This window comes from Lithobates pipiens, unplaced genomic scaffold (assembly GCF_037356315.1).
Source record: "Lithobates pipiens isolate NorthernLeopardFrog02 unplaced genomic scaffold, aLitPip1_a1.2 Scaffold_13, whole genome shotgun sequence".
Lineage (NCBI taxonomy): Eukaryota > Metazoa > Chordata > Amphibia > Anura > Ranidae > Lithobates > Lithobates pipiens.
This window is the reverse complement of record NW_027507718.1, coordinates 205,134,441-205,277,968: the sequence shown is the minus strand read 5'-3', so window position 1 is coordinate 205,277,968 and position 143,528 is coordinate 205,134,441. Positions and strand designations below refer to the sequence as shown.

Genomic DNA, 143,528 nt, shown 5'->3' with positions numbered 1-143,528 from the left:
CGGTCTTGGGGATCACTCCTGTTGAGGATACCCGGTTTTATGGTGCTGTTTTTCCCACCCCTTGGCACTGCTTGGGGACGTCCCATTTTGTTACAGAGAGGAGCTGTGTCGGTCGAGGAATACAAGAGAAAAAGGATTTTTGTACTCACCGTAAAATCCTTTTCTCTGTAATTTACCGACCGACACAGCATCCGCCCCTCCTTTTTCTCTTTACGTTTTACTGCTTGTTGACCTACTGAGTTCTGCTAGAGCAGGCTGTGGGGTTGTAGCGTAGGGACCGTCCCCTGGGCGGAACTAAAAGTTCTGAAATGTTGTATTACAACTTGCCTAGTAATCTCCAGTGATAGGGCTGACAACCCATTTTGTTACAGAGAGGAGCTGTGTCGGTCGGAGAGCTTTGTCAGTGATGGAGCTCACCATACATGGATCTTCTATTGCACAGGTTCAATGCAATACTAGACCATTTTATTTCCAAAACGAGGGAACCCACAGGCTCTTGTGGTAGATGCCCTAGTGGTACCTTGGGACCAGTTCTCTGATATACAGTGGCGTGAAAAAGTGTTTGCCCCCTTCCTCATTTCCTGTTCCTTTGCATGTTTGTCACACTTAAGTGTTTCGGAACATCAAACCAATTTAAACAATAGTCAAGGACAACACAAGTAAACACAAAATGCAATTTGTAAATGAAGGTGTTTATTATTAAAGGTGAAAAAAAATCCAAACCATCATGGCCCTGTGTGAAAAAGTGATTGCCCCCTAAACCTAATAACTGGTTGGGCCACCCTTAGCAGCAACAACTGCAACCAAGCGTTTGCGATAACGTGCAATGAGGCTTTTACAGCGTCCTGGAGGAATTTTGGCCCACTCATCTTTGCAGAATTGTCCTAATTCAGTTACATTAGAGGGTTTTCGAGCATGAACGGCCTTTTTAAGGTCATACCACAACATCTCAATAGGATTCAGGTCAGGACTTTGGCTAGGCCACTCCAAAGTCTTAATTTTGTTTTTCTTCAGCCATTCGGTGGTGGACTTGCTGGTGTGTTTAGGATCATTGTCCTGCTGCAGAACCCAAGTTCGTTTCAGCTTGAGTACACGAACAGATGGTCGGACATTCTCCTTCAGGATCTCTTGGTAGACAGCAGAATTCATAGTTCCTTTTATCACGGCAAGTCTTCCAGGTCCTGAAGCAGCAAAACAGCCCCAGACCATCACACTACCACCACCATATTTTACTGTTGGTATAATCTTCTTTTTATGAAATGCAGTGTTCCTTCTACGCCAGATATACTTGGACACACACCTTCCAAAGAGTTCCACTCTCTCATCGGTCCACAGAATGTTGTCCCAAAAGTCTTGGGGATCATCAAGATGTGTTGTGGAGAAATTGAGACGAGCTTTGATGTTCTTTTTGCTCAGCAGTGGTTTCCTCCTTGGAACTCTGCCATGCAGGCCATTTTTGCCCAGTCTTTTCCTGATGGTGGAGGCATGAACGCTGACCTTAACTGAGACAAGTGAGGCCTGCAGTTCCTTGGATGCTGTTGTGGGGTCTTTTGTGACCTCTTGGATGAGTCGTCGCTGCGCTCTTGGGGTAATTTTGGGCGGCCGGCCACTCCTGGGAAGGTTCACCACTGTTCCATGTCTTCGCCATTTGTGGATAATGGCTCTCACTGTGGTTCGCTGGATTCCCAAAGCTTTGGAAATGGCTTTATAACCCTTTCCAGACTGATAGATCTCAATTACTTTCTTTCTCAATTGTTCCTGAATTTCTTTGGGTCTCGGCATGATGTGTAGCTTTTAAGGATCTTCTGGTGGACCTTACTGTGTCAAGAAGCTCCTATTTAAGTGATGCCTTGATTGTGAACAGGTGTGGCAATAATCAGGCCTGGGTGTGGCTAGAGAAATTGAACTCAGGTGTGGACAACCACAGTTATAGTATGTTTTAACAAGGGGGGCAATCACTTTTTCACACAGGGCCATGATGATTTGGATTTTTTTTCACCTTTAATAATAAACACCTTCATTTACAAATTGCATTTTGTGTTTACTTGTGTTGTCCTTGACTATTGTTTAAATTGGTTTGATGTTCCGAAACACTTAAGTGTGACAAACATGCAAAGGAACAGGAAATGAGGAAGGGGGCAAACACTTTTTCACACCACTGTATGGCATCCAATTCAGTTTCTTCCATGCCTACTTTTCAGGTTTTGAGTGAAGGGAACGCCAGTGATTCTGATCATGAGTTTGGCCTGTGGTATTCTGACAATGTAAATATGGTGATAGATCTGGCTCATCCAGACCTCCTGTCATAAGGCCCATCCTTTTCAGCCACTGGATTTAGTGTTTTAAAAGATAGACATTTCTGCCACTCTTTCCTATGTTGATGAGAGCCAGGAAGGCTTCTTCCAGGGAAGATTCTATAGGACCTGGAGTTTTAGAAAAAAAAAATACTTTTCAGGAAAAATACATTTACAGTGGATTATAACGGATCTTGCTAAAGAGAGAGAGAAAAAAAATCTTTGCAACGATGGGCACCATGTGGTAGAAATACACAAGTCGTTAGATTAGCATTGATGTAATCCTAGTTACCAGCTTGAATGGCATACATACACACACTGGACACTTTATTAGGTACACCTTGCTAGTCCCGAGTTGGACCTCCTTTTGCCTTGTGAACTGCCTTAATTCTTGTTGCATAGATTCAACAAGGTGTTGGAAACATTCCTCAGGATTTTGGTCCATACTGACATGATAGCATCAGATTTGTGGGCTGCGCATCCATGATGCAAATTTCCCATTCCACATCCTAAAGGTGTTCTATTGGATTGAGATCTGGTGACCGTGGAGTACAGTGAACTCATTGTCATGTTCAAGAAACTAGTGGTGAGATGATTTGAGCTTTTTGACATGGTGCATTATCCTGCTGGAAGTAGCCATTAAAAGATGGGTACACTGTAGTCATAAAGGAATGGACATGGTCTGCAACAATACTTAAACAATGCTCAATTGGTACTAAGGGGCCCAAAATGTGCCAAGAAATGATTCCCCACACCATTACACCACCTCCAGCCTGATAAACCGTTGATACAAGGCAGGAAGGAGCTATGCTTTCATGTTGTTTACATCAAATTCTGACCCTACCATCTGAATGTCAGCTGAAAGCAAGACTCATCAGGCCAGGCAATATTTTTCCAATTTTCTATTGTCCAATTTTGGTGAGCCTGTACGTAAAGCCTCAGTTTCCTGTTCTTACCTAACAGCAGTGGCATCAGTGTGGTCTTCTGCTGCTGTAGCCAATCTGCTTCGAGGTTCAATGTATTGAGCGTTCAGAGATTTGCACACCTTGGTTGTAATGAGTGGTTATTTGAGCTACTGTTGCCTTTCTATAATCTTGAACCAGTCTGACCATTCTCCTCTGACATCAACGTGGGATTTTTGTTCACACAACTGCCGCTCACTGGATATTCTCTTTTTTACAGACCATTCTCTGTAAACCCTAGAGATGGTTGTGTGTATGAAAATCCCACTAGATCAGCAAGTTTTTGAAATACTCAGACAAGCCCGTCTGGCACCAACAACCATGCCTTTCTTCCCCATTCTGATGTTTGGTTTGAACTTCAAGTTGTCTTCACCACGTCTAAATAGATGCCTATATGCATTGAAGTGCTGCCATATGATTGGTTGATTAGCAATTTGTGTTACCAAGCAATTGAACAGGTGTACCTAATAAAGTTGCAGGTGAGTGAAAACCTCACACTGTGAGAGCCCGTTCACACAGGGGCAACTCAGGAACCGACTTCAGGTCGCCCCTAGTCGCCTCAAGTTGCGCTACATGTAAAAATCAGTTGTAAGTAATGAGAGCCGTCTTAATGCACACTACTGAAGTCGCTCCGACTTCAGAAAAGGTTCCTGTACTACTTGTATCCAACTTGTAGGCGACTGGTACTTATTGATTTCAATGGAAGTCGCTTACAAGTCGGATCTCCGTCTATACGGAGGTGACTCTGACAGAATTATCAGCTCTCGAGGGGGAACTCCACGCCAAATTTATTTAAAAAAATTGGCGTGGGTTCCCCCTCTGAGAGCATACATGGATTTTAAGGGGAACCCCCTACGCGGAAAAAACGGCGTGGGGGTCCCCCCCCCAGATCCATACCAGACTCTTATCCGAGCACGCTACCCGGCCGGCCAGGAAAGGGAGTGGGGACGAGTGAGCACGCCCCCTTTCCTGAGCCATACCAGGCCGCGTGCCCTCAACATGGGGGGGTGCCACGACGTGGCCCCCCCCACCCCAAAGCACCTTGTCCCCATGTTGATGAGGACAAGGGCATCTTCCCGACAACCCTGGCCGTTGGTTGTCGGGGTCTGCGGGCGGGGGGCTTATCGGAATCCAGGAGCCCCCTTTAATAAGGGGCCCCCGGATCCTTGCCCCCCGCCCTATGTGAATGAGTATGGGATACAATGTACCCCTACCCATTCACCTGTGAAAAAAAGTGTAAAGAAAAAAACATAACACATGTTTTTAGAATAATTTATTGCACAGCTCCGGTGGTCTTCCGTCTTGGGGGATCTTCTTGCCGGACTCCTCCGCTATCTTCTGCTAGCTCTTTTACTAGCAGAGGAGCCCGGCTTTCTTCGCCGCCGCCGCCCTCTTCTTCCGACTTCAGGGGTCTTGTCCCCCTCTTCGGTTCTTCTTGCCAGGCCACTGCACTTTCTTCTAGCTCTTTTACAAGCGGTGACCCGGTCTTCTGTCAGCGCTGTCTTCTGTTCTCTTCTTGAGCTGTTGCCTCATCGCTGTCTCTGCTCACAATGACAGGGACGCGGCGTGCGGCGTCTTATATAGGGACATCACCGGATGATGTCCCCGCCCATTATGATGTCACAGTCCCAGAGGATGCTTCATCCGGTGATGTCCCTATAAAAGTCGCCGCATGCCACGTCCCTGTCATTGTGAGCAGAGACAGCGACGAGGCAACAGCTCAAGAAGAGAAGAACAGAAGACCAGAAGACAGCGGTGACAGAAGACCGGGCCACCGCTTGTAAAAGAGCTAGAAGAAAGTGCAGTGGCCTGGCAAGAAGAACTGAAGAGGGGGACAAGACCCCCGAAGTCAGAAGAAGAGGGCGGCGGCGGCGAAGAAAGCCGGGCTCTTCCGCTAGTAAAAGAGCTAGCACAAGATAGCGGAGGAGTCTGGCGAGAAGACCCCCGAAGAGGGAAGAAGACCCCCGGAGCTGTGCAATAAACTATTTTAACCCTTGTGTTGTTTTTTTTTTTCACAGGTGAATGGGTAGGGGTACATTGTACCCCATACTCATTCACATAGGGTGGGGGGCCGGGATCCCCCTTATTAAAAGGGGCTCCCGGATTCCGATAAGCCCCCCGCCCACAGACCCCGACAACCAACAGCCAGGGTTGTTGGAAAGAGGCCCTTGTTCTCATCAACATGGGGACAAGGTGCTTTGGGGTGGGGGGGCCACGCGCCCCCCCCCCATGTTGAGGGCACGTGGCCTGGTACGGCTCAGGAGGGGGGGGGGGGCGCTCGCTCGTCCCCAACCCCTTTCCTGGCTGGCCAGGTAGCGGGCTTGGATAAGGTCTGGTATGGATCTGGGGGGGACCCCCACACCGTTTTTTCGGCATAGGGGGTTCCCCTTAAAATCCATACCAGACTTAAGGGCCTGGTATGCTCCTGTAGGGGGAACCCACGCCATTTAAAAAAATAAATAAATTGGCGTGGAGTTCCCCCTTGAGAGCTCATTCTCTGATTGGCCACTGCAAAAGTCGCCTGGCCTGGGGCGATTTAAAGTCGTGTTGATAAGTCACGTCCAAGTTGCCTCCAAAAGTCATGTTGCCCCTGTGTGAATGGACCCTTAATAATACCACTTTAAAGCTGTGTAGATAAGTGTCAGCCACTGTGCCCATCAAATGCAGCCAGTGCATACTACCCCCCCCCTATATTATATATACACTAGCCCCACCAGTTACCCTATATATATATATATATATATATATATATATATATATATATATATATATATATATATTATACACTGAATTTTATATATGTACACTGGCTCCCCATATATTATACATGCATACATGCACTGGTCCCCGTGTATGATATATACTGAGTGACACCCCCCCCCCCCATTGTATTATACACAAACATACACCCCCCCCCCCCCCCCCAATCTTTCAGCACCAACTTCCTTTCTTGCTCTGAGATGTCATGTTGTGATTCTGGAGGAGTTAGCGTATGTCTGTACGGAACGGAGGGGCAGGCAGCAAGGTCTCACTCCTATGGCACTGGAACTAGAATAGGATGGCACCTAGAACAGGGAGCCACACAGCCACTCCTCTATATGGGAGAACAATCTTTAGTGCACCTTTTAGGGTGTGCCCCCAAATATCTTGTTTGTCTACTGTATGGTTTTGACCAAATCCTTTTGGGCCCTGAGCACCCCACTCCCCCATCAGTGTCCACCTGTGTCATGGGGTGGAGACCTCTAGTTCTCCCATATAGAGGAGTGTATTGCTCACATGGTTTAGAGAAGCAGGATCTCCCAGTCTATGGATAGTGTAGGACCCACTAATCATGGGGTAAGTTGTCGCAGTAAGTGGGCTTAAAGCGGGAGTCCGCCGGGAGTTCCGCCGTTTTTTTTTTCTTTTAAAGCCAGCAGCTACAAATACTGCAGCTGCTGACTTTTAAAATAGGGACACTTACCCGCCCAGCGCGCCCGCGATGTCGGCACCCGAAGCCGATCTCTCGATCGTCTCTCGGGTGCTGCCGCCGCCATCTTGGGTATGGGAATCAGGAAGTGGAGCCTTTCGGCTTCATTTCCCGGTTCCCTACTGCGCATGCGCGAGTCGCGCTGCGCAATAAGGATGGTCCCCGCTGTCTCTGGGATCCGTGTTTCCCAGCAGGCAGCGGGGGACTTTCGTAAAGGGGCGTAGATTCTGCGGAAAAGGGCGTTCCTTTCTGCAGAATCTACGCCGGAAGTGGGTGCAGATACCTGTACTGTACAGGTACCTGCACCCCCCTCCCCCCTGAAAGGTGCCAATTGTGGCACCGGAGGGGGGGAGGATTCCAATGAGCGGAAGGTCCACTTTAGGGTGGACCTCCGCTTTAAGCACCATATAGCAATATAGTGTGACCACATACCCATATTTTTTGAAAATGTCTAGGTAAATAAGCCTTGCAGGAGGTAAATGTCTTTTTTTTTTTGCATGTGTGCACTGTAATATTTTGTTCTAATGCTAAAGAAATGACACTGTGCTACAATGTAAAGTAGTGAGTGTATAGCTTGTATAACTGTAAATTTTCTGTCCCCTCAAAATAACTCAACACACAGCCATTAATGTCTAAACCACCGGCAACAAAAGTGAGTACACCCCTAAGTGAAAATGTCCAAATTGGGCCCAAAGTGTCAATATTTTGTGTGGCCACCATTATCATCCAGCAGTGCCTTAACCCTCTTGGGCATGGAGTTCACTAGAGATTCACAGGTTGCCACTGGAGTCCTCTTCCAATCCTCTATGATGACATCATGGTGCTGGTGGATGTTAGACACCTTGCGCTCCTCCACCTTCCATTTGAGGATGCCCCACAGATGCTCAATAGAGTTTAGGCCTGGAGTCATGCTTGGCCAGTCCATCACCTTTACCCTCAGCTTCTTTAACCACTTGCCGCCCGCCCTATAGCAAATGGACGGCGGCAAAGTGGTTTCATAATCCTGACCGGACGTCATATGACGTGATCAGGATTATGAGCCGCTGCGCGCCCCCGGGGGCGCGCATCGCGGCGATCGTTGTTACGGGGTGTCAGTCTGACACCCGGCAACTACGATCTCGGTAAAGAGTCTCCACGTGATCAGCCGTGTCCAATCACGGCTGATCACAGTGTAAATAGGAAAAGCCGGTGATCGGCTTTTCCTCACTCGCGTCTGTCAGACGCGAGTAGAGGAGAGCCGATCGGCTGCTCCTCTGACAGGGGGGGTCTGTGCTGATCGATTATCAGCACAGCCCCCCCGAGGATGCCCACACTGGACCACCAGGGACGCCACCAGACCACCAGGGATGGCAAGGACAAGGTATGCCACCCTAGACCACCAGGGATTCTAGTCAGTGCCACAATGGATGCCAATCAGTGCCCATAATGGATGCCAATCAGTGCCCACAATGGGCATCACTGATTGGCATGCATTATTGATTGGCATCCATTAGTGCAATATATTATAATACAATGCCGCCTATCAGTTCCCATCTGTGCCGCCTATCAGTGCCTACCCATGCCCACCTGTGCCGCCTACCCATGCCCACCTGTGCCGCCTACCCATGCCCACCTGTGCCGCCTAACCCATGCCCACCTGTGCCACTTATCCATGCCCATCCATGCCAATCCGTGCCAATTTGTGCCACCTATCAGTGCCCATCCGTGTCGCCCATCAGTGCCACCCATCAGTGCCGCCTATCAGTGCCACATATCGGTGTCCATCAATGCCACCTCATCAGTGCCACTTAATTGGTGCCACCTCATCGGTGCCCATCAGTGCCGCCTTATCATTGCCCATCAGTGTAACCCCATCAGTGCCCATCAGTGAAGGAGAAAACTTACTTATTTGCAAAGTTTTGAAACTGAAACAAAAAAAAAACATTTTTTTTTTCAAAATTTTCGGTATTTTTTTATTTGTTTAGCAAAAAATAAAAACCGTAGAGGTGATCAAATACCACCAAAAGAAAGCTCTATTTGTGGGAAAAAATTATACAAATTTCATTTGGGTACAGTGTAGCATGACCGCGCAACTGTCATTCAAAGTGCGACAGCGCTGAAAGCTCAAAATTGGTCTGGGCAGGAAGGTGTTTAAGTGCCTGGTATTGAAGTGGTTAAAAAGGCAGTGGCTGTCGGGATCTTTATGTTAGCATACTGCCATGCGGCCCAGTCTCTGAAGGAAGGGGATCATGCTCTGCTTCAGTATGTCACAGTACATGTTGGAATTCATGGTTCCCTCAATGAACTGTAGCCCTCCCAGTGTTGGCAGCATTCATGCAGCCCCAGACCATAACACTTCCACCACCATGCTTGACTGTAGGCAAGACACACTTGTGCTGCCACACACGCTTGACACCATCTGAACCAAATGAGTTTATCTTGATTTCAGCAGACCACAGGACATGGTTCCAGTAATCCATGTCCTTACTCGGCTTGTTTTTAGCAAACTGTTTGTGGGCTTCCTTGTGCATCATCTTTAGAAGAGGCTTCCTCCTGGGACAATAGCCAAGCAGATCAATTTGGTGCGGCGTATGGTCTGGGCACTGACAGGCTGACCCCCACCCCTTCAACCTCTGCAGCCATGCTGGCAAAACGCATACGTCTGTTTCCCAAAGACAACTTCTGGGTAGGATGCTGAGCACATGCACTCAACTTCTTTGGTCGATCATGGCGGGGCCTGGTCTGAGTGGAACCTGTCCTGTTTAACCATTGTATGGTCTTGGCCACCATCCTGGAGCTCAGTTTCATGGTCTTGGCAATCTTCTTATAGCCTAGGCCATCTTTATTTAGAGCAACAATTCTTTTTTTCAAATCTTCAGAGAGGTCTTTGCCATGAGGTGTCATCTTGAACTTCCAGTGACCAGTATGAGAGAGTGAGAGTGATAGCAACAAATTTAACACATCTGCTCCCCATTCACACCTGAGACCTTGTAACACGAATGGGTCACATGACACCGGGGAGGGAAAATGGCTAATTGGGCCCAATTTTCATTTAGGGATGTACTCACTTTTGTTGCCATCATCTCAGGCATTATTGGCTGTGTGTTGAGTTATTTTGAGGGGACAGCAAATTCCCACTGTTATACAAGCTGTACACTCACTACTTTACATTGTAGCAAAGTGTCATTTCTTCAGTGTTGTCACATGAAAAGATATAATAAAATATTTACAAAAATGTGAGGGGTGTACTCACTTTTGTGAGATACTGTGTATAACCTTTACCCCAAAAGGATAAAAAAAAAAATGCCGTAACTGCTTGAGCTCAAGTGTCGTTTGTTGGCATTCCATCGAAGGCTCTTTTCACATTAGTGCAGGCCATGTGTTCCGGTTGCGGGAAACCGCATCAATGTTCGCAGCCATATTGCACTACTCTTGAGAGACATGGGGGGGGGGGGGGCTGCAATTCATTCTGAATAGCACTGCCACGCATCTCAGCCCGCAGTATGAGAGCGGGTGTGGGAAGCGCATGATCAAAAAGACCATGCGGTTTCCCTGTGGCTGCATTTAAAAAAAAAGCTCATGCACCTTTTTTGTCTGGTTCATGCATCGCAGCAGCCCATTCAAATGACTGGGTGGCCATGCCTGAGCAAATGCGGAACGCACAGCCCGCACTAGTGTGAATGGAGCTTATGCCCTCATTCGCACCGAGTGCAACTTGTCATGCGATTTGACAGATGAAAGTTGCACCCTATTTCTGGCTATGGAACTGTTCAGATAGATATGACAATGACTTTAAAAAGGTTCCTGCACTATTTTTGGCAATTTTATGTGCAACTTGCATTGACATCTGTGCATGAAGTCGCACAGATGACGGCAAGCCACACAGGGTAATTGCCCTGACAGGCAGCTTTGAAGTAGCGTGATCTCAAAGCTGCATACGGTATGAACCGGGGCTAAATCTGCTAGTGCACAATGCTGCTGTCCCGAGGTGTGTCTGTTGCTCTCCCATCCAGAGTGGGGACAATTCAAGACAGAAAGTGTGTTACTTACTGGATCAACAGGGGAGAAAAGGCTGTTTTTTGGGTCTAGTAATGCTTTAATTGTAATAATGTTGTAGTACTTAAAAAAAAAAAAAAAAGAAGAAAACTTAACGCAGTCACATTTAAGGATTGATAGGCTAAAATACATAAAAATTTTGGTTTTGCATTTAACACATCTTTAAGAAGGGGTTGGACCACCAAATACAAAAATAGTTTATTCTGTGAACTTGGTGCAAAGTTATTCACTTTAAAGTCTTTGCATGTTGAGGAAATGAAGATCATTCTTTGCCTATGGACAGGCTTCTTCACAGTAAAAGCTATGAAAATGTGGAATAGGCTCCCTCATGAACTAGTTCTAGCCAGCACAGGTTTTTTTTTTTTTTTTAAGCTTATGCATTCCTAAATGCACTGGATAAAGCATTTATAGATAAATAATACCGAAGCCTTAGCCTGGGCTCACACATGTGCGGTGCGAATTGAAGCTCAGGTTTCCCTGCGAAGAGAAAACTCAGTTGTTCAGTGTTTCATGTCAGTTTTCAATCAGTATCAGCTCAGGATTGCATCAGTATTTTATCCTGTTCACAACGGAACACATCTGCAAATCATAGAAGCTAATGGGCCTGAATTGCACGTTTTCTGTGCAATGCGGAGTGCGAATGCACCGCAGATATGTGAACCAGCCTCATTAAAATTAATGTATTTTGAAATGTCCTGTGAATTGGATGCGGTATAAGCCGCATCTAATTCGCATAGGTGTGAACGGGGCCTTAAAGTGTATTTCCACTTTTGCAGTCAAACTTGAGAAAATCCAAACCTATGTTTATTCACATAGCATACCAAAAAGCATTTCTTAACTTTTTATGTTTCTCAAGGATTTATGAACAGTGTCAGAGAGAATCCGTCCCGAGGATAGGCCGAGTCTCATTTAATTAACATACAATGTACAGTCCTGGCTAAAAGTTTTGGGAATGACACAAATATTAATTTTCACAAAAAGTTTGCTGCTTCAGTGTTTTTAGATCTTTTTGTCGGATGTTATTATGGTATACTGAAGTATAATTACAAGTATTTCATAACTGTCAAAGGCTTTTATTTCATTAAGTTTATACAGAAAGTCAATAGTTGCAGTGTTGACCCTTCTTTTTCAAGACCTCTGACAGCATGCCGGGGTGAATTGCAATCAACTTCTGGGCCACATCCTGACTGATGGCAGCCCATTCTTGTATACCCAAATGCTTAAGTTCAATGCAAATTTCTCAATGGGATTAAGGTCTGGGGGTTTCCTGGCCATGGACCCAATATTTTTAGGTTTTGTTCCCAAAGTCACTTGGAGCACATTGCCACAAGGGAAAAGTGATAGCTGTCATGCTGGAAAAGGTATTGTTCTTCACCAAACTGTTCTTGGAGGGTTGGGAGAAGTTGCTCTCGGAGGATGTTTTTGCACCATTCTTGGCTGTGTTCCACACGATTGGGCTCAGGATGCTTTACTGTTGACATGATACAGGACTGTTGGTAGCGCTCAGCTTTTCTTCTCCTGACAAGGTTTATTCTGGTTCCCCGAAACAATTGGAAAGGCGATTCATCAGAGAAAATGATTTTACCCTAGTCCTCAGCAGTTCAATCCCTGTACCTTTTTCAGAATATCCGTCTGTCCCTGATGTTTTTCCTGGAGAGAAGTGGTTTCTTTGCTGCTCTTCTTGATACCAGGCCATCCTCAAAGTCTTCTGCTCACTGTGCGTCCAAATGTACACACACCTGCCTGCTGCTATTCCTGAGCAAGCTCTGCATGGTGATGCCCTGATCCCGCAACTGAATCAACTGTAGGAGATGGTCCTGGTGCTTGCTGGACTTTCTTGGGTGCCCTAAAGCTTTCTTCACAACAATTGAACCTCTCCCCTTGAAGTTCTTGATGATCCCATAAATGGTTGATTTAGGTGCATGGTTAACAATGGTCAGAGGAAGAACAATGATTTCAAGCACCACACTCCTTTTAAAGTTTCCAGTCTGTTATTCTAACAAAAGCATTACAGAAAGATTTACAGCCTTGTCCTCATCAACACTGACACCTGTGGTAACAGGAGAATCACTGACATGGTCAGCTGGTTCTTTTTGTGGCAGGGTTGAAATGCAGTGGACATTTTTTGGGGGATTGAGGGCCAGTTCACACACACCACATGCAGTCCTGTGTGTTTTTTTTCTTGCATCAAAAACACATGGAAAGTAGGTTAGATGGTATTCAATGTCAGTTCACACCAGTGCTTGCCGATCCAGAAAAAAAAGTAGAACATGCTGTATTTTTTCTGCACTGGAATGCTGTCAAACACTTTAAAAAAAAAAAAACACACACTGGAATACACGTTCTTATTTAAGAAAAAATAGAGGGAAAAAAATGCACTGGACTGCATCAAACACACACTAAAAATGTGCATACGTTTCTATGGTGTGAACGGGCCCTGATTAATTTTCATGGAAAAGAGGGACTTTGCAATCCACCAGATTACTCTTCCTAACATTCTGGAGTATATGCAAATTGCCATCATAAACACAGAGGCAGCAGACTTTGTGAAAATTAATATTTGTGTCATTCTCAAAACTTTAACCAGAGCTGCAAGCAGCCCAACTTCTAATAGTTTAACCCTTTGTTAAGACAAACAGTAATCAAATCTAGTTTACAACTAATAATATATATATATATATATATATATATATATATAAAAAAAAATTGGCTTCATAGTACAGACAGGGTTAATTATGGAAAACACAGCTCCTTAGGCCTCTCAAACAAGCAATGCATGTAGGATTTCACAGGGCGGAAATTTTCAGAATAGTACATTTAAAGAAAAAAAGAAAAAGCTAAGCTGCAGTTTTTAAATGTTAAATTATATTATATTGAATTAGAAAAGGCAACAAGTTCAAAGAAGGTGTCACCCTAATTTGGCTTCAAAAGTGGAAATACACTTTTAGCCTGAGTTCACAGTAGGGCGATGCGGGAACCAGTGCAATTCCAGCGTCCGGTTTCCACATCGCAGTGCGAACTGTGAACTCGAACAGGAATTGGATCACATAGTGAGAACTCCCATGCAATCCAATTCTAGAGCTGGGAAAAATAAGTCCCTGCACTATTTTCTGTGCGATTTCGGCCATTACAATTGTATGGCTGAACTCGCATTGCTCAGAGATCACATGTGATCAAGCTAGTATGAACCAAGGCTCAAGGATGAGGAATGAATTCATTTTCACCTTCCTATGGATCAACTGTGGGTACAGGGTTCTGTTTATAGATATTTTCTATTGTTTATCCTTTTTTTGTGTTTTTTTTTTTTTTTCAACCCAAATATGCTACAATATAGGTAGGCATCCTTTATGTCAAAACAATTGGGCACAAACATAGGCATTAAGGTTTTGAGAACCCTGAACATTTTGAGACTAAAACTCCTGGAAACAATCTGCAGCAGGAACTATGGCAATTCTACATTGTTTCAAGATTCCAGAGAGCACATGATGAAGATCAGCCAGCCAGCTAGAGAGAGAGTAGGGGACATGCTCAAGCTTTAAGACTCAGTTCACACTATGAACCACTTGTGAATTGCACAGGAAGTGCACTGCATTCCTATTCAGATAACATGAGAATCAGTGTGGTGCGATTTGAACCCATGCCTTTTAAATCGGCTCAAATCATACCAAAGCAGTACATGCACCTTTTTTGAGCTGCACCGCAACCTGGTTATGGTGGTTTTGTACCATGCAATCCGATGCAGGCAAATTCATTGCATTTGAGGGCTCTTTAACTTTGTATACACACCCGCAGCAGATAGCAAGGGCAGTGTGATTTGTATTCAGTGCAGGAAATATGCGTATGTTGTGCAGTGTTTCTGGCACTGCATAAGTGTTAGCACCTCTGGATATTGCAGGGTGTCTCTCCTCATGCTGCAGCTGGTCTCATCTGGCAGAGGGAGGGTCCGGGACTCCTTCGGCTGTCAGTATCTGGCTCCATCCTTCTGCCATTCCTGATTAGCTGTCCGGGGGGGGGGGGGGGGGGGGGGGCTAGGCAATCTGTGCAAGGTAACAAGGAATCTAAGTTTTCACACACCGAGGAGCCGCAGGAGAGCGGCCATGCGGGGCAGGCAGTATGAGATGATGTCAACTCTCTACTCCCAGCTGCACCTCCGACACTGAGACAGAGCACTGGCTTTGAGGGCGGAAGAGTGATGATGCAGAGGGGGCGGAGAGAGATGATATCATCTCTGCTTGCCCGCCCGCCCACTCGCTTCTTCCATCCACGTAGCGCTCTCATGCCGGTAGCCCAGCATGTCTCTTGCAGCCGCCGGCCCCCACGGCCCACCTGCAGAAGGGCCACGGTCCGGTAGTGGGCAGTTGACCCCTGATCTAAAGGACAAATTGTTACAATGTTTATACTTAAGTTCCACTGCTAAAGAATGTTGTGATTCTTGGCAGATTCGGGAAAATGCTTTGTCAAGATTGCAATGGGGAATAAAAATCTTGATAACGATTCTTAACGATTAATAGTGCAGCTCTACTTCTGAGGAGCAAAGAGAGAAGACTTGCAAGCGCGCTCCTCAATCTTCTTCCACTTTAGAAGGTGAGTACTCCCACCCCCAGTGGCCCCCTTGATGACTGATCCAAAGTTGACCTTAAATTGGAACTTTACCCATAATATATTGATAAAAAAAAAACAACTTGATAATTAACATTCATTAACAAGAACATACATTCCACCTCAAGTATTATGCTACCAAAATTAGTGTGAGCTGTAAAAATGTAAAACAGCAAGAAAAAGTAACTAAACTCATTTATTTAACTGTTTCAAAAAACAGCTACATTCCTAGAATGCCAGGTTTGCGAACGCTCACATTTGCTTGTGTCCTGAACTATACTGTCAATCCATCAAATTCCGATTTAAGGCTCCCAGCAGATAGCCCTCTACAAATTTGGCACAGTGCCTAAAAAATAGAGAGAAATTGGGCATGTGCCGAGCAGGGAAAGACCGTGTATTACTGGACTTTAAAGTTTTACATACAGTATCTCGCAAAAAGGAGTACTTGCCCCACATTTTTGAAAATATTTTATTATGTTTTCATGTGACAACACGGAAGAAATGACACTTTGCTACAATGTAAATCAGTGAGTATACAGCTTATATAACCGTGTAAATTTGCTGTCCCCTCAAAATAACTCAACACAGCCATTAATGTCCAAACCGCTGGCAACTGAACTGAGTACACCAAGTGAAAATTTCTAAAGTGGGCCCAATTAGCCATTTCCCCTTCCCGATGTCATACAACTCATTAGTGTTACAAGGTCTCAGGTGTAAATGGGGAGCAGGTGTGTTAAAGTTGGTGTTATTCTTTTTGTGAAGAAAAATAAAAGTTGGTGTTATCGCTCTCTCTCTCATACTGGTCACTGGAAGTTCAACATGGCACCTCATGGCAAAGAACTCTCTGAGAATCTGAAAAAAAGAATTGTTACTCTACATAAAGATGGCCTAGGTCAGTGGTCATCAACCCTGTCCTCAGGGCCCAATAACAGGCTAGGTTTATGTATTACCTTGGGGAGATAAAGACGAGAATACTGCAATCACAGAGTAGCAAATATCAGCTGTGATGTATTTCAGTTATCTTGCAAACCTGACCTGTTAGTGAACCCTGAGGACAGGGTTGATGAACACTGGCCTAAGCCAAGAACCTGAAACTGAGCTGCAGCAGCGTCATATCCAGAGGGTGTCTTTGGGAAATAGACGTACGAGTGCTGCCAGTATTGCTGCAGAGGTTGAACGGGTGGGGAGGGGTCAGGCTGTCTGTGCTCAGACCATATATTGCACACTGTTTCAAATCAGTCTGCATGGCTGTTGTCTCAGAAGAAAGCCCGCAGTTTGCTGAAGACAAGCAGGATAAGGACATGGATTACTGGAACCATGTCCTGTGGTCTGGTGAGACCAACATAAACTTATTTGGTTCAGATGGTGTCAACCATGTGTGGCGGCAACCAGGTGAGGAGTATAAAGTGTCTTGCCTAATCAAGCATGGTGGTGGGAGTGTCATGGTCTGGGGCTGCAGGAGTGCTGCCGGCACTGGGGAGCGACAGTTCATTGAGGGAACCATGAATGCCAACATGTACTGTAGCATACTGAAGCAGAGGATGATCCCCTCCCTTCAGAGACTGGGCCACATGGCAGTATTCCAACATAACGACACCAAACACACCACTAAGATGACCACTGCCTTGCTAAAGAAGCTGTGGGTAAAGGTGATGGACTGGCCAAGCATGTCTCCAGACATAAACCCTATTAAGCATCTGTGAGGCATCCTCAAATGGAAGGTGGAGGAGCACAAGGTCTCTAACATCCACCAGCTCTGTGCTGTCATCATAGAGGTGTGGAAGAGGACTCCAGTGAAACCTGTGAAGCTCTGGTGAACTCCAGGCCCAAGATTGTTAAGGCAGTGCTGGAAAGTAATGGTGGCCACACAAAATATTGACACTTTGGGCCCAATTTGGACATTTTCACTTAGGGGTGTACTCACTTTTGTTGTCAGCAGTTTAGACATTAACAGCAGTGTTGAGTTTTGAGGGGACAGCAAATTTACACTGTGATACAATACACCTACTACTTTACATTGTAGCAAAGTGTAATTTTCTTCAGATATAACATATTTACAAAACTGTACTACTTTTGTGAGATACTGTAGCTATAACTGCAAAAGGGGCCAGCCTGAAGTGATCGTGCTGGACCCGATTCCCTGAATTAAGTTCATCTTAAAGGAAAACTTTGTCACTCAAAGGCCATAAACAGTAAACCCTTCTTGATAAGGAGTTCTGCAGTCCAGCATTTTAGCCACAGAGCCCTGCACAAACGCACAGACAGAAAATCAATGCAAAACAGCAAGCAAGCCATCACAACTAAAATCCAAAGTCCAAGGTATCTGCTACATGTGATCAATAAATTGCAGGTCCATATCAGCATCAGTCAGATCACATTTAATGGTTTTAACCCATTCAGCTATTGTCTGGCATAGAAGTATAGCATGAACCAGGTACAAAGCAGAGTCTGGTAAGAAATTAACATGGCCCTAGAAAGAGCTTCCAGTCTTTTATTAGAGGGGTCCTTAAAGTGGAAGGAAAGGCTTGTGCTTAAACAATCCCCCATGATCATTTCAGTAATAAAAGTCTATGTGTATGTCCTAAATTTTTAAATGCCTTGTTTTTGTACCTTATCTTCTTTGTTATGCAATGCTGTTAGGTTTCATAGTTTCATAGTTAGTTAGGTTGAATAAAGACACCAGTCCATCCAGTTCAACCTGAGTGAATGTCTACAATTGTCCCTATCCCTGTACACTCACATCGGTCCCTACCCTTAAGCAGCCCACAATCCAAGGTCCCCATTCATATACTATGGCCAATTTTTTGACAGAAGCCAATTAACCTACCTGCATGTCTTTGGATTGTGGGAGAAAACCGGAGTACCCGGAGGAAACCCACGCAGGCACAGGGAGAACATGCAAACTCCAGGCAGGTAGTGTCGAGGTTGGGATTCGAACCAGCGACCCTTCTTACTGCTAGGCGAGAGTGCTAACCACTACACCACTGTGCTGTAAATGGGTGACCGCAATGCCTCACCTTTCGCAATAGAAGGTTGGCCAGTGGATGTCTCTTTTTGCCTGGGAGCATCATTTTGGAAGGGACATGCCTGCTCCTCTGCTGCCAGTAGGAATGAACATTGAAGGGCCAGGTAGGATGGGGACTGGGCTGGGTCGGGTCGGGCAGGGCGAGACAGGTGGGGGTCTGGTGGTATGGGCAGTAAGTGCTGGTCGCGTTAACCCCCATGGCACTGTAAGAACTGTGGAGCAGAGAAAAGAAGATTTCAAAGAACAGAGTGGCCACATTCATCATTCATGCAAGCACAGTCTCCCGTGTGGTTTATTAAAAAAAAAAAAAAGTTTTTGTTTGTGTCAGGGCTGGCTTATCCCTTCCTTCTCTGGGCTGGCCGCTCAGCTGTCGGCTAATTGCCAGCTCTCTTCTCTCTCCACAGTTACCAGCTGTTCCTGATGATGCTCGTCTGACCTACACTTTTTCTATTTGCCTTTTTTTTAATTAACAAGTGTGATTTAACCACTTAAGGACCGCCGTATTGCCATTGTACGTCATCGCAATGGCACCGGCAGGCACAAGCACGTACATGTACGTGCTTGCCTTCCAGCGGGTGGGGGGGGGGGGTCCGATCGGACCCCCTCCCGCTGGATACGGTGGTCCGTTTCGCTTCAGGAGCGATCCGAGATGAGGGGATGGCCGTTAATTTCTGGCCATCCCCTCTTGATCGCTCCTGGCGAATGAGAAGCTTCCTCCCTCTGTGTATAGTAAACACAGGCAGGGAGGAAGTGATGTCATTCTCCTCGGGGCGGTCTTTTTGACCGGACTACGAGGAGAAGACAGAAAGTAAGTGTGCACCAACACTACACTGACATGTAGGCACACAAACCCCCCCCCCCCAGTCACAGTGTCACTGATTGCAGTGATCATTTATTTACTGATCACTGCATTCAGTGTCAGTTGTAAAAGTAAAAACTGTCAGGGCAGTTAGTGTTAGGTCCAGGGTAGCCCCCTACCACCCCCCAATAAAGGTTTAACCCCCTGATTGCCCCTAGAGTTAACCCTTTCACCCCCTTTTGCCAGTGTCACTAAGCGATCATTTTTCTGATCGCTGCATTAGTGTCGCTAGGTAGCTAGTTATTTTTTTAGGTTCACCGCCAGGTTTTTATAGCGCTAGGTACCCCGATATACTACCCAATAATGGTTTTAACCCCGATTGCCCCCTAGTTAACCCTTTCACCCCCTTTTGCCAGTGTCACTAAGCGATCATTTTTCTGATCGCTGCATTAGTGTCACTAGTGTCGCTAGGTAGCTAGTTATTTTTTTTAGGTTCACCGCCAGGTTTTTATAGCGCTAGGTACCCCCCATATACTACCCAATAATGGTTTTAACCCCCTGATTGCCCCTAGTTAACCCTTTCACCAGCGATCACCGTATAAGTGTCACTGGTGACGCTGGGTAGCCAGTTAGTTATTTATGTTCCCCCGTCAGGTTTTTATATAGCGCCAGGGACCCCCATATACTACCTAATAAAAATTTGAACCCCCTGATTGCCCCTAGTTAACCCTTTCACCAGTGATCACCGTATAAGTGTTATGGGTAACTCTGGTTAGTTTGCTTTTTATAGCATCAGGGCACCCACCATTTATTACCCAATAAAGATTTAACCCCCTGATCACCCGGCGGGTGATATCAATTAGGTTTTAGGGTGAGGGTCTGCGTCACCCCAGGCAGCGCTAGGTTAGTGCCAGTACCGCTAACACCCACACGCAAAGCATAAACCTCCCGTAGTGGTATAGAATCTGAACAGATCAATATCTGATCTGATCAGTTCTATACTAGCATCCCCAGCAGTTTAGGGTTCCAAAAAAACGCATTGTTAGCGGGATCAGCCCAGATACCTGCTGGTACCTGCGTTTTGCCCCTCTGCCCAGCCCACCCAAGTGCAGTATCGATCGATCACTGTCACTTACAAAACACTAAACACATAACTGCAATGATCGCAGAGTCAGGCCTGATCCCTGCGATCGCTAACAGTTTTTTTTGGTAGCATTTTATATTTAAATCCGGAAGGCAGTGCTTGGTTTTCGGGGTCCCGTATGTGGCTAGGCTCCCAAAAAGTCCCCCACATGTGGTATCCCCATACTCGGGAGAAGCAGAATTTATTTTGGGGTGTAATTTGACTTATGTCCATAGCATGTGTGAGCAATATATCATTTAGTGACAACTTTGTGCAAAAAAAAAAAAAAAAGAAATTGTAAAATTCCTGCAACTTGTGGCAAAATATAAAATATTTCATGGACTCAACATGCCTCTCAGTAAATAGCTTGGGGTGTCTACTTTCCAAAATGGGGTCAAAGGCCATAAACAGTAAACCCTTCTTGATAAGGAGTTCTGCAGTCCAGCATTTTAGCCACAGAGCCCTGCACAAATGCACAGACAGAAAATCAATGCAAAACAGCAAGCAAGCCATCACAACTAAAATCCAAAGTCCAAGGTATCCCGCTGGATACGGCGGTCCGTTTCGCTTCAGGAGCGATCCGAGATGAGGGGATGGCCGTTAATTTCTGGCCATCCCCTCAAAGTTGTTGAGTGCAAGTGCTCAGTGTCATATCCAAAGGTTGTCTTTGGGAAATAGATGTATGAGTTTTGCCAGCATTGCTGCAGAGGTTGAAGGGGTGGGGGTCAGCCTGTCAGTGCTCAGACTATACGCCATAGTATAGTCTGTATGGCTGTCATTCCAGAAGGAAGCCTCTTCTAAAAAGGTGATGCACAAGAAGGCCCACAGTTTGCTGAAGACAAGCAGACTAAGGACATGGATTACTGGAACCATGTCTTGTGGTCAGATGAGACCAATATAAACTTATTAGTTGGTGTCAAGTATAAAGTGTGTCTTGCCTACAGTCAAGCATGTTGGTGGGAGTGTCATGGTCTGGGGCTGCATGAGTGCTGCCAGCACTGGGGAGTTACAGTTCTTTGAGGGAACCATGAATGCCAACATGTACTGTGACATACTGAAGCAGAGCATGATCCCCTCCCTTTGGAGACTGGGCCGCAGGGCAATATTCTTACATGATAACGACCCCAAATACACCTCCAAGACGACCACCAAGATGACCACTGCCTTGCTAAAAGAAGCTGAGGGTAAAGGTGATGGACTGGCCAAGCATGTCTGCAGACCTAAACCCTATTAAGCATCTGGGGGCATCCTCAGACAGGTGGAGAAGCGCAAGGTCTCTAATATCTACCAGCTCCGTGATGTCGTCATGGAGGAGTGGAAGAGGACTCCAGTGGCAACCTGTGAAGCTCTGTTGAACTCTATGCCCAAGAGGGTTAAGGCAGTGCTGGAAAATAATGGTGGCCACACAAAATATTGACACTTTGGGCCCAATTTGGACATTTTCACTTAGGGGTGTACTCACTTTTGTGGTCAGCAGTTTAGACATTAATGGCTGTGTGTTGAGTTATTTTGAGGGGACAGCAAATTCACACTGCAAGCTGTACGCTCACTACTTTACATTGTAGCAAAGTGTAATTTCTTCAGTTTTGTCACATGAAAAGATAATAAATAATAATAATAAAATATTACAAAAATGTGAGGGATGTACTCACTCTTGTGAGATAGCACGCGTGCGTGCGTGTGTGTATGTATATATATATATATATATATATATATACACACACACATACATACACACATATACACTTCATTTTTTTGTCACAAACATGTATTTAACATTATTTAAATAAAAATTATTTGCAAAGATTTCAAATAAAATGCTTTCACTTTGTCATTATGGGTGATTGTAGAATTTTGAGGAAAATAATGAATTTAATCAAATTTGTAATTTTGCTATAACATAAAGTGGAAAAATTGAAGTGTTGTGCATGCATTCCAGATGCACTGTAGATGAAGCGGTAGTAAAGACACATACTGACACTAAGAAAAGCAATACAGAATAGTATAAATGTTTATTTTTCTGTGATTTCTTTGTACAATATAGAAAGTTCTTTTTTTGAATAGTCCTAGTAAATATAAACTTTGTCTGTTATTCTACCTTCAGATGTACACAGAACTAGAAAAAGACAAGGGGATCGTTAAATATAGGCAGAATACACATTGCCATCCAATTTGTTCAGAGGTTTTTTAGATAAGGGTACAAAAAAGGTTTATTTTACAGTGAGATCAAGTTTAACAACTTCAAAATCCATCTTTCTGCAATGTTTAGGGGACAATTCATGAAAAATTAGAAAAAAAAAGTGGAGCTGTTGCCCAGTCACCACCATATCTTACCACTTTACACTCGACTTTTCATAAAACAATCCTTTTGGATTTGTTCAATTCCTAACTATTAAGGAAATCAGTGACATGCAGCCATTACATGTTAATATGTCATTTCAGAAACAATCAGACTTGCAGCACATATCTGATGATCTCCTGAACAGAGGATGCACCACTCTAGAGAATGTGACTGCAGATAATTTAATTAGATCACACATCACTGACTTTATACTCCCCTTAAAAAATTTTAAACTATACCTTTGGGAACAATGTCCTGAGTACAGAATTAAAGTGGAACTAAATGTAAACACAAGATTGTATTTTGAAGGTTAGATCACCCACAATTTAAGTCTACTTCTACTGGATTTAATTCTAACACTGTACAACTTCTGCCTCTCATGTTTTACCTTAGGCAGGCCATTGATGGTGCAAATTTCTTTTAGGAAAGAAACTCACACGATTCCCCTATCGGCACATTCAGTGCTGACAGAGGAATGCCTACTTCCCTGCGGGAGAAGACAGTGATTACTACTATCGGCTATAGCAGCCACTAGCAATAATCACAAGTGAATCAAGAAGGCTAGCTGTATCCAGGTTGATCGATTGATCAACTTGGTACATTCAGCCTGCCCTCACAAGATTCGAATCATGGCTGGCTTTAGAATACCATTTTTCCCATTACATTCTCCAAAATATGAGTTTTTTTTTTTTAAGTATACAAGTTAGAAATTCAGGCTGGAAAGTAGCCCCCCCCCCCCCCCCAACGGCCATGGTAGGTGTATACACCTGGGAACACAAGATCTCACCACCAGAATACCAGAGGGGGGAAAAAAAAAAAGACAATTCGGTGTCTAAAAACCCAGTTCCTGCTAAGTGGAATATTGGTTTGGTTGGACAGACACCATACAAGACAATGAATGATATAATATTGAAAAATAAACTGGTGTTCTTTACTATTTTGATCCTGAAGCCCAATTGACTGCATAATTGAGTTCTAATTTTTGCTCAAGGATCATGAGCATTGCCATTTGGACCAATGGCCAGGGACATATATGGTGGCTGCTGGAGATCCATATTTCTGTGCTGTGTGAAAGAAGGGATTGGAATCTCCAGTGTGCTGCCGATGCAGGAGAGTGTAGCTCAGCCTGCAGCACATAGGCCAAGTTCACATCTATGCGGTTCTGCAATCAGTGTTTGCACAGGGCCTCTGCACTTTTTTTTTTTATGTAGCCACATGGAAATCGCATGGTGCTTTTGCACCATGCATTTCTGAATGCTGAAAACTGCACCATGTTTTTCAGTGTGTGGGTGGGGGTGCCATTAAGGGTAAACCTAACCAATTATTGTCCAAAATAGGTCAGTTAGACCTAAAGTAAGTGACCATCTGGTGTATAGGAGGTTATAACACCAAATCACTGTGCATCCTTACAAAAGTTCTCTGGGTGCTCAACATCTATATTTGACAGATTTGGCCATACAGATAACTATTGTGATGACTAAGCAGTCCAACACATTGGGGTTAATTTACTAAAACTGGAGTGTGCAAACCTTGCAGCTCTGCGTAGGGACCAATCGGCTTCCACATTTATTGTCAAAGCTGAAGATAGAAGAGGAGCACAGCTGCACCAGATTTTGCACTCTCCAGTTTTAGTAAATCATCCCCTTTGTCTTGTTCTGTACCCACTAGACTAATATAGTCATCAGACTGATGATAAAGCCTATAGCCAAAATATTCAATCTGCTGCATTTAGTTCCACTCTATAAAACACTGGCATAGTAAAACTAATATTAGGATTGTTTAAAACCTACAGGAAGTATTGTTTGCACCTTATATTTATAGGTGAAAGACTCTTTATACATAATCTACAAGTGTCATTTAAAATTCACATTTTCTTACACGTATAAATACACATCACAAAAAGGAGCCATACAGGGTTTCAGCACTACACTATTTACAACACTAATAGCTCTTGCTCTACAAAACAAATACACAAATCGTGAAATCTTTTGAAATCTACACAACCTAATTTACATTTATACATAGTTACTTAGACCAAAATGTGGACAGTTACAGAGTTAATGCTATGCACACAGTTATTTCACAGACAGATCATTTACTTCCACTGGTCAGTTCCCTTTTTCTGCTCATAAAGTTAGTTTTGAGATTAGAAGCATAAGGACAGAGATGATGACTTGTGTTAAGAGAAAAATATACTTTTTTTTGGCAAAAATAGGTTTACTTTTTTTGGGGGGGGGTGGAGAACAAAACAGAACAAACAAAACTAAGGCTCTACATTTCAACTTTTTATGATATAAAGAAGCAGTGCTAAATCGATAAACGGGTTATTCAATCTTAAACCAATACTTTAAAACAACGAAAATATATGAGATGTGTGTGTTTAAAGTGACACCAAACTATTTTGTGACAAATAATAATCAATCCGCAATCCAGTTGTCATATGGGTGTCCCCACACTCCCAGTATTCAGTGCTTCCGAGTGACAGCAGATAAATGAGTCTCTTGCGGGATCCAGTGGACCATCATATAAATGGTCACATGTGCTTATTAAATCTCTTTAAACAGGAACACCAGGTACGTGTTCAGTCAGGATTACTCATCAGCATAATGAAAAATAAAATATATGGTCCCATAGTGTAATCTGTAAGGCCCCTCTCACACCGGGGCGGTGGGTGCACTAGCGGTAAAAAGCCACTATTTTTAGCAGCGCTTTGCTGCCAATTTTGCGGCGCTATTCGGCCGATCCCCCCCCCCCCCCAGCGGCCGAGAAAGAGTTAAAACCACTGCAAAGTGCTGCTGCAGCACTCACACTGGAGACACAGCAGTGGCTTTCAGACCACTTTGCAGGAGCTATTTTTAGCGCTGTAGCGCTTGCAAAGTGCCCCAGTGTGAAAGGGGTCTAAACGTGTTTATTTAAAAAGCATGAGAACAAGCAAAACAACTTGTAAAACAGAGCCACTCTACACAATTAATGGGCAGAATGTTCTAAAAATCCGCACACAGCGGTAAAAACAAATAAAATGCTTTTTCCCGCAAGCAGCAAGCTGTGTGGCTGTCCTGAACTCCACTCGCCGGTCGGCAAGCATGCATGATGACGTAGCGTCGTAGCCATTAATTGTGTAGTGTGGTTCCGTTTACAAGTTGTCTTGCTTGTTATCATGCTTTTTAAACAAATAAATGTTAAAGGATAACACTACTAATTCTATGTTTCATTATGCCGATAGGGATTTATTTAGGGCTGCAACTAACGATTATTTTCATAATCGATTAATCGGCCAAAATCATAAAAAAAATAAAACGTAATATGCCATTTTTCCATTTTTTTAAAAGTAATAATGAAAAAACTGAGTGTTACACTCAAACTGCAGAATAAAACACCAACGATGGGGTACTATTACCCGCAAAGAAAGTACCGTGAATGTCAGCTTCCCTGCTTTATTCATACAAGTATGTGTATATATAAAGAGAATAATAGAGACATATAAAATACTTTTTCCCCCCCTCCTTTATTCCATAGAAAGTATACATTGAGGACAATTTATATATATATATATATATATATATATATATATATATATATATATATATATATATATATATATATATATATATATAAAAAAACAATTATAATAAATATTATGCATAATGTGTGTAAAGGAAAAAAAAAAAACTGAAAAAGGGGAGTAATATATATAAGGGGAAGGTGCGGACTAGGGGTGCAACGGATCAAACAACTCACGGATCGGATCGTTCCTCAGATCAGAGTCACGGATCAGATCAATTTTCGGATCAGCAAAAAAAAAAAAAAATAACACTATCCCCCCCACAGCAACATTGTTTATTTAAATAAAAGATATAACACTATCTCCCCCCCAATAAAATGCAGCTTATTAGTATCATAAAAACATAGTCAGCATATCACTGATGATTTGCGCCAAGCTCACCACGATCAAAGTTCCTCCAAACAGACCGCCGTGATGAGTGCCGGGATGATGCCTATTGGCGCAAATCATTAATGATATGCTATGTTTTTATACTTGTAATAAGCTGCATTTTATTGGAGGGGAGATAGTGTTATACCTTTTATTTAAATAAACAATGTGGCAGTGCCGAGCAAGTAGAAAGGCTTAGATAGGATTAGATAATAACCAACTACTATCTAATAGATAGTAGTTAGTTATTAGGTTAGATTAGCTAATATATGTAGTGGTACCTGCATAAAAAGTTTTGAATGAGGGCAGGCAAGGCATCCAGCGTGACTCCTCCAGAATTCACTTGGGCTGACACAGGCTGAACAACTTGTGCTGGGGGTGACGTCAGCGCGCAGCTTGCCGCCGCTGGGTGTACCAAGATGGCCGCCAGCTCCGGAGCTAGGCCGAAGCTCCGTGGATCCCATGGCGCGGACCAACTAATCGATAATGAAAATCATTGTCAACGATCGTTTCAGCCCTAGATTTAATAAGGAGATTTGACCATTTATATGGTCCACTGGATCCGGTAAGAGGCTCATTTATCTGGTGTCACTCAGTGGTGGAAGCACTGAATATTGTGGGGACACCCATATAACAATTGGATTGTGGATTGAGCATTATATATTTTTTGGACTTTGCTTTAAATATATTTCTTTAATGCCCTCGCTGATGGGCTCCTATGGACTGAATATGTTTTGTCACAAAATAGTTTGGTGTCACTTTAAACACATATTCTATATCGTATATTTTAGTAATATTTTGAAACATTGGTTTATGATTGAATCGCTTGGTTATTGATTTAGTGCTGCTTCTTTATATTATACTTTTGCTGTTGGTTTCACAATTGCTTAAGCAGCTGCTTATTTTGAATATATATCCTCCAGCACAGGTTTTCCTTATAATTTTTGATCTACATTTCAATTGTAAACAAAAATTACTGATGCATGATCATTAATATCAATGTGAATATTTATAATTTGAAATTTAAAAATCTGCGATAAGTCAGCTGAGATACACCTAAAGATGTTAGGGGAAAAAAATAGCAAGTAAATCATTGCAGTCATACTTCACACTATAATACAATGAAAACAGGTTCATCATTAGGACGTCACTAAAATTATAGGATAGACAGGTAGGCAAGTTACTTCCATTTCAAAATGCACCAGCAATTCTCAATTCAGAGTATTAGGTCAGGGGGAAGGTGTCATTTAGACTTGTGTACTAAAACTGGAGCATAAGCTTTGCTGATTGAAGAGCTAAAGGTGTGACTCAGTAGAGGGCATTTTGGACCTCTGCAATGAGCTCACTGCTTCCCACTGAGAGTAGCATCCCCCTCTACAGTTGCTGGCAGAGGACAGGCTTTTTGACTAAGACCGTGGCTGCTTTGGAAAGGAGACATTAAGCACCTTTTTTTTTTGATGCACTTGGAAAGTATTTATCTGATTTAAACTGAAGGTTCAGTTGGGCTTTGAAGGATAGGTTCCCCTTTGGGTTCACTGTTTTTAGGGTGGAACATGTAACATGTTCCCAATGCTGCAGCCACTAACCAATTCCCCCTCCCTGTGACAGCAGTATGGGAAGAAGTTCTCCGTACTAGCTGTCAGTTTCTGAAACTGACAGCTTTGCCCACACGGCCCCGTCATTCTTACACAGAGTTCTGTCAATGAATGAACTACAAGTCCCAACATCCTTTGTGGCTGTCGGCTTTTGGTGCTCAATGAACTACCACAGCATTGTGGAGCACCATGGCAGTTGGCGGAATCTTCCCGTTAGACCCCTTTCACACTGGGGCATTTTTCAGGCGCTTTAGGGCTAAAAATAGCCCCTGTAAAAGTGCCAGGAAAAAAACTCCCCTGCAGTCCCAGTGTGAAAGCCCAAGTGCTTTCACATTGGGGCGGTGCACTGGCAGGACGTTAAAAAAAAAAGTTCTGCAAGCAGCTTCTTTGGGGTGGTGGGGAAGCGCCTGCAAAGCGACTCAGCAGTGGCACTGGCAGGACGTTAAAAAAAAAAAATTCTGCAAGCAGCATCTTTGGGGTGGTGGGGAAGCGCCTGCAAAGCGACTCAGCAGTGGTGCTACACAGGCGCATTTAACCCTTTGGCCGCTAGTGGGAGTTAAAAGCGCCCTGCTAGCAGCCGAATAGCACCTCTACAATGACGGTAAATTAGTTTTAGCTGCGTTTTACCATCAACGCCCGCCCCAGTGTGAAAGGGGTCTTAGTGTATCTGCTTGTTCCTGTGGGATGTACGGCACACAGATACACCGACAAGTCTGCAGGAGACCTGCCTGGCACCAGTGATCAGCAATACAGGCTCCAGAAAAATAATTAATGAATTCACATTTTTTTTTACCTGCAAAAAATTTGCATTTATTAATTTTTTAAAGTAAACTTATACTTTGATGTTTTTTCTTGTTTTTCTCAAGTGTCATAAAAATGTACACAAAACCTTTAGTGTGCATGTTTGTCTAATGATAGTGAAGAAGGGGACTTTACCTTACAAAAATTCTACCAGCAAAGCCTTTTTTTTGCAGAAGAGACTTTGTATATGTCTCCTGCATTAAAATCCTCTTAGTCGCCTGCCTTGCATGTGCAGCTCACTGTGCACAATCACAGCATTCTGTAGTGCCTGGTTGAATTAATCCCGGTGTGCATGCACATGAGTTATGTCATCCCAGGATATCCAATCAAGGTGGCTGAAGATAGCAAAACAGAATATCAGGTGAATATGTCTGCAGTGGTAAGCAGACTTGCATACATTGCATTGCTGGAGTGGAGGCAAGTAAAGTGGACTTACCCTTAAACTAGATACAATAATGAAAATTCAACTTTAAATAAAAAGCAAACTTTTTTTTTTAAATTATTTGTATGGAAAAAGGGTGGGTGTGGATAGGGCCTTTGGTTTTTATTGCTTTTGTGTTCATATTGGGGTAGAACTTACCTCACTTTCTGAACAAAAGGCAGTGGTTACCAAAAAAAGTCTCTAATACGTTCACATATGGAAAGGGTTAAAAGTTTCTGTTAAAATTTCTACTTCTGGCAATTTCTCTACTGGAAATATTATCCTACCAACTGCTGTCACTAGGAAATCTCTACAGGGAACCATACAGCAATAAACATACACAGGGGTTCTAACCTTCCCTCCTACTCTAGCCCAAACTAACAAAACAAATTCATTTTAGATGGAGTTACACCTAAAGACTACTACATGTAGTTTATTGATCAGGCCACCACTCTTAAGAAAAACAAAGGTTTACACTATCCTTACAACTGAGTATATTAAAAGAGGAAGTGGGGCCACAGCTTTTGGTCCTACTTCTCCTATGGATCACAAGAGGGCATTTTGTTCTGCACACCTGTGACCTGTTTTAGCTGAAACAAACGGTCATCTAACGTCACTTTGCTAGTCCAGGCTGGGGAAAGATCCCAATATTACAGTCACGAGCCACCTAGACTAGCAGCTGGCTCAATCTGTCAGTTCCACCACTCCTTACCCTCCCTAGCCCAGCACTCCAGTGAGCACTAGAGGGGCAGAGCAGAGAGCCAGTAACTGATAGCTCTCTGTTCAGAGCAGAGGGGAGAACTGAGTGATCAGCAGAGTGATTGGTCAGTCCTCACAGCAGAGGAAGTGGGGGACAGATGCAGCATTGGATTTTTGCTGTATCCACCTAGGCGAGTGTCTTTCTTTTTTTTTTTTTTTAAACCCCATATTCTTCTTTTAACTCAAATAGTAAGATAGTGCTATAGCACTATTGAACTAAATGGATAACATTAAGAAAATCTGTGTTGCTATTTCAAAATAATATGAAGCAAAGGGACTGTTAAATGTAGAGTCAAAAGACTTAAAAACATAAAATCATATCTAAGAGATGGCTGCTTTACAAAGATATCCAGTCTCAGTGCAGATCATCCCATTGTAAAAGATAACATGATAAACCCTCCACAACAGTGTAGACATAATAGATAATTACCCCAACATAATAGATCTTAGGGTAAAATGGATACCATTTATAACACAGTCTGTATATGTGATAATTGCAGTCTTAAAATAAATTCAGGGAGGAAAAAAAAAAAAGGTAGATTTATAGAGGGAGGAGATCACATTTGGATGTTACAATAGGATCCAATCTCAAAAATGTAATTACCCCCACATCAATAGTCACATAGATTTAGTTAACAAACATGCATATATCAGCGGTCTACCCAACTATCTGGTATCTCTGCATAGAACAAAAGACAAGCTACCAGTCTGTACAATTCTAATCATACAGCTTTTTTTTGTAATAGTACCAATTGTGGGGATGTAATCTGTGGTGGATAAGGGACCCGTTCACATTTGCAATGGCTGTCCAAGAACTTTTGAACTGGGTAATTGTTTATGTTATATCTATGACTAAACCAAATCACCACATGATGAATGCTTCCATATGACCTGCCCCAATAGAAAAGCTCTAGCTTAGCTTTAAAACAATCAGTCTCACCACCAGGGTAAACCATTGGGGTTTAAACACAATGGGGTTGATTTACTAAAAGTGAAGAGTTCAAATTCTGGTGCAGCTGTGCAACCAATCAGCTTCCAGGTCGAAGCTTAATTGAACAAGATAAAATTAGAAGCTCATTGGCTACAATGCACAGCTGCACCAGATTTTGCACCCTCCACTTTTAGTAAATCAACCCCAAAATGCCTTCACCTAGCTGCTTTCTAAAGCTCATTATACTTGGGGTACCAAAAATAGTGCTAAATCAGCCTTAAACACTGTCTAAGATATGTTATCATGGAAATTAAATAGTATTCTTAGGTTAATTCTAATGGATTTAGACGCATTTCTACTCAAATGATACAGGAAAATAATTTGGGCCTACAAAGTAATGCAAGACTAATAAAAACTAACTCCCATAAAAACCACCAGCCTAAAATCATGCCCCCACAATCCCATAATGTATTATAGCTTACATAATCCAAATATAAATATGAAAATATAACAAGCATTATGTAATATTAAGAGCGCAGAAGGCACAATGCATATATTTCAAAAACAATATACTCTGCAGGATAGTACTCTATTGTGCCTAGCACCAGATTTAGTGAACACTAGATAGGGGGGAGACATATTTATATCTACTTCTGTGTACAGGTCCATCTTAGTACACTTCAAATGCAAACAGCGCCCGGTACAGCGATCTACATTCATGCTATTCTCTATCTAATTAGACCCATCATTTCTGATGCTTTCCACCTACCTTCATAATGTATTCTACGACCTGATGTTTATTACAGAGATTATTGATTACAAAGATCACGGCAATCCACTTCACATTTCTATCTCATCAGACCAAAATCTGCTTCCAGGTATACACATTTGAATTATAAAAAAAAAATAAAAAATCACTTGTTCAAACTAGAAAAATCAGAATTGGTACATGAGTTTGTCAGTTACACTAAAAAGGATTCACCACTGGGTGTCGTCAATAATTTAGGGGTGGGAAATGGGTGCAAGATTTAAAACAAATGGTTTACCATAAAATATCACTTTTGTCGTGAAACACATTGAAAATTGCCACATACAAAACACACAAGAATTCTGGCACATATATGGATGGTAAGTGAAGACTTCAGAATTGTGTGGCAGTGTATTCTTTGTACATTATCTTATGGACCTCTCTCCCATGCAGTCACAATTTCTGATCACTCATGCTAGTCTCACAGTCAGCCAAACTTAACAAGTCATCGTACAAGGGTCGCTTTTTGCTTTTCCGGCAGAATTGATGACCCTCATGAGGCAACGTCCAAACTCTTCTAGGATCATCCGCTCTGTGGCAGCTTGGGATTTGGAGAGCTTCTCTCCCTGCTCAGCCTGGGCAAGAAGGCATTCGCACGTGGCTTCAGCAACTTCTCTTGTCACAAATGTAAACGGCAGCCTTAAAAAAGGATTGATATCACATACAAGTCAGATATTTTACAACATTACAAACAATATAAAATCCAGCTAGCTGAAAAAAGTTTTCAATATATTAACCCTTTAGACCCCATTCACACCTGAGCGTTTTTTAGCTTGATGCCTGAAGCTACAAAACGCTGGAGGGGAAAAAATCCATTATTCTCAATGGAGATGGTTCACATCTCCACTCCAAGTCGCATGAAGCCCTACCCCTGAAGCTCAAACAAGTTCTGGACCCTTTTTTTCGCGCGAATCGGGCTGATTTGGGCGTTTTTATTCTTTTAACATTGGTGACCTTTTGCCCTGCACAAATTCGCTGCAAATCGCGGTAAAAAACGTAGCAAAAAACGCTTGATAACGCTACTCTCAGGTGTGAATGCAGCCTAATAGTCTTTAGATGTGGTAGCCGCATAAGTTTTCTTTTATCAGGCTTTTTTCCTTATTTTTGCTTGGTGATCCTGTCCATAACACTTTTGTTTCTAGCGTGACAATGCTCATGCAACATATTGTATATGGAGCAGAATTGTCCCGTAAATGGGAAGTGTGTCATGACTACAAACCACCGCCCCTCTCATCATTTTAAAATAGGGGGAGGTGTTATGTTTTACTGCTTTAAGCTAATAATGTTTTAATATGCAAAAAACACCAGGATAGCACTGCATCTCTGGCATGATCAACAGGTATTTTTTGCATTTAATCAAAAATATATAAACAGAACACGTTTAATGGAATATTTTAAATGATTGAAAAGACTAAAAGTTTTCTTGTTTTTAATTTTCTTACCTTAATGCATTCTCTGCATTAAAAAGGTAAAAAACTTGTTCTATGCAGCTCCTTAGAACAATTCGAACAGAGGCTTGCACAAGACAGCTGCCATGTTCGAGACCCTCCTAGCCAATGTAATGGCTACCAGAAAAGCCACTTTCTGTGACAAATTCTGTAGGGGCATCTCGCCATTATTCTCAAATGGAGGTCTCATAAACCTGTTAGATTTACAGGTTACGAGCCCTAAAGGGGTTTTATATTCTATGCATTAGGGTGAAAAACCTTCTGTAGTGCATCAGCCCCCCACAGCCCCCCTTTCATCTCTTCAGCGACGAGAATGAGCACAGCATCTCCAGCCGCTGTCTTGGGTCCTTACTGATAGCAGCAGCCATTGGCTCCCACTGCTGTCAAACAAATCCAGTGACATGGGAGCCAGGGGTGTCAATGGATGTAGCAGCAGGACTCAGGAGCGTGTCCACATGTGTGCCCCGTTGGAATGCTCTGAGGGTGCAAGCAATGAGGGGAGGAGCAAGGAGCGTCGCTGGGGACCCCAGAAGAGAAGGATCTGGGCCACTGTGCAAAATCCTTGCCCAGAGGAGGCAAATATACCAACTTTGTTATTTAAAAAAAAAAAATTATATATATATATATATATATATATATATATATATATATATATATATATATATATATATATATATATATATTTTTTTTTTTTTTTTCAGCTGGTGATCAGCCATCATAAAAATATGATCTGGATACTAAAAAAGGGTCACCCGTCATGGTTTCCGGCTCTCCTGTTCTTCCGGGGAGCCAGGGACAGTGGTAAACTACTTTCGGATGGCGAGCATGAGGAAACTGAGGAATATCCATTCCCTGATCACTCTGCAATTAATGAAGCTGGAGGTGATGAGCATATCATCACTTTGGGTTCCTTGATTAGCTGCAGCAGAGGTTATATCAGGGGTCCAATAGACCCCAATAATGCCTCCAATAAAGAGGACCTGTCAATTGCACCATGCTATTGAATAAGGGGGCTTGAGATTTTTTACAGAACCCCGGTCACTTCAAGCATACAAACAAATGCAAATGTGTGCTTAGGGCATGCACTTGTATGAACACATAGCACCACAAACACTGCAGTGAGAGCAATCTATGAATGGGGAGAGAATGATCAGACTTACAGGTATGGGATTTTTTTTTTAGCTAACCTTCAGCTTTACAATAAAGCCTTCTGAATCCCTCTATAGAAAGAGTTGGTATGATTACACCCTGCAACAATAGACCCATACTGGTAGCCATAGAGATGTCAATATCTGCAGGGTCTGAGGCAGATTCCAGGGAAGAAAAAGATGTTCTAAAGGAAAAGGCTCAAGCGTAAACTTGTAGCCTGTAGCAACCACCTAACAGACCTCAGTGCCAAAATTAACAATGAAGATGCAGACAGGAGAAACCTTCACGAAGAACTAATGGTGCACTGAAATGCAAATTCCGGTGCCGAAACTGAAAATTCAGGATACACTGAAGCCTGAAACAGACAGTTAAAAAAAATAAAAATAAAATAAGTTAATTTATTTAACGTGGCTGGCATTTTTGCATTGAAGTCAATGGGCTGCGATTTTTCATTGAAGTCAATAGGGGGCATTTTCGCATTGAAGCCAATGGGACCTGATTTTGCATTGAAGTCACTAGGGGATGTTTCAGCATTGAAGTCAACGGGACACGATTTGGCATTGAAGTCAACGGGACGCAGCATGCCATTATTGACACCTTTTTTTTCTATTGGCAAAAACACAGATAACCCTATTTTCAGCCAATGATTTTCGGCAGCCGATATATCGGTGCATCCCTACACAGAACATAACTTTTCAGTGAGCTTGGCTAACTTTCATTGTCTAAAATAAAATGTGTTTTTGTTTTTTAAAAACCCATGAATAAGGTTCTCAGTTGCTGGGTGGGGGACTGTCCTTAATCATGGACACTGTCTGTATTTTAAAGCGTCTAGCTTTCTTCTGCTGCAGACTGTGTTATTAAGCCAAATGTCTGATAAACAGCTGTGTATATTGAATAGAGAAAATAAAAGTTTTGTACTCACCGTAATATCCTTTTTTTTTTTTTTTTTGGAGTTCATTGAGGGACATAGAAAGAAGTCTTTAAACTTTGGATTTTACTGACGCCTACAGAAGCATTAGATACTTGTAAACAGAAACTAAGTCAGCCTAGGATAATTCTTTCTACTGCCAGAATACCTCAGTTTTGTTGTGAAGTACCAATAGCACGATCAAAAACAGACAGGTGGGACCTCCAAGTATAGGATTTTACCGCGAGTACAAAAACCCTATTTTCTTTCTTGTTCACTCTGGGTCAGAATTTTTTTTAACCCATGGCATGTCTAAAAGCAGTCTGACTGAGGGATAAACAACACAGCAATCAAATGTTAACAGGTCAGTGGGGACAGCTACAGCTCAAAGAGCCACCTAAAGGACCTCACCCTTGAAGTTGGCATCAGATGGGGCTAAAACACCTACCTGATTAAACTTAGACAAGGTGGCAGTCTTGCAAATCTGTAAAACAGTTGCTTAATGCAAAAATAACCAACAAGTGCTCAAAAATCAAATAGAAAGCACCTTGACAGGAGTCCTTGAGACCATATGCTTAAACGATGGTCTGTTTGTGCCACCTAGAGAAGATGAAACAAAAAAAGCTGATGCCACTTTTCAGGATCCATCTGGGATGAAAAAAGGGAATCCAGCTTGAAGGAGAGGTGCCTTTTCCTTTTAATGCTGGTGGCACTGAGGAAAGCCAGAATGCCTATAGACCTGCATGGTGCTGAGAATGCGCAGTCTTTGTAGGCAATTCGGGTATATTGGAGGAACTACAAACCCCAGGGAGTAATTAAAGAGGAAGTAAACCCTGATGGGTTTACTTCCTCTTTTTTTCCCTGCAAAGGTAAAGCATAATGGACTACTATGCATCGCATAGTAGCTCATTATGTGTCACTTACCTGACACAGGAGCCAGCGAAGTCGCCGCTGTCCCCTGTAGTCCGCCGCATCCATGTTGCTTGTGGCGTCTCGCAGCTCCGACGAATCACAGCGGCGCAACCGCGATGACGTCACTCCCGCGCATGCGCACGGGAGTCGCGCCTCGCAGCTCCGCCGCTGTCATACGGCGAAGCCGCGATGACGTCACTCCCGCGCATGCGCACGGGAGTCGACAAATTTGGCAAATCCATTCTTGGATTTGCCGCATTTAGTGCGCATGCGCGCCGCTGTCTACGGCGCATGCGCCGTAGACAGCGGTGCCCATTTTCGGGCAAATATCTCCTAAACCATATAGGTTTAGGAGATATTGCTTGGACCTACAGGTAAGCCTTAATCTAGGCTTACCTATAGGTCCAAGTTGTTTGGAAGGGTTTACTTCCTCTTTAACATACAAGGAACACTTTTTGAAAGCACTAATGCTTTACACACAAAATAGACTGATTGATATGTTTGGATGACACTTCTATTAGACTTTACATATTATGAATTAAAGAGTATCAGTATTAGCTGTGGGTTTTAGCATGCCTCTTGGGTGATGAAGGTACACATGCTGCATTGACTGCTTAGTCTCTTAACTCTTCCATGGTATTTGTAGTTCCTCCAATATGACTGGAGGCTGTTTGAAGGTACTGCTGGAATAAACAGACTATTTGATATCTGTGAATGACACTTATGTGAGACTTTTTATAAACTCCAGAGCAGCAATGTTAAGTGCAGGGTACCATCTATATATAGTGTAACCTTTGTACAGTGGTGTGAAAAAGTGTTTGCCCCCTTCCTCATTTCCTGTTCCTTTGCATGTTTGTCACACTTAAGTGTTTCGGAACATCAAACCAATTTAAACAATAGTCAAGGACAACACAAGTAAACACAAAATGCAATTTGTAAATGAAGGTGTTTATTATTAAAGGTGGAAAAAAATCCAAACCATCATGGCCCTGTGTGAAAAAGTGATTGCCCCCTAAACCTAATAACTGGTTGGGCCACCCTTAGCAGCAACAACTGCAACCAAGCGTTTGCGATAACGTGCAATGAGGCTTTTACAGCGTCCTGGAGGAATTTTGGCCCACTCATCTTTGCAGAATTGTCCTAATTCAGTTACATTAGAGGGTTTTCGAGCATGAACGGCCTTTTTAAGGTCATACCACAACATCTCAATAGGATTCAGGTCAGGACTTTGGCTAGGCCACTCCAAAGTCTTCATTTTGTTTTTCTTCAGCCATTCGGTGGTGGACTTGCTGGTGTGTTTAGGATCATTGTCCTGCTGCAGAACCCAAGTTCGTTTCAGCTTGAGTACACGAACAGATGGTCGGACATTCTCCTTCAGGATCTCTTGGTAGACAGCAGAATTCATAGTTCCTTTTATCACGGCAAGTCTTCCAGGTCCTGAAGCAGCAAAACAGCCCCAGACCATCACACTACCACCACCATATTTTACTGTTGGTATAATGTTCTTTTTATGAAATGCAGTGTTCCTTCTACGCCAGATATACTTGGACACACACCTTCCAAAGAGTTCCACTTTTGTCTCATCGGTCCACAGAATGTTGTCCCAAAAGTCTTGGGGATCATCAAGATGTGTTGTGGAGAAATTGAGACGAGCTTTGATGTTCTTTTTGCTCAGCAGTGGTTTTCTCCTTGGAACTCTGCCATGCAGGCCATTTTTGCCCAGTCTTTTCCTGATGGTGGAGGCATGAACGCTGACCTTAACTGAGGCAAGTGAGGCCTGCAGTTCCTTGGACGTTGTTGTGGGGTCTTTTGTGACCTCTTGGATGAGTCGTCGCTGCGCTCTTGGGGTAATTTTGGGCGGCCGGCCACTCCTGGGAAGGTTCACCACTGTTCCATGTCTTCACCATTTGTGGATGGTGGCTCTCACTGTGGTTCGCTGGATTCCCAAAGCTTTGGAAATGGCTTTATAACCCTTTCCAGACTGATAGATCTCAATTACTTTCTTTCTCAATTGTTCCTGAATTTCTTTGGGTCTCGGCATGATGTGTAGCTTTTAAGGATCTTCTGGTGGACCTTACTGTGTCAAGCAGCTCCTATTTAAGTGATGCCTTGATTGTGAACAGGTGTGACAATAATCAGGCCTGCGTGTGGCTAGAGAAATTGAACTCAGGTGTGGACAACCACAGTTATAGTATGTTTTAACAAGGGGGGCAATCACTTTTTCACACAGGGCCATGATGGTTTGGATTTTTTTTCACCTTTAATAATAAACACCTTCATTTACAAATTGCATTTTGTGTTTACTTGTGTTGTCCTTGACTATTGTTTAAATTGGTTTGATGTTCCGAAACACTTAAGTGTGACAAACATGCAAAGGAACAGGAAATGAGGAAGGGGGCAAACACTTTTTCACACCACTGTATATCTGGAGAATTGACATTAGACCTGTGTGTATAATCCCATAATTCTGTTAGACAATGGTATGGATTTTCTTTATACATAGAGTTTGAAGAGGGAGAGGAGTGTAAATGTTTTCATTGGTCTTACCAATGTAAGTTCATTGCTGTGAGCTGTGTGCACTGCTGAAATATATACACAGACTGAGTGTGTTTTTCAAAGGAGCAATAAGTTGCATGATTTTTATTCTAGAAATTAGACTTCCTGGCTTTGTGCATTGTAGTAATCAATGACTCAGAGAAGCCCTGTGCCTCAGAACCTAGGCTTCAGCAGACACACCAATAAAGCCAGCGATGGAGAAGAATGGCAAAATCACTCACAGTGACAGAAGATCCTGACAATCTGGCAGTGCTCAGAAAAGGTTTGGTTTTACCAAGTTGCTGTACCACAACAGTTTGGGCCAGTCCAGAGTAATCAGGGTTACCAGAATGCCTTCTATCTTAAGGCCGGTTCACACTGCAGGCGAGGCGAGGCGACTCCGACTTGCCTCGCCGCGACCTGCCGCGGCCTCAGCGGCGACTTGCAAATGACTTCTGTATAGAAGTCAATGCAAGTCGCCCCGAGGTCGCCCAAAAGTAGTACAGGAACCTTTTTTCTGAGTCGGAGCGACTCAAGTCGCTCCTCTCAGAACGGTTCCATTGTACAGAACGGGGGCGACTTGCGAGAGCGAGGCGAGGCGAGTCGTGCCGCCTCGCATCGCCCGCTGTGTGAACCGGCTCTAAGGCCTCATGAACACTGCTGCTGTTAAACTCACACATTTGTGAGTTGAAGTGTGTGTTTTTTTTTTTTATTTTAACTGCCCTTAACCTCCCCTCTATGTTATCCTATGTGCCCATGCAAGCATGGATGTTTTTAGCAATTTGTCAGCAGGGGAGTTTAAAGGCTGTTTTCTGAACAACTTAAAATTGCATTCAGGAGAAGTTCTTCTGACCACAAAAAATGCTGAATGCTGTAAAACTTGCTTTTAACAGCGTTCATCATTTTTTTAATTCTTGGTTTTAATTTTACAAAAATGCCCAAAAACACTGTTAAAAGACGAGCAATGTAAAGCCACATTTTCCTACCAGCAATCCAATGTCCAGAAAGAGTTTTTTTTAATAAAATGTCCTGTGTGCACTGGGTCTAATACACAGATCAGTTTGCACTTATCCTACACAGCCACCAGGGCATTCACTGCTTCTGTTCAAGGATCCCATTACCTGGAGACAAAATTGACCAGGTTTGCTGTTGAACCTGCAGGCTAGGAGGTCCACATTTGGTGTCTCTCACCAGAGACGTAGGTCTTAGAACACCTCTGGGTCTAAGCACCGCCAGCTGAGCAAATCTGCCTGCCATATGTCTTGCATTCCAATCTATCTTGTGCACATTTTATCAAAAACTTTAGAACAGTTTACAAGAATCTATGGACTATACATGAAACTGCAACAGACTTTTAAACCGTTGTAATTTTATTTTATATGCGACAATCTTGAAATTCAAAAGATATAAATTGTAAAATAAACCACTTACTTTCCCCCACCACTTGTTAGTGATGGTGCTGGCCTTGTGAGCAAATCTGAGATCTGTGAGGAGAGCTTAGTTTTGGCTGCAGTTTGTTGCTGCACTCTCACTTCTGCTGCATCTGCCAGATGCATTAATGTCTTACGTTCTGGGCTCTCTTCAAAATTTTTGCAACCTATGCACTTACATATTGAGGAGCACATGATTTTAGCCTGTGGGGGAAAAAAAAAACAAAAAAAAAACGTACAGACATAAGTGGAGAGAAAACAAACCGGAATGAAATCGGTTACTAAAGTATTACAATCATGCTATAGAAATTTAAATAAATGCACTGGGAAAGGACTTTCCAACAACAGAAGGGCAATGTAGATCTATTAAATGCTACGATCTTGAATGGTAACAAGTTTTACTAAAAAACAGCATTGTTGCAACAATTAATGTAAACCTTTCTTGAGAGAAACATGGAGGTTACCAATGCAGACCTTATTTTTCAAATAAAAGTTGCCTGGCTGTCACACTGACCTCAGGCTTAAAAGAGGAGCTCCAGTTTTCCCCTCAAAAAATTAAAAGTCCACAGCTACAAATACTGTTGTACCCAAGCTGAGTGAGCAATCAACTTGGGTACAATTAGCCTGCCCATAAATGGTTGGAAACTAGGCCAATCCCCACATCCCAACAGAAGGAAACCCACACAATGCAATGATACAGTTTGCATATTTTAGACCTAAACTAGACCTTCAAAGCAGTAGGGTTTATTCAGATTAATCCCTATACCTCAGAAAATCAACCTTACCTCGTAACATTCACAGTAGTTTTTTAAACATCCAGAACGTTTACAGTTGCATCCTTTGCTGTGTCTTCTATCAGACTCTCCTTCCTTTCCTTTACCAATTTTTGGTTTGAAAGCTTCAGGATTTCTATCTAGACAAGCCTAGAAGCAGATAGGAAAATGCAAAGAGGCTGTAGGTACGAGGAATACATAATTTATAAAAAAAGAAAAACATAAAAAGGTGCAATAAATCAAAAATATGGAAACATTGATCATCAACGCTGCTGCCCCAATTAAAGTTACACCATGCTTCGTTTTAAATAAATATACATTGGGGAAAAAAAATCAGGCAGTTATTAAAATCGACGCATACAAAATGATCTATACATCTAAAATCTATTTACTAACAAATTCCACTTTTCTCACCTTTATTGCTTTTTGTCTTTCATTTTCATGTTCTAAGTTATTGTAGCAATTTGTACAGTTGCAGTTGTTGCAAAACTCTCCATTCGCAAAGCAGTCACAATAGCTAAAAAAAATTATTAAAAAAATCATTAAAAAAGTCTAAATATTAATTGCAGTTTATTCCCAGAAGATTACATAACTTGCAATGCATGCTGAAAAACTAGCATAACTGTGGTGATTGATGCAGTACACATGTGAAGTGATTGGTCATCATGTTACCAAAAATCCTAACTTTTTAATTGTACATTACAGGACAAAGGATGCTTCATATTCATTTAACATGAGGGGTGAGCAATATTACAACAAGGCCAACATGCCCAAAACAGAAGAGGGGAGAATGCTTCAAAACTGCCTACAAGATATTTTGCTCAAAACTGCCATCTGCACAGACATGAACATAAATCTGTTAGAACTTGTAAATGTGTAAGGTAATGACAGGTAGCAGCTTTCTGCTTTCAACTTGAGCAACAGAAGCTTGATGCTGGATGCTGGATTTCTCATAAAGCACTGATACTTCTGGTGGAATGAACCCTAATAGGCAAAAGGTGGACTCTTGCCCTTAATACCATAGGCCTGAGGAATGGAACATGTTTTACCCCCAAAAAAAGAGCAGGTCTGTTTCTTCTTGAGCTATGGGGTTTTTATTTACTAAAGCAAAATCAGTCTCACTTATGCATCTAAACAAATCAACTTCCAGGTTAGAAGCTTACTGGTTTCTCTACAGAAGTGAGACAAATTTTGCCCTCTCTAGCTTTAGTTAGTAAACTCCAGTGTGTCGTGGCATTGTCTGACTGCACCTTTACAGGGAGTCCACGGATTTATCCGAAGTTCCAGAACGTTGACTGGTAAATTCTACACCTCTTAAAGCTGTGCTGCCCAAACTAAGAGTTTTTCTGAAATACCTCCCCAAGCCAACTGGCTGGCATTCATCACCAAGACCTTCCAGTTCATTGGAAAAATAGAATTTTTGTTCTCACCATAAAATCCTTTTCTCTGTATTTCACCGACTGACACAGCTCCTCTCTTTAGACCATTGGGTGGTTACGTCACCTTTAGGAGAGTACTAGGCATAACATTTAATAAAGAAAGCTCAGAACTTCTAGTTCCGCCCAAGGGGCGGTCCTTTAGGTAACAACCCCTCAGCCTGCCTTGCAGCTTCAGTACGTCAACAAACAGTATAACGTAAAGAAAAATAGGAGGGGCAGGTGCTGTGTCAGTCTGTGAATTACAGAGAAAAGGATTTTATGGCGAGTACAAAAATCCTATTTTCTCTTATATTCACCGACTGACACAGGTCCTCTCTTTAGACCATTGGGACGTCCCCAAGCAGTGCCAAAACGAGGGGTGGGAAAAACAGCATAAAACTTCATCCACCATGGCATGTGGGAACTAGTATAAACTTTACCCACAAAAAAAAAAAAATGACAGTGTGTGGGAAGTACCAAACTTTTTTACCCACAAAAAAACAGGGTGTTCCTCAATAGAGAAACCCTCAAACCACACCAGAACTGCGGTAACAAATGCAACAGTGCATTTACCTAAAAGTACTGCGTTTTTACCCAAAAAAGCAGGAAAAAAAAAAAGTAGTATGTGCAATTGCAATTATACAGCCGCCTGCAAAACTTTGCGGCCAAAACAGACATCAGCCGATGCACTGACATCGATCTACATTGTAGAATTTTGTAAAAGTGTGAACAGACGACCAGGTCACCGCTTTACACACTTGAGCAACAGGCTCTTGATGTCGGAAGGCCCAAGAAGTTTGGATTGCCCTTGTGGAGTGGGCCATGACCGGAAAGGGGGGCACCTGCCCCTTAAAAGCTTAGCCCTGTACTACAATCTGTCTGATCCACCTGGAAATGGTGGCCGACGAGACAGCCATGCCTTTTTTCGGACCAGTCACCGAAACAAACAGGGAATCTGACTTCCGAAATGGAGCCGTTGCAGCCAAATACATCCTCAGAGCCCGAACCACGTCCAGGGCATGAAGGGCCACTTCCTTAGGACACAGAGATGGTAACACAATGTCTTCATTGATATGGAACGCCAAAACCACCTTCGGCAGAAAAGAAGGTTGCGGACGCAACGCCACCTTATCCCTGTGGATAACCAGATAGGGCGACTTGCAAGACAAGGCTGCCAGTTCCGAAACCCTCCTGGCCGATGGGATGGCGGTTTCTGAAGCCCCGATAATGCCAGGTTCAGATCCCACGGAGGTAACGGTGGATGCACCGGAAGAACTACATGTCGGACCCCTTGAACAAAAGTGCTCACTAGAGAGTGAGACACCAGGCGTCGCTGAAAAAAAAAAAAAAAAAAAAAAAAAAAAGGACAGCCAAAGCTGATATTTGTCCTTTAATGGTGCTTATTTCTGGTCTACTCCTTGCTGGAGAAACAGCAGGATCCTGGATATAGAAAAGGAGAGAGGACGGCATCCTTTCTCCTCACACATGGAGATGTAGGCCTTCCAGGTATGATGATATATCTTCCGAGAAGATTTCCCTGCTCTCAGCATAGTTGGGATCACCGAATTCGAAAGACCCCAGTTCCTCAACACCTGGCCCTCAATAGCCATGCCGTTAAAACCAGCGATGGTAAAGCAGGGTGGAGAATCAGACCTTGAGACAGAAGGTTTTCTCGTAACGGCAGTTGCCAAGGGGCATCCACTACCAGGCGCACTAGGTCTGCGTACCAGAGACGCTGGGGCAAATCTGGGGCAACCAGTATTACTGGGATCCCCTCGGCCTCCACTCTGCGGAGGAAAGGCATAGATCAACTGATACTGACCCCACGGAGCCACCAGCGAGTCTGACGCGTCTGCCCAAAGATCTCTTGTCCTGGATATGAATCTCGGCACCTTCGGATTGAGACGGGAGGCCAGAAGATTCGCATCTGGTGTGCCCCATCTCAGGCACAGTAGCCTGAACACCTCCAGATGCAATGCCCATTCTCCTGGGTCCAGCATCTGTCAACTTAGATAGTCCGCCTGCCAGTTCTCCACTCCTGGGATGTAAATGGCCGACAGGGCCGGTACATGTCGCTCTGCCCACTGAAGGATGTGAGCGAACTCCCATGCGGCGGCCGAGCTTCTTGTTCCTCCTTGGTGATTGACATATGCCACCGCCATGACGTTGTCTGACTGGATCCTGATCGGACGCCCTCGAAGTCTTATCGACCATGTGGAGAGGCATAGCCTGATCGCTTTCAGTTCGAGCAGATTGATCGGCAACTTGGATTCCTCCACCGACCAGAGGCCCTGGGTCGACTGAACTCCCATTACTCCACTTCAGCCGGATAGGCTGGCATCCGTCGTGCTCACTGTGCACTTCAGAGGTAGGAACGACTTCCCGGACCGAAGTGCTGGGGACCTCAGCCACCAGATCAGGGAATCCCTGACTAACTGGCTCACCTGAATCTGCCGATCCAGGGACAATGGAGATTTGTCCCATTTTGTCAAAATCTCCTTCTGCAGGACTCTGGTGTGGAACTGGGCATACGGTACTGCCTCGAAGGAGGCCACCATGAGTCCCTGGACTCGCATGCAGAAGCATAGAGACGACCACCTGCGGTTCATCAACAGTTTTACCGCAGCTCTGAGTCTGCAGCTTGTCTGAAGGGAGAAAAACCTCTTGCTTCCATGGAGTCCAGCAGTAAGCCTAGATACTCCAAACATTAAGTCGGTACAATCACCGACTTTTTTAGGTTCAACAGCCACCCAAATTCATGCAGGGTCTGCATGGTGATCGCCACATCCTCTTCTAACTCCGAGGCGGAATACGCTCTCAGAAGGAGATAGTCTAGGTATCCCATGATTGCAATCCTGCGTTGTCACAGCAACAGGAGCCAATACCTTGGTAAAGACTCAGGGGGCTGATGCAAAACCAAAAGGGAGAGTGGGCCAAACTGGTAGTCGGCTTCCCTGACTGCAAGTCACAGAAACTTCTGATGCCGGAGGCATATGGGTACACACAGGTACGCATCCTGGATGTCCAAGGATGCCAGGGAGTCCCCTTGATGGAGTGCAGCGACTACTGAGCGAACCAATTCCATTCTGAACCTCTGTACTTTTACAAAGTAATTGTGGGTTTTCAGGTCCAAGATTGGGGACTACAAACAGGTTCCAGTAGAACCCCTGAAAACGTTGCGAGTCCAGAACAGATACTATCACCCCGTGACTCAGCAGGTCCCTAAACGCCCCCAAAAGGGCCTCCCAGCGAGCCGGGAGTATGGGTATGCTGGAGGGGAAGAATCTTTTTTGCGGCCAAGAGGAACTCCATCTTGTAGCCTGAGGAAATCAGATCGCAGGCCCGTTGGTCGGACAACAGAGAGGCCCACCGGGCAGCAAACTCCCAAAGGCGACCCCACACCCGTGTTGCGGTCAGGGGCAAACCTTCATGCAGTAGCACTTTTGCTCGCAGGCTTGTTAAGCTTGCAGTTCCAGGGACGCTTTGGTCCTTCAGAGGTCGTCCTGTCGGGCTGGGGGCACTTGGTAGAAGCCCCGGGCAGACGAAAAAGCAGTTTGTGAGCGGAGAAAGAGGGCCCTTGCCCACAGCGTGTCTCCTTAGCCTTCCTGGCCTGTGGGAGTAGTGTACTCTTACCACCTGTGGCATTTTTAATAATGTCATCCAAAGAGGCTGGATACTGGGGGGTCCACGACCGGAGGAGCCGACCATTTTTTGAGGGGCCGTTTTTTTCCACCTTTGCGCCCACGCATCGCCTCCATCTAGGCAACAAACAAATTGAGGAACGCCAACAAAGCGTCCAGAGGCACTGCACAGTCTGCAGGCGAACCGTTTGCAATTGCCTGGATTTCCGGGGAAGAAACACCAGTTTCTGGGGACTTAGGACAGTGATGGTCCCAGCCTTCTAACTGCTGCTGGCTGAGAGGCTCTTTCCCGCTGTCCATCTAGTAGTGCCTGTGTCAGCTCCCAAGTGCATAGGAGATCACACTACGCTGTCCAGAGCTGCTGCAAATGGCGCTGAAACTAATCAAAAACATGTTTAGGCTTCAAGAAAATGGCCACAGAGCGTCAAGTATAAAGGACAAACACAGGGAAAATGGCCGCTGAACTACAGGAAAGCATGCTGCTCCTTGCTCCACCATAGATGGCCGCCGAGCACTGTATACCATGAGGGACAGTGAAACAAAACAGGCAGAGAAATGGCGGTGAACAGCGCTACAGAGGTCGACAGGAACAGCCTCCAGACACTTCAAGGGAGAGATCCACAAACATCCAGGGCACAGCCAGCCAGCACAGCCGGCCCCCAGGTGAGAGCCCCTGCATATGACACACACCGCTCGGCAGCCTCATGCAGCATCCCCCACAGGGAGGGGGGGGGGAGATAGGGACAGGGAGAGAAGAGAGGGAGGTGGGGGACCCCCGAATTGACCTCCCAGGGAATGCCCAGCCCCACCAAAGCAAGGAGAGCTGTACTTACCAGACCTGCAGAGCTGGGATACATTCCATCACAAACCCACCCTCCGATCAGTACGGGGTGGCTGCTGGCCCAGCACACGGACACAGACATCAGTAGCCCAGTCATATGTGTGCCCTGGAGCATTAACGCTCACCGACCACCTCTGAATCTGAAGCCTGTAGTGGACGACCCAACGCGGAGCTCTGGTCTGCACACACTCGCTGGCCAGGCTGGGGAGACTACAAGATAAGAGTATCCAACCTGTCACCCAGCCGGCTGTTGATAGCAGATCACAGCATTTTTAAACTTGCGCAAAAAGCAAAGCTTCTGCAGAAAAAACATGGACCAAATGGGCCAGTCAGGGTTCCTAGGTCCTTGTTCACCAGGCAAAATAAAACTGAAGCTGCAAGGCAGGTTGGGGGGTTGTTACCTAAGGGACCACCCCTTGGACGGAACTAGAAGTTCTGAGTTTTTTTTATTACCTGTTATGCCTAGTCCTCTCCTAAAGGTGGCGTAACAACCCAATGGTTTAAAGAGAGGTGCTGTGTCAGTCGGTGAATATAAGAGAAAGAAAGAAAGACTTTCCCATATCCAGCATCTGCGTGCATATTCATCATTCCAGAACCGACCTGCTCCTGGGAGTATGAGCAAGTCCAAGGACTCATGATGGTCATCATATACTGACAGATACACAATTGAAGAGCTTTTGAGTAAAACTAGGAATAAGGGATGGAAGCAAAGGGAAGTTACTATCTTTCTACCAGTACGCCTAAATTACTATTTTGAGAACCAAGCCTAAAAACTCCAGATGTTGTGTGGTAACCAAACACTAAAAATTGAACCTTTCCAGGACCTATACCATCTACTGGATATTTGACATCAGCTTCTGAGTCAATTGCTCCAAGAGAGGCAGGTCCATCCAGATAACCCGCAATGGGAATATTCAGGTGCACACCAACCCCAGAACCAGAGTCAATAACACATTCTAGGGGGGGTTGGTGATAGGATGAAAGTTAACACCACAAGAAAGTGGCATCTTCCACTGCGAACTGCAAAAAACCCTTGATGAGGCCAGAAAATCAAGATGTGTATATAAGCAACCTTGATATCCACTGATACCAATAAATTCCCTCAGATGAGGCAAACCAAGCACCAACCGGGTGAATTCCCTCCTGAATTTTGTGCTTTCAGGTATTTGTTGTGACTTTTGAAGCTTGATAGGCCAGACATCTTTGTTTGGCCTGGGAACTGTAAACAAGCTGGAAGAGAAGCCATAAGCCATCAACCTTTCCAAAGATGCAAGAAAACCTTTTTTTGTGGTTCCACATATGCCTTTGTGGAATAAGTGTGGAGGGGGAAAGCAGGGAAACTGTCCGAGGCTTGCTGCTTACAAAAGGAACTCTTCTTGGATTCTGAAGGCATCACAAGTTTCTGACCTGTCACCCTTCACCAAATTCTTCAGTGTGAAGAGAATGCTTTTTGCTTTTCCCAACAGGCATCCAAGTATGGTCCAAACAAGCGTTTGCCCTCAAAGAAAATCCTCTCAATGTACTTCCTGCAGAGAAGTACCGCTGACAGAAATTTGAGCCATACAATCCTGCTTATGTGAAAAGACATTGTACCCAACCAAGAAAGCTGCCTTCTGAAATTTTCAAAGGCATTTACTGAGAAACTAAATGCTCTTGAAAAATCTTCCAGGAACTGCCATACAGCAGGAGCTCCTGGATTCAATACTTTGAAACAAAGCATATGCTTTGAGGGATTGGCACAATTCCATTGCATCCACTGCAGCCTGCAGAGCCACTCCTACCAGACAGAAGCACACCTTAAATAAGGGACCTCGGGATCATCAGGGTCTTTTATTCAAGTGGGAAGTAGCCAGGTCAACAACCATAGGACCCCGTCTCTTGTAAAATGCCTCCTCAATCAGGTATTGTTAAGTAAATTGCTTCCTCTGTCTCCCCAGGTTAGCCAAATCGGCATACGTTAAGTCCTGCAAGTGAGGGTGCACTGGGAAGGATTTGGGTTCTTTGGTGGCTACCAAGACTCAAACCAGGTAACTTTTAGAGGAGAAAGTCCAGAAGTGGCAACATCAAGTTAGTATACACCACATTCACCAGGAAGTCCACCGTGGTAATCTGTGTCAGAGATAGCCCTGGAACTTGAAAATTCCTCCTGGGAAGAGTCATCTATAGAGGATACCTGATCCTCTACAGCTTACGCCTCTGACGATCCTCTGATGCATCATCCTCCCGCTTGCATCCCAGGCATTCCAAACCAGTGAGAACCAGATAAGGGCAGGCATTCAGAGTTAATCTAACCCTTAGAGGAGGTGTTACAGGGAGAACTGTGCAGGGGGTCCTCCCTACCTGATCGAAGGGATTAGGAATCACACCCAAATTTTCCTTCCCCCAGACGTTTTGCCTGTGCAAGGCCATTGCCTGCTAAGGTTTTATTGGCTTTCAATACCCTATAGAGGAGTGGCCTCCAAGCTAAAAGTGACAGCCCGAACCAAAACTCCTAAGTGGCAAGTGACCCCAATGCAGACAAGAGACTACCCTGGAGATTGTGCTCATAGGACCCAATGCCAACCGGCAACATTACAGGCCGTCCTAGTTCATCTGTAGACACATATATCACCTAAGGACACAAGCTAAAAAATTTGGTTTAGCTGATCTAGGAAGGAATTCCTGCCTTGTTTGGCCAGTGTCCAATCACCTCAAAGCAGCAGCACAACCCAAGTGGTCACAATAATGAAGTGCCCTGTGTCCTGTAATGTATGAGTAAAAAAAAAAACTATTTTACATGTGTAGCTCAGTGTACATTCTAAAGCATATTGCAAGAAAGAAGGTAAGAGGCCATAGGGGAAAAAAAAAGACCCAGGGGTTTATGTATAAAGCATTCGCTGAGCCATATGACAAACAGCCACACAAATTTGCCCTATTTTCTGTATTTGTAGTTCAGATATCATCAGCATGATCTAGTGGCCATAATTCTTTTTTTTCCTTAGAAAATGTTCAATCAGGAAACAAAATCATATTGTGGCCACTAGATGGCAATGATGGTATAGGAACCACACAATAGAAGTATGGCAATTTTTGTCACATTCATCACATCTACAAAACAAATGTTTTATACAATAGCTAAAAATAAAAACATGAAAATGAGCACAGGAGGCATAATTTACAGTTAATGTGACTACCAGCAAGAACGAGTCCTTACATTTAAAGAGCACCTGTCAATTCAGATCCATCATGGCAGCGCCCGTTAGAGGGCATCCACTCACCTGTTGCCGCCACTTCTCTCAGCTTGTTGTGTCACTGCCGCATCACCAGCCCTCCCATTAAAGTGAATGGGATTGTTGGTGAGGAGCCACTGCGGGACAGAGATGACAGTTGCTCTTTAAAAATTATGATTTAAATTAAGTCTTTTTACTAGTGATTAAAATCATGATTTAAAACAAATCTACCTTGGTAAAAAAATGTTAAAAAATAAATAAAACATCACTGTGCCAGAAGTTGGGCTTAACACACTTACAGAACTTAAAGTAGGGGCATCATCAGTTATAAGTAAATACTCTGAACCCCATTTATAACAGGCACCATCTCATAAGACACGACAATGTTTTACTCAACAACACACTTGCATTTATGACTCATTCATAAACTACTGACTGCAGTGTCCCCTGAAATGTTCTCTGCAGAATGTTGCAAAGCAACTGGATAGATTGAGAGGGCAGTCAAATTACTGACAGATCATGACTTGAATCTCCTCCTCATGGATTATTTTATCCATTTGAATGAAGCTTTGCTTTCTTTGGAATCCTAAAGCAAATGACTAAGCACATTTGTAAAGCATAGTGCTGTCCCTTGTATAGGCGTCGCAGCACTGCCATAAGCCTGCCTTATAAACAAATCCCTGTGTTTTGTTTTCTTATAAAATACGATATACATATCTCGTTTGCACAAAATATGCAATATATGAAAATCAGCAGCTTCTGAACGAGTACAAAGACTAAAGTACTTACAGTTTCAGGCACAATGACTTCGTACAATTACATGGCTTTCTTGGGCGACTTGTTGATTCTGAAGAAATTATGCTATGAAGGTGAAAGACAAGAAATAACATACTTTTAAATTACTCAGCTTTTAAGCTAAACCACAAAGATACATTTATCCTCAAAACCCTCACTGTGCAATGGGAATGTAAACAAGATCAAAGCAAATCTTCTAATAAGTTAACCACTTCAGCCTCCACAAAGTACCAGTAGATTGCCAGGTTGAAGGGGTATATATAACAAGATGATGCCTGCAGCTACAGGTACCATTCTGATAGCTTATTTTTTATTTATTTTTTCAGCCGGCTTTGCTCTTTCATGTAAAATGTAATCCTGGAGTCTTATTATCCTTTGGATTTCTTTTACAAGAGGTGGAATGACCCCCCCCCCTTCTTCCAGGTTCTGCTGGCTTACCATAGAGATGACAAGGGACCAGAAATGTCCCCGATCATTTCTAGGGTCTAAGCAACTGAAAGTGATGAGTATCTTGCCATTTCCTGTTTCGGTTTAATGTAAACAGACCGTTATCAGCCTGTGAAAGCACTGTATAAAACCAATCTTAAAAGTATCAGATCAAACCAAGGGCAAAGGAGAGATTCTGGGTCTAATAGACCCCAGATCTCTCAGTATAAAGTACCTGTCAATGCCCATGATATCATGACCATGGATGTTGTTCATCCCCTGCAATAGCAATGTGGATAAAACATTTTTTAGATACAGTGTAAAAATAAAAATAATAATAAAATAATTTTTTAAAGCGCCCTTGTCCCCCTGCGCAAAAGTAAAACGCACACATATAAACAGCGATCTGGCGATCACATCACACATATGAGGCATCACCGCCAACATCAGAGTGCGAACAATAATTCTAGCACCAGGCTTTCTGTGTAAAATCTAAAATGGTAACTTGTAAAGGCTTTTAAAGTGTTGCCTACAGATAATTTAATGTACCGTAGTTTGATGCCGCTCCACGGTCATACAAAATTTTAAAGCGTGACATGTTTGGTATGTATTTACTTGGCATAACATCTTTTATATTTTACCAAAAAGTTTGGTATTATAATGTGTATGTGTGCACTAAAATTCATTAAAGTAGTATTAATGCCAAAATAAAACATTATATTGCAGCTTACCAATTCTTAGGCTCCATGTACACTGGCCTACATTTACTGCCGCTGCGGGGAAAAAAAAAGCAAAAATGCGGCAAAATCTATTCTTACACGTTCAGTAGAGGGAGATCGAAGCTCACCTAAACGCAGCAGCTCCTAAACTCTGCTAAAAGCCTATGTGTACATGGACACATAGGCTTTTATGGAATTGAGGTTAGGGATAGCTTTGGCAAACAAACACTAAAAGCTCCTAAACAAAAGTTTAGCAGCTGCCAGTGTAGGCTAGTGTACAAAAAGCCTAAGATTTGATTGCCGATTTAGTTTCCTTTTTTTTAGGCTTTCTTCTATTTTCCTCTAGTGATCCAGCCAGCAAGTCTGTTTTTCAACAAAAAAGTTCTTCAGCAGAATGTATCAGTTTATGAGACATTTTACTAAACACTAGCAGGGGTAATTAAAATGATCAGTTTTTATTTATTCATGGAATACCTTTATCCCAAAAGGGAAAAAAAAAATAAAAAAACAGTTTGCTGTAACTGCTTATAAAGTGTGAGCTGGAGTTTTGGCTTCGATTTGTTAGTGGTTCTAAATCTGCTAGTACATCTAACACTACTCACCCACCCCAGACTAACAATGCTGCCATCTGCTTTGCCTCGTATGCTCATTCCTCCAGAGTTGTGTCTCACCAATTCTGCCCGGATCACCAGGGGAAAACAGCATGAAAAAAGAAAACTGATGCAGCCACCACATCTAATGACTGGTAAGCTGCAATATATTACATTTTTTGTTTTAGGCTTATTACCACTTTAAAGTATATTTTTTCCCCTAAAAAAATTGGGTTTGAAAAACCGCTGAGCAAATACCGCATGACATAAAAAATGTCAACACCCACCATTTTATTCTCTAGGGTCTCTGCTTAAAAAAATATATAACGTTTGAAGGTTCCAAATAATTTTCTAGCAAAAAAAAAAGGCTGATTTTTAGATATATGTGAGAAGTGTCAGAATTGGCGGGGGGGGGGGGGGGGGGGGGGAAATCGGGCGGCTGAAGTGGTTAAAGAAGTGCAAGAATCCTAAAAACAAAACATACATACTCACCTACATACTGTGGTGCAATGCTGCAGCTGTCCCACGCCAGCTCTAAGCCAGAGAATCACACGACTGCTGATCACTCAGTTCTCGGGTCCCCTCTAAGCAGAGAGTGGTGACTATCAGTCACCACTCCATGCTTGGCCCCTCTATCGCTCCCTGGAGCGCCAGGCAGGAGAGAGGGCGGCAGCAGATGGCTCAGGCTCTCTGTAGCGCACTTAGAGGCAGAAACAGCTGCCAGTCAGGAATCTGGGTGGATCCTGACATTGTTGGGATCCCTACAGAGTCTGTAAGGGCCCCTATTACACCATTTGACAGTAGGTTTTAGTCTGCTGTTGGCCGATTCTGGGTCGCGGGACAGCACAAGTGCAGTCCTGTGATCCACAAGAGAAATATGGTCAAAAGAGCTTTGGTCATATTTTTCTTTTAAGCAACTTAAGCCTTCAATGATCTTGGCCTCCCCCCTAATTCCAACAACAATGCCACAGATCTGTATAAGGGTATACAGATAAACTATAAGAAGCACTATCTGGCAGATGGTGTTATTAGGAAACTTCAGTTACTGAAGTTGCTTTTTGCAAAGCAATCCAGGATTTGGAGCTCTACAAAGTATATAAACATATACGCAGGCACTTTCAAGTGCTTCACATAATGGTTACCAATTTAGCAACCTTAACATAAATAAAAGATCCACTTTCAGCATTAGTTGATTAATTAACAGCAAAATATTCATAAAAACATACAAGTGTATATGCTACCTATTTTAGATCATAAAAGCTTGCTTATAGAATGTCCAATCCCTTAAAAATCTACCGGTTTAAAAATGACAAAACAAAAATTATACTCACCCATTTAGTGGTCCACGGGGCTGATTCTGTGAGCTCTGAGTAGCAGATAATCCTGCATTGCTTGCTATGGAAACATATGAAGACTGCTGCAACTGTACAAAGGCAACATAAAATTAACTGATATGTACAAGCAAAAGTTTTAAAAACTATACTTCACAGATTAGTAAATTATGCAGCTGAGCCATACAAACTTTTGTCAGTGAAAACACAAACAGGCTGTTACAGTTAATCCGTACTGAAACCACATAAGCAATGAGAAATCCAATACCCAACTTTGAAACTTTACAAACTATATACAATTGGTTGTTGTAACTTCTGCAGATGTTGTGGAACTAAATCTCAACATCCTAAAAACAACACAGGAAGTGAGAGGAATCTTCCTCATGGGGACAAAAAAAAAAATTCTAACCCTTCCCGGCTCTGAACAAACCCAAAGAAATGTTTTTTTTTTTTGCCAGCGCTGGGCTCCAATTATTTAATTAGACTGCATGAAAAGTTTGGTGGAATTGTAAACTCTTAGGGTCCTTTCACACGGGGCGGATCAGTTCTGATCCGCCCCGTGGATGTCCGTTTGCTCAGCGGGGATCACTCCGCCGATCCCCGCTGAGCAGGGAGATGACAGGTCTGTCTCCGCACACTGTGCAGGGACGGACCTGTCACAGCGCCGCTCTCCCCTATGGGAGATCGGATGACGACGGACCGCAGTGCCCGTCGTCATCCGATCCGATCCGCAGACGGATGGAAAAATAGCTTTTTCCTCCGTCACACTTTTTCGGATCGGAGCGGGTCGGATGTCAGCGGACATGTCACCGCTGACATCCGACGCTCCATAGAGCTCTATGGAGCACCCGTTCAGGTCCGCCTGAAAAACTGACAGGCGGGCCTGAACGGGACGTTAGTGTGAAAGGGGCCTTAAGTCACAAAATGTCATGCTATGGATTCTTTTAGGTGAATAGTGTCTATAATGCTTTACACAATGGAAGAACCAGTATCATCAAGCAAAGAAAGGATACAAATAAGATACATACCATGCTAAATATTAAAGTATGACTGCAGTGTCACTTTACATGGTGAACCTGAAGAAGAACTCCAGCCACAAGGTGTTTATTGCTGTATGTAGCTTCCATTTTGTTCTGGTGACCACAGGCAGTGAGGAAAATCTCCCTACAGTCACATATACTGCAATGAATCCTAAGGCCTCATGTAAACTGCTGCTGCTAAACGGACATTTAGGAGCAGTTGGGTGTTTTTTTCAACTGCCCCAGAACTCTCCTCTACGTTATCTTATCTGTCCATGTACACAGGGTCGTCTAGTCGTTTCTAGGCAGTTGAATTTAGAGGCATTTTTTGGAAGGCAAAAAAATGCATTAAGAACTTGAGTTTAAAGCGGGAGTCCGCGTTTTTTTTTTTTTTTTTTAAAAGCCAGCAGCTACAAATACTGCAGCTGCTGACTTTTAAAATAGTGACACTTACCTGTCCAGCGCACCCGCGATGTCGGCACCCGAAGCCGATCTCTCGATTGTCTCTCGGGTGCTGCCGCCGCCATCTTGGGTATGGGAATCAGGAAGTGGAGCCTTTCGGCTTCATTTCCCGGTTCCCTACTGCGCATGCGCGAGCCGCGCTGCGCAATAAGAATGGACCCGCTGCCTCTGGGATCTGTGTGTTTCCCAGCAGGCAGCGGGGGACTTTCGGAAAGGGGCGTAATGTACGTCCCTTTCCGCAGAGAGCTATCCCGGAAGTGGGTGCAGATACCTGTACTGTACAGGTACCTGCACCCCCCTCCCCCCTGAAAGGTGCCAATTGTGGCGCCGGAGGGGGGGGAGGGTTCCGATGAGCGGAAGGTCCACTTTAGGGTGGACCTCCGCTTTAAGGCATTTCAAGCTCTAAAACGTGTCTAAAAGCAGTAATTTTCATTTAGCCGCATTTTGTTTACAGGTGTTTTTCCATTTTTGCTGATTTGAAAAAAATATATATATTTATTTTTTTAACGATTCTAAAACACAACGCTACAAAACGCCGCTAAAGGCGGAATGTAAAAATGGCAAAACGGAGGGTTTAAACGTTGGTTACTTATCTGTCAAGTTTAGGAGAGGTTTTAAAAACACCCCGTGTACATGAAGCCCAACACTGTTTTTGTAATTTGCTTATTTAAAGCATGTTACCCCCAACATTACATATTCCTGATGTGAATCCACCAGCTGTGTGATGTCATCATGGAGGAGTGGAAGAGGACTCCAGTGGAAACCTGTGAACCTCTGGTGAACTCCATGCCCAAGAGGGTTAAGGCAGTGCTGGAAAATAACGGTGGCCACACAATATTGACACTTTGGGCATTTTCACTTAGGGGTGTGTCCACTTTTGTTGCCAGTGGTTTAGACATTATTGGCTGCATGTTGAGTTATTTTATTTTGAGGGGACTACAAATTCCCACTGTTATACAAGCTGTACACTCACTACTTTATATTGTAGCAAAGTGTCATTTCTTCAGTGTTATCACATAAGATATGATAAAATATTTACAAAAATGCGAGGGGTGTACTCACTTTTGCAAGATACTGTACAATATATATATACACACACACACACACACACACACACACACACACACACACACACACCTTTTAGAAACTGAATAGTTTTTTCTTTTCCTTTTTTACAAGCTAAGGTTTCACCCATAAGAATAGAACGCAACGTGCAAAAAGAGGCTTATTTACTAATTAAATACGTACAGGTAAAAAGGACAAAAATACACAGCTCCAGGACAGCCAGAAAAAGCGAAACATTAGTAATAGTTAATACGTAACAGTAATAATCCCACAATATGATAATGAATTTTCTATAGACAGTTGGGACAAAAGTACATTAAAGCCCTTAATATGTGGTATTTTTTAAGGGCTGAACATGAGCTGAGGCCCAGATTGGGAGAGGTTAAAGAGACCGTTTCCTAATAACTAACCTGAGTCACATATTGAGCGGGTAGAACGGCATAGCCAACGTTTCCAGTTCCTGGAGCAGGTGTCAGAACAGTACCTGGAGGAAGATTAGTGAGGTTGGGCTGAATTTGTGCCAATGGTGTAGCGGGCATGAGAAGTCGCTGCTGTGGTTGACTGGTGGTCACTATCTGTGAAGGTGCATTTATTGGTTTTGGGGCCACCTAAAAAGAGAAAGATATTAATAGGAACATATACACCACTAATAACCTTAGGTGGAAAATACTGAGTACTGGGGAATACTGACTACAGGGGACAGCGGCGACTTCGCTGGCTCCTGTGTCAGGTAAGTGACACATAATGAGCTACTATGCGATGCATAGTAGTCCATTATGCTTTACCTTTGCAGGGAAAAAAAGAGGAAGTAAACCCATCAGGGTTTACTTCCTCTTGAACTGTAGGCCAGCCTCAAGTCAACTTGGAGACTGGCATCAGCGATGAACCTTTCACCAAATTTTAAATAGTATTATTCAGGATTTATATAGCACCAGCAATTTATGCACCGCTTTAAAATATAAACTGTTTGTGTATTAATACAAGGTGATCAAATCCCCCCTTTTAAACACCTCATCGACAGAGACAATTAGCATGTTTTTGTTTTTTGTTTTTTTATTGCCCATGTACTTCCACTAGGCTCATTAGTTGCTGCAAACTTGCATTAGATCCACAATGTGAGCCTATAGTTAATATCAATGTCTAACTAGTAGAGACAGAGATATAAAACTTGTTAAAACAGAATGTTGGAGAACTAGAGAAAGTGCAGAGAAGGGCAATTAAATCAACCACTTCAATACTGGGCACTTTTACCCCCTTCCTGCCCAGACCAATTTTCAGCGCCGTCACACTTTGAATGACAATTGAGTGGTCGTGCTACACTGTCCCCACAAATAGAGCTAAACAAATAAAAAAAAAAAAAAAAATAGGATTTTTCCTACAGCTTACCTGTAAAATCCTTTTCTTGGTGTACATCACAGAACAAAGAGCAGCCATAGTAATTACTATCTGGGTTATATGCCACCTATAGGTGAATGGACACTGGCACATCTAAAAAAGACAAGTCCCCCTCCATATAACCCCTCCGGAAGTACCTCAGTTTTGTAGCAATGAATATCCCAGTAAATAGGGTAGGGACCTCTGTGTCCCGTGATGTACTCCAAGAAAAAGATTTTACAGGTAAGCTGTAGGAAAAATCATTTTTTCTTCATTGTACACAACAGGACACAGAGCAGCCATAGTAATTACTATCTGGGACGTCCCAAAACAATGCCCCTGAGGGGAGGGAGACACCATCATAGAAAATGCCACCAAAGAAGGACCTACTCTGCTTTTTGTAATACGCTCAGACCAAAGGCAGTATCTTCTACGTGATTGACATTGACCTGGTAAAAACCCTCTAGATGTATAAACAAAAACACCAAATAGTGGTCTTGTACACCTGGGCCACTGACATCCACTGATGGATGGGCCAAGATACTCCCACACCTGGTAACGAATCTCTCCCTAGAAAAAAAAAAAACTTTTTTGCCATTTAAACCATAGGCATCATTGATAAACTGCTAAATATTCAACCTAGATGCCACCTGCCCTTCCTGGGCTCTTCTGGCAGTTCAAACCAGGATTCCTGACTTATGCCGGCAACTCAAGTAGACCCTGAGCATCTGAACTACTTCTAGAGTAGGTAGCGATCTTTCTCCTGCCGACTGTGGCTAAAGAGAGAAATAAAAGGCAAGACACTGTCCCGATTCAAGTGAAAAACTAGAAACCACTTTAAGCAATAAAAATGGATGAGGACGCAACATTACCTTATAAGAATGGCTCCTTGCATGAAAGAGCCGCCAACTCTGACACTCCACTTAGTGAAGTGATCGCAACCAAAGAAGCCACCTTCTGAGATAAAAGCACCAACAGAATGCCCTGATAGGTTCAAAAAGTGGCCTCTGCCATAATTCAAGTCTCAAAGACACAAGAATGGCCTAACCGATGGGACTGTCCAAGTTACATGCTGTATAAGGAATGATACAAAAGGAGTAAGAAACAACGGCCCCTGGAAAAAAATGTGTAGGGACGAACTCTGACTCTCAACGGTACTTAAGGCCAAACTCCTTTCCTCTACCGATTAGAGAAAGAAAAAGAAAATCTCCCATCCACATATTTCTGCAGGTGCCACTTCCTGCCTTCACCCCAGGCAAAAAAATTAATTTCAAGTCCTGTAATTGAAGTTCCCGAAGCTGGCTTCCAGGGGCTCAACAGTGCTGAGATACAGAACTCAAGACCATCAGGTCCTGCTGGACTGGGAGTGTTCAAAAGGAGCAACCCCTGCAAGACTCGCTATGCCTGTGTGCCAAGCCCCCCATTGCTAATTCAGCCTACACCAATATCAGGGTTACCACCTTACGGATTCTTCGCAAAAGATGTGTCAGGATCCGAAACGGGGGGGAAAGGGAAAAAAATAAGGGAGAACCACAACTTAAGGTGTTACCAGTATATGTACCCTTATTGGCAGTCGAACTCTTGTCCTGGACACACCTGTCCCAAACTGTTGCAGAACTTGGAATCTAGTAGATTCCCCCTTGCCACTATCCTATACCTAGAATATGTATTGGCGATAGAGACAGCACTTGTAATGTCCCAGACAGAATGTGGTGCACCTCCCTGAGTCGCACGACCTCTGGTGCCACCCTGGTGGTTGATATATATATGCTTGCAGAGGCATTTTCAGATTGAACCTACATCAGGTTTGTCCTATAATCCAGAGCAAGGTATACTGGCCAAAAATTCCAAGCTATTGGACAGTATTCTCTCCTGTGGAGACCAAGCCCACTGAAAGAGGAAGTAAACCCTTTCAAACCACTTTGACCTACAGGTAAGCCTAGATTAAGGCTTACCTGTAGGTCCAAGCAATATCTCCTAAACCTATATGGTTTAGGAGATATTTGCCCGAAAATGGGCACCGCTGTCTACGGCGCATGCGCCGTAGACAGCGGTGCGCAGGCGCACTAAATGCGGCAAGTCCAAGAATGGATCTGCCTAATTTGTCGACTCCCGTGCGCAAATGCGCGGGAGTGACGTCATCGCGGCTTCGCCGAATGGCAGCGGCGGAGCTGCGAGACGCGACTCCCGTGCGCATGCGCGGGAGTGACGTCATCGCGGCTTCACCGCTGTCATTCGTCGGAGCTGCGAGACGCCACCAGCAAGATGGATGCGGCGGACTACAGGGGACAGCGGCGACTTCGCTGGCTCCTGTGTCAGGTAAGTGACACATAATGAGCTACTATGCGATGCATAGTAGTCCATTATGCTTTACCTTTGCAGGGAAAAAAAGAGGAAGTAAACCCATCAGGGTTTACTTCCTCTTGAACTGTAGGCCAGCCTCAAGTCAACTTGGAGACTGGCATCAGTGGTTATTTTGCAAATTCCTGAAAAGGAAGAAAATCAAGCACCAATTTTTGGTTCTGCAACACCCCAGAAACAGAGCCCCCCTTCCCGTCCACCGTTGCGGCTATATCCAGGTTCCTGGGCAATTTGAGTATCTGCATTTTTTATTTTTATTGTTACTCGTTCTCAGATGATTAATTTTGTATTAAAATGGATGTTATGTTGTAATGTGCAAAAATATTTATATCTATATATTTCTCTAGTGTGATTTTCTCCTGAAGAAGCGATATTTTAAGCGCGGAACACGTCGAGCCATTAGGACAACTATAACTTTGACCCACACGCTTAACAACACTCCTGTGACAAGACCCAACCTATTTTGAATTTACCCTTTATATTCATTTCTGGAACTTATGGCTTTGTATTGTATTTTTGTAGTCCACTATGAGCTTCATTGGAGATTCTTAATGGTTAGGGAGTGTGGGCCATTTTAGCACTATTTTTTTTATAATTAACTTTTTTTGTGTTTTGTACATGCAATTGATAAAATTTTTGATAATTTGTCAATACTTAATAAAAAAAACCTTTATTACCTTTTAGATATAGTACCTATGTGCCTTTCAAAGTCCACTTAATACTAGTACCCTTTCTCTCGTGATTAATATCGGGTCGTTGGCACATTACTACTGTGTTGCTCGCAGTGTCACCCTGCGATATATACCCTTTAAACTGCACACTTTCTAATTTCTAAGCATTTACAGATTGAACCTACAACAGGTTTGTCCTATAATCCAGAGCAAGGCATACTGGCCAAGCTACTGGACAGTATTCTCTCCTGTGGAGACCAAGCCCACTGAACTGTAGGCCAGCCTCAAGTCAACTTGGAGAGACTGGCATCAGTGGTTATTTTGTAAATTCCTGAAAAGGAAGAATATCAAGCACCCTGTTTTGTTCTGCAACACCCCGGAAATAGAGCCTTCCAGCAATGCAATGCCTGGATCTTAAAGTTCCAGACAAAGAATGAACCTCTACCAAGTCCTTGAGTAGGGCTGTATGTAGAGAACGTGCTTTGACCTAAACACAGCTTCCTCCTGTAGAAATATACCAAAGGAACCCCTGGAATTGACTGCTCCCTGGGCAAAGAGTATCGAGGTAAAGAGTATCGAGGTAAAGAGTATCGAGGTAAAGAGTATCGAGGTAAAGAGTATCGAGGTAAAGAGTATCGAGGTAAAGAGTATCGAGGTAAAGAGTATCGAGGTAAAGAGTATCGAGATAAAGAGTATTGAGATAAAGAGTATTGAGGTGTCTTCAGCAAGACCAGCACTGGGGCCAGACGCTTTGAGAACCCTCTGGAGCTGTGGCCAACCCAAAGGGAAGATTCACAAAAAAAAAAAAAAAAAAAAAAAAACACACAGCTTTCCACTGCAATGACAGAAATCTTTGATGAGCCTGGAAACAAACCGCCACATGAAGATGTGCCTTTACAGATGATTATGGACCCCCGAAATCTACCTCTTGCAGAGAGGTCATCACTGAACAGTCTAGCCTATCTGAAACAGAAGGATGTTCAGCGGCTTGAGATCTTAAAATAGACCTTATGTCCCTATTTGGCTTTAGAACTGCTACAATTTAATTGTCTCACAATAATGAGCCCATAACTTCTGCTCCAAGAACAAATGCAAGGCAAAAGACCGACAACTGTGGCAGATCCAGACAGTCCCAAGAGATGCACTTAACCTACCAGGTTTCTGCTGGCTAAAGATGGAACAAACCACCTCAGATACTAAGATTTTCTGGCCTGAGATGCCTCCCTCACCCAGGTGGGGAAAGCTTACAGCATCTGGTATCCCCCAGGCAGTCTCCCATCTATATACTAACCAGGCTTGATCCTGCTTAGGCTTTGATCAACCAAGATCAGCCATGATCAAGGTAATGCGGCCCCAGTCTGGCGAAAAATGAATGCGACAGGAAACATTGCAATGCCAACCACAGTGGCTCAGATGCACCCAACAACACTGTTCATTGGCAGATTTGGACACTGCCAGATCCCTGAACCTGAGAGGGGTGCCCTTGATTCCCCCGGCTGCCTCTTTTCTCGAACCATTTAAATGGTAAAACATGTAAATAATTCAGCAACTATGTTATACATCCTAATATACAGTCCTCCAAGGATGCAGGCCTAAAACAATGTTGGTTTACCTCTATGTAACCCCATAGGTATGCAAACACGTAGGTATACAAGTATTCTTGCCATTCATACATTTATGTTAGAGCTGCACGATTAATCGTCAAGAATAGTTATCACAATTTTTTCCCATTACGATCTTGATACACAAAGAATTCTCTCTGCTCTTCTAAAGCCACAGCTGTCAAAAGAAAGGAAGAAAAAAAAAACTGGGCAGTCTGCCAAGACTCAACATTCTTTAGCACAGGGCTCGACAAAACCCGGGCGCCAGGTCGCATTTGCGACTAGAATTAGCGACCTGGCGCCTGGGGCAGCACAGCTGGGGGTATCCTGTCTCCGTGAACCCCCCCGGTGTGATCGCGTCGGGCCGCGCCGGCGGCGGCCGGTAATTGAGCCCCCGGCTTTGAGGCCTTCTGTGATCCTATGGTTCCTTCTGGAATCTGGCGCCCTCTTGTGGTGGCCGTTGGAATTACAACCAGCAATGCTATGCTGGTTGTAATGCTGGAGCGTGCCTTGCCCTTCTTCCCTTTACTTAGAATCCCTAAACTAGATCTATATCTATATATATATATATATATATATATATATATATATATATATATATATATATATACACATTTTTTTATATATATTTCTAACACCCTAGAGAGTAAAATGGTGGTTGTTGCAATACTGTCTGTCACACCGTATTTGCACAGCGGACTTACAAGCGCACTTTTTTTGGGGAAAAATTATTTATTTAATAAAAAAAACAAAATAAGACAACAGTAAAGTTAGCCCAATTTTTTTTTATATTGTGAAAGATAATGTTACGCAGAGTAAATCGATACCCAACATGTCATGCTTCAAAATTGCGCCCGCTCATGGAATGGCGACAAACTTTTACCCTTTAAAATCTCCATAGGCGACGTTTAAAAAATTCTACAGGTTGCATGTTTTGAGTTACAGAGGAGGTCTGGGCTAGAATTATTGCTCTTACTCTACTGATCGCAGCGATACCTCACATGTGTGGTTTGAACACCGCTTTCATATATGCGTTCACTTCTGCACGCAAGCTTGGCAGGACAGGGCGCGTTTAAAATTATTTATTTTTTTCTTATTTTAACTTTTATTTTTATTTTTTTCACTGTTCTTTTAAAAAAAAAAAATGTGTGTCACTTTTATTCCTATTACAAGGAATGTAAAAATCCCTTGTAATAGAAAAAATCATGACAGGTCCTCTTATATATGAGATCGGGGGTCAGAGAGACCTCACATCTCATATTTACACTAAAATACAATTTTAAAAAAATTCGTCATTTGAAAAAAATAAAACAAATAAAATGTCCCTCTAAGAGCTATGGGCAATGACATGGACACAGGTGGGGGGCTGGGGGCTATCTTCCCCTCACTCGTCTCCATGTCAGGCCAGGGACAGGTCCAGATCGCCGTCACGGACCTGGCTCCTAACTTTTTTAGCTGGCTCCTAGATTCCAAGCAAATTTGTCAACCCCTGCTTTAGCAGTTTATCTTGAGTATAAACATTGTCAATGGACTAGACTGTGTGTTAAGGAAGAAAGTTTAACCACTTAAAGCGGAGGTCCACCGGAAAAAAATAAATATTAAAAGCCAGAAGCTACAAATACTGCAGCTGCGGACTTTTAATATATGGACACTTACCTGTCCAGTGAGCCAGCGATGTCAGCAGCTGCAGCCTATCTGTCAATCGGCTCTCGGCTGCTGCTGCCGCCATCCTCAGTTAGGGAAAAGGAAGTGAAGCCTTGAGGTTTCACTTCTTGGTTCCCTACTGCGCATGCGCGAGTCGCGCTGCATGTCCTCACTGGTCCCTGCTGTCTTCTGAGACCTGTGCGTCTCCCAGAAGACAGCGGAGGGAGGACACAGTAGGCACCAGAAGTAGTGTAGGTCACTGTGATCTCCGCAATGATCTATGCGCGGAAGTGGGAGCAAATACCTGTATTAGACAGGTATCTGCTCCCTCCTCCCCCCTGAAAGGTGAAATTTTTGGGTGGAACTTCACTTTAAACATTTAGAAAATGACTTAGAACCCCCAAACATTATACATATTTTTTTAGTAGAGACCCTAGAGAATAAAATTGTGGTTGTTGCAATATTTTATGTCACACTGTATTTGCGCAGCGGTCATTCAAAAGCATTTTTTTTTGGAAAAAAATACTTTAATGAAAAAAATAACCAGTAAAAAGTTAGCCCAATTTTTTTTGTATAATGTGAAAGATTTTACATCACGAGAATTGTAAGAGAATCGTGATCTTTTTATTCTAAGCAAAAAAATAGTGATTCTCATTTTGGCCAGAATCGTTCAGTTCTAATTTATGTATAAAGTACAAGGTCAATAAGCACACACGCATGTACCCCCAGGCAAACAAGCACCCAGGCAAATAAACCCATATGCATGTAGTCCTATGCAAATAAGCACATATGTACTTGTTTTCCTGGGACTACATACATATGTATACAGCTTAATGTAAATAATCATACGGATGCAGTACAAATGAAAACATGCCAGCATGAGTTTAAGCAATATGCATCTATGGAAGCATGTGCTTATGCAACTATGCATTTAGGCAAAATATGAAAGCAAACGCTGTACATGCGTGCAACCTGTGCCCATGGAAACAAGCATTTTCGCAATAAGCAAGCATGCGTTTATGAAATGTGTTTATGCCGACATGTATCCTTATGCAACCATGCATAACCATGAATATTTAAGCAAACATGTACAAACATGCATCTTTATGCAACCAGGTCTCCTTATGCGACCATGTATCCGTATGCAATCATGTATAACTATGTATATTTACACAAACACGTCTAAACATGCATCTATATGCAAACATGTATTTTTATGCAATAACGTATAACCATGTATATCCAAGCAAACATGAATAAACATGCAGCTTTATGCGATCATGAATAACCATGTCTTTTTATACATGTACAAACATGCATCTTTATGCAACCAGGTAACTTTATGCAATCATGTATAACCATGCATATTTATGCAAACATGAATAACCATGATCATGTATCTTCATGCAAACATGTATAACCATGTGAATATGTAAAAACATGTAGCTCCAGCAACCGTGCGTTTCAGCTAGTTTGCAAGCAAGCACATGCTTAACTGCAGTTGGCCCCATACTAGACCTGCAGGATTTAGCCAAGCACATATGCACTATACTGGAGATACAACTCCTTAAAATGCACCCATGCTCATGTTTTTCCAAACGTGTATATTTAAACATGCATTTAAGCAACAAGTTTGCAAGCATGTATACTATGCTGCACCTGTCTACAGAGCAGTCAACAAAACTTTAAAGTGAACTACTAACCATCCAGGGGTGTATTAACTTACAGTTTTACCGTCCCCCTGATAAGCAGTAAATATCCAGCATATAATCATGACTTGTCTGTTACACAGTTCTCCCATAGTAAGTACACCTTAGTAAGTACCCCTCATACCTGGTTAGTATCCATGGGCTGCTGCTAGGTCACCAGAGGTCTACCGAACCTGTTGCCACATCACATGGCATGGCCGCACTTCCTGCCTATCAAAAAATAGACCATACTGAGCGAGCCTGCTCCCTCTAGTGGCTGTCATAACCCTGGTATCTTCTTGTTCGGCCGGCGGTCCCGCTTCAAGATAAAAGTGGTCTTAGATTCGCCGCTAGATGACTTTTTAAAATCGACGGCGGGAGAGGGCCCCCTCCCGCCGCTCTCCGATTCGCCTCCGCCACTGCCGATGGCTCCAGAAAGTGGCGGAGGCGATCGGATCCTTTCACATGCTTGGCATGAAGACTCGTGAGGGGGAAGATGGCCCTCACCTGTCTCCATGACATTGCAGGGTGGAAGGGACGTCAAAACGTCCCTTCTGCCCATAGCTCTTAAAGGGCCATTTTTTTAATTCTTTTTTTTAAATGACAATTTTTTTTATTATTGAATTTTAGTGTAAATATGAGATCCGAGGTCTTTTTGACCCCCAAATCTCATATTTAAGAGGTCCTGTCATGCTTTTTTTTCTAATACAAGGTATGTTTATATTCCCTGTAATAGGAATAAAAGTGACACCATTTTTATTTTTTTTAAATAGTGTAAAAATAAAAGATAAAAAGGTGAAATAAATAGGAAAAAAAAAAATTTAAAACGCTCCCCATCCCACCAAGCTTGCATGCAGAACCGAATGTATATGTGAGTAGCGCCCGCATGCGAAAACTGTTCAAACCACACATGTGAAGTATCGCCGCAATCGGTACAGCAAGAGCAAGAATTCTAACCCTAGACCTCCTCTGTAACTCAAAACATGCAACCTGTAGAATTTAACTGTCGCCTACGGAGATTTTTAAGGGTAAAAGTTTGTCACCATTCCATGAGCTGGCACAATTTTGAAGCGTGAAATGTTGAGTATAAATTTACTCGGCGTAACATTATCTTCCACAATATAAGAAATTGGGCTAACTTTACCGTTGTCTTATTTTTTCATTCAAAAAAGTGTATTTTTTCCCAAAAAGTGCACTTGTAAGACCACTGCGCAAATACGGTGTACCAGGAAGTATTGCAACGGCCACCGTTTTATTCTCTAGGGTGTTAGAATTTTTTTTTATAATGTTTGGGAGTTCTAACTATTTTTCTAGCAAAAAAACAAAACAAAACAACTCTTTAACTTGTAAACAACACATTTAAAAAAAAGAGGCTTGGTCCTTAAAGCGGGATTCCACCCTAAAGTGGAAACTCCGCTGATCGGATCCCTCCCCCCCTCCGGTGTCACAATTGACACCTTTCAGGGGGGAGGGGGGTGGAGATACCTGTCAAAGACAGGTATTTACACCCACTTCCGGGCATAGACTCCCGTGGGAGTCTAAGCCATTTCCTGCCCTGCCGCGCTGTCTGCTGGGACACACACAGGTCCCAGTGACAGCGCGGAGATTTCCTATTGCGCGGAGCGACTCGCGCATGCACAGTAGGGAACCGGGAAGTGAAGCCGATTCGCTTCACTTCCTGATGCCCTCACCTAGAATGGTGGCGGCAGCAGCCGAGAGCCGAGCGATCGATCGGCCTCGCTGGAACCCGGGACAGGTGAGTGTCCATTTATTAAAAGTCAGCAGCTGTAGTATTTATAGCTGCTGGCTTTTAATATTTTTTTTTTGGTGGAATCCCTCTTTAAGTCAGTTTTGTGTAGGTACCTGTGAGTTATTCGATATCTCAACTATTCCACAGAGATTCACATGTCAATAAAAATTGCACTTACTTGCTTGACAGCCTGTGCTGGAACTATAGGAACAGACATCCGCACTTGCGTAGCATTTACCACCACTGGTTTAGCTGGAGGGGGAAAAAAAAAAAAAAAAACATTACTTGTATTACTTTCTAAAAATCTAAAATATTTAAAATTATTCCTATTTCACATGTTGTCCACATCTTTTTAACACCCTACAAAAAAAAAAAAAAAAAAAAAAAAGCACTGCCAATACATATTAATCTTACCAAAACTCTTTAATAGACTAAATGACCTAAGATCCCCCTGTCAGCAACTGCCATAAGGACTCTTAACCTCAATGATCCGCATCTGCAAAAAGAATTGCCTTATAAAGAATTCCAGGAATAGTATATTTTTACAGCTTGGACCAATGTAACTATATATTCACCATACCTGGGCGAGTTCCCTGAAAGATGAAAAATCACTGAAGCAGACACCGATACTTGAGCGATCTCTGCTTGCCTCTAGGTTCCATGCTGAGCAGCCATCCTGATGCATTGAGAATACAAGAGGAGATCAGCTCCTCAGCATGGGCGCCATTCTGAAAAAGCTTTGCGTTTTCTGAATGAATGAAAAATGTTCACCGATTGGACGAGGTGGAGAGGCATCACGTGCTTTACTTCATTCAATTATAACCTCTCCTTCTTGGCCAGGAACATTGCTGACATAATTTCTGGTGACGTCAAGCATCTGCCTTCTCCTTGTTTCTTCTTTTCGGCTAAAGACTAACTCCATCTTTAACACCATGTTAAATCCATATTTAGGGTGTAACATGGTGCCAAGTGGATGCGCATTGACATCATTCACTCACAGAGATCCCCGAATGAACAGTCAGACCCACTTACTCCAGCATCCATTTCTGACCCCTCTCCTTCGACTTCAGGTGTTCATTCGTCTTCCTGTCTCACAGTGCAGGTATTTCTCTACAGTTATGCAGGAATTTATGACTCAGTGCCACATGTTGCTCCCCCTGGTTTCAGAGGCCTAAAGCATCCACAGCAGAATCTGACACAGAGATGCTTACTATTTTTTATTCCCTCTGGGATCCTTCAAAGGGTTGTTGTCAGGCACAGAATCCCTTCCTTTTTTTAGAAGAGCAGAAACCAGCAGCCAAATTTTAGTCAGCAGTTGTCTCGCCTAAACAAAAAGGAAAGTTTCCTTTCTAATTGAGGCCGTATGAGCTATTTGAAAGTAGACCTGTACTCCCCTAAATGACCAGCTACGCAATGCTAAGGATTGACACAGGTTGACACCTTCTCATCCTGCTTCAAAAGATTCTTTACATTCCTCCAAGTTAGGTTCCAGTTCTCATAACCACAAGTCTTCTTCTAACCCTTTAAGCTCAGAGATTCTAAGAGTCCAAGGCAAACCAAGGGATCCAAATCCACCACCACACGAACTGCCCTCAACAGTTTTTCCAAAAGGTGAGAGGGTGCCTCATGGCTTTTGTAGAGATTTGGAATCTCAAATAGCTAATACATGGGTGAGGGAGGTAGTATCAAAATGCTAAAAAACAGAGTTTCACTTTCCGCCTCGAGTCTTCCCATGTTTCAGCAATGTTGGCTGGACCTCTTTTTAGTCCTACAGGAATTACTTTCCTACGGGGTTATCATTCCTGTTCCCCCAATCGAAAGAAAGGTTTTAATTCAAACCTGGTTTATAATTACACAACCAAAAAAGTAACATGTGTCCCATCTTTAACATTAAAGATCTACCATCATTACAGAGACGTCTTGGCATCCATCGAAATAACAAATGCATATTTACATAATCAAACTAAAGTAGTATTGAACCACTATCCTATCTTTCAGGGTCATCATTGATTTCTTCACTTGGCTGTGAGAAACAACCACTAAGTTTGTGGCTCTTTAATTTGGTCTTTCCTTGAATCCAAGAGTGCTCACAAAAGGCCCTCTCACTAGTTCATGATCTTAGAGATAACCCAGAGATTGGATATTTGATTTGGATTATCTGTTGCTACAAAAGCAGACCTCCCTGGTCTTAGACTCATTAAATCACACCATCATTGTCCATGGAGGACATCAGATATATCAGATATATCAAGAATGTTAAGAAGTCATCCCTGATATCATCACAATGTACTCTGGCCTTCTGGTTACTTTTCAGGCCAGGAACTTCCTGCCCCAGAAGATACTGATGAAGGTGCAGAGTCAGGTTCTGCAACTTCAATCCTTATGTTAGTTTTCCTTACGGAGCTACATGCAAGAACTGTTGAAATTAATCTTCAAAGCAGTTCCATTTGCTTAATTCCACTCACAAACCTGGCAATGGAGCATTCTCATGGCATGGGGTAAGATGATCCAGTTACACCCTTGAACCAAGAAGTGCCTGTTATAGGGGCTTCTGTCCCTGGCATCAGGGGGCAGTTGTTTCCTTTTACAGTAGACATTTGTCACAATGTATGCCACTCTTAGTTCTTGGCCCTCTGTTGAGTGTAGCTGACCTTAGTAATAAATGCTTCCAAACAACAACCAGGTGCTACAAGCATCTTGCCCGTTGTCAACTTCCCCCTCCCCCCGGTCTGACTTCAATTGAAAAATGTCACAGCTGTGGCTTACAACATTTTTTGGATCTTATACCATCTCCATGTGGCCAATACAGCTAGTATTCCCAAGACTCAGGTTTGCCATCATGGTGTTTACACACTATTTATACATGCATGCATTATTATTAAGTATTTTTTATCTTTTTATAATGGTCTGTTGGCATATTCCATGGGGCTATGGAGTGTGCTGTGGCTGACAGGTGGCTACTTGACAGGGGTCACCGGCTGCACCTCAGCCCCTCCCCTGACTTTGGCTAGTGGGAGTTGTCTCGTAGTTTGTCCTCAATTTGATAATTGAGTGCTACGTATTCATGTAGGTCAGTGTGCCTCTGTTAGCTCTGATGAAGAGGGTTCTGCCTTGTAAACAGGAAAGCCTCCTTTTATGTGCATGGGAAACACTTGTAATGATTGGATCATCGATGTGTCTGTTTATACATTTGAGTATATATTTAATTTTAATAAAATTGTTATATGGTAATGCACATGGCTAGTGCACCCTCTTTGTGTGTTTTGTTACAGTCTCTAAGGATCACCCCTATCTAAATAGGGCAGCAAAGCTTGTTCATCACCAGATTTTTGATGGATTGTCTGATCTGAGAAATACAGTGGAAGATTTCCCCATTTCTGTTTATGTGATGGTCTTTTATGCATATAAGATTAGAGGGCCGACAATTCCTTTAGCGCTGATGGTTTTCTTCTGTGTTTAAACTGAAGAAATGGAAAAATGTACCATTTTAAGAAGAAAACAAGGTTATTTTTAAATTGATGGCAGCAGCACGTCTCAAAAAAGTTGGGACATGGTCGTGTTTACCACGGTGTATCATCCCCTCGTTAGACAACACTCTAAACATTTAGGAAAAGAAGAGACTAATTGCTGGAGTTTTGGGAGAGCAATGTTGTCCCATTCTTGCCAAATATAGGATTCTAACTGCTCAACAGTCCTGGGTCATCTTTGTCATATTTTTTTGTTTCAAGATGCACCAAAATATTTTCAATTGGTGAGAGAGGGAGAGAGAGGGAGAGAGAGGGAGAGGGGGAGAGAGGGGGAGGGGGAGAGAGGGGGAGAGAGGGATAGAGAGACAGACAGACTGTGTATGGGGCTTAAGACCTCATCTGGAATATGCAGTTCAGTTTTGGGCACCAGTTCTCAAAAAGAATATCGGGAAACTGGAGAAAGTGCAGAGAAGGGCAACCAAACCGATAAGAGGCACGGAGGAGCTCAGCTATGAGGAAAGATTAGAGGAACTGAATTTATTCACTCTTGAGAGGAGGAGATTAAGGGGGGATAGGATCACCATGTATAAATATAGAAGGGGTCCATATAGGGAACTTGGTGTTGAGTTATTCACTTTACGGTCAACGCTGAGGACAAGGGGGCACTCTTGTATGTCTAGAGGAAAAGAGATTTAATGTTCAAATATGGAAAGGTTTCGTCACCGTAAGAGCTGTGAAAATGTGGAATAGACGCCCTCCAGAGGTGGTTCTGGCCAGCTCAGTAGATTGCTTTAATAAAGGCTTGGATTCTTTCATAATGTAACTGGGTACTAACATTTATAGGTAAAGTTGATCTAGAGAAAATCCGATTGCCTCTCTTGGATCAGGAAGGAATTTTTTCCCCTGCTGTAGCAAATTGGATCCTGCTTTTTTGTGGGGGTTTTTTTCGCCTTCCTCTGGATCAACTGTGGGTATAGGATTGGGTATATGGGATTGTATGATTTTTTTATTTTTTTTCTTATGGTTGAACTAGATGGACTTGTGTCTTTTTTCAATCCAACTATGTAACTCACTGGAAATCACTACCATTGAGCCAACAACCTCCAAACCATTTCTCAGCATTGATGGTACCTTTCCAGTTGTGCAAGTTGCCCATTCCTTAGACACTAATGCACCCCCATACCATCAGAGATGCAGGCTTTTGTGTTGAGCGCTTATAACAAGCCAGAAGGTCTCTCTCCTCTTTAGCCTGGAAGATGGAGAGCCCACAGTTACCAAAAAGAATGTCGAATTTTCTATTTATCTGGTCTTCCACTGCGCACCTGACCATTTTGAGCTTTAGCCCGAAGAAGCCAGAAGAGTTTCTGGATCGGGTTCAGATATGGCTTTTTCATTGCACGATAGAGCTTTACCTCGCATTTGTGGATGGCATGGCGAACTGTGTTCACAAACATTGATTTCTGAAAGTATTTCTGAGCCCATGCAGTGATGTCTATCACAGAATCATGCTGGTTTTGAATGCAGTGCTGTCTAAGGCTTAGAAGATCACGGGCATCCAATATTGCATATTTTGGCCTTGTCCCTTGTGATTCTCAGAATCTTTTGATATGTGAATGATGATGAAAAACTGTGGCTTGAGCTGGGTCTAAGACTACACCCATATACAGGCGGTCCCCAGGTTACAAACAAGATAGGGGCTGCAGGATGGTTCTTAAGTTAAGTGTTTGTAAGTTGGAACAGGTAAATTTTTTAAGTGTAGCGCCAGCCAAAAAATCTATTTTTAAGCTTTTTGGATAGCATAGGGAAGGGTTATCACCCCATAACATTAGTTTTGCTGTATGTGCCCCTGCTCAAAAGATTTCACCTCACTTTCTGTCCCAATGACAATTGGATTTTGAAACTTTTGGGTTATTAGGCAAACAAGGATTGGTGATGAAGCATCGGTGGTGACATCTTTTTCCCATATTAATTCTTACAGGAGAGAATTTCCCTTCCTAGGGGTAGATTTCCTCTCACTTCCTGTTGTCTCCCTCAGTTTGTAAGTAGAAGTAATTTGTAAGTCGGATGTTTGTAAGTAGGGGACCGCCTGTATTCAAAACAATGAGTTCTAGTGTTGATTTCTGAAGATTCAAAATCTAATCGAACCTCTGCAAGGTTAGGACAGTCAAAATTATGATGTTCCCTGAGCAGTTATTTCAACTAGATATCCTACAAGGCACACCTTAAGAGCATAGTAAGGGTAGAACAGAGGCCAGCAATGGAGGTAAGGGCCACAAACTGAAAATGCAGAGGATCCACAGCAAAGCATAAAAATCCATGATGCGCCCTTGATGTTCACAGACACCAGAAAATTTCTATTACACAAGAAGGCTGGAAGACCTAGTAGAGTCAATGCAAAATTTCTAGGCCCAAATACCCTTTGATCCATGATGGAAGGGTGCCTTCATTTGTTTAGCAAACTGAACATGTTAGAGTAGAACTCCTTAACCAGATCTTCCACAGGAACAGGGGCATTGAAACACTGTTCCATAATACATGCTAGGGATGCCTAGAGATCTAATAACATGTAGGGCAGGGGTGCTCAACCAGTGGCTCAGGGCCACATGTGGCCCGCGACCTCCTGTTCTGGGATGGTGGTATGACAAGCCCAGATCATGCCAACCCACCATCCCAGAGCATCAGGGATGTGAATTAAGCCGGGCAGTAGAAGAAGCACAGCTGTGGAGAGAGCGGAGTCGCATAAGCCAATGCTTCCTGTATAGCACCGGCTCCTGTCACAGACGAAGTGATACCAAATGCACTGTGCCTGGGACAGCAACAGCCGGCGATACCTAAATGGAAGACTGTTATTGAAGGTACATTACTAAAGTCACATTGTATATATGGGAATATCTGTTCTGCAATGGTTACTGGACTGCTTTCAAACTGACCCAGCACAGTCATAGACTTCTGTTATTACCTGCGAGTTTGGTACACTTTAAGAAAGTGCATCACACCTGTAGGATATAATAGAAGTCTATGGCAAAGCGCAGCTTATCTGCAGGAAAGCCAGGTGCACTACGCTGGTCCTGCAGTGTGGGTAAACCTTAGTGCACCAGTGTGAAAGCAGCCTCAAACCCCTTTCACATGATCAGTCGGATCCAATCAGGCCCTCCATTCACCTCTATGAAGCAGCAGATGTAAGTGGACTTGTGTCTGTTTACACCCACCTACCTCCAATCCGATCCCCTAAAAAAACAGAAGGGCAACAGTGCCCTTCCATCTGGGCAGATCGGATAAGAGGGCCCATAGAGTAAAGCGCGCTGTGTCCATGTCCGCTCTGCATATGCGGAGTGCACACGAACCTGTCATCTGCCCGCTCCACTCATTGTGGCCCGTGACCACTTTCTAAGTCACTTAAGTGGCCCTCACTCTTCAAAGGGTTGGGCACACCTGATCTAGGGTGACAGAAGGTTAGAGCTGATAAACTGAGGAGGGGGCTAGGAGAAAATATTTAGCTTGTAGTTCCTGGAAACTACCTGCTGCACCCAATTTATCTAAGATGCAATCCCATCAAATGCCCACAAAGACTAACAGACATCCCCCAGTCTGGAAAAAGCATGCTGAAGTGAGTTTGTCTGGGGGTTTGGACAGACCTGTAGTCCCAGGACTTGCAGGAGGTCGTGGAACTTGGCTTGTGCTTAAACTTAAAGCGGAACTTCACCCAAAAGGGGAAGTTCCACTTTTCTTCCTCCTCCCCCCATTCCTCTCCGCTACGACATTTGGAATTTATTATTTTTTTGGGGGGTGGGGGTTAAAGTCGGGTACCCGATTTGGAAAGGTACCTGCTCCCACTTCCGGTCAGATCGCCACAGCGATCTGAGCGGAAGATCAGCCTTCCCCAAAGCCTCATGGAACACATCGCAGGTCCCAGGAGACTGCAGGAACGGTCACAGAGCACTGTACAGATCGCGCATGCATAATGGGTGGCTGGCTGTGAAGCCACAAGGAGTCACAGTCGGCTGCCCACAGTTAAAAGGGTTGGAAACCCTCACGTGAAAAAACTTCTGGCAGTGATTGCCCCTCCATTTTACTCACCTGAATCCTGTATTTCCCACGCCAGAGACGAGCTCTTCCCCTCTGCCTGTTGTCTCAGCTCTTGATTGGATAGATTGATAGCAGTGCAGCCAGTGGCTCCTGCTGCTGTCAATCAAATCCAATGACTTGGGGCAGGGCAGAGTCCAGCATTGTGCATCTATGGAAGCAAATGCTGGACTTGGGAGCATGGCCGCAAGGTAATCCTCCGGGAGAGTGCTTCTCCTAGGAGGTTATATGATGTGGGGAGGAGCTACCAGCGCCTCCCGGGGACCCTAGAAGCGGAGGATTGGGGCCACATTGTGCAAAACGAACTGCACAGTAAGGTTGTTAAACAAAAAAACAAAAAAAAACGTAGCCTTACAACCACTTTAAGATGCCGGTGCTTGCACCCAAAGACTGGCAAAGAGCCGGGTAGGGGAGGACATCGCTGGATCTTGGGCCAGATAAGTGTGTTTTGAAAGTCAACAGCTACAGTATTTGTAGCTGCTGTCTTTTTCTTTTTTGTTTACAGGCTGAAGCTTCATGTTAAGAGTTTGAGAAGTACCGAGAGAGACTTTTTTTCACCTCAGAGGGATGAGTCTTCTCAGACTGAGCCATAGGCTTCTTTGGCTGAAAAAAGGTTGTGTTGTTACCATCAGTAGCTAAGCATACCTCAATATGTTGTTTCTCACAGACCACAAAGAGCAAGCACTTCTTAGATGTGGATTTCACAGTCATACACTTTAGCCAAAGTGTTCTCTACATGTGAAATGACGTGAAACATGACAGGAAACCTCCAATAAAAGCTACAGCAATTTTATCCAAACATTCTAAGACAAAAGGGATCAACCATAGTGATCATATCTCTTCAAATAGCCTTAGACCTGTCAGTTAAGGTTTGACAGATCATAGTCATAACCAAAGCATGTTGCAAAGCAAGGCCTGCCAGAAAGTACAAGATTCTAGAAAAAACCTCTAGACTCTTGTTGATAAGTTGTTGAGGAAAGGTACATCCTCCACTGGAATGAGGGATGCTTTATTCAGACAGGACACTGTCAGATCCACAAAGAGGGAAGACCACTTTTTAACAAAGTCCCCCACAAACAGCACAGGGCTAACAGGTGCTTGGGAGGTACAAATATTTTGTCAGAATATTTCCAGTCATAAAGACCTGGAACAGTGGGTGTACCAGAAAGGTCTTGGCAGTCTTAAGAGCTATAAAGGATCCTAGACTGGGAACACCACTGGTAAAACTGAAAGACTGATCCTCTAGCATTATGTTGTGCACCTCATCAAAAAGAGCTTAAGCGGTCTCATATTTGGGAGTGATGGTAGAAGATCACAACTACTCATAGGCAGGTTCAGTCAAACTGGACAGATCTAGCATCAGACAGTCTGAGCAGCTGATAGCTTGGAGGCCACGGGCAAACTTGGATACAGAATCTGCAAGGGAATGTGTAGGAGTGCGCCTGTGGCTTATGAATTCAGAATCGACAAACATTTGCATAGTTTGGCCCATAAAGTCATGCATGACTGATGAATAAACCTCCCTAGACAGAGTAGAAGTTGACCATTACCAACAAAAGCTAGTAAAAACTCAGAAGATGACCTAGACCATAGGAGCAGAGGGCACAGAGATTTTAGCCTGCACACATCAACCAGACATGAATATCCAGTGTAGATATAGAGCATGGAGAACTGCACATGAATATTCAGTATAGATATAGAACTTGGATAGGGAATGAAAAGCTGATTAGGGCTTATATATACACTGCCTGGCCACTGTCCAAAAATTAAAAAACCAACACAGTACTCATGCATTATATTATACCTGGCCATATACATATGAGCTAGATACAGAAAATCATACCTTGCTGGAGAGGCTGAGTGCTGGTGCTTGGGTTCTGACCAGATGTGGCGCTGCTTGCTGTTGATGTAGTAACAAGCCTTACATAATGAAATTTACTTCCAGGGACTTGAATCTGCTGTACATTTGGAGCTGCTGCAAGCGGAATAATTGTTTTGAACTGTGGTGTTGCATTAACACCACCAACTGTTATTGTCTGAACTGTTGGTTTTACAGTCTAAAGAAAAAAAAAAAAAAAAAAAAAAAAAAAAACAGAAATTACATGTAATTCAAAGATCAATAGTACGAACACACCTTATTTTTAGGAAATGGTTGCACCTGCCATAAAAATCCTTTTTCTTGGAGTCCATTGAGGGACACAGAAAGGCATTCAGGTTTTACAGTGGCGCAAAAAAAAAAAAGCCAGTTCAAGATAAGCTCTTACAGCTAGCACGCCACAGATTTGTATATAAGCAGTACTGAGAGTATGATCATAAACAAAGATGGGTGTGACCTGTGTATCTCAGACTTCAAGAAAAGGATTTTACGGGGCGCAAAAAAGAAAACCCTGTTTTCTTTCTCATCCATTGAGCAACACAGAAAGAGTTTAACCTTCAGGACTTTCAAAAGCAGTTAAATAAGGGGTGGGCAACAGCGAGTAAATACCAACAGGAGCCCTAAACAAAAGAAAAATAAAGACTGCCTGCAGATAAAAGAGCTGCCTGAAGAACCTTATGCTAGAAGATGGAATTGGATAAGGCCTGAATATCAAACCTGGTAAAACTTAGAAATCCTTTGAACCAAAGACTATGTGGCAGGGATGCAAATCTGGGAAACAGTAGCCTGATGCCATAGAGTTTAAGAAGCACTCAAAGTAGTAATCGCAGAGTGTGCCTTGGTAGTAAAGGTAGTGACCTTACCTTGAGACTATAACCTTGGAGAATCACCTAAGGTTGAGGCCTTGCATTTCTTACCAAGTAAAGTATGCCTTCCCCATAAGGTGTTAAACATTGTGAGAAATAGACTAACTTTTAACAATGTTGGATTTACTTATTCAAAGGTGGACCCTGTCCTTTAGAACCTTGGTTTCAAAAGCCATGCTGTTAAATACTGAAGCCAGATAGTATATTGGTCTTTGAGACAGCAGATTCAGATGATTTAGAAAAGCCCACAGAGCATCTGCTAAGAGTCGTGTCACATACGCCTGGGCAATGCCGAAGCTATAAAAAAAAAATATATATATATATATATATATATATATATATATATATATATATATATATATATATATATATATATATAAACAGGAATGTCCTCCATCCTGAACCCCATCTTGATCCTGCATCTGACGAAGTAGTAATATCAGGGGAGGAAAAGCATAGATCAAAGTATACTGAGCACAAAAAGAGCATCCACCGCTTTCGCTAGGAGATTCCTATACCTTGAGACAAACCTGTCCAGTTTCTTTTGAAACTGGAGGCCAGGGGGGACTACATGCATTTTCCCCCACCTGTGAGACAAATTCTTATACACCTCTGGATGTAGGGACTACAACTCACAAAGATCCATACACTACTGGCTAAGTGCAAACTTTCTGGTCAGAGATTTTTGTAATTCAATATAAAATTTTTGACACATCTTTATCACCAGACCCAAATGTAGCTCTCCTGAACAACAATCCCATGTCTTTGGCCCACAGCCAATTTAAATTTCTGCTCCATGTCAATACTGCTGCCAAACAGACCATAGCCAAATCCTGGAAAATCCACTTTGTTGTGTGCACTCGTGGAAAAACACAGAATTACTACCCAAGCATTGATTCTCGCCAAATTGGAAGCTGTTCTATTAAAGTTCCTAAATTTGAGACGCTCTGGAACTCTTGGGTGACCCATTTTCTACCCCCTGGTTTTGATGAAACCTTACTACTTCCATAATATCTCCAGCTAACTTTTTTTACCCTACCCTCGAGTCTGCCACCACTCTCCTATCCGCCTCTCCCCTTTCTTTTGCTCCTTTCTACTCCTATTATGCACTTGTCCCCCATTCTTCCCACTTCCTTCTCATCTCTATCCTTCCTATTCTAGCCCTGCAGCCTTGCTACCCTTGGCTTGAGCATCTAGCTAGGCCTACCCCTTAGTATGCCCCCATTGCCCACACTGATGTAGTCTCCCAGTACTCTTGTGCTCTTTAGTAAAATCTCCCATTGGGGTGCCAAACTGCTCCCTCTGTTATTTGGGCATGGTTTGGAGCCCTATGTAAATGCACTGCTCACTATTCCACCATCCACCCCCCCCCCCTCCGTTTTTTTTTTTACCCAGGCTGTTAATAAATTGCTTACGCCTAGAATTTCATCTTACCTTTGTGTAGCTTTGTAGGGGATTATCTTCCCTTGATGTTTGCCATATGCCCTTTTTTGACCCTGCATGGTCTTTTCCATGCTCTAGCTTTTGTTATGTTGTACTTGCTATATACAGTGCTTTGCAAAGGTATTCACCCCCTTGGCTTTTTACCTATTTTGTTACATTACAGCCTTTAGTTCAATGTTTTTTTTTTAATCTGAATAAAATGTGATGGAACAGAACACAAGAGTCTAAGTAGGTAAAGTAAAATTAGAAAAATATATATATAAAACTTGTTCAGAAATAAAAAAACGGATAATTGGCATGTGCGTATGTATTCACCCCCTTTGTTATGAAGCCCATAAAAAGCCCTGGTGCAACCAATTACCTTCAGAAGTCACATAATTCGTGAAATAATGTCCACCTGTGTGCAATCTAAGTGTCACATGATCTGCAATTACATATACACACCTTTTTGAAAGGTCACTAGAGGCTGCAACACCTAAGCAAGAGGCAGCACTAACCAAACACTACCTTGAAGACCAAGCAACGCTCCAAACAAGTAAGGGACAATGTTATTGAGAAGTACAAGTCAGGTTTAGGTTATAAAAAAAAAAAAGTCCAAATCTTTGATGATCCCTAGGAGCACCATTAAATCTATCATAACCAAATGGAAAGAACACGGCACAACAGAAAATCTGCCAAGATACGGCCACACACCAAAACTCACGGACCGGGCAAGGAGGGCATTATTCAGAGAGGCAGCACAAAGACCTAAGGTAACCCTGGAGGAGCTGCAGAGTTCCACAGCAGAGACTGGAGTATCTGTACATAGGATGGCAATAAGCCGTACGCTCCACAGAGTTAGGCTTTATGACAGAGTGGCCAGAAGAAATTTACTACTTTCAGCAAAAGGCAAAATGGCACGTTTTGAGTTTGCAAAAAGGCATGTGGGAGACTCCCAAAATGTACAGAGGAAGGTGCTCTGGTCTGATGAGACTAAAATTGAACTTTTTGGCCAAAGTCTGACACATACCCAACACATCACATGACCCAAAGAACACCATCCCCACATTGAAACATGGTGGTGGCAGCACCATGCTGTGGGGATGTTTTATAGCAGGCGACACTGGGAAACTGGTCAGAGTTGAGGGAAAGATGGATGGTGCTAAATACAGGCATATTCTTGAGCAAAACCTTTACCAGGAATGGGCAAAAATCCCAGTAGTAAGATGTTGCAAGCTCATAGAGACTTATCCATAGCAACTTGGACCTGCGATAGCCGCAAAATGTGGCTCTACAAAGCATTGGACTTTAGGGGGGTGAATAGTTAGGCACTTTTTCTGTTATTTTGCCCTATTTGTTGTTTGCTTCACAATTAAAAAAAATATATAATTCTTCAAAGTTGTGGGCATGTTCTGTAAATTAAATGATGCAAATCCTCAAACAATCCATGTTAATTCCAGGTTGTGAGACGACAAAACACGAAAAATGCCAAGTGAGGTGAATACTTTTGAAAGGCACTGTATATATATGTGTGTACCTCTCTGCACCGTTACTTGTACCTTTGTACTGGAGCCTTTTGTTTCTTTTAATAAAATATTTGAGGGGAAAAAAAAAAAAAAAGTTAGTCTAGCAATTGTCCATGCCTAGGAAGCAAAACAAATTGTAATGTGAAATTCTACTTATGGCAGGATCCGTACTACCACTCTTTTCCTGTAAATACCTCTGGTTCCTCCCTGTTGGTTGTCTGACTGTCCAAAAATATGGATCAGGTGATACTCCAACTGTAAGATTAAGTGTTGCAAGGATAAAAAAAAAAAAAAAAAAAATCTCAAAACCCCAGGATGTTGACTGAGAGGTAAGATTCCTCTGACATACAAGTCCCTGTACAGATAGGGTGCTCAGGACCCAACAGGCTGGCATGCATCATAAGGCTCTTCCAAAAGAAGGGAAGGAATACTTCCCCAAATCTGGAGCCAGACTCCTGAGCCACCAAGCCAGAGACAACCTGGTCTTCGGTGCCAGAAGAATTGGATCGGATAGACTTGTAACAAAATCGTAGGGGTCCAGAGTGAAATTGGGCAAAAGGGACTGCCTTTAAGGAGCCTACAAATCAGCCCCTGGACTCTCATGCAGAAGTAAAGAATCGGGCAACTCCTGGCCTGAAGAAATCACGAGTCAAGCGCTTGACATTTCTCCTGGGGAAAATAAATCTTTGGCTTGAGAGATATCCAGGATTAGACACAGATTTCCCAAATGAAGAGTAAGCTCTTCAGCACTGATTTTTGAAGGTTTAGGCACAGCCAAACTTCTTTAAAAAGGAGTCAGCTAGAACCCAAAGATGACTGTCCCCCCTCAGCAGAAGGTTGTCAAGATATCCCACAAGGGATGCCCTGAAAGACTGACTGGGGTCAGCACCTTGGCACAGAAAAAAGGCCACAAACCAATTGCAGAGGGCCCACAGCAAAGCTAAGGAAATGCTCATTAAATTAGGACATGCAGTTATATTGGTACCTTGTACCATGCACCTTTTATGCATAGGTCTACAAAGAGAATCTGCAGTGGAAGACACAGAAGCATGCTTTGGCTTATGTAGTAATAGTCAGCAATCGCTAGTGCTATTTGGCACAATCAATTTTACATGACTACAGTGAAATCCTCCATGGAGAAAGCAGAGTGAACGGCCAGGTCTGACCGAGCTAAGGAAGACTCCCAGGATGGCATAAACTTTAGCAGGGGGGCAAAAATTGAGGCCATTAGGAGGTCACGAGTTCCTAGTCTCAAGGTAGCTGAAAAGAGCCATAATGCAGGCTAAACCCCCACATCCAGTGAAGCGTGGCCCAGGTATGGCACTTTAAGAGAGGCTTAGAAAAGGCTGATCCAGATAGCTGCATAAAACTTAACAGCAATGTAGCAGGAATCTTGAAAACCGTAGCGATCAAAAAAGCTGAACCTTTTTCAGCAGAGGAGACATGTCCATCCTCCTAGGACACTAGCAGAAAAATGAGGCATGCTGGGCAGATGGGGTTTATCCTAGGCTGGCCCCCAATTTTTCTGTTTGCCAGTGTGCAATCCTCCTGTAGGTGGCCAAATTACCCGACAGTACAAGTGAATTGATTGCATTAATAACCAACTCATATCACGTACTTCTGGCTTCATGATATTTTTTGAAAAATTTAGACTATCTCACTGGCAGAAATAAAACCACAGTGATTACCTGAGCATTTGTACAGTTAGTAATAGCCTTTGCGGGAGAAGAGGAAGTGGATGTCTGAACACTCAGAAGCTGCTGACCAAGGGCCATACTTATGGGCACACCAACGGTCTTCTGAGGAGAGCTGGAGGGCTGGGATGCAACCGATACCACTGTGACCTGAGGAGTATTATAGAATAGATGGAGAGGGAAAAAAAAAAAAAAAAAGAGGGAAAAGGCATTTTTACATTAACCCATATACTGCCAGGTCATGCTTTTCATTTGTAACCATACATTTTCTGAAAGCACAGGAGGCTAAAACAAAAAGATGGTGCTCCTAATTTTGTACATCCCACAATAGTTATTCATATAAGACATTGTAAACATACAATAACAGGAGGGTACTGAAATTCTAAGAGAGCTATCCGCTTGTGGAAAAGGGCTGCATATGTGTGAAAGGGAGAGATTGCAGGTGACCCTTCAATGGAGACAAACTGTATATACTGCTAATATAGTTCTGGTGGTATGTCAAAAGTGCGTAAAAAACTAAAAACATATATAGTGATTAACAGCACTGGACCAACATCCCACAATAGTTACAAATGTCTATCAAAACTATATTTTCCATAAAAATACCCTAAAACCACTTTTAGCACACAACATAACTTACAATATTTCAACTAAATCTAAAAGATAAAACAGTGTTTTTAATAACCTGTAAATATACACCAGTTTTAAATTGTGCATTTTTGTAACTCAGTGAAAAATCAAAAAAAGGTATGCAAAACTGTAAATAAGAAACTTACTATAAAAATTTGGAAGTGTCTTCACACCTATGCCGTGTGTGTGTGTGTGTGTGTGTGTGTGTGTGTGTGTGTACTGTATTGGTATTGTTGTGGAAAATTTTAGATGTATTTGTTATATGTATTGTCATAAGAGTCCTCCTGTGTTCATTCTCTCCTAGCCCGCTCTAAGAGAGCCGACTGGGGCAGACTGACGCTGGTTGAGATCCGTTAGGTAGTGGATAACTTCTTGGGATTGGAAAAAGGTGTTTTCGGAGTGGGGGTATGTCCGCCAGCAAAAGGGCCCCTGTACACTGTACAGACGATCATCTGGGGGCATATGCTTGCTCTGCGGGGATTGGTTGTAGGTGGTTGTGTGCACGTTGTCTCTGCTGTGTCTGATCACCACATGGAGATAGGCAGTGCACATCTGTGGATAGCCTTCCATCCACAAGATGTGGAATAATCCAGGTATACATTGTTCTCTGGAACAATATATATATTAAGGATTTCTATCAACGGAATTCTAGTAATCGTTCATTGGTTTTGTATGGTTTCCATCATTGAAAGCATTTAGTCATTTTGCGTCACTGACTATTTGAATGTATACATGTCTGTGATTGGTACTTCTGAATTGTATTGCATTGTATTGTATTGTCCATATATGGGCATTCACATCCTGTGTTACTGCTGTGAGGTCACACCCTTTGTGGGAGGTGTTAAGCTGTTGGAGGCAAACCCTCCAGGGCGTGGCTTCCAGTGGAAAGCTAAATAAAGTTTTTGGTTGAGGTTAGAGGACAGAGATGCTGACCGTTTGGAGAATGCTGGTGATGGCTCTTTAATGGGGAACCAGAGGGGCCTGACTGAGGAGCAGCCAGGCTGAGATGAGGATGTAGGAATGTGGGGTGATGTCTGAATACTTGGATGAGTGGGTTGGAAGGTAAGCTTAAAGTATTATATCATTAAGATGGAAATGGGTGCTTATTAAAAGCACAGCAGCAAATGTGGCTGTGTGCATAGCATACAGCCAAATTGCTATTACAGAATGCGTTGCGATAACAAGATCAAGGCATACATTTTATCACAAGCCAGCATGTCGCAAAGCAGTGCTGTGCATAGTTAAATGAATGTAATTTAAAAAAAATAAAAATAACTTCAATGTGTTGCACTGTGCTACACATGCGCTGCGGTACATTGTTAAAACACAAACCAGCATGCCTTCTGTGCAACATTAATCATGTCCGCTGATGTGAATGGACCTTTATTTTAATGCAGCACATCACAATGCAAGGCAACAAGTCACTGTGTCTTGTGGCACTCTAGGGGAGGTTAGCAAGGTGCATTGGGGTGGTATTAACAATGAATGGCACCACAGTGGACCAACAGGAAGGCACATTTTCTTAGGATGCAACACACTAACATGCATCACACAGAAGTAAACTGTGTATTTATGTTTTTTTTTTTTTTTTTTAATTATATATATATATATATTTTTTTTTTTTTAGCTTTTTAACTAATAGGGTTTTAAGGCAATGTAAGACCTTTCTCTTTTGCATTAGGGAAGAAAATGGATGACACAGATTCATCAATCTCATCCTCTGGACATCCTACTGTATAGAGCACTTTCCTGTTCATTCACAAAAAGACATGCTCCCCTCCGTAACCTTCTGTCTCTGCTGGTACAGGTGGAGGGAAAGCAGAAAAGGGAGGGGGGTACCAGAGGGCATACAAGAGACAGCGAATTGTTGAAGTAACATGGAGGGGAGATGATTGCCAGTGCACAGAGGGGAAGATAGTGGCAGACAGGGAACACAGAAGGCTGGCAGTAGCTGAAGCAGGGGACATCAGCTATTGGTCACAGTTATTCATTAGTAAGAAGGGTCTAGGGCAGTGTTTCTCAACTCCAGTCCTCAAGGCGCCCCAACAGGTCATGTTTTCAGGACTACCATTATTTTCTACAGACGATTTGATCATTTTCACTGCCTTAGTAATTACCACAGCCGTTTCATCTGAGGGAAATACTGAAAACATTACCTGTTGGGGTGCCTTGAGGACTGGAGTTGAGAAACACTGGTCTTGGGGACCTTTCTGTTATAAGTTTATGGTCGCTAAAGTAAAAGTGGAAAGGATTGTAGAGGGGACGAGGCGTTTGTCAGAACAGAACCTGCTCAGCATTCATTCATTTCATCGGCTAAATATTAATTTATTCTGACAACAGAAATGAGCACTCAAGACGCATATATACACATGCTCCTTTCCTAAACACGATTTTCGTGCATTCAGATTTCCCACCCCTAAACATACCTGCCTCTAAATACCTATGTGTGCACGGACACATATGGGTAACTTAGGGGGGCATTTAGGGGCAGGAAAAAAAAAAGGCGTTTGACAGCTGCAGTGTGCATGAGGCCTGAGTATGCAGCTTCTTTAACTTTTAATCCATGAACACTTCACCAGGTTTCTGGTTTCAGGGTGGCTCTTTCACTTGCAGCATCCCATGGAGACACCCTTGCATGCAGGTACTAATGCTTTGTATCTCTCCATTGTGTGCTACAATAGAAACACACAGCCCTATAACCAGGAATGGAAAGGCACTCCCCTGCTCCTCCCTCCCCTCTTTGTCATTCTTTCTTTCCTTGACTACCTAGGATTTCATATAAAGGTGCCCAAACACATTATATGCCCTTGTTTGAGATTAGGAATTCATAGAGTAGTTATGAATAAGAATGACAGCCCTGTAGAATGCAAAACTGAATAAGATAACAGTTTTACTTTAATGCTGGACCCACCAACTACATATACTTGCCTGCCCTTTATACCTGTGTAGTTTTGCTTGAATGCAGGAAGCAGTTAGAAAGTTAGTCCAGCTGGAGTAGGAGCAGCCAACTGCATGGCACCAGTACTGTGGGACTGAGCATCATACGCCCTATAAATGCTAGAATTCTTCACGTCTATTAGCTCCCAGTAACTGAAAACTGGGGGAGGCATTTATCTGCTGCTAGCCAGGCTGCCTTTAAAATGAATCTGTTGCTTTGACTTGCATGGGCAAGGCACATGTCTGCTTTAAAGTAGACACATCATTCTTTCAGGAGTAAAACATATTTACACTGTGTATGTAAAGTCATAAGCACCCAGTGGAATAAAAGTCAATCTTAAAAAAAAAATAATAATAATTACCTTGGTAGGAGGAGACTTTAGAGGGGATATGGCAATTTTATTGGACGACTGGGTTGTGGACTCTAGGGATGTCCCAGTAACTGCTCCACTTTCAGTGATAGTAATTTGCTTGGACTGAGTTGCAGAATTAACATGAGAAAGCACCTTACCTATGAAAGAAAGTAAACATCTTGAAAGGCTAGATTCAGACCATTGTGTTGCAAATGGTGCAATACAGTGCAATTTATTCTAAATGGCACCCCAACACACCTTGACAAAGCACCTGCGTTGCAATGTGCCACAATAATATAGTAAATCATTACTAATACTGCATGCATTAGGTACCTCAAACTAAAAGATTACCCCATGCAACACAATTTGAATTGATTGTAAAGTTTGTTTACTTATTAATAAACGTGTAATACTTGCATAGAACAGAATTGCAAAGAGCAGCTCTGATCCTCCTCTTCTGTAGGCGATATCACTGCCTAAACATTTTTACCATAATGCATTAAGGTAAAAATATTTAGGCTTTAGAACCACTTTAATGAATGGCACAGCATGAGTTAATGTGTGGAGTAACATGGGTTAACTTGCATGTACTAGCACACCATTACAGTGTGAATCCAGCCTAAAAGTCAATATAGAGACGCAGATGTGAACAACCTGATAATATTGAATAAAAGAGTTATGGACAGTGTCTAATGGCAGAGCATTGCATCCACATCCCTACTTGGTTAAAAAAAACAAAAAACAGATATCGCCGACCTGTCCCAAATGGCTAATTGGGACTTTACAAGATGCGTTTATCTGTCAAGAGGTAAGCATATCAACACACACAGTTTAGAAAGACATTAATTTTATTACAAAGATTAAAAACAACATTAAACAACATTTATGGTACAAATGATCATGGTCATTTGATGTCTGATGATGTCCATTAGTGTATTTTCTTTGCTTTTTTTGTGAACAACCTTATAATTGATGGATGCCTATGGCCACCCGTGAGATTATTTGCCGTTTAGGGTGACTGGCTGCATCACCTTTATTGTTGGAGAGGCCATACTTCTAAAAACATAAACGTCTTGATACAGCTATATACTGTTTATCTGGACTATATTATTTATTTGGGGATTTGTATTTCTATGGTTTGTTTTAAACTAAACTTATTTCTGCTGTGTACCAAAACAATTTCATTTTTTTTTTCTTAAATGTGTAAAAAGGAGACACAGGGGGCGCATGTGCGCGAGCGACGTGCTGTCGGAACACGTATCCCGGCCTAATCCGACAGAACCATAGCAGGAGCAGCACACTTACCTCCAGAAGCCCCGAAACGCACCATGCGGGCTCCGGTGATGCAACGCTTGGCGAAAAAGCCTCCAAAGAACCGGCAGCACATAAGGCCTTCCCCAGCCTCCGGCAGAGGTAAATCCAAGATGGCGCCCGAGCCTCCAGAGACAGACGAGGACACACAGCACTCAGCTGCAGGTCCAGCATCCCCCACTGATAGCCTCCACCTGTTCCCTACGGATGGGGCGAGTTCCCCCCTGCGGACACGGATGAGATGCTGGATAAATTTCGCAGTATTGTCAGGGATGAGATTACTGGGCCTCTCGCAAGAGCTCTGCTGACTTTCTGCGGGGCCTTAAAGAGATAGGCCACCGCACCAACCAGCTTGAACACCGCATGGATTTGGCTACCATGGTGCTGGAGGGTCACGAAGAGGAGGTGGATAGAATGTCAGCTGAGATGGAGGCCTTGAGGGATAAGTTAGAGGATGCAGAAAACAGGGCCCGGAGGGATAACCTCCGCATTCGAGGTATCCCTAAGGCGCTTACTGACCTCCAGGGAACGGCTACAGCATTCTTTCAAGAGCTGGCCCCTGAGATCTCAGTGGAGAGGCTCGAGTTTGACCGCATTCATAGGTCTTTAGCCCTTAAACCCTCCGAGGTCCCCCCAAGGGACGTTTTCATCAAATTTCATTATTAATCGGACCAAGGAGAGACTTTTACAGGCAGCGAGAGAACAGCAGACCCTCTCCTTCCAGGGTAACCCCCTCCAGCTATTCGCCGACCTCTCTCCGGCCACCATTACCAGACGGCGAGGCCTTAAACCCTACCTCCAGGTCCTCCAATCCCAAGGAATCAAGTACAGATGGGGGTTTCTGTTTAGGCTTTCTTTCTCCCACCTTGGTCGACAGTGTCATGCTACTTCTCCATCTGACATGAAGCGCCACTTCTCGGACCTCCAGCTGGAGCTTCCTTCGTCCCTTCCTGAGGCTCAACCCACACCTTCCAGACCTGGGCCCTCCAGGCCGGGACCCTCCAGACCGTCCCGCCAGTCGTCTCAAGCATCTCAGAGATCTCAGTCTGGATCCCAAGCGCTGCGGGACCTGCAAGCCCAACGATTTCAGCCTTCCGGTAACGGGTGAGGACATCAACCCCTTCCCTTTTGTTTGCTCACCTTGACTTGTTCTGGCTACCTGCTCCCGTGTCCTGATGACAATTCTATGTTTCACGGTTTTATTTTTATATTTTTTCTTTTGGTTATTCTTGACACGAGGTTATGGTAACATGTTTCGGAGGTTACCCCCCCCCCCGCCATATCATTGTCATTGGACTCTATTTTGGCTCACGGGGGAGCGCCCTATTATAGGACGCCCCGTTCTTGTGAGGGCGGCTGGGGGTGATGATGGCCTCCGGACAGCCGTCAGATGGAACTCCTCGGCATCCCAGCCTCCTCTGCACAGCTGCCCCCAGTGGCATTTCAATCAGTCAGGGTCACCTTTTGAGGTCCCCATTTCGGCGGACTTGGGGACTGTGGTGGGGTGGGGGTACCGCCCCCACTGTTGGCCTAGTTGGCCGTCGGTTCCACTTAGTCCTTATACCCTTCGGTCTCCCGCCCCCGTAGGGGGGGATTAGTTGGACTGGAGGGGCGACCATATCGTGCCGCGTGGGTCCGCTCAACCTCCTGGAGTCTACAGCTTTCTGGCTGTCCTCTCTGGGGGCTTGGGGGGGCCCCTGCGTCCCGATCCTTATGTACGCTGTTTGTTCACAAATGTTGCCTTATTGTTGTTGTGCTTACCTATTATTATGCTTGATTCTCTTGTTAATCCGGATTCTATGTTCAATTAGTTATACTGTTGTAATATGTTTATTGCAGGCCGGTGGTTCTGACGGACCACTGCTCCCCCCGATGTGTGTACACCTGGCTGAGATTGACTTCTCAGCTATGGCCGCACCCCAAAGTGGGCCCTCCAGCCCACGCTGTAACACATCTCTGAGCTCATGCTCCATTCCGAGCTCATTTTTCCTTCTTCGCTCTTCATGTTCTGTATCTTTCTCTCTTTCTTCCTCCCCCCCCTCCTTTCCCCCGATCCCTGGGGTGTGCGAACAGAAGGCCTTAGACCGTAAATTTCTGACATAATGTCTCTTCATTGGCTTTCCCTGAATGTTCAGGGCATGAATTCACCCCAGAAGCAAGCAAGATATTCAAATACCTCAAACATCTTAATATAGGCATAGCATGCTTACAAGAGACCCATTTCTCCTCCTCTTCCTATCCCAAGTACTTTTCTTGCGAACTACCCCCAAGTTTATTTAGCTAATGGTCCCACTAAGCAGAAAGGGGTCCTCATTGCCATACAAAAGTCACTCCCGTTTATTTGCAGTAAACAAATAGCTGATCCCAAACGGCAGATATCTTATTCTCCAGGGTTCCATTCAGTACAACGAGGTCACTATCATGACTTATTATGCCCTGAACAATAACCCGGCCCCTTTCTGACCCATGTCTGCTCCCTCCTGAGGGCCCATCAGAAGGGCATCCTTTTGTTGGCGGGTGATTCTAATGCGACGTTAAACCCCTCTCTAGACAACTATCCATCGGATCATAAATCCTCTTCCCCAGCAGCTAAAAAATTCTTACAGGCCCTACAAAACCATGAGCTAATCGATATCTGACGGGAACTTCACCCTCTTAGTAGGGATTATACCCACTATTCTCACCCTCCTCATTCTCACTCCAGGATAGACCATATGTTTCTGTTATGTAAGCATCTCCCCTTAGTAGTTTTGGTCTCTATTTTGACGGCCCCTTGGACTGATCATGACCCAGTTTTAACCGTTAGTCGTTCTCTCATTAGCAAGCCAGTGTGTGCCCCGTGGGTGATGAATGATTCTCTTCTCTCTTTAGAACCGATCCTCAAGGATCTCCACAGCCTCGGTGGACTACTTCAGGATAAATTCAGGGTCGGTCTCCTCTCCGGTGACCCTGTGGGAGGCCTATAAAGAGGTCCTCCGTATAGCGTCACAGCGTAAGAAAGAGAGGATTCAGACCCGCTGCAAGCTGGAGGAAAAAGCTGGAGGCCCTCTCCGCGACCTTTAAGCAAGCCCCCACCTTGGCTAATCATAAACTCCTGGACAAAGCCCGATTGGCTCTGGACTTATGTTTAACGGATGAGGCTGAACGCACTCTCCGCTGGGCCCGTCAGAAGTGGGCGAACAAGCCCAACACTATGTTGGCCAATAGGCTGCGAACTTTCGCCCCAAAGTTCACTCCCATTACCTTACGTACCCGCCATAATACCTTAATGGGCAACCCCCGCTTGGTCTTCGATGAATTCCGTCATAGTCTTACCAAGCTTTATTCCGTCCCGGCCCAGACCTCCGCCCTGGACCTGAACGCTTTTCTCAAGGACTTATCCTTGCCCTCTTTATCTGACACCCAGGTGTCGCTCATGGATCGAGACATACAGGTCTCGGAAGTTCTCCATTGTATTAAAGAGTTGAAAGTGGGAAAGCGTCCGGGCCCGGATGGCTTTACGGCTTTATACTAACGCAAACTGGCTGACGTACTGGCCCCTCATCTGGCGGCCATGTACGTGGTGAGAGATGGCCATTCATTCACTCCGCTTCTGGTTGACGGCCAACGTTGTTATGATCCCCAAACCGGATAAGGATCACTCTTCCTGGGCCAACTTCCATCCAATCTTCCCGATTAACATCAAAATGAAAATCTTAAAGATTATGGCCACTCGCTTGAACTCCTTTTTTCCGCGGTTGATCAAAAAAAAAAAAAACAAGTGGGTTTTGTCCCTCGTAGACAGGCAGGAGACGCTATCAGACGGCTATTACAGGTCCAACATATAGTGCACGCTAGATCTTTGGAAACAATGTTTCTGTCCCTAGACGTTAATAAAGCCTTCGACACCTTGTCTTGGCCGTACCTGATGCAGGTGCTTAGCCACTGCGGCTTCGGCACCTCTTTAATGGATCTCAGGCATTTAAGACTCCCCACAGGCCAAAGGGTGATACTATGGTTGTGACTCGTCAACCTTCCCCATAAGGAAAGGAACCCGTCAAGGGTGTCCACTCTCCCCATTGTTATTCATACTAGCGATGAAACCCTTGGCGGAAGCTATTCAATCCCATGCGGAAATTTCCGGAGTGGAAATAGCGGGTACTTCCCATAAATTGTCGTTGTTCGCTGATGACATTTTGTTAACGCTTACGAAACCCAGAATTTCTCTCCCCAACTTGTTCTCCCTTCTGAACTCCTTTGCTGAGCTCTCAGGCTTGTCAGTTAATCCGGCAAAATCTAAAGCGATGTCTATTAACCTTAGATCCTCAGAATTGGAGTCTTTGCAGGCCACATTCTCTTTTCAATGGATATCATCGCTACCCTACCTGGGGATTAATCTCACCCCAAGGTACTCGGGGCTATACCAGGCGAACTATCCCTCACTTTTTTAGGAAATTAACGAGCTTGCTTGACTCCTGGTCCACCCTTCCAATTTCCTGGTTTGGTAGGATAGCGACGGTGCGTATGACTTACCTTCCAAAACTGCTTTATTACTGTCGGGTCTTACCGGTCCAGGTACCTTCCCACATTCTCAGAATTCACCAACGTAAAGTAATGCAGTTTATCTGGGGTTCGTCGAAGCCCAGGATTAAAAGACAGGTCCTCTATGCCCGCAAAATTAATGGTGGCTTCTCGGTCCCTAATCTACAAGCATATTATACGGCAGCGGGTATCACCCCGCTCTCCCGCCTCCACGAGCAACAACAAGTGCCACCCTGGGCAGTCATTGACATGGTGGATTCACACCCAACTCCGCTGGCTTCCCTCCCCTGGCTCCCTAGAGCACAGCGGCCACCTAACATAGGCCCCTGTCTAGCCCATTCTCTTCATCTTTGGGATGCAGTTAAATATTCAGCAGGTTTACTCTCCCCCCCCCATCTGCCGTTACTCCGTCTCCTACATTGCCCGCTGTTCCCGCCAGGTTGAGATAATCCCTAGCAATTTGCATGGTGGACCGTTCATGGTTTTGTAGATGTACACTCTATGCTCACCCCGACTAAAATGATTTCATTTGCAGCCCTTCGTTCCTCCCATGACATCCCTCTTAGGGAACATTATAGTTGCCTCCAACTCAGGCATTTCCTCCAACAACCAATTTGGTCAAGGACTACCCCCTACACCATGTCCCCTTTTCGAAAGTCTCTGTAGAACCCGGCCCCATACATCGGGCATGATTTCTCTTATTTATTCAGCTATAATTACCTCCAAGAAACCGCCATTGAGGCCCTATAATCTCCAGTGGGAGGCTGAGTTGGGACGGCAACTGGACCCGGAGGACTGGCAGGTTATGACCAAGGCACTGTCCACATGCTCCAGGAATGTCCTTTTCCTGGAGAATGCGTACAAGGTGTTCTATATGTGGCATTACACCCCCCGCTAGGTTGGCGAGCTTTATCCCATCTTACTCTCCCCTATGCTTTCGTGGGTGCTCTCAGGAGGGCACCATGGCACACATTTGGTGGACCTGCCCCAAGGTGTGGAGACTATGGGTCAGAATATATGCACTACTCCGTACACTAATACTAATATAAAAAGAGACCCCTTCGAGGCCCTCCTATGGAAACCATTTGCAGAACTTCTCCGTCCTGAGCATCAGCTGGCTGCACATATTTTTACTGCAACTAAACTGACCATAGCGCGGGCCTGAAAGACCCCGGCCCTCAGCTATGAAGCAGTTAAACACTGCGTGAACGATATTATGGTGAATGAGAAGCTTACTGCGCTACTATCAGGTACCCATGCTAAGTTCCTCTGGGTCTGGCAACCTTGGGTGGCTCATAATCACCCTTCAAGATTTGACCTGGCACGCCTCTCCCTTTAATCACTCACTGCCCCCCCCCAAAAAAAGGAGACACAGACGTCAGTGGATTTAGATTTGAGCATAAGGTTATTTTTACTCTTTACACTTTAGGGTTTACACTGCTCCGACACAGAAAGTCACACGAAAGCTGATCTGACTTTGCCCTGTGACTTCACGTTCGACTTCACTGAACGTAAACCAACCTTGAGATGACTGCAACTTGTCCTTTGACCAAAACAGTTCCTTTGCTTCTGGTATGGGGGAAACCTCATGCCAAATTTATCAAAAACCATCTCTGCACCCCCCCCCCCCAACACCAAAGCAGGGTGCTTATCGGAATCTGCAAGCCCCCTTTAACAAGGGGGCCCCCAGATCACAGCGCACCCCTCCCCCCATGTGAATGAGTTGGGGTACCCCTACTCATTCACCAAAAAAGTGTCAATATGAAAAAAAAAAAGAGATTTTGACAAGTCCTTTATTAAAAATGAAGCATATCCCCCATCATAGCGCCGTGTCTTCTTTCTTCAGTTCCACCACCGCTGTCTTCTTCCTCCTGTATTGCCTTCTGCCTCTGCCGACCCATCGGAGGAGGACCATTTCTTTTTTTTTTTACTTTTAGCAGGTCGGCGGCGGGAGAAGACATCAGCCGCAGAACCGGAGAAAGAAGACACGTTGGAGCTATGACAGGGATATTCTTCATTCTTAATAAGGGACTTGTCAAAAAACTCAGTTTTTTTTTTTTTTTTAATCGACACTTTTTTGGTGAATGAGTAGGGGTACAATTTACTCACTCACATGGGTGTGTCAACTCACATGGGTGTGTCAGGATCTGGGGGCCACCTTGTTAAAGGGGGGCTTCCAGAGTCCGATAAGCCCCCTGCCCCCCTGCCGACCCCCACAATCCCCGCCCAGGTTTGTCGCCTGCTCGTCCATCGCCCCCTTCCCTTGAACTGACACAAGTCGGACCAGTTAAGATGCCTCTCATAGGAAATCATTGATTGTGACATGTCATGCAACTTGTGTTGCATGACGGAGCATATGTCAGACCAGCCCATGCCGCATTTTTGTTGAGAAACAGAAGTGAAAAAAAAAAAATGCAGGCAAGGAGGTACCCAATTTATGCATTATTACTGTATGAAGAAGAAACAGGCAAAAGATAGTAACCAGAACTTGAGTTCACACTAGCAGCGGCTCACGGGAAGGGGGGTCCGGTTCACCCGTTCTCCATTTCAGGTGCAAATAAGGTCCGAATTTTTGCCTGAATTCAGACCTGAAAAAGAGCCATAGACGCACAGGACCCTTTTCCAGTGCGGACAGCCGCCATCCCGGAGCTGTGTGAACAGGCTCCATTGATAGCCGGTCACAGTCCCGTCATGCGAATTCGATGCGGGGAAACCCGCATCCAATTCACATACGTATGAACCCAGTCTAAGGAAATTAATTGCCTTTTATTTTGTTTGTTTGTTTTAAGATAAAATGAACGACATCAACTTGATGCAAACGTCATCAATGTAATGATCCAAACTAAATTTTATGTACTTACCATAAAAAATAAATCCTTTTTTAGGAGTCTGTTGAGGCACACAGAAAGTCTTTGACCTTTAAGGTTTACTGCATTGTACAGGAGAAATAAACACTGGCAAATAAAATAATTGTAGGGTGGCGCAAGTTAACCCTCCCACAAGTATCAAGAGCATAATAAAATACTCAGAGGAGTAGGACCTGCTTACCCGAAAGGACTCCAAGAAAAGGATTTTATGGTGAGTGCAAAAATTCTATTTTCTTTCTCATCAATTAAAGGGACAAAGAAGTCTTTAACCACTTCAATACCAGACACTTTCACTCCCTTCCTGCCCAGGCCAATTTTCAGCTTTCAGCGGGGTCACACTTTGAATGACAGTTATGCATTAATGCAACACTGTACCCATATGAAATATTTATCTTTTTTTTTTTTTTTTTAAATAGTGTTCTATTCGTTTGGTGGTATTTAAACACAACTTTTGCAAATAAATATCCTTTCTTCATAAATTTAGGGCAAAATGTATTCTGCTACACTTTGTTGAAAACAACCCAAATCAGTGTTTATTAGTCAGTAGCAAAGTTATAGAGTCCACAAACTAAGGTATATATCTCTGAAAAATCGATCAATCTTGATGTGCTGACGCATCATCTCATTTCTTGATGCTTGAAAATGACAGGACGGTACAAATATCCCCAAAATGACCCCTCTTGGAAACTAGACAGTCCAGGGTATTTAGTAAGTCATGGTGAGTTATTCAACTTTTTCCTTTTTCTTTTTTTAACATACTGACAATCAGATGGCAACTCTGCACAAGGTACCAATGACTGATGCCAAAAAAATAAAATAAATCAACACTCATGTCCAGTGAAGTATATTTTGACAGGGAAGGAGAAACCAATCTCAAAGATCAAAGTGGTATCAAACCCAAAAGCAAACATTATATTGCAGCTTACCAATTCTTAGATGTGATGGCTGCATTTGTTTTCTTTTTTAGGTTTCTTTCTTGCATTTTCCCCTGGTGATCTAGCCAGTACATCCGTTTTTCAAAAGAAAAAGCTCTCTTGCAGATGTAGCAGTTACAGGAATGAGACAGACCATGTGCCACTGACAGGAGTGCTTACAATGATCAGCTTTTATTTATGAAACCACCTTCATTACAAAAGGAAAAAAAAGAAATGTTGCTGTAACTGCTTATAAAGTGTGAGCTGGGTTTCAACTTTAGTTTGTTAGTGAATCTAAATCTGCTAGTCCATCTAATGCCACGTACACACGATCAAACAATCGGATGGAAAAGTCCGGCAAGCTCAAGTTCGCCGGACAATCCGCCCGTGTGTAGCCTCCGGCGGACTTTTTTTACCCAAAAGTCAGGCGGATTAAGAAAATATTTTTGCACTTCAATCTGTCCACCGGACTCGCTTTTCGGCAGACAGTACGGCTGTGTGTGCTCTAGTGCGCCGTACTTTTGAAATGAGCGGACTTTTCCCGCGCGGAGAAAAGTTCGCTCATTTTGAGCGCGTCTCCAGGTAGATGGCAGGTCCGCTGGATAGTCGACTAAGTGTGTACGCGGCATAACACTCCCCTTCCCCCCCAGAATGACATGCTACTCTCTAAAGTTGCTCACGTGCGCCATTCTTCCAAAGTGGGGGCACTCTAATGCAACAAGTTTGTTACCCCTTTCATGACTAAGCCTATTTTTGACATTTGGTGTTTACAAGTTAAAATCCATATTTTTTGCTAGAAAATTACTTGGAACCCCCAAACATCATATATATATATATATATATATATATATATATATATATATATATATATATATATATATATATATAAGCAGAGACTCTAGAGAATAAAACGCCGATTGTTGCAATTTTTTATGTCACACGGTATTTGCGCAGCGGTGTGTTAAATGCAACTTTTTGGGAAAAGGGACACTTTCATGAATTTGAAAAAAACAAAACAGTAAAATTAGCCCAATTTTTTTGCATACTGTTAAAGATAATGTTATGCCGAGTAAATAGATACCAAACATGTCACACTTTATAATTGCACGCACTCGTGGAATGACGACAAACTACGGTACCTAAAAATCTCAATAGGCGAGGCTTTAAAAAAAAATTCCGGTTACCAGGTTAGAGTTACAGAGGAGGTCTAGTGCTAGAATTATTGCTCTCGCTCCGACGATCGTGGCGATACCTCACATGTGTGATTTGAACACCGTTTACATACGCGGGCGCGGCTTCCGTATGAGTTTTCTTTGCTGCGCAAGCTCACGGCGACGCTTTAAAACATTTTTTTCTCATTTTAAAATTAATAAAATTGTTTAAAAAAAAAAAAGATCCCTCCTTTACACTTCAAAGTATTCAGATCGCCGTTTTCGGCAATTCTGAATACTGCATATATTTTTAAATCCGGCGCTATTGGCAGCCGAGTAAACCGGAAGTGACGTCATGACGTCGCTTCCATGTTTACAATTAGGAGACTGGAATAAAGCCGCTTACGGCTTGGACGTAATATTCACCAAGTGGATATTAAATAAAAACCTAAATTAAAGATGGAAATTCAATTAATACTTAAATTAAAAATAGAGCTGATGAAATTCCTTCAACAAGTGTACTAGATCGGTGTTCAATAAAAAATTTAATAATTGTGATAAATACTAATCATCTGGAAAGAAAAAGTTTCACATGAACATAAAGATGTTATATGCAAAGGTAAATCGGCTGTACTTATCCAAGGAGGTAGATATTGAGGGGAGTAAATCCCATACAAATCTTCAAAGTGATGATAAGGATATCCCGGGAAGATCTCTTCTTGCTTCCTCCACTCCAGATAGGTTGTTCCGTTTAGAAAGGAAAGAAAACAAACATAGCACAATATTGCTACAGAGTAAGGCACGCAATCAGCGTAAAGAGCCACTCCCATTTTAGGGTAATGAACGAGCGCATTGAATAGTCAGATCAACAGCCTGAGTCTGCGACCGCTGTGCTGCCAGACTCACTCGTGCGCTGTCAGTCTCCTTCTCCCTAGTGCCTGCCGTGGAGTCCGACCATTAGGGAGAAGGAGATTGCGACAGTATTCAATGCGCTCGTTCATTACCCTAAAACGTGTGTGGCTCTTTACGCTGATTGCGTGCCTTACTCTGTAGCAATATTGCGCTATGTTTGTTTTCTTTCCTTTCTAAACGCAACAACCTATCTGGAGTGGAGGAAGCAAGAAGATATCCCCCCGCTTAGGTGACTTATCTGTTTTGGAGGTTGGTGTGGAGATCTTCCCGGGATATCCTTATCACTTTTTATGGGATTTACTCCTCTCAATAACTACCTCCTTGGATAAGTACAGCCGATTTACCTTTGCATACAACATCTTTATGTTCATGTGAAACTTTTTCTTTCTGGATGATTAGTATTTATCACAATTATTTAATTAATATTTTATTGAACACCCATCTAGTACACTTGTTGAAGGAATTTCATCAGCTCTATTTTTAATTTAAGTATTAATTGAATTTCCATCTTTAATTTAAGTATTAAATTTAATATTCACTTGGTGATTTTTTTTTTTTTTAATATCGCATTTTTGGGTTATTATTTACAATTTTTTTAGCTTGTATTAAATAGTCTGGAGAATAAATTAATGGGAGTTTTTTTTTTAGGTGCAGATATATTTATATATTTTTATTGCAATTAATTTATGTATTTTTGTATGTAGAATATCTAAAAAATATTGTATGTATATTTAGATATATAATAATAATAATAATAATAATAATAATATATATATTTTTTTGCACTTTGGCACCTTTATATTCAATATTAGTTGATCACAAGAGGATTTTAGTAATCCTGGGATACATTTGTGTTTTTTTCCACTTGATATCCTTTATAAGGTTATAATATGTAGCACTTTTTTTTAGCACGTGACACCTTGTTGGTGTGGTCATACTATAGAAAGTTTATTATTATCCTTGTTTTTTTGTTTTCCCACACAGTACGATTTCAGCCATACCCACTCCATACACCTTGTGCAGGAGGGAGAAAAAAAAAAAAAAAAAAAAAAAAAAATTCCCCTTCACCCAGTGCCTACGGGTTACAAGGGGGAAAACACTCAAAGGATATGCATGGAAAGTACAAACACTTCAGGCTTACCTGTGAGGTGCTGGGGTCTGCTTCCGCTGCCTGTGCAGGTGTCGCAGAAGAGTCCATCCCACCCCTTTGGTGGTCCGCAGCCACTTCTGGGTCTTCCTCTTTGAAAACCAGACCAGCAGGGATGTCAAGCCAAAGTTCTCACCTAGGCCACAGAGCTGCCACATCTCCAGGAGAAGGTGCAGGTGCAGGTGCTGTGTAGTACCTAGGATACGAACGGCTTTTGAACTCAATTAGAGCCCTTAGCCTCTGACTAACATCCATGCCTCCTGCTTGCACAGTATGGAGCAAGACTGTAACCGGCATCTCCAACGTCCGCTGATGACATCATAAGCCCCAGAAGTGACCCCGCTGGATGCTTCCTCTGGGCCAGCTTGGAGCGCAATAGCTCCGCCCCCTCACGTGCTGAGGCTTCCTTCTTTCCCCTAGACATACCAGCCATGCTGTCGGAAGGGAAAATACGCCGCCATGTCACCTATGCGTTTGCGCTAATGGGGCCGACTTATATGCAACAAAAAATGGAAACCTCCGGTCCCCCTTTTCCTCAGAGGGGGTGACCGGAAGAAAAGGTACGGTACCCTACTACTGCTGGTGAGGTACAGACTGGGGCTGTGGGATTTCCCTGTTTCTGTTAGGCAGTCCAAAACCCTGGGACCTTTCCCCCTCCACCAGCCAGACCCGTAGGGACCACCCCCAGGAGAGCACATAGAACCAACAGCTCCCCAGTCCCCTGTGTCTCCTCCCTTACGACCACCAAGCGGGAACCCCACCTGTGGAACTACAGGTTCTATATAGGTAAGGGACGCAACTAGGGCTGAAACAACTAATCGATTAATCGACAACTAATTGATTATGAATTACTATTTTCATAATCGATTAATCGCCCAGTAACATAATGGGGTTAAAAAAAACTAAAATGAGCCCTATATAAAGGGCTAATTTTAGTCTTTTTAAACCCATTATGTTACTAAATGCCTTAGAACTGGTTCACATCTATGTGTTTATTGGTGCTTTTTGCAGAACTGCACTACAGTTCATTTACATGGTTTCCTATGGGACACGTTCATATCTGTGCTTTTTTTCATCCTTTGCGTATTTGTAAAGTGTCAGGAACTTTTAAATGCAAAACGGTGCTTCTTTGGTTCAATATACTTCAATGGAAAAGCTGCAGAAAAGCATGTAATGCGTTTTTTGAAGCAATTTGTGTTTTTTAATCTGCCCCCAAAAAATGCAAATTGCAGTAAAATCACATGCACAGAAATAAAAAACGCACAGAAAAAAGCACTGCAGAAACAGATCAAAAGGAAACTGCATAGGTGTGCACCGAGCCTTATGCTGGCCACATGGATCAATTGTCAGATAAGAATATTCAGACAAAAAATCTTTTGTACATTCGCTGAATGAAAGAATTTTGTTTGAAATTTTCACTTGTTTTTAACATTCTGTTTTTAAAATTAATATAAATTCTGAATGAAAACCACATAAACTGTGAAAATTCCTTTGACCAAGCAGTTTTCTATTATTTCCAAATTTTTCCGTCACTGTGATTGAAAATGAACGTCAATCTGGCCCACTTTTTTTTTTTTTAAAGGGTTATTAACCGATTAATCGAAACAATAATGGGCCAACTAATCGATTATGAAAATAATCATTAGTTGCAGCCCTAGACACAACCACCTGGTCCTCCTTACCTTAAGATGGCTGATGTCGGCAACGGCAGAAGCCGCCAGGATGGCCCCTGGGTCTGACATGCTCCCGCCGTATAAGGATGGTCTTGCCTCTGGGCCCTCCAACCACCTTTGCGATCTTTCCGGGTCCCCATCAGCCAAAGTCCGGCCCGCCTTCATCATCCGTGGCTGGAACCAGAAACCGTGGATCAAGGAGAGGTGCACACCCCCCTGCCGAAATTGACATCACCCGCCACCAGAGTGCAAGGGGGGGGGGCAGCGCCTCCTCCTAAGTCTCCACCAAGAACCTGAAGGCGGGCCCCTGAAGAATCCCACAACACAACTTTCGGAGAGCTGGAGTGGCAATAGAAGCAGTGTGGCTGCCAAGTAACCCCTCTCCGAGGCATAGCCCCACTAGTCCCCAGAGACCGCTGTCTCCTTCCTGGACATACAGGCTTCAGCCTCCCTGGCTGTCTTTAGCCACGGCTCCTCGCAGTCTCTCCTTGCCGGAGGAAACACAGAGGAGCTGGCGGGGAAGCAAGCCTTTTAAATCTAGGCTGGGCGGTGTTTCCTAAGGAGGGAGGAGCCGAGGTCTCTCGTAGGTTGCGGTCCTGAAAGATGATATGAGAAAAGAAAAATACAGCCACTACATTTAAAGATTGGTAGGTCGCAATATATTACAAAATATATTACGTAATACCACTTTAAGCTTGGAAGCTAATTAAGCTCTGCCACACAGAAGGTGGAACAGACCAAGTCACCCTACAGGTTCCTCCTGGGATGAATAAAAGTAAACAGGAGCTGAAACACAGAAGTTGATTTATTACAAGTAGAGTGTAAAATCTGGTGCAACTCTGCATAGAAACCAATAAGCTTCCAGTTTTTTTTGTTTTTTTCCTTCAAAGCTTAATTGAACAAGCTGATGTTAAAAGCCGATTGGCTATGACATGCTGCACCAGATTTTGAACTCTCTAATTTTAATAAATCAACCCCAGAGACTCACAGACTAAACCATAATCTAACAGAAGAGCTGGAACCATAGAGGGACCAAAAATTATGTCCTGGTCGATGAGATCAGAAAATGCCCTAGGACAAAAAGCCTAGGCCTCAACTTACCTGGCCTCATAAGCCCAAAAGGAAATGGGTTTCCATGCATGGAAGGCTGTCAAGTCAGACGCTCACTCACCTTGCAGCAATTAGTACCAGGAAAGACTAACACTAGAACTGACCCCAAAGAGTCCAAACAGTTCTTTAAAAGCAGAATGAGACAAAGTTTAATACCAAGGAGTCACAAGAGAAGAAAAAAAAAAAAGGTGAATTAACACTCTACATACCCTCCCTACCTACCCACCTCAGTCCCCACTGTAAGTGCCTATGCAGCCAGTGTAGCAGTCTGCTCTTCTCACTTTTCTTTCTGCAGTGCTTCCGGGACAGATCAGAGCAATTCAGATTGGTCAGCGTCAGAACAGAGCAACACTGATCCACCCTGGAAGCACTGTAGGAAAAAAAAAAAGGGAGGTAAAAAAAAAAAAAAAAGCATGGTTTCAAATCTCCAGACCACTATACCGGCTGTGTGGGCACTGATAGCGCATCACTCACGGAGACAAATACAGCAGGGACTGTGGAGTGGGGTTGGTATAGGGTATTAGTTCAATTTTTCTGAAAAGGTGAGCTAACCCTTTAACCACTTAAAGAGGGTTTACTTCCTCTTTCATTCCCTGCCTTACCTGACACAGGATCCTGCGAAGTCACCGATGTCCCTGGTAGTCCGGCGCATCCATCTTCTCGGTGGGGTCTCGCAGCTCCGCCGCTGTCATTCGGCGAAGCCGCTATGACGTCACTCCCGCGCATGCGCACGGGAGCCGACACGCGTGGCATCTTCGTCGTTGACAGCGGTGCCCGTCTTCGGGCAAATATCTCCTAAACCGTATAGGTTTAGGAGATATTTCTTGGACCAACAGGTAAGCCTTAATCTAGGCTTACCTGTAGGTCAAATTGTGTTGTAAGGGTTTACAACTACTTTAAGGACCGCCCCACCTACGTGTACTGCGGCAGGCGGCCCTTAAATAAATACTTACCTGTACGTCATCGATGTCATCAGCTCTGGTATGCGTGAACACGCTGCTGGAGCCGCACTCCCACGACTGTTCAGAGGTGAGAGAGAGAACAGCAGTCTGCCTATATAAACAAGACAGACCACCATTCTGTGAAGGAGGAAAATAGAGATCTTGTGTTTCTGCTAAGCAGAAAACACAGATCTTGGTTTTCCTCCAGTGTCAGCATGCCCTGCAGTTAGAAAGCACTCCCTAGGAGCACAGATAGCCCTTTGATCGCTCCTAATGTTAACCCCTTCCCTGACAGTGTAATTTATACAATGACAGTGCATTTTATTTTTTATTTTTTAAAAGCACTGATCACTGTATTGGTGTCACTAGTCCCCAAAAAGTGTCACTTAGTGTCAGATTTGACCGTCGCAATCCCGCTAAAGATCAGTCATTACTAGTAAAAAACAATAAAAATAAAAAGTTAATAAAAATATTCCATAGTTTGTAGACACTTTCGCGCAAGCCAATCAATATACGCTTATTGGGATTTTTTTTAACAAAAATATGTAGCAGAATACATATTGCCCTAAATTGAATAAGAAATTGGATTTTTAAATTTTTTATTGGATGCGTTTTATAGCAGAAAGTAAAAAGAAAGAAAAAAATAAATAAAAAATTCTTCAAAATTGGCTGTCTTTTTTGGTTTACAGCACAAAAAAAACCCGTACAAACACAGATGCGATCAAGTACCACCAAAAGAAAGCTTTATTTGTGGCAAAAAAAAGGAAATCAATTTTGTTTGGGTACAGCGTTATGCAATTGTCAGTTAAGTGCCTTATCGCAAATAATGGCCTGGTCAGGAAGTGGGTAAAACCTTCCAGAGCTGAAGTGGTTAAGGAAGTGATAGGTTGACATTCTAATCTGAAAAAACAAAACAAAAAATAAAATAAAAAAAAAGCAGAAAAAAAAAACCCCTTATCTGTTCAAACCGAATGCCAAGCTGTAGCCCAACCTATCTGCAACAAGGGAGGACACCTCATGGGTGGAGCAGCATGATGACCCTTGCTTGAATCCTTCCTATGCTTGAGCATCGTAAACGCACTCCTTTCTCATTTACGAGCATCATAAAAATTGCAGATTTAGAGATGCTCCTGACTCAAATTGAACCATCAACAAGGGATCACAAGGCAATTGCTGGGAAATTTTAGACCAGGCTTCCTATTACGAATATCACCCAAAACTTAAAATGAGGGAAAATCAAAAATTTCAAGTTACACCCAGAACAGGTATAGAGAATCTTCCAATAGGGACATCAGTTCTGGGGACAGCTGTCTACAGCCCCATATACACGATCGGACTTTGTACAAACTTTCCCGTGGACATTTGTACAAAGGGCGTTGGCCGTAAGTTTGTATTGCATACACACGATCAGACTTTTTAGGCAACAAACACGAACGTAGTGACCTTTCAACGTACTGACGGCACTTCAAAAGAGGACGTTCAATTACTCCAGCGCCACCTTTGGTCAACTTCTGTATTGTTGTCTGATCTTTTGCATTGGTTCTGAGCATGCGTGTTTGTACTTTGTACAAAAGTCCGATGGTTTTTTGTACACACGATTGGAATTTGCTCCATCGGACTTATGTTGACAAAAAGTTTGTCCTTTCGCACAGCCAACAAAAGTCAGATGAAAACCAAAAAAGCGTACACACGGTCGGCTGTTGCTCCAAAACAGCAAATTTGCATGTTTGTTGTCAAAAAGTCAGATCGCGTGTACGGGCCTTTAGAGAGGATTTTCCTCACCTGGGAGAGATTTCCTCCTACTTCCTGTTGTGTGTCTCACGCCGATACCATCACACCGTCAAAAATTTGTGTTCATATCAGAGTGGGGAAAAAATATATATATAATTTTTTTGATTTTTATTAAAAAAAATTTTTTATGCTTTTGGAGTAGAAATCTATCTAAAAAGATTTCTATTTAAGATACATTAATAATGCAACAGGGACATACAATATAGGTTGGATTCGATGGACTTGTGTCTTTTTTCAACCGTGCCTTCTATGTAACATTAGGCTGTATATTCTGCAATAGTTACATTTTGGTAAACTCATTCAATGAATCCAAGCTCTGCAAGAGGAGATAACATGTACTACATTGATGCATTCACACAATTTTACAGTAACCATGAGATAAAACAAAAGTTCAGGAATATTCTTTTATCCCATTGTTTTGCAAATCTATATACACTACAAACTGTATGATTGAATCGGTTCTGATATCGCTGTTTATTATATGCTTATTATTCTAAATAGGAAATCTTAAATTTGTTTGCAAATATTAAGAGTCTAACTAGCAGCAAGAATGAGTCCTTACATTTAAAGAGCACCTGTCAGTTCAGATCCATCTTGGCAGCGCCTGTTAGCGGACATCCACTCACCTGCTGCGTCGCTACCGCATCACCAGCCGTTCCATTAAAGTGAATGGGACTGTCGGTGAGTCAACAGCGGGTCAGAGGAGGAGCCACTGTGGGACAGAGATGACAGTTGCTTTTTAAAAATTAGGATTTAAATCAAGTCGATTTAAATCGAGCCTTTTTACTAGTGATTTAAATCAACACGATTTAAATCAAATCCACCCTGTAAAATATACTTTTAAATTTACTTTAAAACAAGATGATGCAACATAAACAGGATGCAGGGAAAGCTACTGGTCTTTACCTGCAAACACAGATGATACTTGGGTAGTCTGCCCAGGCTTGCTGTTCAACGGTTTTGCAATGATCAGTTTGGTAATAACAGCACCAGAAGACGAAACAGGAACTTTCTTAGCAATCTGAAAAACAATACGTTGCCTATGATACGAGCCCATTTGATATTGTTCATTCAAGGAGGAACACCATTCAGCCCACCCCCCCTACCCCCCAGACCCCAACATTTATTTTTTTACAATCCCAGCTTATTTTATGCTAGGTTCTGCATGGTTCCGATACTCACCCACCCAGAGGATGCAGCATTGCCCTGCTGAAATCCATTTCTCTGCAGCCACCGCTCGAGGCCCGCACTGCCATTTTCTCCTGCGACATCAGGAGAATGATGGCTCTACCGGGTTCAGGTGCCGCTTCCCAATGACATGCCCACCAGTAGGCCCACCCCCCTCCTTTAATGAATGGAATGATGTGCAGTGCTCCCAATGCCTGCTGGGATATGTACTTTATTTAAAAGTGACACTAAACAATATCCTTATTTTTTCACAAATACATACATTGACTATTTAATGACCCTGTAATCTAGTTATCATAAAATTGTTTTACTGTACTTTACTGCCCCCTTGTAACATCCTCCATGAGCTCCTCTTCTTTTCCCCCTCACTTCCCTTTGTTTGAAAGAAGCAATGCACGTACGCTGCAATAATGTGCATGGTTCACTACACACACTACAAATCCCATCTTTGTGCTTATGTACAGTGAAACCATAGATAAAGAACACAGCCACCCTCTAACAGGAAGTCAGATCGCAGTGAAAAAAAAAAAAAAAAGTTTGATGATTTGGAGGGAGCTGAAAACAATAAAAAGGTAATTTTTGTGTTAAGACTACATACTTCAATAAAAATATATTGTTTTTTTAAAATGTCAGTTTAGTGTCACTTTAAGCAGAGCGGCCAATATCAGTGGGTAAGCTGGGCTAAAGAGGACTGCAAATTTTTTAACATTTTCTAATATTTGGCCAACAGAAAAGTTAGAGCCCTTTCACACCGAGGGCGTTTTGCAGGCGCTATAGCGTTAGAAATAGCGCCTGCAATCCGCCCTCAAACTGCTGCACCATTCATTCCAGTGTGAAAGCCCACCGAGGGCTTTCACACCAGAGTGGTGCGCTAGTAGGACGTAAGGAAAAGTCCTGCCAGCAGCTTCTTTGGAGCAGTGCGTTTACCGCTGCTCCCCATTGAAATCAATGGGGCAGCGCTGCATTAGCGCCGGCAAAACGCCGCTATTGAGGCATATTGCGGGCGGTTTTAACCCTTTCTTGCCACTAGCGGGGGGGGGGGGGGTAAAAGCGCTGCAAATCCGATGCTAAAAATAGCTGCGTTTTACTGCCGATGCTATGGGCTCTGCAGTGTGAAAGGGCTCTAAGTTTAATTACTAAGATTTTAGTGTTGAACTTTTTGTAGATGATTTGTGTGTGTGGTTCTGACTCTTAATCCATGCTTCAACTCTACAGTATACAAACATCAAAAGCAGAAGCACATTTGGTATTAACACTCCCAGTTTTAAGACATTACCTAAAAAGACAAAAGGAATGTATTTATGAAGGCAAAATAATTAACTAGCTGATCATCCTAGGTGAAGATAAGGCAGTGTTTCTCAACTCCAGTCCTCAAGGTGCCCCCACGGGTCATGTTTTCTGGCTTTCCATTATTTTGCACAGGTGATTTGATCAGTTTCACTGCCTTAGTTAATTACCACAGCTGTTTAATTTGAGGGAAATCACGAAAACATGACCTGTTGGTGAGCCTTGAGGACTGGAGTTGAGAAACACGCATCGCTAGCAAGATTTGGGCCACTTAGTCCACAATGATGCAAACCTATGACTGTTAGCACTTGTACATACATATGGGTTTTAGTAGAAAGACCAAAGAACAGGACTGCAAAATGAACTGCACTCCTGTGATACACAGAAGTACAGCCAAACAAGCTTTAGCTGTACTTCTCCTTTAAGTGTAGAGCGTTTCCAGAGAGTTCACTATTTAAGTCTTGCTGGCCCACTTCTATTTAAAATAAAAAAGTTCCACAAATGAAAGGTTATGTTTGCAGGGGTTTCCACCATCACTTCAAACACGAACGTAAATTACATTAGCCTCCAGGTTTGCTCTTGAAGTGTGGCTGCGCAGGCCTCAAGCCTGGGCCTTTGGTCTGGTCCCGCAGACTATTACACCCACCGTTGAGCCTCTCCCTTAGCTCTCTGAACCTTTGCAGCTCCCTGCTGCACTGGCCCACACCCTGGTCTGGGTAGGATGCCTCCAAGCAATCTGTCAGGAGTCCTGAACTAGGGGTCCTTGACTATAAAGCGTTTGCACATCTGCATGCACACAAAGCCTGCCGGTCTCTGGTAAAACCTGGACATGGGGTAAAGACTTCTTCTCTTCCAAAACTCTTCAAAGCCTCTGGACCCCAATCCTAGCATTACAGAACACAGAGAAAATGGAAAAGGTGATTTTCTCTGCTCAAAACAGACATTTTGGAGTCCCTCAATAATCATCCGTGAGAACTGTGGGTGCCATGTACCTCTTCTAACACAGTGGCAGGGTCAGGCACTGTCATGATAGATCTACTGTATTGTTCAGTTTGCAAAAAAAAAAACACCACACGTCTGATAACTATGCAGGACCAATTAAATTAAACTGTAACGTACGCTGAATGTAGGTTGTCATTCCTGATCCACCCTTCCTAAATACCGAAGACAGACAACCATCATTAAAAAAAGAAGAAGATCAGCAATAGCAAGCTCTATGTTATTTATGTACAGGTTAACAGGTACAGGATTAACATCCACTCAAGGGACAATCAAGACAGGTGATCCTATAGCATATGCATCCCAGCACCCTAACCAACTATATAGAGACGGTACCCCTCAAAAATGTACTCAAGGGACTTTAAGGGCAACTAATAAATAATAGAATTATAATAATATATCAGTTTTATTAGAAATGTAAAAAATGTGGTGCATACATCGCCATAATCTTTTCTTCAGGGGCATTCCATACGGAGTGTTTATACTATATATAACATTCAATCCAAAATGGAATCTGCACTTTGAGTGTCACCAGATACAGAGCAATGTATCTCAAGGGAACCCTGATAGATGATAAAGCCAGAGCAGTCTTTATCTCTTTTGAGTTGTTATGAGCATCCAAACATATTAAAGAGGAGTAGGCGTTTTGATAAACAGACTTTAACGGTACTGTTAACTTAGTAAAAATGCATCCAAGTGCCACAGAGGATGAGGAATATTTCTCCTAATCTCAAAAGTGAACTTTGTTTTTATAAAGCACAGGCACTAGGATAGAGCTTTTTATCTGGCAGAGGGGATGATAAGTCATATAGCTTTGAGGAGCAGAGCAGTGCTAGTGAGTTGACAGGCAGGGAGGGGGGAGGAGGACAGAGGGAGACACAAAAGAGCTGTAGATAGCAGCAGATGACTGAAGCACGAACACTGACCATGGTGTCAGGGCTCAGCCGCCCTGATAAATCACGGTCAGCATACAGAGGGGAGAGTAGAAACTGGCAGGATCAGCCAGGTATTACAGGGGGCCAAATGACACAGCACAAGCACCGTGCTGTATAACATGCTTTAAGGTAACAGGATCATTTTTTTTTTGGGGGGGGTTAACACACACTTTAAATCTCAAACAAGTGGAAAGGTCTTTGCAATTGTAGAAGCTCTGAAAAATCCAAGGCTGGAGACAGTAAACCCATTCTCCAGATGTAGTACATACAGCATTAACAAGGGCCTAATAGCCCTGTTGTACTTTGGAGGTAATAGCAGGAGAGAGACTGGGGGGCTCTGGGATGGCCACTGATCAGACGATGGCCTCTTCTAGGGCCATTGGGAGCTCAAAGATGGACTTTGCAAGGAGATGTGCAAGAGCATGTCACCGGAACTATTAGAAGAGTTTGGGTTGGGATCAGCCACTGTAGTGGGACCATCTCTTCTGTGTCTAGGCAAGGTCTCTGATACTCACGAATTCAGGCAACAGAAGTTTTATCCCACATTCCAAAGACAAGCTAGTAGGTTAATTAACTGCAGTCTTAATTAGCATAAGCATGTGTATATATGCGAGATAGGAAGCTTGGACCCCAAGTACCTTGAGGGCAGGGACGGATGTGAATGTATAGTGTGCAAAGTGCTGCATAAAATGTCGGAGAGAGAGCACGGAGCTTGCCCAGCACTCCACCCAGCAGATAGTGTCAGCGTTCAATCCCTCAACATAAACCCTTTTCATAGTAAAACTGGCAGTAGAAAACAAAATTAAAAAGGTGTCCACTGGTGCAGAGACTGAGGTAGCTCCTGGTGCTTAGTCCGACCAGCTTACTCACAGGTTGAGACTTCAGAGATAGGGCAAGCGTTGAGGTAATGTCGGTAGTTATGAACCTGGAAAGCAGTACATGGCTAACTTGCTACCAGAACAAAAGTGCCTATAGTGGAACCCAGAGCCCACAGGTCACTTCCAGACTGGCCCTGTAACATCCAGTCCAGTTAGCTTTTTCCCAAAATGTTTGTACTCCTGTAGGCAGCAGTATAAATCGACAAGATATGACTTTCCCTGTTCCTCAATAAACGAGAAAGAAAAGGGTTTTAAATTATTAATATAAATTTTACCTGTACATTCTGTACTTGTTGTGTCTGGAGAACAGAAGACTTGGCAGTGGAAGTAATAAGTTGAGCAGTCGTTAATGAGGACATTCCCAGTACAGGCTTGATATCAGAACGGCTTCCAATAGTAACCAACTTGATCTGCTGTGGTGCCCCCTTGCCATCTACATGCTGGAGAGGAGTGACTTTCTGGGTACCCGACATCTGATTTTGAGGAATCAGTACAATGGGATGGCTTGACTTCCCTATAGTTGTTACGATCAGCTTTTCCTGCTTCACAAATCTATTACCAGAGGTGATGTCAGAAGCTTTATTAAGAAGCACTTGTCCAGACAACTGTGTCCCCAGTTTATGTATGCCACTTTGTAGAACAGTTTTCATAGCTGTAGCTGAAGGTCCTGGGCTGGGTTTTGAAGCAACGCTTACTACGGCCAGGTGGCTGGCATGATTACTAGTGGTTGGAACGGTTTCCTTAGGAAAAGAAGCACTAACACATTCTCCACTGCTATTTACTTCTACTATTTCCTCCAGTTCTGTTTCCATAGGCACCTCTTCTGCAATGGGAGAGGAAATTGTAATGGCTTCAATGCTGTCATCATCCATGTCTCACTTTCTAAGATGAGAAAGAAGGGTTTCTATTAGTGCCCAAAAGTTTTAGGCCAGACAAAACGCCACCCCCTTCACACCTGAGATGGGGGGGGGGGGGGAAGAGAAATATTTTGCATGCGACATACGTATTAATGCAATTTTGGATACTTACAATGGTCAGCTTCAGCTAAAAAAAAAAAAAGTTGGGCTTGACATTTCCAGTCTAGTACACAGCAGAGTTAAATTGATACTACACCCAAAACCTTGGATGTGGTGACTGCATTCGTTTCCTTTTTTTCACCGGGTGATCCAAGTAGTCTGTTATTTTTCCTTTAACTAACCAAGCTGTCCAGCAAACATGGCAGTTAGGTGGTTGAAATAAACCATTTACCAAGGGACAGGGGTGCTTGCAATGAATGGCCAGCTTTTATTCAATTATGTAAACCCGTTATCCCAAAAGGAAATAAAAACTTAACAATGCTGCTGTCCAAAAAGCATTTCAGTTGCTTCTACATCCTGAGTGGAGACACCCTTAGGCAGGAAGCATGTTAATGGCTAGATCACCAGGTGAAAGTAAAGGAAGGAAAGCTTAGAAAAGAAAGACAAATGAAGTCACCATGTTTAAACAGGAAGTCAACTCTGATGAGTTTACTTCCTCTTTTATTCCCTGCAAAGGTAAAGCATAATGGACTACTATGCATTGCATAGTAGTCCATTATGTGTCACTTACCTGACACAGGAGACAGCGATGTCACCGCTGTCCCCTGTAGTCTGGCGCATCCATCTTCTTGGTGGGTCTCGCTGCTCCGCCGCTGTCATTCGGCTAAGCTGTGATGACGTCACTCCCGCGCATGCGCACGGGAGCCACCACTCGCGGCATATGCGCCGTTGACGGTGCCGCGCTCAGTGCGCCGTAGACAGCGATGTCTGTCTTTCGGCAAATATCTCCTAAACCGTGTAGGTTTAGGAGATATTTCTTGGACCTACAGGTAAGCCTTAATCTAGGCTTACCTGTAGGTCAAAGTGTGTTGTAAGGGTTTACAACCACTTTAAGAAACTGTAATATATTATTTTAATGTTTTGGGTTTAACGTTGCTTTAAGATTTAAACATTTTTCAAAAATCTGTATCACCTACCCTAAGCAAATCAGAAGTTACCTTGCAGCCAAATGCGGAGCAGAACATAAAGCCTGCAAACAACACAGAGCTTGCACAGAGATGAGGATTGTGATTGCTATTACTTGAATGGAAGCAGTTTCCATGTTTTTCTATACCTGAAAGGATGAGGTGCAGTATCTAACCTTACTTCCTGGGCAAAATTAGTGTGTAAGGATTGAAGGAAAGGAGAGTATGCAAAGCCATCCACAAGCTGGCCCTTAGCTATATCACTAATCTAGACTTAAAATACCAACCAAATTGTCTTCTTAGCTCCTCCCAAGGCCTCCTGCTTTCTAGCTCCCTGGTCATCTCATCCTATGCTCACCTCCAGGACTTCTCCCAAGTCTCTCCCATCCTCTGGAATGCTTTACCCCAATCCCTCTGACTATCTCCTACTTTGTCTACTTTAAAACGATCCCCGAAAACTCATCTCTTTAGAGAAGCCTAACAACTCTACATTTATTTTTGCCTTTAGCACATCCCCCACAGTTATTACCTCTTGCATCTCCTGACCCTCTTAGATTGTAATCTTTAAACGAGCAGGGCCCTCTTATCCCTACTGTATTAAAGTGTATTGCATTTGTAGTGTCTACCCTCAAGTTGTAAAGCGCTGCATAAAATCCTGTATGTTTCCAAAGGGTTACATATAATATTATTATATTATACACTATTTATATAGCGCTAACAGTTTACGCAGCGTTTTACAATGTATGGGGGGACGGGGACGACGAGGACACAATTACAGTACAGTTCAATACAAAAAGGTACAGGAGGGTCCTGCTCATAGACCTTACATTCTAAAGGGAGGGGGTGGTGGCACAAAAGGGTAATAGCTGCAGAGAATGATTTGATGGGGGTGGCTCTGGGACAGTATTTAAGTGGGTGTGGGATAGGCTTCCCTGAAGAAATTAGTTTTCAGGGAATCTCCTAAAGGTGGACAGGGTAGGGGCTGATAGGACAGACTGGGGCAGGGAGTTCCAGAAGATGGGAGAGGCTCTGGAGAAGTCCTGAAGGTGAGCATGGGAGGAGGTAACAAGGGAGCTAGAGAGCAGGAGTTCCTGGGAGGAGCAGGGGGGGACGATTTGGGCGATATCTGCAGATAAGGTTGGTGATGTAGGTGGGGGCGATGTTGTGGATGGCTTTGTACGTTATGGTTAGCATTTTGAATTTTACACGGTGAGGTAGGGGAAGCCAGTGAAGGGATTGGTAGAGAGGGGCAGCAGTCACAGATCGATTAGTTAGGTGTATTAGTCTAGCACAGGGCTCGACAAACCCGGGCGCCATTTGTGACTAGAATTAGCGACCTAGCGCCTGGGGCAGCACAGCTGGGGGTACCCTGTCTCCATGCACCCTCCCGGCGTGATCGCGTCGGGCCCTGCCGCCGCCAGTAATCGAGGCCGTGGCTTTGAGGCCTTCTGCGGTCCTATGTTTCCTTCTGGAATCTGGCGCCCCCTAGTGGTGGCTGTTGGTATGACAGCCAGCAATGCTAATGGAGCTTTCACTGCCCGCCCATCTCCTCCCCTTTACTTATTCTAACAACCTAGAGAATAAAATGGTCGTTGCAATACTGTCTGTCACACCGTATTTGTGCAGCGGACTTACAAGCGCACTTTTTTGGGTAAAAATTATTTCATTAAAAAAAAATAAGACAACAGTAAAGTTAGCCCAATTTTTTTTATATTGTGAAAGATACTGTTACGCTGAGTAAATTGATACACAACATGTCAAGCTTCAAAATTGCGTCCGCTCATGGAATGGCGACAAACTTTTACCCTTTAAAATCTCCATAGGCGACGTTTAAAAAATTCTACAGGTTGCATGTTTTGAGTTACAAAGGAGGTCTAGGGCTAGAATTATTGCTCTCGCTCTACCGATCGCGGCAATACCTCACATGTGTGGTTTGAACACCGCTTTCCTATACGGGCGCTACTCACGTATGCGTTCAGTTATGCACGCAAGCTTAGCGGGAGAGGGCGAATTTGAAAAAAAAATAAAAAATTTCTTATTTTAACTTTTTATTTTTTCACTGTTCTTCACTGTTCTTTTAAAAAAAAAAATTGTCACTTTTATTCCTATTACAAGGAATGTAAAAATCCCTTGTAATAGAAAAAAACATGACAGGTCCTATTAAATATGAGATCTGGGGTCACAGAGACCTCAGATCTCATATTTACACTAAAATGCAATAAAAAAAAAAAATTGTCATTTGGAAAAAAAAAAAAAAAAAAAAATGTCCCTCTAAGAGCTATGGGCAATGACTTGGAGACAGGTGGGGGGCTGGGGGCTATCTTCCCCTCATTCGTCTCCATGTCAGGCCAGGGACAGGTCCGGATTGCCGTTACGGACCTGGCTCCTAACTATTTTAGCTGGCTCCTAGATTCCAAGCAAATTTGTCAAGCCCTGGTCTAGCAGCAGCTTATAATATATAAAGCGCCACAGAAATTGATCATAGACTAAAAGATGTCTTAATCCCAAAAGCAAATACAGTAAAACCTTGGATTGCGAGTAGTTTGGTCTGCAAGTGTTTTACAAGACAAGATCATTTTTTTTTATACATTTTACCTTGATGAACTAGCGAGGTCTTGCATTATGAGTAGTATCACATCACAACTGAGTACAAGGCTTGGTTCACACTGCCGTGACTTGGGATCTGACTTGTGAGACTCAAAGCTGTACGACATGTGAAATCCCATTTTAGTCAATGAGAGCTGTCTTAGCCACTTAGCCCCGGAAGAATTTACCCCCTTCCTGACCAGGGGGCACTTTTTTGCCATTCGGCACTGCATTGCTAAAAACGACTTTACTTTTTGCTACAATAAATATACCCCCCCCCCAAAAAAAAAAAAAAAAGTTTATATATATATATATATATATATATATATATATATATATATATATATATATATATATACACACACACGATTTTTTTTTCCTCAGTTTAGGCTGATTACGTATTCTTCTACATATTTTTGTTTAAAAAAAAAAAAAAAAAAAAAAAAAAAAAAATCGCAATAAGTGATTGTTTGGTTTGTGCAAAAGTTATAGCGTTTACAAAATAGGGGATAGTTTTATGGCATTTTTTTTAAATGGTGGCGATCAACGATTTTTATCGTGACTGCAACATTATGGCAGACACATCGGACATTTTTGGGACCATTGTCATTTATACAGCAATCACTGCTATACAAATGCACTGATTCCTGTGTAATTGACACTGGCAGTGAAGGGGTTAACCACTAGGTGGCAGTGGGGGGGGTTAAGTGTTTCCTAGGGGCGTGTGGCTGATCTCTGCTCTTATCACACGAAGCAGAGATCAGTGACACTGTCACTAGGCAGAACGGGGGGAGATGCTTGTTTACATTAGCATCTCCCCATTTTTCCTCCCCGTGAGGCAATCGTGGGTATCCCCACGGCAATTGAGTCCACGGGACCTGCGACCCGACTCATGGAGCTTGGCGTGCCTCTTAAAGGGCAACGTACAGGTACGTGATTCTGTCTGTACGAGCCCTTCTGCCAACGTATAACGGCGTGAGGCAGTCGGCAAGTGGTTAATCATCACTACCGAAGTTTCCAACTTTAGAAAAGGTTCCTGTACTACTTCAAGGGCACCTTCTTTCTGACTTGTGCCCATAGACTTTAATGGAAGTTGCCTCCAAGTGGGATCCTCATCTTAATTATTGTGAATTGGATCCAACATTATAGGAAGATTATCCAGGCATTGCCTGGCAAAGTTGTGCTGACTTTCAGGTCGAGGCAGTGTGAACCACCTCTTCTCTTCTGTAGGTCCTGAGGTGCAGGTTAATTTGTTTCATTTTTACAGTACACTTTATACTGTATTTCTGTAATAATTTTTATATGAATAAATGATTGTGGAGCGACTCATTATTTCTTATGGGGAAATTTGCTTTGATATACAAGTGCTTTCCAAGCTTTTCCAAAATCCAAGGTTTTACTGTATTATATTGCAGCTTACCAATTCTTAGATGTGATGTCTGTGATGGTTTTGTTTTTTGGGGTTTTCTTTACTTTATTTTCACCTGATGATATAGTCAGTAAGTCTGTTCTTTTTTTTAAATAACAAGCGCTTTTGCAAATGTAGTATTTACAGGCATGAGACAAACCATTTACTACTGACCGGGGTGCGTACAATGATCCACTTTTATTTATGTAAAACCTTTAACCCAAAAGGAAAAAAAGCGTTTGTTTTTAGCTGCTTATACAGTGTGAGTTGGAGTTTTGCTTCAATTTGTTAGTGTATTTAAATCTGCTAACACATTTAACCCCCCCACCCATTCATCCATAGTGGAGGCTCTCTAATACAGGAGGTGTGCTACAGACCAGGTAAAAAAAAAAAAAAAAAAAAAAAAGAAGCAAACTAATGCTACCACCAAATCTTGATAAGCTTAAAATATACAATTTTTGGTTTGGATTTTACATCACTTATAGTAAATGGTCAGGAATTGAAACAGAGGAGGTTGATGACTGAAACCATGCTGAAAAAGACTGTCAGATCAGAGACTAGGTACTAATTACAAACTGTTAAGCCTCATTCACACAGGTGTACTATAGCGTGCGCCAAGAGTCATCTTTACTTGCATGGAAATGCAGAGGTGTTCTGTGTATTCCCATGCAGGCAGTCCCATTCAAGTGAACTGGGATGCAGTGGCTGCACGGACACAGCTGCTCCTCCAAATGCCCTGGTTCCCACCAGTGCAACGTGTCACACCACTTGACAGTTCAAAGTCACATGACAAGCTGCACCCCATTCGTGCTACAAGAACTGTTCAAATTCTTGGGACTCGTCGCAGCGACTTTGAAAAGGGCTTCTGCACTATTTCTGTGTGACTTACGTTAACATCTGCTGAATTAAGCTGCACAGATGTCAGCAAGCCGCAAATGAAATCGCACTGTTTGCTTTGAAGTCACGTAACTTCAAAGCAACACTGGTGCGAACTAAGGATGAGCTCTGGCGTGTTCGCACAGCCCACGTGCAGAGCCAGCCAGGAAGTTGGCACCACGCTAATCACAGGCAGTGAGACATTTCCCAATGCACGGCTGCAGAGATCAGGGAATATCTCACCGCCTGTGACTAGCGCAGAGCAGTGCCGACTTTTTGGCGGGCTCTGCACGTGGGCTGTGCGAATACGCCGGAGTTCATCATTAGGCCCCTTTCACACTGGGGCAGTGGGTGCTCCGGCGGTAAAACCTCTTTACCACTCGGGGTGCACATCAATAGGCTGCGCATCAAGCCCGTCAGAACTGCTTATCCGTATGCTTTGTCCAGGTCAGTAACTCAGTATGTACTGAAATCAAAGCATCATAATGGCAGCCAGTGAACTAGCAATCTCAAAACCAGATGTTGGCAACAGCAGGCTGCTTAGGGTTCTCATAACAGATCCCCTTTATGTGAGCCTGTTTTTGCATTGGAACTGGTTCACTAAAGCCCCATACGCGCTATCAGATTTTCTACTGAGTTTTTCCTTCAGGATTTACCAAAACCATGTAGTGGAAGGGCATGCCTGATTGCATAAAAATTGAAACTCCTAAGGTTTGACCTCATATTATATGGTTATGGTAAATCTGAAGGAAAAACTCAGCAGAAAAACTGATAGTGTGCAGTTTTGATAAAGCTTTTATTGAGAAGGATCAATAATTTAAGTTAAAAAAGTAGAGTAGTTTCCCCCATCACATACTAGTTCCCCCAGAGTCTATGCCATCTAATGACTTCCATGCCCCCTGTTATTTTGCATCCCCAGGCTGTGCACATATCTCCCCCCCCCCCAAAAATGTATGGCTACTTATAGTTTCCTTCACATAAAGCACCTCAGTAATGTGCCCCCTCACTCCGTGCATACACTTACACTCTACAAGCTCATTCCATTCATGCCCCCACATTCTGCCCACTTATGACCAACCTACCCCCAGCCTGTGCTCCCCTCATCATAAACATGCTCCCTGCCACTACTACCCCGTTACTCCGACTCCTCCGCTCACTAATTGCCCCCCCGCAGGACAAACCTGCTGTGGAGCAGCTGCAAGCTGACTGAAGACTTCCCGGGCTCTGCTCAGATCACGGGACGGCAAGCTCCGCCTCCTTCCCCTTCTACTTCCTGGAGGAAAAAAAAGTCTCTTCTCGCGAGACTTTCGCTGTTTCCGTAATTGGGAGGGTGGCTGTTACGTCAGGCGGGCATTGGGTTACTGAGGGAATGCCAGTAGACAGTCCGGGGAACCGAGTATATGAATGTGTTGTGTGGGGTGCGAGTTTATTAACGGTACTATGGAGCGGTCAGACGTGTATATTCGGGGTAGTAATCTCGTGAAGCGACGGCTCTCCGGCCATTTGTTCTAGTTTTCTAGAACTTCGCTCCGTATGTTGTTGTTAGGCTTAAAGCGGTAGTAAACCCGCTGACACGTTGTGTTTTTTTTTTTTTTCTCCTACAGGTAAGCCTTATTATAGCCTTAGCTGTAGGTAAAAGTTCAAATTAAGACTATACAACTGCTTTATAGGATAAGATTTACTAAAACTGGAGAGCGCTAAATCTGGAGCAGCTCTGCCTAGGAACCAATCAGCTTCCAGGTTTTACTAGCAAAGCCTAATTGAACAAGCTGAAGTTAGAAGCTGATTGGCTACCATGTAGAGTTGCACCGCGTTCTAGGTGCTCCAGTTTTGGTATATCTACTAGGGCTGCAACTAACGTTTATTTCCATAGCCGATTAATCGATTAGTTGTTTCAGCCCTAATATCTACCCCCACAGGGTCATAAGGCAAAGCTTCATTGATGGACACTATAAACTCAATGCCCAGGAGAGCTGTCTGCAAGAGATATAGGCTGCACACACGCGATAGGAGTTGTTGGAGACTGAGATTGCTACAGGTTGCTGCTAGACATGTGCAGTTCGTTTCGTTCTCAATTCGTTGTTCGATGTAATTCAGAAATATTCAAAGTAACAAAAACACGTTTTTCCAAAAATGGGAATGAACATTCAAAAAGAACAACAATCTGAAAAAAGAACGAAAATCTGAAATGACTGTTAAATTATGGGTATTGGAATTTCCTTTCAAGTTTGGCTGTTTGTGAACGTTGCAAATTTATCCAAAATAATGAATGCTGCATAGAAGGCCACTTTCACACTGAAAGCGCTGGTCATTAGCGGTAAAGTGCCACTTGTTTTAGCTTTACAACTGTTTAAGCAGCGTTTTTAACCCAAAGGAAAAGGTTAAAAGGGGTGCGCTCACATAACGCAGATGTGCCAAGGTCGGACCCCACCCCCATCAGATGGTGATGGGTAGAGGGGGGAGAACTGAGCGCATCGCAGCCCCGGGAAAATAAATCACAACAAATCAGATCCACCACCCACATGCTGAATAGGTGAAAGATGGAGAATAAGGATGTATGCATTGTGTGCAGAGATCTCCAGAACCGCTGTTATGAGAAAATGATATAATTCATTAACAATTGTTTAAGTGGTAAAAAAAATAAATAAAAGTTACATTGATGAAAGATAAATGATTTTTTGTTCTCTGTGTGAATGATGAATCGATCCATGGATCAATAAATGAATAGATACTCAAAGCGGAGGTCCTGCCGTTAAAAAAAAAAAAAAAAAAAAGTCAGCAACTACAAACACTGTAGCTGCTGACTATTGATAAGAGCACTTGCCTGTCCAGTGAGCCCACAATGATTTCGGACCCTGAGGTCGATCCGTCCATCGGATCGGGTGCTGGCGCTGCCATCCTAACAACGGGTAGTGGAGCCTTGCGGCTTCACTGGCCGTTTCCTACCTACACACACAGTTCCCAGAACACAGCGCGCCCCATTCCCCAGAAGACAACACGAGGAGGAGAAAAATGGAGTAGGAAGTGGCAGATTAGGACGATCTGCCTAGCAACAGCCATTTCTGGTAAGTAAAAACATTTGTTTTTTTGTGCATTTTTATGATTTTTTTTTAAGGTGGACCTCGGCTTTAAGGTTTTTCAAATACGAGGTTGGGCACTTCACTAGGAAAGGGGGTGTTTACCACCCATAAGCAAGAGAAGCTAGAAATGAGTGACCTGTCTCAACCTAAAACTGAGCATCAACATGCCTCCATCCCCACACACACACACACATTATATATAGAGAGAGAGAGAGAGAAAATGAGGGTGTAGGATTGGGACCTTACATGAGGCATGTGGATGTGTGTATATATATATATATATATATATATATAAATACATTGGATGTCACAATCCCCTAGGGGCAATTCATGGTAGCAATACTGGCAAGCATAATTCAACTGTGAAATTAACATGATATAAAGAATATAGTTATAAAGAATAAACATAGTTGATATAATAATGATCCATTTAATAATAAATAATGAATTACTAGACATGATTAGTGACAAACAATAGGGGTCAGAGAAAGAATCAAATATGTACAAATAATCAATGCATAATTCATAAAATAGATACAGACAATGAACATGATGGTTTGTTATAGTTATTGGAGCAAGCTTGGCTTGGCACCCCTGGATGAACACTCAAAACGTTTCATGGGCTGTTGCCAATCGGCAGGAGTTGGATGCATGTGTTGAACTACAGAGTAATACAATAATTGAACAAATTAATGGATTTAATAACTGATTATTCACTCTACCCTAAAGATAAATGAAGGGGCGATTTCTTAATTACTTACAAAGCAGCCCATAAATTAGAATCATCTCCAAGGGTGGGGTTCGATGGTGGCCTGGTGTAGGTAGTCTCACCCAGGGCTGAGGCGGGGAACCCTCAGATAGGAATAATCAGATAATCCGATCGTGTGTACGCGGCATAGGAGACAACTCACACCCAATCCATACACTTAACCCTCCGATCACAATAGACACTAATTTAGGCTTTTTTTTACATTTGAAACTCTAATAGTACTTAACCAAAAATAAAAAAATTCCAATTTGATTCTTATTTTAAAACAACTAATACTTGAATCTAAAACCAAACGTCATCCTATAAATAAATAACAATATATAATTCCAAACGAACTAGTATATATGTACATTAACAGAATCAGCATCTTTCATTGGTACAGCAAATGGACAAAGTGATCATTTTTATTTTACTACACCTTTACCATTTCATTGATTAATTCATTGAGATTATTGTAAAACATTACAGGCTCTGTACATTTGCCCATCCCAGGAGGGTCCACATGTGTGGTTCCTTGCAAGCCCTCTGGACCTGGGCTTTATCTTGAGGAGGTGGGAATGGTGTGTGGAGATTTTTGGACCGCTTGGATCTTTTTAAACAATTTTTGGCTATAGAGTGCAGTTCCATTTCCTGAGGTAATTATCAATTTACTAAATGTAAAATACTCAAGCGCTGTGTGATGAAATAACTACTACTAATAAAGTGAATGCAATAAAAGCTGCACCGATGACAGTGATCTCTCACTTATACAGATTGCAATATGACAAATATAATTAGTGCGCTAATATAAATGCTAAATACCAAAAATACCCCCCTATGTTCCTGTGTCACAAATTCCGTATGTATCTAAAAAATGTATAATTAATATCCGTGTGTATAAATTAATATAGTATAATATAAGTACACTATTTTCTGTCTCTTTCTTTTTTTTTGTGACACAGGAACATCGGGGGTATTTTTGGTATTTAGCATTTATATTAGCACACTAATTATATTTGTCATATTGCAATTATCAATTTACTCATATATCATATGCACAAATGCTCACAGAATATGAGGTATTGAACATTTGCATGTTTTGATATATCCTTTTAGAGCAAAAAAAAAAACCCTGAAGAAGACTATGATTGAATAAGTTGAAAAGCGTTGGGGTGTTCGTGTGGATATCATTTTTGTAATGTACTGTCAATTGATAGTTGTACTGTGTAATAATTGTCAGTGGTAATGGAACATGATTGTATACACCTGTAGCCAGAATTCATTTTTGAAATCCTATTTCCATTTTTGTACTAATTTTGTCCAGTAAAGATTACAATATTTTAAACTATATAAACTTTCTTGATTAGAATACCTAGCTGCTAAAAAACCCTTGGGGGAATCCTTAAGTTTTTTGACCTGTCTTGTTCCTGCTTGCTCCCTGCATCTGATTCCAGCCTGGCTCACGGACTCTGCCTTACCACCTCCAGGGGTGTGCTGCACTTGGCTGCAAGGGAAGCCCTCCCAGCATCTCGGCCTCATACCAAGTTCCTGACAGTATAAACCAGCCTTGTCAGAGGCTGATGGAGGTGTCTCAACACTGTAAGCTTTATGTCAACAAATCACAGACTCCTTACCCAGGCTGTCCAAAGACTTCAGGAAGGTTACTTCCAATTAGAGGGCTGTCTGCTTCCCCAGACCAAGGCCCATCCTCCGCTAGCTCTTCTGCTGCCGCTCCTGTCCAAGAATGCACCTTGGCTACTCCTACTGTGGTGGTACACCCTCCAGAACCACGAGTGTCAACACCAGAACGATTTTCTGGGGATCGAAAGAGATTTAGATCCTTTTAAGAACGCTTATCTCCTGTACTTGGCTCTGCAACCACAGACTTTTTCTATTGAAACCGTGAAAGTAGGGTTCACCATTTCCCTACTGACAGATGAACCTCATCCTTTTTTGAAACCATGGCACAATTATATGATGACCTCTACAGCAGGGTCGGTGCCCTGTGGAAGATTAAACCGTGGAATTTCTCAAGTGGTCCGCACACACAGGATGGAATGAGGCAGGCTTGAGATACCAGTATCGGCTGAGACTGTCTGAACCTCTCAAAGATGAGTTGGCCAGAGTGGTAACCCCCTCAACTCTAGAAGGTCTCATCCAATTGGCTATCCAGCTAGACAGACGCCTGTGGGAACTCCGGTCTTAACGTGCTCAAACCTTTCATTCCACCTGGGTACTGCCTAAAGCTCTGCCTACATCTGCACCCATGCCTCCTATTGTACCCGTACCTGAAGCCAAACACATGCAGATTGGCTTGGTCCATCCAGCATTAACTCCAGATGAGAAACTTCGTCTGCAGGCAAACCTTTACCTGTCTTGCAGGGGGGAACTGGACATTTCATATGTAATTGCTAGGGATGAGCCGAACACCCCCCGGTTCGGTTTGCACCAGAACTTTCGAACGGACCGAAAATTTGTGCAAACTTTAGAACCCCATTGAAGTCTATGGGACTCGAACATTCGAAATAAAAAGTGCTAATTTTAATGGCTGATATGCAAGATATTGTCCTAAAAAGGGTTTGGGGACCTGGCTCCTGCCCCAGGGGACATGGGTCAATGCCTAAAATGCTTTTAAAAACGTCCGTTTTTTCGGGAGCACTGATTTTAATGATGATTAAAGTGAAAAAAATAAAGTGAAATATTCCTTTAAATATCGTGCCTGGGGGGTGTCTATAGTATGCCTGTAAAGTGGCACATGTTTCCCGTGTTTAGAACAGTCCCTGCACAAAATTACATTTAATGGAAAAAAAGTCATTTAAAACTGCTTGCGGTTTTAATGTAATTTCTGGTTCCGGCAATATGGATGAAAATCATTGAGAAAAATGGCATAGGTAGCCCCCCCTGCCCATTACCAGACCCTTTGGGACTTGTATGGATATTAAGGGGAACCCCGTACCCATATTAAAAAAAGGAAAGGCGTGGGGCCCCCAGGCCCTATATACTCAGAACAGGAGTATGCAGTCGGTGCAAACAAGACAGGGATTGTGTCGGTTTGTTGTGTAGAATCTGTTTGTAATTTTCAACTGGTACATTTTTAAAGTGTAGCTCCAGTCAAAAAATCAATTTTTAAGCTTTTAGGAAAACATAGGGAAGAGTTATCACCCCTGTATAATTTTTTTTGCCATCTCACTTCCTGTTGTCTCCTTCCGTTTGCAAGTAGGAGACGTTTGCAAGTTGGATGTTTGAAAGTAGGGGCCTGCCTTATATGCTCTACAGAAATGGGGGCCTAAGGTGTTGGTGTTGCCACAACACTGTAAGCCCTCAAAGTGACTCTTGGTGGGCACTGCAGCGCCCTTCTGTGAATGATTATATCAAGAATTGTAATTACATGCCACAGTGGTAGAAAAATTGAGCCTTTGGTGGTTGTGGTGGTGGTGCTGGTGCCACAACACTATAAGTCCTCACAGTTACTCTGGGTGGGCACAGGAACGGGCCCTGCCGTGAAATATTATATCAAGAATTGTAATTACATGCCCCTGTTAAACAGGGCTGAAAAATTGGGCATTGGGCACTGCTTGCTGGTGCCACAACACTGCAACCTCTCCCAGATACTCTAGTTGGAGTGCAGGAATGAGCCCTACTGCAAAGCATTGCATCAAAAATTGTAATTACACGCCCCTGCTAAACAGGGGCTGAAAAATTTAGATTTAGGCACTGGTACTGGTGCCACGACACTGCAACCTCTCCCATATACTCTATGTGTAGTGCTGGAATGAGCCCTGCTGCAAAGTATTGCATCAAAAATTGTAATTACACACCCGTTAAACACTGGGCTAAACCAGTGCCTTAGGCACTGGTGCCACGACACTGCAACCTCTCCCATATACTCTATTTGGAGTGCAGGAATGAGCCCTGCTGCAAAACATTGCATCAAAAATTGAATTACATGCCCCTGTTAAATAGGGGCCGAAAAATTGGGCTGGTGGCATCACCCAGAACCAAAAATGTTCTTCCAAGATATCAGCGGAGGAGGAAGAGGATAGACAGTCAACATAACAGTACAGTCACTCAGCATAGGCAGTCTTGAAGGGATGTGATATTTAAAAAAAAAATTATTCAGTTACATCAGCTTCAGGTGCTTGGTAGCTGGTGGTGATCCAAGACTGATTCATCTTTATGAAGGTCAGTCGATCAACCGAGTCGGTGGACAGGCGCACCCTGGGATCGGTTACAAAGCCACCAGTAGGGATGAGCTTCGTGTTCGAGTCGAACGTACGTTCGACTCGAACATTGGCTGTTCGGGCGTTCGGCGAAATCCGAACTCTTGGTCCGTTCACGTCAAAATTCGTATGGCGCGCGCGGACCACAATGCACTGCGATGGCGCAGTGCATTGCTGGCTCATGATTGGCCAAGCATGCACTGTGACCCCGCATGCTTGGCCAGTCGCAGCGCCAGCAGCGAGGAGAGCCATGATTGGCCACAGGCATCCTGCCTGTGGCCAATCATAGCTCAGGCTGTGTAGTGCACGCCCCACACTATATAAGGCCGCCTTTGAGGCGGCCTCGTGTAGTGTGTTGAAATCTGAAGCAGTGGGTGTTCTGTGTACCTTCAACACAGTTACACACCAATCGTTTTTGGCTGATTTCCTATCTTGCTCTTGTGTAGGGGTTATTGTCTGTGCCCTGACCGCAGTATACACCACTACACTATATTCACCTCACCTATATAGCTAGCTAGTGATCTATCTTTAACCACTTAACAACCACCCATTGCCGATTAACGGCTTCAGGGCGGTTGTTTAACTCTGAGAGGCCGTTAATTAACGGCCTCCCAGAATTCTGCTCTCGCGCGCCCCCTGGGGCGCGCACTCGAGAGCATCCGTGACCGCCGGGTCCACAGGACCCGGCGCATCACGGTAAACGGCCGCTCGTCGCGGCCGTTTACCACGTGATCGCTCTGTCAAATGACGGAGTGATCACTTGTAAACAAACCGGCGTCATGTTATGATGCCGGTTCCTCCCTCCCCTCTCTGTACCGATCGGTACAGCGGAGGGGAAAGAGATCGGTGTCAGCAGCGATGTGGGCTGCATCTGCAGTGCCCACATCCCTGCTCACGAATTTAACCCCTCAATTCCCTGCCAATACTCTGCAATACCAGTGCATACTCTGCAGTACCCTGCCATTACTCTGCAGTACCCCCCATTACTCTGCAGTACCCTGCCTTTACTCTGCAGTACCCCCCATTACTCTGCAGTAACCCCCATTACTCTGCAGTAACCCCCATTACTCTGCAGTAACCCCCCATTACTCTGCAGTAACCCCCCATTACTCTGCAGTACCCCGCCATTACTCTGCAGTACCCCGCCATTACTCTGCAGTGCAGTACCCCGCCATTACTCTGCAGTGCAGTACCCTGCCATTACTCTGCAGTACCCTGCCATTACTCTGCAGTACCCTGCCATTACTCTGCAGTACCCTGCCATTACTCTGCAGTACCCTGCCATTACTCTGTAGTACTCCCCAATACTCTGCAGTACCCTGCTATTACTCTGTAGTACCCCGTCAATACTCTGCAATACCAGTGCATACTCTGCAGTACCCTGCCATTACTCTGCAGTACCCCCCATTACTCTGCAGTACCCTGCCTTTACTCTGCAGTACCCTGCCATTACTCTGTAGTACTCCCCAATACTCTGCAGTACCCTGCTATTACTCTGTAGTACCCCGCCAATACTCTGCAATACCAGTGCATACTCTGCAGTACCCTGCCATTACTCTGCAGTACCCTGCCTTTACTCTGCAGTACCCTGCCTTTACTCTGCAGTACCCTGCCATTACTCTGTAGTACTCCCCAATACTCTGCAGTACCCTGCTATTACTCTGTAGTACCCCGCCAATACCCCGCCAATACTCTGCAATACCAGTGCATACTCTGCAGTACCCTGCCATTACTCTGCAGTACCCTGCCTTTACTCTGCAGTACCCTGCCATTACTCTGCAGTACCCCCCAATACTCTGCAGTACCCCCCAATACTCTGCAGTACCCTGCTATTACTCTGTAGTACCCCGCCAATACTCTGCAATACCCTGCCATAAATTGCCATACCCAGCCATACTCGGAGATACCCAGCCATACTCGGAGATACCCAGAAATACCCAGCCATAGACGCCCCCCACCCCTCACCGCCCTCCGGTGCTTCTACCAACTCGCCAGTACGATCAAAGCCAGAATCTTTTTTTTATTTTTTATTTCAGGCTTCCCAGCCTAGAGGTGAGATGTGGGGTCATATTGACCCCCAGATTTCACTGTAAAGAGGACCTGTCACCCCATATTCCTATTACAAGGGATGTTTACATTCCTTGTAATAGGAATAAAAGTGATCAAAAATATATTTTTGGGGAAAAAAATGTCAAACTAAAATAAATAAAGTAAAATGAACAATAAAAAAAAAAAAAAAAAAAATTAAAGCGCCCATGTCCCCATGTGCTCACATGCAGAAGCGAACGCATGCGTAAGCCCCGCCCACATATGAAAACGGTGTTCAAACCACACATGTGAGGTATTGCCGAGAACGTTAGAGCGAGAGCAATAATTCTAGTCCTAGACCTCCTCTGCAACTCAAAACATGTAACCAGTAAAAAAAAATTTATGAAGAAAAAATTACTAATCTGCAAAATTTTATAACAGAAACAAAGAAAAATTCATTTTTTCGCTGAATTTCCGGTCTTTTTTCTTTTATAGCACAAAAAATAAAAAAACTGAGAGGTGATTAAATACCACCAAAAGAAAGCTCTATTTGTGTGAAAAAAAGGACAAACATTTCATATAGGTCCAGTGTTGCATGACTGAGTAATTGTCATTCAAAATGTGAGAGCACCAAAAGCTGAAAATTGGTCTGGTTATTAAGGGTGTTTAAGTGCCCAGTGGTCAAGTGGTTAATAATAGAGCTTGCAGTCAGTAGTGTTAGGAGATGGAGGAGTGCGTGCTGTCTGCGTGCTCTGTACCCAGTACATACCGCTATAATATAGGGCAGGCCCCTACTTTCAAACATCCAACTTACAAACATCTCCTACTTGCAAACGGAAGGAGACAGCAGCAAGTGAGATGAAAAAAGACGGATGGCAAAACAAATTATACAGGGGTGATAACTCTTCCCTATGTTTTCCAAAAAGCTTAAAAATAGTTTTTTTGACTGGAGCTATACTTTAAAAATGTACCAGTTGAAAATTACAAACAGATTCAACTTAACACAACAAACCTACACAGTCCCTGTCTTGTTTGCACCGCCTGTATACTGCTGTTCTGAGTATATAGGGTCTGGGGGCCACACGCATTTCCTTTTTTTAATATGGGTACAGGGTTCCCCTTAATATGCGTACAAGACCCAAATAGGCTGGTAATGGGCAGGGAGGGCTACCCATGCCATTTTTCTGAATGATTTTCAACCATATTGCAGGAACCAGATATAACATTAAAACCGCAAGCAGTTTTAAATGGTGTTATTTCCGTTAAATGTCATTTTGTGCAGGGACTGTTCTAAACACGGGAAACACGTGGCATTTCACAGGCATACTACAGACACCCCCCAGGCACCATATTTAAAGTAATATTTCACTTTTTTTTTTTCACTTTAATCGTCATTAAAATCAGTGCTCCCGCCAAAACGGCCGTTTTTAAAACTTTTTTTTGCATTGACCCATGTCCCCTGAGGCAGGAGTCAGGTCCCCAAACCCTTTTTAGGACAGTATCTTGCATATTAGCCGTTAAAATTAGCACTTTCCATTTCGAACGTTCGAGTCCCATAGACTTCAATGGGGTTCTAACGTTCGTAACGAACGCGGGGGCCGTTCGCAAGTTCTGGTGCGAACCGAACCGGGGGGTGTTCGGCTCATCCCTAGCCACCAGCAGCACTGAAGGTGCGCTCCGAAAGTATGCTGGATGCAGGACAGGCCAGTAGCTCAATTGCATACTGTGCAAGCTCTGGCCAGTTATCCATCCTCAAGACCCAGTAAGCCAGAGGATTTTCGGTGGGAAAGGTGTCCAAGTCTGACCTTGCCCCTAGGTATTCCAGCACCATGTAAATCAGACGCTGGTGATGGTTGCTGGAACCGATCATACCTTGGGGCTGCGAACTAGAAAATTGTCTGAACGCATCGGTCAGACGGCCACCTTCTCCACCGCTCCTTGTGACCGAAACCTCAGCAACACGTTGTCCAGCACCAGGAGTTTGTAACCTCCCAGTCTCTGGGAACGCGTTGCACAGACCTTTCTGCAAGGCCTCCCGGAGATGTCTCATCCTCTGCGATGGCAAGATAAGGTCCACAAACTTACCCTTGTACCGTGGATCAAGGAGAGTGGCCAGCCAGTAATGGTCCCTCTCCTTGATCCAAAGAATACGAGTATCCTTCCGCAGGCTTTGCAGGATCAGGGAGGCCATGCAGCGTAGGTTAGCTGAGGCATTCAGTCTGGAGTCCTCTGGGTCACTAATGACAACATGATCTGCAGCCACCTCCTCCCAGCCACGTACAAGTCCACGGGTTTCTTGGGACTGTAAATCATCCCTACAAGACTGCTGATGCTGAGTGCCAGGCTCCACCTCCATGCTGACAAAATCATCCTCGTCCTCTTCCTGTGTGATGGGTGGGACAGCAGGAACAATGGATAAAGGGAGCCTTGAGAGGCACGGAAGTCCTCCTCTTCCTGTCTCTGTTCTGCCTCAAGTGCCCTGTCCATTATTCCACGCAGCGCAGGCTCCAACAGGTGGACAAGAGGTACAGTGTCACTGATGCATGCACTGTCACTGCTCACCATCCTTGTGGCCTCCTCAAACGGTGACAGGACAGTGCATGCATCCCTGATCTTCCCCTACTGGCGTGGTGAGAAAAAACCGAGCTCCCCTGACCCTGTCCTGGTATCGTAGTTGCACAGGTACTCATTGATGGCCCTCTGCTGCGTGTGCAGCCGCTGCAGCATGGCCAACATTGAGTTCCACCTGGTCGGCATGTCACATATAAGGCGGTTCTTGGGCAGGTCCAACTCCTTTTGGAGCTCAGCCAGTCGAGCACTGGCATTAAATGATTGGCGGAAATGCACACAGACTTTCCTGGCCTGCTTCAGGACATCCTGTAAGCCCGGGTACCTGCCCAAGAACCGCTACACCACCAGGTTAAGGACGTGAGCCACACAGGGCACATGGGTCAGTTGTCCCTGTCAGAGGGCGGAGAGGAGGTTGGTGCCATTGTCGCAAACCACCATTCCTGGCTTAGGCTAGCATGGCGTCAACCACCTCTCGGCTGTGTGGCTCCTGTCCCCCAAACAAACCAGCGCAAGCATGGCATGGCATCTTTTTGCCTGCGTAATTTCGTAGGCCCCTTGAACGCCTATGGAGCACTGCTGGTTCCAAGGACAGAGCACTGGAAGAGGCCATGGAGGAAGAAGAGAGGTGTGTCACAACCAGTAGTAGCATTTTGGAGGCGTGGTGGCCGAGTCTACCAACTGAAAAGGCAGCAGTTGAAGTGCTAGCAATTTAGCCAAGCTAGCATTCAACCGCTGGGCATGTGGATGGCTGGGAGTGAACTTCTTTCTACGATCCAGCAGCTGGGGCAGGGACATTTGCCTGCTACAATCGGACGTGGGTGTACTGCTAGCGGAGTGCCCGGAAACACCTGGCTGTGACACACCTAATTCTACACCTTCATTCCTCTCAGTGCAGGTTTCAGAGAGGACTGAAGGTCTAGTGGGGTTGGAGATCCCAGCTGATGAGGAGCAAGGAGAGGTCCGCTTTGTTCTTTGGTGTGGGTCTTTGAGGTAAGCTTGCCAATGAGCTGCATGGCAGGTCAACATATGTCTGGTCAAGCATGTGGTGCCCAAGTGGCTGATGTTTTGGCCACACGAGATACACTAGAGACATATGTTGCAAAAAGCAGCGGTGCCATCTAATGCACTCGTCTCAGAAAAGGCACACACCAAAGAACTTTTGGAATAACGCGCAGAGGCAGCGCCCTGCACAGGCGTAGCTCTGTGTTGTGATTCAGTCGGTGTGCTGCCCTTAAGCTGGCCCCCGGAGGGCATCCTGCCTCGTTGGAGATGTGCCTCCTCCTCTCTCCTACCAGGCACCCACGTGGAGTCAGTGACCTCATCATTCCCTCCCTCTTCATCACTGGAGCAAACCTGGCAGTATGCTGCAGCTTATGGAACATGACTGCCAGATTGCTGTCCTTGAGCATCCCCTCTCTCTGCGCTCACGCTATTGCCTTCCTCTAGCTGAGTATCATCATCAGAGCCTTCAAAACACTGGGCATCCTCCTGGAGCATGTAGCCAACACTGTGCTCAAATAGTTTGGGGGACTCCTCAGGAGGACATGATGGGTCTAGGGAAGGAGTGACTGATGATGACATTGAAAGGAGGGAAGAGGATGCGTTGGCAGCTGCTTTGCTAGTACCCTGAGCCTGGGTGAGAGAGGATGAGGAGGATGAAGAGGGCTTGGTCATCCACCCTACCAAGTCTTCGGCATGATGCGGCTCAACGCGTCCAGCTGCCGAAAATAAGGACAAGCGTGTCCCATGGCCACGTGCTGATGACGATGCACCGCGTCCACGACCAGCACTGTTGTCTCAAGATACAGAGCCTGCTTTCCCTCTTTTATTGGCTCGTGCCTGTCTGCCTCTCCTTGTTGGCCTTCCAGACATGGTAATGGCCTGCAGGGAGATGGGAAAACCAGCAATTGGGTAGTGTATATTGTGCTAGAGGCACACAACACAACTCCTGCAGATGCGTGTATGATAGAACACCAGCAATAAAGGGTAGATACAGGTGTATACTGTGCTGGAGGCACACAACACCCACTAACTACTGCAGATGCCTGTATGAGAGAACACCAGCAATAAAGGGTAGATACAGGTGTATACTGTGCTGTGCTGGAGGCACTCAACCCCCGCTAACTCCTGCAGATGGCTCTATTAGAGAACAGCAACAAAGGGTGGATACAGGTGTATACTGCACTGGAAGCACACAACACCCACTATGTCCTGCAGATGGCTCTATTAGAGAACAGCAATAAAAGGTAGATACAGGTGTATACTGCGCTGGAAGCACACAACACCCACTAACTCCTGCAGATGGCTCTATTAGAGAACAGCAATAAAGAGTAGATACAGGTGTATACTGCGCTGAAGGCACACGACACCCACTAACTCCTGCAGATGCTGTAACACTACACAAGGCCACCGCGCTGGCGGCCTTATATAGTGTGGGGCGTGTACTAAACAGCCTGAGCTATAATTGGCCATAGGCATCCTGCCTGTGGCCAATTATGGCTCTCCTCGCTGCCAGCGCTGTGATTGGCCAAGCATGCGGGGTCACAGTGCATGCTTGGCCAATCATGAGCCAGCAATGCACTGTGATGGCGCAGTGCATTGTGGGCTGTGAGCGCCACACGAATTTGGCGCGAACGACCCACAGAGTTCTGGCTTCGCCGAACAGCCGGTGTTCGAGTCGAACATGCATTCGACTTGAACACCAAGCCCTATCCCTAGTAGTGATGGACGAACTTCCGACGGGACGTTTCGCGAACGCGGCCGATAGTTTGCGAACCGCAATGTTCACGGCGGGCCCCATTGACTTCAATGGGAGGCGAACTTTGCAAACCTACAGATCAAATTTGCAGCCACAAAATAATTACTAGCTGTGCAAACATAGTCCCACCACATGACCAATGACATAACACATGTATGAGGTGAATCTGGGATCGACAACTACAAGCATTCTTTTTTTATATGTGAAATTGTGACAATTCAGGACTGTGGAGCGCATGAAGGCAATGGAGGAGAGGGAAGGTCAGGGTAGGCAAAGAAGAGGGTGCAGGAGATGATCACCAGCAGCGTGACATACAGCAATGACACCTGCACCGTGATAGTCATCTGACACAAGCACCGTGATAGAGAGCACTGACATCAGCAGCGTGACATCAAGCAATGACACCTGTACCATGATAGAGTGATCTGACAGCAGCACCGTGATAGAGAGCACTGACATCAGCAGCGTGACATAAAGCACTGACACCAGCACCGTGATATACAGCACTGACACCAGCACCGTGATATACAGCACTGACACCAGCACCGTAAGCAGCCCCAGGAGGAAGTCAGCATAGCACAGGGATGGTGGGAGCCCCTCATAATAAGCAGCCCCAGGAGGAAGTCAGCACATCACAGGGATGGTGAACTTTACAAACCTATAGGTCATATTTGCAGCCACAAAATAATTACTAGCTGTGCACACATAGTCCCACCACATGGCTAATGACATAACACATGTATGAGGTGAATCTGGGATCGACAACTACAAGCATTCTTTTTTTATATGTGAAATTCTGAAAATTCAGGAATCTTGAGACAATGGAGGCAAGGGAAGGTGAGGGTAGGCAAAGAAGAGGGTGCAGGAGATAGTCACCAGCACCGTAATATAGAGCATTGACACCTACACTGTGATAAAGTGATCTGACACCAGCACCGTGACATAACACATGTATGAGGTGAATCTGGGATCGACAACTACAAGCATTCTTTTTTTATATGTGAAATTCTGAAAATTCAGGAATTTTGAGACAATGGAGGCGAGGGAAGGTGAGGGTAGGCAAAGAAGAGGGTGCAGGAGATGGTCACCAGCACCGTGATATAGAGCACTGACACCTGCACCGTGATAGAGTGCACTGACACCATCACCGAGATAGAGACCACTAACAGCAGCACTGATACCAGCAACTTGCTGCTGGGCCCCAAAAATATGACACCGCTCAACCTCTTCAAACAGGAGGGTACGGGCATATAGTACAGTGTGCTTTTTAGGTTGTGATTAGCAGACTGTACCTCACTCAACCCTATATACTGTAGTACACTATACCTTACCAGTCCTTATAAGGACCTTTGTGGAACTAGTAGGTTGTGATTAGCAGACTGTACCTCAGTCCCTATACTGATAAAGGACTGCTGCAGAATAGGGCAGCAGTCAGCAGTAGTGCACCTCAACCCTATATATTGTGGACCTATACCAGTCCTTAAGGAATAGCAGACTGTACCTCACTCAACCCTATGTACTGTAGTACACTATACCTTACCAGTCCTTATAAGGACCTTTGTGCAACTAGTAGGTTGTGATTAGCAGACTGTACCTCAGTCCCTATACTCATAAAGGACTACTGCAGCAGAAGGGCAGCAGTCAAGTATAATATTCTTTCTATATTTGGAAGAAAGAATATTATACCTGTACAAGCCTATTACCATACCAGTCCTGAAAAGAACCTTTGTGGACAGCTACTGATTAAACTGACTGTCCCTGCTGCACACAGCATCCTGTCCCTCTCTCTACACTGACGAAACACAGGCTGCAGCAACAATGACTTGAATAGCAGTGCCTCAAACCTATATCCTGAACTACACCTATACCATACCAGTCCTTAAAAGAACTTTTGTGGACCTAATAGCTAGCGATTTGGGTCACTGCAGTCTCTCCCTGCTCCACACAGCAACCTCTCCCTATAGTGACATACGAAAGAATGTAAAATGGCCGCCGGATCAGGTCTGTTTATAAGTTAGGGGGAATTTCCAAGTGTCCATGTGCTGTAATGTCTCAATTGTCTGTCCTGTACCACACGATGGATATGTCATTATAGGTCAAAGTTCTTTTACACAGTAAACACAGAAGTCCGCCGGGCAAACAGTGGCAATAGTCCGGCGATCGGGCGGACCGCGAACAGCCGAAATTCGCCGCGAAACGACCGCCGGGCGAACCGTTCGGCCATCCCTAATCCCTAGTAATTGCCCCATAACACCTAGTAAGTCAGTCCCACGCACTCCAGTCTACTTCCAGGTTTCCGGATCTTCCCCAACTAATATTGTTCTCCCTGTCTCATTACAGGTGACGGGAGAGGAAGTACAGCTTCAGGCAATAATTGACTCTGGGGCATGTAGCTGTTTCTTGGATCTGACCCTGGCAAAAAGACTTGCTATTCCTCTTTAGCTCAAAAGACAAAGACTGACAGTCCCTCTGGCTGATGGCTTAATGGCTAGTCCCGGGCCTGTTATGCAAGAAACCGTACCTATCTTTACCTCCACAAACTCAGGCCCCTGGCAGTTTATACATTTTTAAATCCTGAGCTCTCCCATGTTCCCTGTCATCCTGGGGATCCCATTGCTACAGGAGCACAACCCTCAGATCAGTGGCGGTCCGTCCATAGAGGGCGCCGCCTTCCCAAGCTTAAAAAAAAAAGTCACTTTAAGAGTGACCGGGCGCCGGACACGCGGCGGTCTATGGGAAACTTCCCAGCCTGCAATCAGCTGATTGCAGGCTGGGAAGCTGATTTGCCCGTGTTTAGGGTGTGTGCAGGGTGCAAGCTGTGCGCCCGCACACATTCCCACTCTCCTGTGATTGGTCAGATTTTCTATTATTAGCCTAGGATTGGCTGGCAGGGACCGAAGCAAAGGACAGTGTGCGGCCGCGATACTATGGGATTGGATGGAGTGACTCACCACTCACTGTACGTGTGTGTGCATGCGGTGGACTGGATTCAGAGAGACAGAGGAGCGGCTGCGGCACCATTGAAGGCAATGCAGTGCTGTGCAGCGCTGACACACTGTTTCTTGCCCCTCATTCCGCACAGCCACACACACATGCTGCCTGTCTGTCTGACTCTCTGCACAGCGCCCAGTCCCACACTGTCTCTCTGCCAGGTCTGACAATTTTATCACAAGCAATAAGCAGATGATGGCTGACCCATGCAGTGAGTACAGTGATGGGGGAGGAGCTGTAGGATATCGCTGCCGCTGTGTGAGTTTTCACACAGAGACACAGAGAAATGCAGGGGAATCCCCAGCGCTGCCATTGCCAATGAACCCAGTCCCTACCACCACCGCTGATTCCATCTCCCCCCAGCACTGACACTCATCCCATCTCCCCCCAGCACTGACACTCATCCCATCTCCCCCCAGCACTGACACTCATCCCATCTCCCCCCAGCACTGACACTCATCCCATCTCCCCCCAGCACTGACACTCATCCCATCTCCCCCCAGCACTGACACTCATCCCATCTCCCCCCAGCACTGACACTCATCCCATCTCCCCCCAGCACTGACACTCATCCCATCTCCCCCCAGCACTGACACTCATCCCATCTTCCCCCAGCACTGACACTCATCCCATCTTCCCCCAGCACTGACACTCATCCCATCTTCCCCCAGCACTGACACTCATCCCATCTTCCCCCAGCACTGACACTGACACTACCCCCCCAGCACTGACACTGACACCACCCCCCCAGCACTGACACTGACACCACCCCCCCAGCACTGACACTCATCCCACCCCCCCATCACTGACGCCACCCCCCAGCACTGACGCCACCCCCCTAGCACTGACACTGAAGCCACCCCTCCACTGACACTGATGCCACTCCCCCAGCAATGACACTGACTCCACTCCCCCAGCAATGACACTGACTCCACTCCCCCAGCAATGACACTGACTCCACTCCCCCAGCAATGACACTGACTCCACTCCCCCAGCAATGACACTGACGCCACCCCCCAGCAATGACACTGATGCCACCCCCCAGCACTCACACAATGCTACATGCCAGGCTTGTGAGAAATGCTATATGCCAGGCTTGTGAGAAATGCTACATGCCAGGCTTTGTCAGAAATGCTATATGCCAGGCTTGTGAGAAATGCTATATGCCAGGCTTTCTGAGAAATGCTACATGCCAGGCTTTCTGAGAAATGCTACATGCCAGGCTTTCTGAGAAATGCTATATACTCCTGACACTAAGTGGAAGCAAGTGGAATACAGGGGACGGAGTGGGTGGATTCTATAAGTGGTGTGGCTTATGAGAAGTGGGAGGGACAAACTAGGAAGGGCGTGGTCTGGCACCCCCCTATCCTAAAACTTCACCAGCCACCACTGCCTCAGATTGATTGGTCCAAAAAGGAAGTATTCCTACTGCCAGCAGCATTGCCTTGTTCCTGAATCCAGAGACTTTACTAGCTGCTCAGTTCTACCAATACCCAGTGGGGACTACAATATACCAGCAGCCTACCGGGAATTCCTAGACATCTTTGACAAAAAAAAAAGGCAGATGTCCTTACCCCTCACCGTGAGATACCTTTCGGCCAAATATTTCCCCTTTCTGAAACTGAACTTGAGACATTGTGGCAGTACATTGATGAAAACTTAGAAAAAGGATTTATCCGCCCTTCCTCCTCTCCTGCCAGCGCCGGCATATTCTTTGTTGTAAAGAAGGATAAGACATTAAGACCATGTGTGGACTATAGAGAACTAAATAAAATCACCATTAAGAATCGCTACCCACTCCCTCTGGTCCCAGAGCTCTTCCAAGGGTTCTGTTCAGCTCATACCTTCACTAAACTAGACCTACACGGAGCCTACCATATTGTCTGCATCCAGAAGGGGGACGAGTGGAAAACAGCATTCAGAACAAGGTTCAGACATTTTGAATACCTAGTAATGGCATTCGGATTGTGCCACTCTCCAGCCACGTTCCAACACTTTATAAATTCGATTTCTTGGGGAGTATCCAGACCACGTTTTCATCATCTATCTCGACAATATTCTTATGTTTTCAGCCACCCTGGAGCTTCACAGAACACATGGATTGTACGTTAGGCCGAGAAATGCGATTTCGAAAAAATGTCAATCCAGTTTTTAGGACTTATCATCACTACCGATGGAATCGCTACGATCCTCAAAAGTTGAAAGCCATACTTGAGTGGCTGGCTCCATCCGATAAGAAGGGTGTTCAGAGGTTTATAGACATCACAAACTTCTACAGGAGGTTCGTAGTTTGTAGTCCAATTCCAGTGGTCTGTAGCAGCACAAGTCGCCTTTACCAAGCTAAAATCCTTCTTTACCTCTGCACCAATCTTACAGCATCCTGATCCTGCTTTGCCCTATGTCCTGGAAGTTGATGCTTTGGAAGTAGCCACAGGGGCAGCATTATCCCAACATCAGGACCCCAAAGCATTACTTTATCCCATGGCCTTCTCATCATGGAAAATAAGCCAGTTGGAGAAAAATTACATGTAGGTGATCGGGAACTCCTAGCAATTGTGAACTGCCCTGGAGGAATGGAGATATCTCCTGGAAGTGCCATTCACCCTATCTTAATTTTCAGAGACCACTCTGACAGGCTCAATGGGCTCTATTCTTTTCTGTGTTTAATTTCCCTATCACCTACTGCCCAGGGTCCAAAAATGTTCCCTGATACCCCTGAAGAAATTACATCAGGTATGATTTTGTCTCCTCAAAATTTTCTTCTATTCCAACCTGATTTGAGGGCTTTAACCACTTGAGATCCGCGCTATAGTCAATTGACGGCTACAGCGCGGATCTCCTTTTCCGGGACGACGTCTATTGACGTCGTCCCGTGTACGAGCGCCCTGCGCGCCCCCTGAGGGGCGCGCGCGGCGCGCTCTGTGATTGGCGAGTCCATGAGACTCGCCTGATCACCGATCCGTGCAAGGGGTCGATCCCGACCCCTTATCACGTGATCAGCTGTCAGCCAATGACAGCTGATCATGTGATATAACGAAGCCGGTAATCGGCTATTATTCCTCCTCGCGCTGACAGCGCGAGGAGAAAAAAAAAAAGCCGATCACCGGCGGCCGTGATCGGGACATCAGTCCCGACCACGGCCAGCCCTGCTAGCGACCACCTGCCCCCTGACAGTGCCCACCTGCCCCCTGCAGTGCCCCACTTAATAAAAGTAAGTGCCACCCAGTAGTGCCCACAGTGCCACCCAGCAGTGCCACCCAGCAGTGCCACCCAGCAGTGCCCACAATCTGCCTCAAAGGTGCTGCACCCCAGTGCCGCCCATCAGTGCCCAGCAGTGCCACCTATCAGAGCCACCTATCAGTGCCCATCAGTCCTATCTATCAGTGGTACCTATCAGTGCCCATCCGTGCCACCCATCCGTGCCACTCATCCGTGCCACCCATCCGTGCCATCTTATCTGTGCCCATCTTTGCCCATCGGTGCCGCCTTATCTGTGCCCATCGGTGCCGCCTTATCTGTGCCTATTAGTGCCGCCTTAACTATGCCTATCAGTGCCCACCAGTGCAGCCTATCAGTGCAGCCTATCAGTGCCCACCAATGCAGCCCATCAGTGCCCACCAATGCAGCCCATCAGTGCCCACCAATGCAGCCCATCAGTGCCCACCAGTGCAGCCTATCAGTGCCGCCTAATCAGCGCACTTCAATGAAGGAGAAAAATGACCCGTTTGCAAAATTTTATAACAAACTATTAAAACATGGATTTTTTTTTTTTTTTGCATCTTTTTTTGTTTGTTTAGCAAAAAATAAAACTCCGAGCTGTAACTAAATACCACCAAAAGAAAGCTCTATTTGTGGGAAAAAAATTATAAAAATTTCATTTGGGTACAGTGTTGTATGCCCGCGCAATTGTCATTCAAAGTGCATCAGCGCTGAAAGCTGAAAATTGGTCTGGGACTGAGGGGGGTTTAAGTGCCCAGTAAGCAAGTGGTTAATTGAGCATGCATCCACCCAGTGAAATCTCCTCTCTAAGAAATCAAAGAGGGGTTTATTTGGCATCAAGACAAAATTTTTGTCCCACAACAAGCCAGGCTTCAAGTTCCGAAAACTTTTCATGACCATCAGCTTGCTGGCCACTTCGGGGTCCGAAAAAGGACCAAACTTGTACAGTGGCCCACCCTGAGATCTGACTGCTGTAAATATGTCAACTCCTGTATGAAATGCCAGCCTAACAGGGGGTCCAATGCTAAATCATGGGGCCTGTTAAGACCACTGCCAGTCCCAAAACAACCTTGAAAGAAGATATCCATGTAGACTTACACCCCTCAGAAGAATTTACAACCATCTTTGTAGTAGTTGACCGGCTGTCCAAGATGGAACACTTCTTGCCAATGATGAGCACACCTTCTGCCATGGACACAGCAAAGATCTTTCTTTATAAAAGAGATAGTCAGATTACATGGCATACATACCAGACAACATTGTTTTAGATAGAGGTGTGCAATTTACTTCTAGATTCTGGAGAAATCTCTGCAAATTACTGTCATTTGAGATATGTTTGTCTACAGTGTACCCTCCACAACGTTCAAACTTAAAGGACCAACCAAACACTAGAGCAATACCTATAGTGTTTTTGTTCTTTTTCTCAGGAGGACTGCCATGTGCGGAATTCGCATATAACAACTCTGTGCATACTGCTATCAACCAGTCATCCTTGTGGGCGAATTATGAGTTCCATCCCTCATTTCTACCCAATATCATTCCCAAGACTTCAGTTTCAGCAGTCCAGGATAGAATAAATTTAATTCAAACAAATTACCAAACACTTCAGGAGTCAATGCAAAAAGCTCAAGAAGCGTACAAAAAACAATATGACAAAAAGAGCGGAAACCCTACTTTTAAGATTGGGGACAGAGTGCGGCTTTCATAAGCAAACCACCTCAAACTGTCAAGTCAGTCCCAGAAACTGGAACTAAAATTTGTTGGTCCATTTGAAGTATAACATGTATAGCATTCACCCTGTATTTCATGTATCTTTGCTTAAACCTGCCGTTTCTAGTCCTTTTCCAGGGAGAGAAGAGATACCACCACCTCCAGTCCTGGTAGGGGATAAAACAGAATTTGAAGTGGAGTCCATTCTTGACTGACGATGGAGGGGTAGGACAATTCAGTTCTTAACCACTACAATACAGGGCACTTTCGCCCCCTTCCTTCCCAGCCTAATTTTCAGCTTTCATCGCTCTAGCGCTTTCAGTGACAATTGCGCGGTCATGCTACACTGTACCCAAATAAATTTTTTATCATTTTGTTCGCACAAATAGAGCTTTATTTTGGTGGTATTTATTCACGACCCTGTTTTTTATTTTTTGCGATATAAGCGCAAAAAAGCGGAAATTTGGAAAAAAAAACAATATTTTCTTTTTTCTATTTTAAAAGAAATCCAATAAAATCAAATTTTGTCATAAATGTAAGCCAAAATGTATTCTGCTACATGTTTTTGGTAAAAAAAATTCCGTTAAGTGTATAATAATTGGTTTGTGTGATCACGGACATATGTACGCAAATGATCATGTACATATGTGTGCAGGTGATCACGTACATATGTGTGCACATAATCATTGGGACAAGTGATTTTAGTGGGACATATGTGGGGGACATGTTTTTATTATTGGGGACATGTATGTTTTGGGGACATGTGTGTTATGGGGACATATGTGGGGACTGTGTTTACACTGTGTGGTGTGTTGTGTGTTTACACTAGACTGAAGATCAGTGAGTAAAAAGCTGTAAAAAACAGCTCATACTCACTGATCATCAGCCGGCTGCAGCAATCTGCTCTCCTCTCCTCAGCGATGACTTCTGTGTGAGGAGAGGAGGAGCCGATTGCCTAGCAACCGGCTGTTTGTTTACATCACATGACGGCCGTGATTGGACACGGCCGTCATGTGATCAGGAGGGCCAATCACAGAGCCCTCCTGCCGATCTGAGATGCGCCGTGTCCCGGTGACACGGGCGCATCGGGATTGCGCCGCTGCGCGGGCACGCGCGCGCGATCCCGCTCCTCCTGATGGACGTTCCTGAACGTCCTATCAGGAGTAGATGGCTCCCACCCGGCCGTATATGTGCATTGGCCAGGTGGGAAGTGGTTAATTGTGTGGAAGGGATGCAGAGGAAAACTCATGGGAACCTGCGAGCAATGTACATGCTCCTAGATTTTTGGTTTTGCAACAGTCACCCCAAAAAATGAGCACAACTAGGCATCTTGAGGCTGCCCCTTGGGAAGGGGCGCTATCAGGGAAATAGGCGCATTCCCAGACGCAATGGTGCAGGAATCACGAAACGGCGTAGGAAGAGGCGTGAATAAATGCAATCAAACCATCTTTTTGGACGATGCTTGTGTATAATAAATTTAGGTATATGGTAATTAGTAGTTTTTCCTCCACCCTTGCATGTTCCTCATTTCTGATATAAGTTGCTTTCTCTCAGGTATGATCTGCCTTCTGGAACCAATGGCTGAAGATATTGGTCCAGGTATTCCCCCAGTCTGGCAAATAGGGAATTTATTCCACTAATGGTCTTCCTGGGGGCATATTTTGGTTTTTGTGAACTTTTGGTACGTAGTAGATCACTGAGATCCTGTCTGCTTTGGAAACCAGGTATTTAGCTTCTTTCTTATACAGGATGCCTTTGCCTTTTTCTTTCTTAATATATGATCTCAATCTCTTTTCATATTTATTTTTTTGGGTTATTATTACATTTTTTGTATGTGTCTTCTTTGCTCATTATGTTGTCCATCTCAGCCTCATAGTCCTTTTTTTTCAGAATAACCAATTTTTCTCTAGAGTTTTCAGTCTGTGTTTCTATTTTCCCTCCCTCCCTTCTCTGGCTCTGCCAACCTCACATGATTTTAATTGTTAAATGATTTTAAATTGGATTGTACCACCCCCTTTTTTGGAGGAATGGAGGTCTTTTCTATATAAACTTAAATTTATTGTAAACCTGTATGCTATGATGAAGGCTCCGACCGAAACATGTTAACATTTTAGATGTCGCACTGCTGTTAGTGCTCAATATAGATTTAAGAGGAAGCAATCGAGTTGCCGGCGTTTCTTGCTATTTTGATGTTTATGGGACACAACAAGCCTGAGCACCGTTATTCAGCTCATCATTCTACAATCATGCAGCAGAGCATGGGTGAGTTTTTGTCTACATTACCACATTTGCACTTTTCACCCACCAGAGAAATATTTGGAGATTTGAATTTGGAGATTGAATATAGCTTCATATAATATTATGCAAATATGAGCACACAGCAGGAAGCAAACATCGAGGTTGGTCGGCCAGAAACGATATACACAATCCTCCCCATTCCAGACCGGTGTTTTAAATCTTCCTAGGTTTTTACCAGGAAGGAATCTGTTTTAAACTCAGAAGAGTCTTGCAAATCCATCTTTGAGAGACTCAAATCACAAATACGGAATCAGATGAGGTTATGGTGGGATCATACAGGACTGCAAAAATATATTGATGAAAAAAATGGTACTAAGGATTAAAAAAACAAAAATCACCTTTGATGGTTTATTCGGATTAGTTTCAAATGGAATGGAACAATATACTTACTATAGCTTATGAATATCATCATGACATACAGTGCCTTGCAAAAGTATTCAACCCTGTCAGGCTATGTCATACACAGACATCCAATACAGGTGATCAGATCGTTGGGCTGCACCAAGGAATTAGGAACAAAACGAGTAAGTAAAAAAAGTTTATTCAAGATAAAGACACACGTGCAAACCAAACAGTAAACCATAACAAGTGCAGGACACAGCAAAACCCCAAAACACCTAATTAATAATTATATGTTCATAAGCACAGTAAACAAACATAAATAACCCAGGCAGGGACAAAAGCAAAAAGGGGAACAGAAGCCAGGTATGAGGAAACAGAGCATAATGGGAGCAGGGAACAGGTCTCAAGGACAGGGTTCATCAAATTAAATCCAGGAACAAATCAGGGACAAGGCTAGCAGACGGAATTTTAAAACATTTGAGCTTGGGTTCAGGGCGGGTTTATATAGACCAGCAAACCCACAACAGATGTGCTTGATAGCTGGTTTATAGTCTTGGCAAGGAGACACCCGCTGGTGGCCACCA

The 143,528-nt window shown here is 43.8% G+C and overlaps 1 protein-coding gene and 1 long non-coding RNA gene across 3 annotated transcripts; one reads left to right on the top strand and one right to left on the bottom strand.

Moving 5' to 3' along the window:
• Nucleotides 1–22,296: 22,296 nt before the first annotated feature.
• On the bottom strand, nucleotides 22,297–118,248 carry LIN54 (lin-54 DREAM MuvB core complex component). Of its 2 annotated transcripts, XM_077476144.1 has the most exons (14): nucleotides 118,161–118,248; nucleotides 110,404–111,010; nucleotides 105,748–105,862; nucleotides 86,513–86,661; nucleotides 82,578–82,733; nucleotides 77,043–77,256; nucleotides 67,828–67,901; nucleotides 56,971–57,168; nucleotides 54,015–54,106; nucleotides 50,943–51,014; nucleotides 41,459–41,561; nucleotides 41,057–41,194; nucleotides 40,273–40,475; nucleotides 22,297–32,529 (listed from the first exon to the last, which is right to left on the bottom strand). In XM_077476144.1, the coding sequence occupies exons 2-14, from the start codon at nucleotides 110,998–111,000 to the stop codon at nucleotides 32,328–32,330; spliced, it is 2,313 nt and encodes a 770-aa protein (XP_077332270.1). In that variant the 5' UTR covers nucleotides 111,001–111,010; nucleotides 118,161–118,248; the 3' UTR covers nucleotides 22,297–32,327. The 2 variants fall into 2 exon arrangements, with proteins under 2 accessions (XP_077332270.1, XP_077332271.1); XM_077476145.1 differs by lacking the exon at nucleotides 82,578–82,733.
• Nucleotides 118,249–118,289: 41 nt separating this feature from the next.
• Nucleotides 118,290–123,485, top strand: LOC143974593 (uncharacterized). Its single transcript, XR_013272248.1, has 3 exons — nucleotides 118,290–120,044; nucleotides 121,297–121,463; nucleotides 122,262–123,485. It is a non-coding gene; the product is annotated as an uncharacterized LOC143974593 (long non-coding RNA).
• Nucleotides 123,486–143,528: the final 20,043 nt, after the last annotated feature.

Bases quoted from the DNA above. Each gene is read 5' to 3' on its own strand.
- LIN54 (XM_077476144.1), bottom strand. From the start codon at position 111,000: ATGGATGATGACAGCATTGAAGCCATTACAATTTCCTCTCCCATTGCA. The intron at 67,902-77,042 runs GTATGATTTTCT...TTCCCCCTCCAG, and splicing joins CACTCAGCCTCTCCAGCAAG to CTAAACCAGTGGTGGTAAAT. The intron at 40,476-41,056 runs GTAAGGTTGATT...TTTCCCCCACAG, and splicing joins ACTACTGTGAATGTTACGAG to GCTAAAATCATGTGCTCCTC.